The 138,402-nt window shown below is 52.4% G+C and overlaps 7 protein-coding genes, 1 long non-coding RNA gene and 1 pseudogene across 31 annotated transcripts in view; 3 read left to right on the top strand and 6 right to left on the bottom strand.

The window, feature by feature from the left end:
• Positions 1-2,813, bottom strand: part of LOC107033939 (uncharacterized) — a 4,744-nt gene extending 1,931 nt beyond the window's left edge. Inside the window, exons 1-2 of the long non-coding RNA XR_012075451.1 lie at positions 2,465-2,813; positions 735-952 (exon numbers count right to left, since the gene is read on the bottom strand). This is a non-coding gene — a long non-coding RNA (uncharacterized lncRNA). The remainder of the gene's footprint in view (positions 1-734; positions 953-2,464) is intronic.
• Positions 2,814-3,106: 293 nt separating this feature from the next.
• Positions 3,107-12,625, top strand: CALM3 (calmodulin 3). Of its 2 annotated transcripts, none has more exons than XM_072966814.1 (6): positions 3,107-3,330; positions 7,744-7,774; positions 9,965-10,108; positions 10,274-10,380; positions 10,665-10,800; positions 11,965-12,625. In XM_072966814.1, exons 1-6 carry the CDS (start codon positions 3,328-3,330, stop codon positions 12,198-12,200), a joined length of 657 nt encoding a protein of 218 aa, XP_072822915.1. In that variant the 5' UTR covers positions 3,107-3,327; the 3' UTR covers positions 12,201-12,625. The 2 variants fall into 2 exon arrangements, with proteins under 2 accessions (XP_072822915.1, XP_072822916.1); XM_072966815.1 differs by lacking the exon at positions 11,965-12,625 and adding an exon at positions 10,936-11,113 and having other exon boundaries at positions 3,119-3,330.
• Positions 12,626-17,182: 4,557 nt separating this feature from the next.
• PTGIR (prostaglandin I2 receptor) lies at positions 17,183-21,688 on the bottom strand. The gene is made up of 3 exons (XM_006208531.4): positions 21,631-21,688; positions 20,456-21,335; positions 17,183-19,403 (listed from the first exon to the last, which is right to left on the bottom strand). The coding sequence occupies exons 2-3, from the start codon at positions 21,221-21,223 to the stop codon at positions 19,017-19,019; spliced, it is 1,155 nt and encodes a 384-aa protein (XP_006208593.1). The 5' UTR covers positions 21,224-21,335; positions 21,631-21,688; the 3' UTR covers positions 17,183-19,016.
• A 6,239-nt stretch (positions 21,689-27,927) lies between these two features.
• On the bottom strand, positions 27,928-46,782 carry LOC107033938 (guanine nucleotide-binding protein G(I)/G(S)/G(O) subunit gamma-8). Of its 19 annotated transcripts, none has more exons than XM_072966800.1 (5): positions 46,412-46,723; positions 41,317-41,413; positions 40,998-41,150; positions 28,441-28,529; positions 27,928-28,117 (listed from the first exon to the last, which is right to left on the bottom strand). In XM_072966800.1, the coding sequence occupies exons 1-5, from the start codon at positions 46,658-46,660 to the stop codon at positions 27,989-27,991; spliced, it is 717 nt and encodes a 238-aa protein (XP_072822901.1). In that variant the 5' UTR covers positions 46,661-46,723; the 3' UTR covers positions 27,928-27,988. The 19 variants fall into 19 exon arrangements, with proteins under 19 accessions (XP_072822901.1, XP_072822902.1, XP_072822910.1 ...); XM_072966801.1 differs by having other exon boundaries at positions 28,441-28,526; XM_072966809.1 differs by lacking the exons at positions 40,998-41,150; positions 41,317-41,413; positions 46,412-46,723 and adding exons at positions 28,973-29,058; positions 31,813-31,847.
• LOC102533345 (large ribosomal subunit protein eL30 pseudogene) lies at positions 34,324-34,768 on the top strand (annotated as a pseudogene).
• Positions 46,783-52,713: 5,931 nt separating the features above from the next.
• Positions 52,714-82,632, bottom strand: PRKD2 (protein kinase D2). Its single transcript, XM_015242945.3, has 18 exons — positions 81,476-82,632; positions 79,046-79,184; positions 75,889-76,020; positions 72,871-73,025; positions 72,534-72,756; positions 70,731-70,808; positions 70,502-70,655; positions 67,299-67,416; positions 66,932-67,009; positions 65,312-65,570; positions 63,737-63,789; positions 63,518-63,590; positions 62,759-62,865; positions 61,770-61,931; positions 58,125-58,223; positions 54,762-55,029; positions 53,468-53,553; positions 52,714-53,162 (listed from the first exon to the last, which is right to left on the bottom strand). The coding sequence occupies exons 1-18, from the start codon at positions 81,713-81,715 to the stop codon at positions 52,950-52,952; spliced, it is 2,637 nt and encodes an 878-aa protein (XP_015098431.1). The 5' UTR covers positions 81,716-82,632; the 3' UTR covers positions 52,714-52,949.
• Positions 82,633-84,923: 2,291 nt separating this feature from the next.
• On the bottom strand, positions 84,924-109,660 carry STRN4 (striatin 4). 3 transcript variants are annotated; one of them, XM_072966793.1, is made up of 18 exons: positions 109,329-109,660; positions 102,501-102,604; positions 101,925-101,998; positions 100,892-100,970; positions 98,840-99,037; positions 97,379-97,520; positions 93,922-94,081; positions 93,242-93,355; positions 92,791-92,906; positions 90,778-90,953; positions 90,626-90,673; positions 90,166-90,287; positions 88,824-88,994; positions 88,531-88,671; positions 87,984-88,082; positions 87,709-87,795; positions 86,121-86,356; positions 84,924-85,850 (listed from the first exon to the last, which is right to left on the bottom strand). In XM_072966793.1, exons 1-17 carry the CDS (start codon positions 109,608-109,610, stop codon positions 86,187-86,189), a joined length of 2,283 nt encoding a protein of 760 aa, XP_072822894.1. In that variant the 5' UTR covers positions 109,611-109,660; the 3' UTR covers positions 84,924-85,850; positions 86,121-86,186. The 3 variants fall into 3 exon arrangements, with proteins under 3 accessions (XP_072822894.1, XP_072822895.1, XP_072822896.1); XM_072966794.1 differs by having other exon boundaries at positions 92,791-92,885; XM_072966795.1 differs by lacking the exon at positions 109,329-109,660 and adding an exon at positions 108,884-109,011.
• On the top strand, positions 109,234-118,818 carry FKRP (fukutin related protein). Of its 3 annotated transcripts, none has more exons than XM_072966796.1 (3): positions 109,234-109,275; positions 110,775-110,905; positions 115,147-118,818. In XM_072966796.1, the coding sequence occupies exon 3, from the start codon at positions 115,186-115,188 to the stop codon at positions 116,671-116,673; it is 1,488 nt and encodes a 495-aa protein (XP_072822897.1). In that variant the 5' UTR covers positions 109,234-109,275; positions 110,775-110,905; positions 115,147-115,185; the 3' UTR covers positions 116,674-118,818. The 3 variants fall into 3 exon arrangements, with proteins under 3 accessions (XP_072822897.1, XP_072822898.1, XP_072822899.1); XM_072966797.1 differs by having other exon boundaries at positions 109,239-109,275; positions 110,844-110,905; XM_072966798.1 differs by lacking the exon at positions 109,234-109,275 and adding an exon at positions 109,785-110,039 and having other exon boundaries at positions 110,844-110,905.
• Positions 118,819-123,384: 4,566 nt separating this feature from the next.
• On the bottom strand, positions 123,385-134,138 carry SLC1A5 (solute carrier family 1 member 5). The gene is made up of 8 exons (XM_006208527.4): positions 132,922-134,138; positions 130,613-130,655; positions 130,143-130,190; positions 129,056-129,222; positions 127,026-127,259; positions 126,044-126,238; positions 125,758-125,892; positions 123,385-124,188 (listed from the first exon to the last, which is right to left on the bottom strand). The coding sequence occupies exons 1-8, from the start codon at positions 133,488-133,490 to the stop codon at positions 123,963-123,965; spliced, it is 1,617 nt and encodes a 538-aa protein (XP_006208589.1). The 5' UTR covers positions 133,491-134,138; the 3' UTR covers positions 123,385-123,962.
• Positions 134,139-138,402: the final 4,264 nt, after the last annotated feature.

Genomic DNA, 138,402 nt, shown 5'->3' with positions numbered 1-138,402 from the left:
GCTAAGTACTTAAGATACATAATGTCACTAAACCTCCTGGCAGATTTGGGAAGAAAAATTATTATTGTTCCTATTTTGTAGAAGAGGAGACTGAGGTTCAGAGAGGCCCATTAAATTGCCCAAGGTTACACAACCAGGAAGTATGGGAACCAGGATTATGAACTCATGTCTGCCTGACCCCAAGGCTTCAATTCTTCTGCACTACACTATTTAGGAAGAGAAACAGGATTTGGATATGAGGGTAGGCCTGACTCAGTGCGAAAAGCTCTTTCTGGGACTAGACAACAGCTGTGCCACTTTCTGATTACCGTCAGCCATCCGTATCCATGGGTTCCGTAGCCATGGGATCAACCAACCTTGGATCAAAAGTGTTTGAAAAAAAATTCCAGAAAGTTCCACAAAGCAAAACTTGATTTTGCCATGCTCCAACAACTATTTACATAGCACACACACTGTGTTAGATGTTAAAAGTAATCTACAGATGATTTAAAGTATACGGGAGGGTGTGCATAGATTATATGCATACAACACCATTTCATGTAAGCGACTTGAGCATCCGAGGCTTTCAGTATCCATGGGATGTCCTGAACTGTATTCCCTGTGGATACCAAGAGACAACTCGCAGCTGCTTGGGTTTTTTTTGTTGTTGTTGTTCCAGTTATCTACTGCTGCATAACAAATCATCCCCCAAAACCTGGTAGCTTAAAACAACAATTATTATTTTGCTCACAAACCTGCAATTTGGAGAAGGCCGTGACAGTACTCTGCTTCACGCTGTATCACCTGAAGAACATCAGAGTCTGCTTTCAAGATGGTGCATTGGTGCAGGCTGTCTTCCAGGAGCTCTGCTGGAACTGAGGGCTTGAGACCTTGTTTCCTCCTGACGTGGCCCCTTCCTCCGCCTGCTTGAGATTCCTAACAACATGGCAGCTGGATTCTAAGAGCAAGTGTCCTAAGAGAACAATGAAGTATGCTGCATTTTTACAAGCTAGCTTTGAGATTACACAACATCACTTCCATTTTATTGGTTGATGCAGTCACCAAGGCCCTCTCAGTTTCCCAGGAAGGAGACACAGAGTCCACTATTGATGCAGGAATGGCAAGGTTCTAGAAGAGCATGCAGGCTGTGAGACATTGTTGCAGCCATCTCCGGAAAATAAAACCTGCCATACTCCTGAAGGCAGTACAGATTAGGGTGAAATCCCCCATTTGATCTCTCCTTGCTTACTCTCTGGTAGGAGGGAGTGTTTTCCTGGGGGAGGATGGGAAGCTGAAGGCCCTGCATAGCCTTAGCCTTGGCAGCCTAAAAATCTAAGAAACTAAGAAGTGTTTTGAGGACAAAAAGTGTCATTTGGGGAGACGGTATCGCTTGGGGGTGGGGAGGATATTTAAGGATCCATGGGCTACAACTGCCTCTTATTGAATGACTTACCAAAGACCTCCAGATAACTCAGAGGGTAATTCCAGAGGCAGAATAGCACCAAGGTCAAGATCTTAGCCAGGCAGGCCAGTGTCCAAATCCCAGCTTTGCTACTATCTGTCCATTGCAACTTCAGTGTCCAAATTTGTAAAACGGAAATCAAAAGAATATCCAATGGGGCTCAGATGAAGACTGAGGTGACAGGAGTATAGACCAGAGCAGGATCTGCAGCAAGAACCAGTATTGGTGTTGCTGGCAGGTGCCTCAGGCCCACTGTAGTTAACATCTAGTTCCATCAGTGCCAGAGCTGTTCCCTGCCACTGTGGGAGCAAAAGCCGCTACAAATGGGTCTTCCAGGTTCACAGTCCCTGTCCCCAACAGAACTGCCCAAGCTAGGATGGGCACCACATGAACGAAAAAACTACATCAGGTTAACCCACAAGGACAGATGCCCCAAGGTAAAACATGCACTGAGCTCACAGAGCATAAAGCCATCTCCTCCAGAGATTTGGCCTCTGTGACGCTTTCGCCAGGAAGGAAAAGAAAGTGGTAGAAATCTGTGCAAATGGTCCCATGCACTACAGTCTAATGGTTACAGACATGAATAGGGACCCCTGGAATCATCTTTGCTGCATACAGTCCCAGCCATTTCTGTACTGGGAGAGGGGCAGTGAAGGGATTGAGATTAGGCTGTCCTACATTGCCAGGGTGCAAAAGATGTGACGAAGGTTTACAAGTTACACACAATTTATATAAAAACAGAAAAGCATTAATTCTTTTTGAAGAGTTCTATATATCTGGGACCCCATCATTTAAACTGGATGGTTCTTGAGTACCAATACGTGAAAAAATGAAGTAATCTCCATTTGATTAAATGCCTGGAAAGTTTGGTCTCCCCAGCCCAAACAAGCACAAGTCCCTGCATTACAGCAGGCACCCAAGTCAGGCTTACTTAATGAATGCCCTGGTCCTGGAGGCAGTCTGGGGCCGCCCCAATTTCACAGACCCAATCACGAGTGAAGCGGGTATAGGGGTTCTGCAAACCTGCGGAGTGTGTCTCAGAGCGAAGACACCTTCCCCGACGGGCGGAACCTTTAGACGACGACCCGAACCTTGAAGACCCCGCCACCACGTAAGGCCCAGTTGGGGGCGGGGCTTCCAGACCAGCATTTTGGATTGCACCATCTTCCATCTGTTAGAGGGGAGAGCCGAGAAAGTGCTTCTGCATCTTTCATCAGCCCTTTTATCACTCCTTGGCTACGAAGACGATGTATTTGCTTCTCTAACAGTCATACAGTCTTCTCTTTCTCCTCGTTACGCCTCACAGCTCCACACGGCCACACATTTCAGACTCCTCACCACCACCACGCAGTGGCTCGCCCCAGTTTGACGCATTGCAGGGAAGGCCGGGCCAATCAGCACCGCGCTCTCATTTCCGCCATGGCCCGGGCCCAATAGAGGCACGGCTCACACAGGGACGCTTCACGCTCCGCCGAGCGGTGCCCCTCCGCCGAGGAGGAAAGTAGAGTGGACACAGGGGGCGGGGCGCGCGGCGACAGAAAGTAGTCCCGCGGCGGGTACACGCGCGCGCGGCCGGCCGTAAACCCAGCCCTGAGCAGGGTGAAAGCGAGAGATCCGCGGGCCCGGCGGTGGGGAGAGACGCGCGGAGGGATCCGCGGGAGCCGCAGTGCGGCGGCGCGCGGACCGGGCGGGGCGGGGCCGGGCGAGGCGGGGCGCGCGCGGCGGCCGTTGAGGGACCGTTGGGGCGGGCGGCGGCGGCGGCGGCGGCGCGCGCTGCGGGCAGTGAGTGTGGAGGCGCGGACGCGCGGCGGAGCTCGAGCTGCTGCAGCTGCTGCCGCCGCCGGAGGAACCTTGATCCCCGCGCTCCGGACACCCCGGGCCTCGCCATGGTGAGTGAGGCTGAGGGCTGCCGAAGCTGGGGGCGCTGAGGCGGGTGCGGCGGGGCAGGACCCCCGAGAACGCAAGTAGACCGAGAATGGGGGGGCATTTGGGCCCCGGCGAGCTCCCCTGAATCCCTCTCTGCCCCCTTCTCGGGAGCATTCGAATACAGAGCGGAACGTTTGGCTCCCAAACGGGGGGTGAGGGGCTTCTAAAAGCGACTTTAGCACCAGATGAGGTGTCTAGACCCCAGAATGGGCACCTGAGCCCTCAAAGGGGGCATTTGAACACAGGATGGGGCATCTGGACCCTCAAAGGGGAAGGGCTTATGGACCCCAGGATGGGGCGTTTGGTCTCTAAGGTAGGGTGTTTGGGTTCCAGGAGAGCGAGGTAAGAAACACTGGCTAGGGAAGAGGGTAATTTGTGCTCTGATAAAGGCTTTGGGTCGTGAGAGGATGCAGGGAAGGGGGATCAGAGGGAAGCCTGGCTGCTGGGGAGCTTCCTGGGAGGGGGCCGTGGGTAGCTGGGCCTGGGTGGGGAGGGGTGCCCCTGGAGGGGAAGGGGGAATCACTTCTGCAGATCAGACCCTTGAGGGGAGAAAGGGGCTTCTCCAAAGACCGACATTACAGAGGAAGGAGGAGGAGGGTGAGGTGCGAGGAAGAGCCTGGGGTGGGTGGCAGCAGAGGTTAGAAGATGCTCTTGAAGCCTACGGGGACTGAAGACGATTGGGGTCGGGGAAATGGTTAAAAGGGGATGGCGTGCTTGCCAGTGGTGGGAGAACAGGGGACCTCGTGGTTGATTGGGGGGTGGGGACAGCCAGAGAATGTTGAGGTTACTAGTGGGATAAGGCTATTGAACTAGGAAGGGAGGTTAGGGTTTTAGGGGGAAGGGGGAGGAGTGTTGTGTTTGGGTCCATGAGGAGGTGGGTTTCCAAGGTGAGGGATGGGAGAGGACTGGCTTGGGTGGTGAGAGGGGAGGTAAAAGGAGATCTGGGGATGTGTTGGAGAAAAATGAATGGGAGCCAGAGTGGGCCTAGGTTTGGAGGTGGATGTGGGTAGCTCCCTGGAAGTTTCCAGGGCAAAGATGGGACGATGACTGTTCAGTCTGGATGGGGAGTGGGCTGCAGAGGCCAGAGGGAGGGGCTCTAGAGTCCCCTTCCCAGGAAGAACAGGGCTGGGCAGAAGGCACCAGGCAGTGGGGGCAGGTGGGCGGAGTTGCTCCGGCCCCTATTGCGCACTGAAGCTGCATGAAATGGGGGTGGGGGAATCAAAGTTTGGGATGCATCAAATGAGCCAGCTTTTTAAGCCTTGAACCTCACCTCGCTGCCCCCTTTGAGACCGAGAGCTGCTTTTTCCAAACAGGAGTGCTGGTTTTCTCATGGTCTCCAGCTCCATACACTGTTCTGCATCTCCTCGCTTGTGCCAAATGACAGTGCAGTACAGTGTGGCGTCGGTGACAATCAGGCGCTTATTCCTATGGCCTCAGGGTAGGGGCTGCAGAGCTGGACCAGAGAGGACCTCCAGAGGGACCCCTTCATCGACCTGAGGGCGACTTGTTCTGTTCAGGTCTGTCCATGAGTGCTTCTGTTAATCCACAAAGCTCGAGCTTTGAGAAAAGACCAGCAGACTAGTTCTTTCCTAGTCCCTGCCACCCACAACACCCACAGCCCTCCCCCCCCAGGCTCAGCCTCAGAACCGTGCGCAGCCATCCTCCCTGGCAAGGCTGGGGAGAACAGGCAGCCGCTGCTGTGTATCAGATCTCATACTTGCTGACACAGACCTGATGGCTCCTCTCGCCGCTACCCCGTTTCCCCCCAGCAGAACCTTGCTAAAGGGGCCCAGAATCACTGGCAGGTGCCAAGAAGTCCCCTGCCTCCCAGATAGGACCCGAGCTTTGGCTCCAACTAGTTTCTCTTTCCATCTGTAATCAGCAAGGTATGGGTGGGACAAGTCACTGTTAACTGGCCTTGGACTTTGGCCTGAGCACTGTGGCTCCTCCTTGGCCCGGGTGAGGGGCCCTGGCCTTGGTTTCTGATCTCATCTAACAGTGCTGTCTGGCCTTGGCTGGGGGCTGGGGCAAGGCAGAGAAATAATACTCTCTTCCCTCCCCCATCCCAAGATTTTTTTCTTTCTCTTGTCCAGTCCTTGCTAGAGCCTAAGACGAGGGATAAGGAAGCAGGAGACCAGCTGGGTTATTTTGGGGGCAGTTGTTGGTGAAAGCTGAAAATCTTCAGCTCTGAGAAGGGAAGAAGCCCTGAGAAGGGGTCCCCAGCAGTGATCGCTTTGCAGGTGATCAGTTTTCTGGGCAGCAGCTGGGCTTTGAGATCTCTAGCTGGGAGCTGGGACCTTCCCTTCCCCAAGCTGGGGAAAGGGTCTCCTACCCCCAAGGGAGAGGTGTGTGACAGGCCTTCCAGGCAGAGCCACGCCTATTTGCAGCAACCCGGTAACAGAGTGGCAGTGCCTCCTCTGCGCCCTGCAGCTCATCAGTGGGAAGTCGGTGGGGAGCGGCAGACATCAGCCTTCAGAGCCACTCTCGGGCATTCTGCAACCTGTCCTAACCGCCTTAGCCCCAGCCCCTGACAGTGCTGCCTGAAGGCAGGGAGAAGTGGGCTTCTTGCAGCGTGGTGTGGAAAGGGTGCGAAGTTCCCTGCTTGGACTAGCTTGTTCCATCTAGGCCAGGGGAGGAGAATGAAAGCCGAGGGGATGGCAGCCCTCCTCTCCAGGCTGCTGCTCTCCCCTCTTTATGCCTCTTCCCCTCCCCTGGCATTGCCTGGCCTTGGTAACCGGAAGCCCATCCTCTCTTCTCACTTTCCCCTGAGCAGCTTCCTCGGGTGTCAGCACCTAGGGGATCAGCTCAGGCTTCTTTGCCCATGGAAGCCAAGGAAAGTGGGTGGAGCGTGGGGCTTGTGGGCCAGGGGCTGCCAGGTGGGCATTCAGGAGCCTGTCAGCTTGGGTCTTTTGGGGAAGCAATGCCAAAGCGTCTCCTAACCTTCTCTTTAGACTTTGGACTTTTCCAGAATGTGCACGTGCGGTATTTTTCCTTCCCTACCTTCCTGGTTCCCCCTCCCTTTGCCATCTCCCCTCTGTCATCATCACTTTGATTTCCCCTCCCCTCCCATTCTGCCTATTAGGGGCTTGGCCTCAAGTTTCTCTTTCCTTAGATGTTTTTTAAAAAGAAGAAGAAAGACATTTTAGACCAGTTCTTATGTGACCAGTTCTTAATATTTGGGATGGGGTTGGGGAGGTGGTTGTTGCTAGTTTTCCACAGAATCTCTGAAACATCTGTGTAGATTAATGCAAACACACACAGTGGTATGCATCGGCTTGGGGGCTCTCAGACTCAAAGCTCAAACCCTGCTGTAGACAGCGAGCCCCTTCCCCCTAATAGTGAAAGGAAATAAAGGAAGGGGGCAGTGGTCTGGGGAGAGTGGTGCCTTCTTGGCATCATTTACAAAAACCAAGGAAAATTTCTCATTTACTGCCTCAAGCTAAACCCTGGGATTCAGCTACCCCCCCCCCCCGGCTCCTCCTCCAGAGGATCCCTGGACCTGGCTGATTCCCAGGACACCAGTGCGGACATGCTAGCTTGCCTTTGCTCCTCCTCTGCCCCACCCCGAAGCGAACCCCACAGGCAGCCAGGGCCGCCTACCACTGACTGGCCAGCCCCCAGAGCAGCCAGGGCTGCAAGGGTTAAAAACTGCAGCGCAGCAGGGAAGGCTGACTTCAGTCCACAGCCTCTGCCTCGGCTGCCTGCCGCAGTCCCTCCCCGACACTTGGCCTGCTGGCCCAAAAGAAACAGCAGAATGGTGCCCCAAGCCTACCCAGTGCTGCAGGGAGTGGGGGGCTGGCCCCGGCCCGACTGGGCTTCTTTCAGGCACTTGGAGCGCCTCAGAGCCACCAGCTGGGAGAATTTTTGGTGCCTCCAAATTAGTGACATAGAAACTAGTGAAGAGCCCCAGACATCTTCTTTCTGCCCTACCCGACACTGGCCTGTTTCAGTTTAGAGCCTTCTAGAGCTGCTTGATTAGGCCTCTAGGGCAACTGCTCCCTTCACTCAGCCCCTGGGACTCCCAGCAGCCTGACGGGGAGATGCTGTGCTGCTGCAGCTGGTTTGGGGCTGGGGCGGCACTTCTTCCCACCCACTGTGGCTCCAGAGCCCTGGGCAGGATTGGAAACATAGGGGTCTGGGCGGCTTCATCGGCCCCGTGTCAGGCAGGCCTGGGTTTCCAGCCCACCTTAGTCCCCAGCTGCTCGAATCGCCAGACTTTATTCCGAGCCCTGACCCTAGCATGATCTGCCTTGCCCAGGTACACGAATGCCATGTGGAACCGGCCTCACCAGAGGGGCCGGGCTGAGTGAGGAAGATGCATTTGTGATGGCCGGGCTGGCCAGCCGTTACTAACCTTCTCCTTCCTGCTTTTCCAGGCTGACCAGCTGACTGAGGAGCAGATCGCAGGTGAGCTCGCCTCCCTCCCTCCCCGGACCCTGCCATGGGAAGGCCTCTGTGTCCCCAGCCAAACCTTACTCTGGCCAGGAAGAGCATCCGAAAGATGAACTTGTGTGTGTAAGAGCACAGCAGTGCCCTCATAACACTGAGCCCCACGGTCCTGAGCCAGCGGTGGCGGCTGTGTTCCTCTCCTGGCCGTGGGTCTTTTTAGTCAGTGGCAGGGTGAGCCTGGCTGTCTGTCCTAGCTCCTGCCGGTTAGGCTTAGAAGGTGAGCTCCCTGCCTCCCTGTGGGGCTGCAGAGCTCCTGGCCCACTTTAGGAGCCGCCCAGGAGATGGCTTGTCACTCCCACCTCTGCACGTGCTGGCTTTTTCCTGCGCCAGAAACGCCTTCCCCCAGCTCTGCACGGGCAGCTCCTTCTCATCCTTTGGGTCTCGGCTCCAATGTCACCTTGGAGAGGCCTTCCTGACTCCCCATCACATAGACAGCCTGCCTTGACTCTCCATCACATCCCTCTATTTCCTTGGTAGCCTTTCTCACTGTCTGGAATTATTTTATGGTAACTCTGCCTGCTGTGTCTGCTGTCACTAGATGAGTCCTTATTTGAGGTCTTTGTTTTGGTGGGTCCCTGCTGTATCTTCAGTGCCTAAAACATAGTAGGTCCTCTAAATTTTTGTTGGCTAAATAACTAAAGTGAACAGACAAACCATTACATATCTCCCGGGAGGCTGAAAGAAATCCTTGGATCCATCTAATTCATTTTTTGTAGCCCCCTGCCTTCCAAAGCCCAGAAAGTCACAGCTGCAGGATCTGCTGTGTGTGGAAGAGTTGCCCTTGTCCCCGTCTCCCCAGGCTGTGAGCTGTGAGGACAGAGACCAGCCCTCAGTTCACATCCAGAGCCATGGGCCAGCACAGAGTAGCCCCTGGACCCCAGCAGCCACCCAGACCCCAGCTTTGCCGTCAAGTTCAGCGGGCTACACGTGACAAGTACCTAATGCCCAGCTTCTGAAGTGGGAAGATGCAGGAATGGGCCTGCCTTCTCTTCTTTCATCCCCTCCCCTGCAACACAGAGACACTTCCAGCTTCTAAAAACTTTGGCCCCAGGTGGCTATGGAGACCTACCAAGGAAGGCCAGAGAACCGCCTTGTTATTTAGTGATGGTGAGCCCAGGGCACCCACATGACCCACTCCCTCCCCTGGAACCAAAGAGCAACAAAGCGTCAGCTCAGGGAGGCGCCAGCATCCCCAAGGAGACTTTTACAGTTCTCCAGGGCCCAGCGGCTGCTGAACTGTATGTGTGGTTCCCACCGTACCTGCCGCCCACAACCCCAACTGCCCTCGGGTAACACGAACACATGCTCCACATCCCCCCGCTCCATTAGCACACTGTCCACCGCCTCACCCCAGCCCACGCCCTCTGGGAACAGGCTTCCAGGCATCTGTTCTCTGAGGGTTTGGGGGTAGGGAGCACCAGGTGCCAGAATGGGCCCAGTGGGAGGGCAGGAGCTGCATGCTTCTCTCCCCGCTCTTGATGCGTCCCCAGCTGTGGCCTTCCCACTCAGCGCCACTAGCTCCTCATCCTCCCGACTTGGCAGCCATCCCCCCACCTTCCATTCCCCTACCTACCCCACGCATCGTCCATCAGCCGTGCTCTGCTGCCGACTACCCCCACACTCCACCACGGACAGCTCTGGTTCCTCTGGAAAGCAAGGAACTGGGCTGGCAGTACGAGTCAGGAGGGATATGGCGCCGATCAGAGGCTCCCCTTCCCTGCACTTCCTTTCCTAGCCAGTTGACCTTGGCTGGTATACTTTAGACATAGACTTCCCTTGACTCTCATCTGCACCATGACATTGGTCCATTTCATCATTTGAGGGAGAGGCTGAAGCCAGGGACCAAAAAGCAGTGTAGAACGATCCAAGGCCACTGTCAGCCCATTTTCCTTTCTGTCTGCACTGAGCTAAGCTCGCAGAACAGGTGCCTTTACCTGGCACAGAGTTGGTGCCCAGAACTGTTGACAGAAAGAAGGGAGGGGTCTGCCCTGGGTCGGGAGGTGAGAGGCTTGGGCTGGAATTGAAGTCTCGCTCTGGTTCCTTGAGGCAGCCTGGCTCTCTCAGCCTTCCTCCAGAGACGGGTCCTGTCTCCTGAGGTTGGGACTTCCCCGTGTCCTCAGCCTCTGACTCATGCTCTTTTTTCCCCAGAATTCAAGGAGGCCTTCTCCCTCTTCGACAAGGATGGAGATGGCACTATCACCACCAAGGAGTTGGGGACAGTGATGAGATCCCTGGGACAGAACCCCACTGAAGCCGAGCTGCAGGACATGATCAATGAGGTGGACGCGGATGGTGAGCCCCATGAAGCTGGTGGGCAGCCCCACTCCTGGTCACCCTTGTGACCATGGGCAGCCTTCCTCCAGTGATGGGTGCTCCAGCATCTCCTCTGCCAGGGCTCTAGGGTCATCTCCCAGGGCCCAGGCCCAGAGCATTCCCAACTCCCTTCCCACTTTGCAGGGAACGGGACCATTGACTTCCCGGAGTTCCTGACCATGATGGCCAGAAAGATGAAGGATACAGACAGTGAGGAGGAGATCCGGGAGGCATTCCGTGTCTTTGACAAGGTAAATAGTCTTTCCCCAGAGTGGCTCTGGGCCTCCAGCAGAGAGACAGAGCAGGCGGGGCTCAGGACACCCAGCCCAACTAGAGTTACTGAGTCACCACTTCTGGGAGGCCTGGGTCCCAGCACCAGCCTGACGGTCGACTTGCTCTACCACCTCCAACTTGCTCTGCCACCTCCAGAGTGGGGGTGACTGACAGCCCCTGTCCTGCCACCTCTCTCCCGCGGCCTCCAGGGAGAGCCAGGCCACCTCGAGCTCAAAGTCCTCATCTCTCCCCCAACACTCAGGATGGCAACGGCTACATCAGCGCCGCGGAGCTGCGCCACGTCATGACGAACCTAGGGGAGAAGCTGACCGATGAGGAAGTGGATGAGATGATCAGAGAGGCCGACATCGATGGAGACGGCCAGGTCAATTATGAAGGTGAGCCGACGCCCGCCCAGTCTCTGGAGAGTCATGGCTTCGGGAACACACCCCCAGCTCCCCTGGGTCAGGAAGGGCAGCTTGGGGCTTAGCCCTGCTTTCTTGCTTACTTCCGCTCTCTGTTTCGCTCCGCAGAGTTTGTACAGATGATGACTGCGAAGTGAAGGCCCCCGGGCAGCTGGTGATGCCCGTCCTCTCAATCTCTCTCTTCTCGCGCGCGCTCTCTCTTCAACACTCCCCTGCGTATCCCGGTTCTAGCAAACACCAATTGATTGACTGAGAATCTGATAAAGCAACAAAAGATTTGTCCCAAGCTGCATGATTGCTCTTTCTCTTCCTCCTGAGTCTCCTTCCATGCCCCTCCCTTTCTTCCTTTTGCCCTCCCCCTGTTCCATCCACATCTTCCAAGGCCTGATGCATTCATAAGATGAGCCCCCTCCCCCTTAGGGGGGCCTCTCCTCTCCTCTTCCAGCCCGGGTGGCTCTCGTCTGTTTTGGTTTGTTTTCTTTCCTTTGTCATCTTATTTTGGGTGCCAGGGTGGCCGCCAGCCCTGTCCCAGGACCTGCTAGGGACGGGCTGAGGCTCTTGGCTGGGCAGAAGAGCACGCCTTTTGCTGTTGCATGCAACCGGCCCTGCAATTCCATGTGCAGATCCCAGCAGCCTGGGGCAGGGATGCTGACAGAGGCATTCCAGAAGGACTGAGGGTGGGGGGAGGTACCAGAGTTGTGGCGTTGACTGGATGTGGCCCAGAAGGAGGTCAAGGGGCAAGGGAGTCTTGAAAGCTGGTGTTCTTTTACCACTTGAGGAGGCTGACTCATAGAAAGGGCTGGGCAGAGTAGACAACACTCAGATCCCATTGGCTGCTCTTCTGAAACCATCTGACTGGCTTCCTGAGATTGGGCGCCAGGTGGGGGCTGCTCACTTGGCCCCTCTGCACATGGGACATCCCGTGTTCTTGAAGCGATCTCCAGCTGCCCTGTAAATACCTGGTGCTAACATCCCATGCCGCTTCCTTGTGATGCCCCGCCCACCTGCATTGAGGTCCCCTCCTCAGAATGGACGTGGGGATGGCTGCTTTGTAATGTGCTGGTTATCCTTTCCTTTTTTTTTTTTTCCTTTATGCCCCTTAAAACTTTAATTTTGTCCGAAACCATGCCGGGCTAGCTGAGGTGCGGGGAGAGGGAAGATGCGCCCCACCACGCTCTCCAGAGAACACACCTGCAATAAAACAGTCCTGTCAGCCAGCGGCCCCTGAGGACCGGCAGCTCTGCTCCCTGGCCGGCCGGCCCCTCCCGCTTCCCATGGTGACTTGGCTGGCTCCCTCACATCTGTGCTGTCTCTGTGCCTGCCTCCCCCCTCGCCCACCTGCCTGCCCCCACGCCCCCCAGCGGAGAGCATGATCCGTGACCTTGCTTCTGACTTTCGCCTCTGGGACAAGTAAGTCAATGTGGGCAGTTTGGTCGTCTGGATTTTTCTTTGTTTCGCCTTTTTCTGTTCATCTGTCCCACCCACCCCCCCACCCCCACCCCCCTGGTTGATCAAGTGGCTTTTCCTGGGACCTGCTCAGCTTTGGGAATTTCTTCTCATCCACCCTCTGGTGCCCAGCCTCCGGGGGAGGGAAGGGGAGGGATGGGACATAGTGGGAGACCCAGCCAAGAGCTGAGGGTAAGGGCAGGTAGGCGGGAGGCTGTGGATGTTTTCGGAGTGTTTTGGTTTTGGTTTGGTTTTTTGTTTTTTGTTTTTAAACCGGGCAATATTGTGTTCAGTTCAAGCTGTGAAGAAAAATATATATCAATGTTTTCCAATAAAATACAGTGACTACCTGGCTCGGCTCCTCTTTTGTCTTGGTTTCTGGGCCTGCTCCATGCGCAGGCCCAAAGCCCTGCCTTGGAAGAGCCCATCCTCCATGCTCACTCAAAAGACTTGTTCTCATCACTGCGGCCAAGCGGGGACCTCCGAGCCGGACAGAGTTCGCATCCTGGCCAGCTTGCACGCTGAGGGCAGGATTCTGTCCTGGCAGTGGGGCCTGTCAGCAATGAGAGTTCGCCATGGGCCAGCTAGAGACCAGCCCTGCCTGGGCGAGTGGGTGGGGGGCGCCAGTCACAGGAATGACTGAAGATGAGAACTGAGAAGGCCTGAGGCAGGTCGATCTTGTCAACGAGGGATTCTAGTTCTGGGGGCATGCCAGTTCTGGGGCAGGCAGCAGCAAGCAGGGCCTGAGAGGTGAGCAGCCCCCTAGGTGTGCGGGGGGGTTGGGGGGGGAGGAAGGGCGTTGTCCAAGGGACCATCGAGAAGGTAGGGCAGACCTGGGCCTAGGCCAGGCGGGGAGTCTCCGTAGGCCGCTCTGGCAAAGGAGTGATCGGTGTCAATCAGGCAGCCTACTTGCTGAGTTTGAACACATTGGGGAGAAAAGAGGCGTGTTCCTGGGCTCACAGCTGTAATCAGTTCCCAGAGAGGGCAAAGGACTAAGGTTTGAAAGAAAAAGCCCCAAACAACCACAAACCATAGAAAGCTCAACCTCCCCGAGGTAAGTTGCGGTGTGAAGAAGAAAGGAGGGGACAGCTTTTCACAAAATACACATGCCCTGCCCCCAACTGCACAACCTATGTCCTTCCCTGTCAAGGGCATGGGGAGTGAATGGTTAATAGACATGATCTAGCATCTGAACTGCTCACACTGTCCTCAGGGGCTGGGTGGGAGGCAAGCAGAGACAGTCCAGTGGAATAAAAATGCTATATTCAGTATCCTGTAATAACCTTTAATGAAAAAGGAATATGAAGACGAATATATTTATGTATATGCATGACTGGAACATTATGCTGTACACCAGAAACTGACATTGTAACTGACTGTACTTCAATTAAAAAAAAAAAGGCTGCTTACCTTCACCTGGCCTTGGAAAGATGGAGAACCTGGCAGGACCCAACCCCAGGGGCCTTACCCTGGCAGAGAGGAGATGGGCCTCGGCTGGATCTTCCTGGTGTGGGCCGGTCACCAGACCCCAGCACTGGGGGAGGGGAAGTTGAGACCAGCAAGCCATTTTCCAAAGCCCCAGCTTTGGTGCCCTCTTCTGCCATCTGGTTGTAGCTTAGCATTGGTACAGTAGAGATGGAAGGGTGTCACAGGTAAGAGCTTGGGGTCTGCGGCCGACCATTGCCTCCAGCACTTAACTGTATGCATGGCCTTAGGTACATGGCTCTCTGCCCTTGTCTATAAAATGGAGCTGTGACAACACTGACTTCCAGGGTGAGCCCAGTGCCCAGTGGGTGCCCAGTGGGTGCCCAGTGAGCAGGAGCCGTTCTTTGTTGGGTGATTCCTACTCCACAGGCTGTTCTCTAAGCTCTGAACCCATGATCTCATTGACTCATTCAAGCAACCGTTTGGGCTGGATGTTATCAGTCCCCATTTTGCAGACTAGGTAACTGAGGCCTAGAGAAGGGAAGACACTTCCAAGGTGATGAAGCAGAAAGTGGCACAGCTTGAATTTTAACCAGATCTGGCCCAAGGAGTCCATGCTCTCAGCTGCCTGCCTTTAGAGGAAATGGTCTTTTTTTTTTTTTAATTTTCCCCTTCAAAAAAGATGACTTCAGGTAGGCCAGAGAGAGCAGTGGGAAGGCCTGGCTGAGGCTGGGGTCACAGTGGTGAGGTCCGAGATGGAAGTGGCCCTCTTAGCAGCCAGGAAGCAGCCAGGATACCTGTGGAAAGTTCTGGTCTTCTAGTTGAGAAGAAGACAGATTTTGGTGACTCAGAATCGGGCTCCAAACCCAGTGTGACCACTCTCTGCCCTGTCTGTACATTCACTGAGCCTCGGGTCCCACCTCTGTCACTTCCCACCTGGTAATATTGAAGCAGTGACTGCACTTCTTTGCGCCTCAGTTTACCAGTCTACAAAATGGAGAATAATCATCTCTAAAAGGAGAATCGTAAAAATATCCCCCTCAGAGGGTTGCACCAGGCACTTTCTAGACATCATCCAATTTAATTCTCACCCAGGGCAGTGTGAAGTCCTAATAAAATTCAACCCCCATTTTTGACGTGTGTGCGCCCTGGTGGGCAGGTGAGCACAAGATAAATCGTCAAGAGCTGACAAGAAAGGAATGGAGGCCTGGGCAGGTAAAGCTTCTCACACTACACTTCTTGGAAGTGGCTGGGCTGGGACTGGGAACCCCAGATTATTTGCATCCCAAATGCCCACTCTTTTAACCACCGCATTGAATTTCCTGCACTTGGCTACTGCTCCTCATTTATTTCCCTCCTTGGGCCCCATCTTTTGAAAGACGACTACTCCCAGACAGGCTGCATTATTTAAAAAATCATGACTTCTCTTTCACATTCTTTAAAATCAAAGACACAATAGAAGGCACTCTGAGCTTCTAAGGGACACGGGGCAGGCACTGGGAGGGGGCTGACAGAGAGGAAGTCATTTCCAATTCAGGCTCACAGATCTGCGGGGTCAGCTCCGAGCCTGTTCTAAGAAAGTGACTAGACCAGGGAACACGTCAGGAATTGCCCAACCAGGGCCCACGGGAGGGAAATCCAGGTACCTCTCACTTCCTCCAAGGGAGTGGGATGCTGTCGAAGGCAGTGGCTCTGGGACCACATCTAACTGTTATTCCCAGTGTGGCCAGCAGGTGGGGCAGTAACTACAGACGGCCCAAGAAGATCTGAGACTCCTGGAGACCCGCCAGGGTGTGTACAGGTGTGTGCGCTTCATCTATGGGCCAAGCCTGGTGCTCCAAAGTCAGAAATGAGTGAAGAAATGAAGTCGAAAGTGCATAAAGTCTCGAGGGAGACAGGCCTGTTTCCAATGTGTCGCTTCTTGACCCCAACCCCAGACTAGGGCAGGCGCCTCCCTTACACTGTGTTCTTGGTATATTTCACAGCTTGTAAATTTGTATTTTTGCTCCTTATTATAATATATCTTCTGTGATTATTAAATTGTCACCCCACTGGATTGTGAGCGAGGTAGGGCGAAGGCGCTGTCTGTTACTGCTATCTTCCCAGCAAGCACTGAGCAGCCTTGGGCCCAGAGCAGGCTCAAGGGAATGCCTGTTGAATTAAGGAATGAACAAGAGGCAAAGGAAAAAAAGTCATCAGAGGCCAGAGTCGAAGCTGTAAGCACAACAGAAACCCTCTTCTTTACTTGGCTCACTTTCTTCCAATCCTTAGGTCCTGGCTCAGGCATCTCCTCCTCCAAGAAGCCCTCCCTGATGTCCCCCTAGACTCCACCAACCCCCAGCCCTGCATACTCTGAACTGTAAGCCCCAGGAAAGTAAGGCCACTGCCCTGTCCCCACCATCAGGGGGACAAAACCTGACATACAATAAGCCCTCAATAAGAATGAACAAAAAAATCTGAGCTACAGCAGACTGCAGGGATGGCCATCATGGAGCCCCACTGAGGGCACCAAAGAAAGGAGTGATTAAGTCTTCAAGGAGGAGGAAGAGCCTAAGCAGGCCCTTGAAGGGCAAGGGTGTTTTGACAGATGGAGAAGAGGAAATACTCTTACAGGAAGGGTGAGCTCGGTGAGCAAAGAAGTGGAGGCCCGAAAGGTCATCAACTGTTTGGGGAAACCTCAGCTGAGCAGGGAGCATGGGAATTGGCCCTTGGCCTCCAGGCAGTAGGAGCCCTTGGAGCTCGGCGACAGGACCTCCAGACAGAACCATGGCAGACAGAGGAGAGGCTACGTGGGCAGTCAGGGATCCAGAACCAGCTGGGAGAGAGAGGAGCTCTCCAATCAGCCTGCAGGGGGTGTGGGCAGAGGGGGCGAGAGTTGTGTGAAAACCCCCGCCGTAGCAGGCGGTGTAGACATCCAGCCCAGAGCTGGCGGGAATCTGAGAAAAACAGTGGGATGCAGAGGAGGGGGCAGGCCCCTGAGATGTGAGGCCCAGTGGGGAAAAGCCAGCAGAAAACCAGCTTAATCCTTGATAGGACTGATAATGACCTCCACCTCAAATGAGGATGCTGTGGGTTCCAAAGCCCAGCCAGCGAGCGCTAACAGGCTAGAACCTATCCACCTTCTGGGGCAGCGCCCCCGGGTCCTGCCTGGACAGGCAGTCCCGCCCCCAGCTCTCTGGACTCCTGCCCAAAATGCAGCCCCTCCACCTGCTCTGTGCACCATCCTCCAGGAGTACCTCAGGCCGGTTCCCACTGAGGCTGGGCTGGGTTTGGTAACAAAGGCCGGACCCCACGTGATATTTCTTGATCTCTCTCTTTTTTTTTTTCAGTCTTGTTTTAATATACAAGTCAACATTCTCCTTCTTAAATTCAAACAATATAGTATTATTCTGACAAGTCTGCTATAAAAATTTCCCAACTTCCTCAATTGTTTTCCAGAATGACGTGAGTTTTTTTTTCCTTTTTATTGTGGTAAAATACCCATAACATAAAATTTACCATTTCAACCATTTTAAAGGGTACAAGTCAGTGACACTTAGTCCATGCACAATGCTGTGAACCACCACTATCTAGTTCCAGAACATTTTCATCACCCCAAAAGGAAACCCCATGCCCATGAAGCAGTCATCTTGACCTATTTTCAGTTCTTGCAGACACCCCTTCAAATGAAACATAGTGACTGGAAGGGAAACAAAATGTCGAAACAATGGAGAAAGGTGTTGTTTTGTTTTCAAATCACTTTTGCCCAGATGCCAAAGACACAGTCACAACAACAAGGGCAATAACAGTAACACGTTTCGTGGGCTTTACCCTGGGCCCTGCGCCACACTGCTTTCCAGGGGAATCGTTTCATCCTTGGCGCAACCTCGTAAACTAAGCATGAAATTCTGATCACCATTCTAAGCAACAGGAGACCAAGTCACAGGAAGGAAAATTCACCTGCCCCACAGTGATCTGGGTCAAGGAAACACAAAGATAGACCAGCTCCACCCGGCAGGCTGCGCTTTCTCCTCGCTGTGTGACCTGGCGATGTGTGACCAAGGCCCTCTCTGGACTTTGATTCCAGCCTTGCAGTGGAGAAGGACTCACTTTAGCCTCTGCTATTGTCTTTACAGGGAGCTAGAGCCTCACCTACTTCTCTGCCTGTCCCCAGGGGCAGATTTCTTGTTTTAACCCTGAAGCAAGTGAGAAAGGGGAATTGGGGCTGGGAGGAGTCTGGGGGCTTTCCCTTTCTCTACCACTCACCAACCACCTGAAGAAGCAAGTCTTCCTTTACCTCGCTCACTCCCGAAAACCCTTGACTCTGTGCCTGAGGGCAGGGGATGGCAAGGAGAAGTGGGAGGTGTGGGTGGCTGGAAATCACCCCAGCAGTCAGAAGGGGAGACTGAAGGCTAGAAATCCCCCGAGGAATCCAGGGTAGGGCTGAGACTGGTCTGAGTCCCCTACGCCTGGTAGAGTCAGCACCCACTATTTGTTGAATGAATGAATGAGATTTTTGTGAGGGCTCCAAGAACACAGGAGGTGAGGTCAGGCTCTATGAGGAGGCAGCTATTTATTCAGGGACAGACACAGGACTTAGGTCTGAGTTCTTGGGCCATCCCTGGGTTCCATACCTCCCACTCAATCATCCTCCAGCTTCTCCAGCTCCCCGGCCACCCATGGCCCCACCAGCCACATCTTGCAACCCACCAAGCCATGTAGTTTCCTTTCCCAGGCAGCTGTCCAGTGTTGTCACCCACAATGCAACAGTTTCCCTTTCCTCCCAGCTCCCCTTGGGGGAACAGGGCTCCCCAGTCCGATGGGGAATCAGAAGAAAGAGGAGGAGGGAGCTTGTCAGGGAATCCCTGGTACCCAGGAGGCGGAGAAAGGGTGGCTCTGGGAGTGGGCTGGGGGAGGGCAGCCACTCCCCCAGGGGAGTGGGAGTGGGTGACCAGGGCACCTTGAATGAATGAGGATCAGAGCCAGAACTCTAACCAGAGCAGACCTGAGCACACAGAAGCTGCTGGGAACTGTTCTGCCTTCTAAATATTTAGACAGTGAGATGGATGGGCTAACGAGGGCCAGTCCAGGCTGGCCAGGCCACTGGATATTTTGAGAGAACTGTTCTTTTTATTGTTCCCTATCCCTCTCCCACATCATGACCACCCTGAAGGAGGAGAAATAGCAGCTGATCACCCCCTGAATCCAGGGGGTCAGGGTTCTGGCAGGCAGGACTCCAGGATCCATCTCTTGGCTTATTCACTTGCAGCCATCAGTCATGTCCCTGAATTTCTGGCTCCTGCTCCCGGAAGACAGGGCAGAAGATCATGGGGCAGATGTCAGCAGAGGGAGCAGGCAGCCTCGGACCCCACTTTGGACGGCATTCCCACGGTGCTGCTGAATGGCTGTGCAGCTGGCAAGGGTGGCCCCTGCCCCTCACCCCAAGCTGACAAAGGCACCCAGCTCCCCTCCTTCCCACCGAGAGTCGTGGGGGCCCTTGAGTCCTTCCTTCCCAAGGCAGGCTGGGAGACGGCTGCCTGTGAGGGATCTTGAGCAGGCCTCAGGGCCAGACAACAGAACCAGAACTTGAGCCGCTGGAAGACAGCCTTGCGGAAAATGATGAAGACCCAGGGGTCGAGGATGGGGTTGAAGGCATTGAAGCGGAAGGCGCGGAGGTCCCACGTCTCACTGCTGTCTGGGGCAATGGCCTGGGTGAAGCCACGGATCTGAGGACAAGAGGATGGCATCAAGAAGCACCCAGGAGTCTGCCCCCACCCACACGCCTCTCCCCACTCTTGCTCCCCTCCCCTCACTTGCACACTGGCAGAAATGGGGTGGGGGTGGCCTGTCGGAAAGGGAAGGAAATAAGATGAAAACCAAGTACCAAGTGCATCCTGGGAGCAGAGGGAGAGAAAGCCCCAGGAAACATACAGCAGAGCCCTAGAAGGAAAGAGATGGGGCGTTGGGGCCGAGTCCCAGGGCTGTGCCTGCGTGCGTCCAGTCTCTGAGTCATCCATAACCCCCAAAAGGTTTGCTGACCCTCAAACCTAGCCCAGGGCTTGCATTTTCCAGGAAGAGAAAACGAGGCCCAGAGCAAAGACAGGATAACTGGATACCAGGGTACCAGGGCTGGCCCTGCCACAATTTGGGAGAGGCAGGTCAAGAGTTCCTACAGGAAAGGGGCGGGGCCAGGAGATTCCAAGGGAAGATACATGGATGGGGCTGGATGGGGAAGTGCGGACTGTGGTCAGTCGTGGGGAGATCAGACTCGAATCAGAGGAGCGCAGGGTTCAGACCTGCTTCTGTGAAATCATGGGCAAGAGACATCTTCACCCTTCACCTGTAAAATGACAGGAAATTTGTCCCCATTTCTTGCTAAATGCTGGTGGAATGGATGTATAAGGTCATTCTGGAAATTATGGGAGAAAGAATATCTAAATCATTTCTAAACCATTGAGGGTGGACAGAGAGCAAGTGCTCAGTGAATGGTGACCTTATTATCGCTGCAGGGGTAGGGGAGGTTGGTGGGGGATTGAATTGGAGGGGATGGACTAAAGATGAGAAAGCGGGGAGACAAGGGTCAGGAAGAATCAAACGGGGGCAGAAGCAAGTGGGGAGAGACTTCTCAGGAAAGTCTGGAGTTGTCTGACCCTGGACAAAGCCTCTGACCTCTTTAAGCCTCAGTTTCCCCATCTGTGAAACGGGCACAACTGATGGAGGACAGAGCCAGAACCTACCCTGCTCCCCACTGCCCACCCGAGCTGCAGAGGGGACTCACCGTGAGAGGCAGGGAGCACACAGTCATGATGCCGGTCATGAGGGCCAGCAGAATCAGGTGATCAACTTCATCCTCGCCAGTCCGGGGACCTGGGACCAGCGAACCCTGGTGGCGCCTCTGCTGGCGGTACATGCGGCAGAGGCTGAGGGTGACGGAGCCGTTGCAGAGGATGATGGCGGCCACTAGCAGGGCCACGAGGCTGGCATAGGCCAGAGAGAAGGCACAGCCACCCAGCTCGGCCGAGCGCATGCGGATGAAGCACCAGCTTCCCGGGCAGTACTGCTGGTGTTGGCCCAGGCCCAGCAGGGGCAGCGAGCAGAAGACGGTGCAGAAGGCGTAGATGGCCGGCAGCGCCAGGCGGGCGCGGCGCGGCCCGTCCAGCTGGGCGTAGAGGTAGGGGTGGCTGAGGGCCAGGCAGCGCTCCACGGCCATGGCGAAGAGGATGAGCGTGGAGGCCAGGCCGAAGAAGGTCATGGCGAAGGCGAAGGCGTCGCACAGCGTCGGGCGGCCCAGGGCCAGGCCCAGCAGTGAGCTGTTGCGGGCGTAGGCCACGAACACCGCCGGGCTCAGGAAGCACGTGCCCAGCAGGTCAGTGACCGCCAGCCCAGTGACCAGCACCGCGAAAGCCGAGGGGCGTGATCGCCGTCGCGCCCCCAAAATGCCCAGCGCCAGCCCGTTGCCCACCACGCCCGCCACAAACATCAGGGTGCTGGTGGCCGGGCCCGCCGAGTCCTGCACGTACGTGAGGTTCCGGCACGAATCCGCCATCCCCAGCCTCTGCGGCCGGGACTGGAAGGGTCCCCGGGGTTGGAGTAGGGGGAGGAGGAGCCCGGTCTGCCCCTGTGACTCCCACCACCGCCCTCTTGGGTCCTCGTTGCAGCTGGGGTAGGGGTAGGCGGTGTCTCAGTCAAACTGCAGTTCTGGTATGTGCGTCTATTTCTGTCTATTTCTCTCCCCTCTGCCTTCTCCAGTCTTGATCTCCCCTACTTCTTTCCTTGGTCACATCTGTCTCTCTGTTCCGTCCCTCTCTGCGTCCCTAGTTCTTTTCTTCTCTGTCTCTGTTCGCTCCCTTGTCCAGCCCCTCTGCCTCTCCCTCCCTCTCTCTCTCTCTCCCCACTCACAGCCCACTACCCTCTTCTCTGCATTTCGGCTTTCCCAACCCCTCCTCACCGCACCTCTGCAGTCTCTCTTTCTCCCTCCTCTGTCCCCTTGCTCCTTCTCTGGAGTCTTGCTCTCTGGGTCCGTCTCAGTGTGTCAGCTTCTCCCTACTTCCCTCCCTCTCCCTCCCTCCCCACCCATCTAGCCCCGGGTTTTTCATTTCCTCTCTGCCCCGCCTTCCCTCCCCCCTGCTTTCTCCAGAGGCCCCTTGGCGCCCTCCCGCCTTCCCTGGCGCTCTCCCTCCATCCCCCTTGCCCAGTTCATCCATCTCTCGCCTCTGCCTCCCCTCCCTGTGTCCTGAACCACCTGCCACCTCCCCACACTCAGATCTCTGCCGCCCTCCTCCCTTCCCAGAATCACCCAGTGGCCCAGGGTGGAGATCACCTGAGTCATCATACTCCCTCACCAGTGGGGACCAAGACAGGACCTGAGGGACACAGCCGACCAGTCCGTAAAGCTGTCTGGGGTGGCCTCTGGCATCTATTCTAGGCACAGACCCCAGGGTTAGGACATTGCCCAGGGATTGAGAAATGACCAGGAAATTCCTCCCTGATGTAGTGTTTTCCAGGCACAACTGAGATTTCTGTTCCCTGGACACAATTCACTTGTTCCACAAGCCTGGGGGAAGAGGTGGCTTTGCCCAAGAAAAAATGCCAGTCCTTGGGCTCCCAGCTCTCACGCTTACCCACCTGGCAGAGCCCTGGGAAGGGAGTGAGGTGAGGAAAGAGGGATTTGGCATCCCCTGGTAGGGAACAGCATCCCCAGGACTTGCTTTTTGAAGGGGAGCCCCATCCGGCCCTCTTGCCTCTCACCCCAGCACTCCCAGGCTCCAGGCCAAGCTCTTGTGACCTCGACTTCAAAGAATAATATTTTGGCCACAGACAGCCGTCCAGGGCTCCAACATCACTGTTCTTTAATTTTTCCCACCCCTCCACAAACATACCCCTAGCCACATGGCCACTACCCTCCGGCCAGTGTGGCTGACCTGTATTTCCCAGCTGCCAGCACAGAGGTTACCGACCCTTGTTCCTTCTGAGTCTATGGCTTCCCATGTGGCCTCCCCGCCCCTAAGTCTCAGATGAGAACTTGGAGACCCTCTCAGACACCCATTAGGTTTCAGGAAGGCAGTTTAAGTGCAGAGATTACGAAGTCAGGGTCTCACTCCATTTGACTGGAGTTTCTGTCCCAATTTGACCACCTCCTTGGTGTATGATGGTCCCAGGCCAGGGTGGGAAGCCAGTGGACCTCAGTTTCCTCATCTGTCTATTGGGGTGATATCGGCTTCCTGGGCCTGATGGCTGACCATGGCCAGTGACCCATCCCAGAGCCCTCTTTATACCAAGGAGAGAGCCTGTGCTGATGTTGGATCACATCCAAGGCCAGGAAGAATGCTCCCAACCCCAAGGGATGGACATTGGGCAGCTTTAGGCTTTCCCTCTCCATACCCATGCTCCTCTCTCATGACCACAATTCCCTCATCCTCTCACCTTTCCCGTCTCCCTATCAGTCATGCCCAGCTGGCATTGCCAGCTTCCACCAGGATGGATGCCCCAGCTCCAGCCACACCAAGTATTCCGAGAACGACCACTCAGCCATGCTCTGGGGGCTGCCTGTGTGAGGATCTCAGGCCTCCTGACCACGTGGTCTCCCCCTCATGCTCTGCAGTCCCCAGGCAGACCAGAGGGAACTCAGGAAGTTCTATCATATTAATGAATGATGACGCCTGGCAGGCTTGCGTCCTGTCTCAGCATCAGGGGAGTTGCTAGGGTGTGTAGGGGGCGGGGAGCTCTGGTTCCCAGAGCCTCCCTCCCACTGGCTTCCTGTCCCCACCAGGCACTGTAAAGCACTGAGGAAGTCCGTGCTGGGTGTGCTGCTCACGAGCCTAGCGGGGCTTCAGACATGCACCTTTCCCCCCACACACACAAGGCCTCAGTTGCCCCACCTTTGCCCCCGGGGGCTGGGAGCCCTTGCAACCCTGACATTGATTCTGTGTTCCAGAACAGGTCAGAGAGGTGGTGACTCTTACTCATTCTTTATGAGAAAACTAAGGGTCCCGGGGTCCATGCCAGTGCTGGACACTCTCACCTTCTGGGGATTCCACCCCCTCAGCCTCCTTCCCATGGGCCGAGCCCACTGCAGGGGTCACCAAGGGTTCTGCTTCCACCCAGGTGCCCTGGGGTGAAAGGTCACCCTGACTTGGCTGGGCTAGGGGGTGGGGTGGCTTCCAGGGCTGGGAAGAGCTGGGGGAAGGAACAGCTCTGGGAGGGTGAGTCAGCACCTTCCCCCTGCCGCACACCGCTAGGAACAGGACGCGGGCCTCTTCCCCAGAGGGACCCTGGGGCGGTGAACAGAAGAGGCAGGACAGCCCAGAGGTGACTGGAAATGGACATACAGCACCAGAGGGCGGGGAAATGGGCACCCAGGATGGGGTAGGCTAGGGCCTGCGGATGTGTGAACTTCAGATGTGGGTTTGCGTGACCTAAGTGAGCATCGTGTTAGCATGATGAGCATGTGTGTGTGTGTGGGTGTGTGTGTATGCCAGTGGGTGGTCATTCTTTCCTCTTAAGTCTCTTTGTGCATCTGTATCTATTGGTGTGTTCGTGCGTCTGTTGGGGGCCCACGTGTTTCTTTGGGGCTGTGACTGCCCACATGTGTCTGTATGTGGAGGGGTGGCCCGGTGCAGTGGAAAGAGAGTGGGTCTGGAAGCTCACATCCACCACTCACCAGCCACTGGCCGTGTGACGCTGGGAAAATGACTTCCCCTGTCAAAGCCCTGATAGTCTTCATCACGTGACTGCCTTGCCCTTGTTGGGATGTTATGTGAAGGTTAGAGATAAAATTGACCCTGCCTGCCTCCAGGAAGCCCTCAAATTGCTGTTGGGGTTGTTGAATAACCCCAACAAGGAGCCCTCATCCATTCAAGGTGTTTGGAGGGCTGGGGGTGCAGAGGGGCTGGGAGGGCACCATCCAGTGGGGCATGGTCCCAAGTGGCCTGCGACCTGTGATGGGAGTGGAAGGTTCTAACTGGAGTCTGGGCAGGCCCTCTGCTGAGTCATTCCATCTGCGTGGGTGTCCTCAAGAGGGCAAGTACCAAGCAGGCCCGGAAATGGGACCTGGATGGCCTGCCAGCCAGTGCCTCCAACCACCAGCCCAGGCCTGCATCTGGATGTGCTGCTGACATAAGATGCCAGCCTGCCCTGGGCCTGACCCTCTGCTGACTCCCTGGTTTCCGTCCTGATCCTGCCTTGGGAGGAAGATGGCCCCACCTCATATCCCACACATGCGCCACCAGCTGCTCATGCCTGCCAGGCCTTCCTGTCATCTGTGCCCACTCCCTGCTGTGAAAAGCCGCTGTTTATCCATCCTGACCCATTCCTCCTTAACAGGTCCCAGCCCCCTGCAGCTGGAGGCCAGTTTTCTCTGCCCACCTCCCTTTTCTCCACACCAAAATGGCCCTTGCCTCGCTCTGGCCATTGGGTGGTGCCCTCTGAGCCCCTCTGCACCCCCAGCCCTCTGCACACCTTGAGTGGATGAGGGCTCCTTGAACGAATAACAACCCCAACAGCGATTTGAGGGCTTCCTGGAGGCAAGGTGAATTCCGTCTCTAGCCTTCATGCAGCATCCCAACAAGGGCAAGGCAGCTATGTGATGAAGACCATCAGGGCTTCGATAGGGGAAGTCATTTTCCTAGAGTCACACAGCCAGTGGTGGAAGTGAGCTTCCCTCGCCTGCTCCTGGTGTCCCTTCTCTGTCAACTCTGCCCTGCCTTTGCCTGGGCTATGCCCTTCACCTAGGATACCCTCATTTCTGTCCTTCAACACCTCCAGCCCCTCCTGAATAGTCATCCTTTGGCTCCTCCCACTCTGACCTCAAGCCCCAACTGGCCAGGTGACATCACCTCTTTGTGCCAGTTTTCTGTGTCTGGAAAATGGGGGTAAGTGGAGCCCTTTCAAGGGCTACCATGAGAATTAAGAGAGATGGGACTTGTGAAACCCAACTCCTGAGCACTGGGGTGTGGAGGGAAGACAGCTGGGGGGGCAGCCCCCAGCCCTAGGGTTTGGGGTGAAGGGGGAGGGAACTGCTGGGAGCAAGCATTTCCCCAGGGGTCCACCTCTCTGCTGACTCCAGCCTGGGTCTGACCCCAGCTGGGGGTGGCAGGAAAGAGCAGCGGGTAACCAGAAGCTGGTGCTGCAGAGTCATATCCGCTAATGAGATTAAGCCAGTTTGGAGGCTGGTCACCAGGGACCTGCTCTGTCCCTTCTGGCTTCTGCTCCCTCCCAGCCTCAGTCTGAGTGCACGCTCACCCAGCCCCCTTCCTCCTCCAGGCAGACATTTCCTCCCACCCCTTGTCACCCACCAGGCCGGCCAGTCCCATTTGCTTCTCTCCAGCTTCCGTTCCTCAAGACCAGCTCTAAGATCCCAGGGCTGAAAGAGTCTAAATCCCAACAGTCCAGGCTCAAGAAAACCTTATACTCCTGAAGTTCTGGACTCCAGAATCCTAGCTGGACAATGGGGCAGGACCCCAGCATCCTGGCCCCATGGGGTTCCAGACTGCAGAGTCCCAGCCCTCTGAGGTCCAGGGATTCTAGATTCCTTGGTATTTCAGGGTTCTAAGATGCAAGGATGCTGGATCTCTGAAATTCTGGAATCTTTCTGACAACTTCCCTTGCAGCATCCCTCCTCCTGCCCCCCACAGCTCATCCTTGGCTCTCTCTGTCCCCCAACTCCCCAGGGGCTCCCACAGACATGATGCAACCAGGCCGGAGCCAACTGAGAGGTGGGAGGCAGGAGGGAGATGTAATTACAGCTTCTCCTGCCTCAATTCAACAGGAAGCTCAGAGTTGGAGCCCAGGGGACCCTAATCCAGTGCAAATAATGGGGCACTTGCCAGAACAAAGGCACAGCCCCGCTCTGGGGAGGGGAGGCCCAGTGAGCCATTTCCACACAGATCCAGGGGTGCAGGCCCAAGACAAGAGGGAGCAAGGAGAGAGAAGGGGTCGTAAGCTCAGTGGACCCTCAGACCAACCAGGAAAAGTAATTAACCAAATCTGCATTCACTCAGTCTGCATTCTTTATTTTCAGCAGAGACACAGGTTCAAGATATTTCACCTTTCTCTTCATTCCACTGTAAGAAGCCCCTGGCACAGCTGTGATAAATAGCAACTAATCCTCAGCCTCCTTAACCAGGTGACAATAGGGTTTGGTGGGGACTTTGGCAAGCTGGAAAGCCCGGGGCCCATCTCACAGCTCTGGTCACCCTGCGGGGTTGGACAGGTCTGAGGTCACCCAGACCTTCCAATCTGGAAGAAGCCAGAAACATGAATTTTTATGTCAAGTAGTCAAGTACTCCTATTTAACTGCAGGCTATATGTCATGCAGACCACCTGTGTATGATGTGGGAAAACAGGACAGGAAGCAGGGCTGCCACAGTCACCCATGTCCCCAGAACAAAGAAAATAATTGTTGAAGGAAGGAATGTACACACTAATTTGTCTCCTCTCCCTCCCTGTAGCCACACTTCTTTCTTCTCTGGGTCCCCAAGTTTTATTACCACCATGTCACATCCCATCTCAGATGTCCTCCCCCTCCAGGAAGCCCTTCCTGACCCTCAAGCTGAGTCAAGCACTCTCTCTGAACTCTCCCATCCCAGCCCTGCCCACTCTGAATTATCACTATCTGGGGACAGGTCTGTTTCCCTCACTGGATTCCGAGCCCCAGGAGCCTAGGGCCAGGGCTGTCTCAGTCGTGGCTGTGTCCCCACTTTCATCCAGCACAGAGCCAGGAGTGTTTGGAAAAATGAATAAGAACAGAGAAAAAGTTCAATGCTTCAGGACAGAGGTGGGCCTGTGGCAGGGAGGATCAGATGTGAAAAAAGGGAGGTGAATCATTCAGGGAATGAGAAAGGTGGACACTGGGGATTCAAAGAACCTCCAAACCAGGCAGGAGGAGAGAAGGGATGCCAACTTAGAGGTTCAGGGGGTGCCGGAGTCCAGACTTCACCCCGTTATCTCCTAGCTTGTGACTTTGAGTAAGGGACCTCCTTTGGCTCAGTTTCCTCATCTGTAAAATGCATGTCATACAAGTAGCCAGCTGGGGCTGTTGGGACGATTAAATAAATTCAGGATCGTGGAACATTCTTTTGAGGCCAGAGCTCAGAGTGCTCATATCCAGGGTACCCCATCCCCATTCACACACCCAATACCCCACCCCGACACTCCACACACACTTAGAAGACATGAGAAGGGACACAGGCTCCCAGACGGTGGCCCCAAGCTCCACGCGTATCTCAGTTTCCCCGAAAGCACAGGCACCACCACAGTCATCACGTTTATTGGGTTCATACTTTGGCAGGGGAGGGTATACTGTCGGGAGGGCTCAGAGAAGGACGCAGAAGAGGCGCTTGTCACGGAAAGGGTTTTCTGCGGCGGGTACGGGCGTCACCAGCGGGTCGTCTTTGGCGTGAGTCTCGCAGAAGGCCAGGAGCTCGGCCGCAGCCTGCGACACCTGCGGGCATCGGGTGACGTCCACGCCCCGCCCCTTGCCTGCCCCTCCATTACCCGGACCCGCCCCGGGTCGGGCCCCCGCCCATTACCAGACCCTGCCTCTTCGTCCAGGCCCCTTCCGTTACCCAGCCTGGCCACGCCCCACCCCTTATTCGGTTCCGCCCCCTTGTCTAGGCACCCCAGCTCTCCGAGTCCAGTCTGTTTCCTAAGAGGATCTAAGGGGATCTCCTCATCACCTCTCGGCTCCCGGCCGCACTCCCAACACTGCCCAGTCCAGATCCCAATCCCGGGGCCCCTGCCTTCCTCCCTACGCCGACCCAGCACCTTCATGCGGTCGATGTTCACCTCCAGCTTCAGCTGTTCCACCGTCTTCCGGGCCTCCGCGATCTTGGCCATGTTGTTGGACATGGCTGCTGCGGGGAAAGGGTTAAAAGCTGGCGGGAGTCAGGGCTGAGCGGTAGGCTAGGGCAAAGCTGATTCCCTAGATAGAGGTGGCGTTGGTGGTGGGACCCAGTAACAGGGGCGTGCGTAGAAGGGCCCACGAATGGAGTGCCCAGAAACAGGTGGAGGGAGGGACAGGAAAACAGAAGAAAAGGGGAGAGATGAAGACTCGCACAGACGGGGAACCAAAATGCCGGCTGAAAGAGAGGCAGATGAACAGAGAGGAGAGGGGCAAGAGGAGGGATGGAGGGGTGCACAGATGGGGTACCTCGAGGCAGGTAGGAGGAGGAACAGAGAGAGGAGAGGGAAGGCAGGAGGAAAGCACAGATGGGAAGCTGAGAGACAGGTGAAGGGAGGGACAGAAGGACAGGGCCACAGGTGTTGGATCAGGATCCAGGGATCCAGGTGTCCTCACCTCCCAGAGATAGAGCATGAGGCAGGAGGGGGCCCCTCCCAAGGCCAATTAGCGGTGGCTCCAGGGAGAACAAGGAATTAAGATCGCTGCGGGAGGGGCGCAGAGGGGGCCTCATTAGGGCCTTGGCAGCAGCTGCCCCCTCTGCCCCCCTCGGGGAGCCCCCCACCCCAGCTCTGGCCACCTCAAAGGCTCCTCCGCTCATTAACAGCCGGAGAGAGCACTGGAGAGGGGGCCACCCAGCCATGACTGGGAGTAGGGCAGAGGATGGAGAGAGGGACAAACAGAGAGGCAGAGGAAAAGACGAAGGGACAGAGAGACAGGCACAGAGGGAAATAAAGAGACTGAGGAAGGATAGAAAGATGGAGAGATGGGGAAGGGATGACATGATGGAGGGGGTAGAGAGAGGGAAACAGAGGGGTAAAGAAATGGACAGAGTGATTCAGGGGGAGAGAAGCACAGAGGAGACAAAGGGACAGAGGGAGGATAGAGAAGGGAAGATGGAAGAGTTGGGGAGGGATGGAGTGATGGAGGTGGGAGAGGATAGACAGAAGGAAAAAGGGAGCGGCAGAGGGAGGGGCAGTGACAGAGGAGGAGAGGGAGGCACAAAGGGGATAAAGGGACAGAGGACAGAAGGAACAGAGAGAAGGAAGTGGAGGGGCAGGAGAGATGGAGTGATGAAGGGAGACAGAGAGGGGTAAATGGAAGGACAGAGGGAGAGACAGGCTGATGGAGATGCAGAAGTAGAAAGTCATTCATTCACTCACTCACTCACTCACTCACTCATTCATTCATTCATTCCCAGGCAGACGGACTGTGACAGGATGGGGCAGAGGGATGATCTGTCGACCTGTTGGGGCCAGGACCAGAGCCTCCTACCTGTTGCTGCTCAGGGCTGGGATGGCGGGCCAGTGGCAGAGGCTGGGAGGCAGCGTCTGGGTCCCCCGCAGCCCCGCCCCGCTCCCTCTCCCGGGGCACAGCCCCTGAGGACCCGCCTCCTCCTGCCACTGCCACCACCATCTCCATCACCCTGACCGCCTCAGGTCTGTCTAGGTCCTCTCGTCATGTCTGTCTGTCCCCCTTTGTCTTTCGGTTTCTGTGTCTCTCGTGTCTATGTCACTCCTGTTCTCTGTGTCTCTCTCCTTTCCTCTAGCTCTCTCGGTCTCCCCTCTCAATCTCTGTCTCTGTCTATATCTCTGTCTCTCTCTCTCTCACACACACATATACTCACATACACTCAAAGTCTCTAAAGATGTGCCCCATGCTCTGCTGTATTTATTCCACAGTGACATAAATCTCTGTGTGTCCCACACAGTCTCTCACTCCATGACATGCCCTACCACCCTGTCACACCCACCGCCTCACTGTCACCCCATCACAAATGACCCTCTCAGCACACAGACTCACCCTCACAGTCCCTTGCACAGAGAAGCACCAAATCTCGCTGTGTCACCCTATGCTGCCACACTGTTTTCTGAACCACCTGTGTTTAACACACAACCTCCCACAGCACCAGAGTCACACGGTCTCTCAAAATGCCACACAGTCCCTCACAGTCTCTCCGAGTGTGGCCCATCATCACCCACGACATCTCACACAACCAGACAGTCTCTGAGTGTCAAGCGTACAAACACAGTTCTGCACAGTGTCGAACACAGATCTCATGGTGTCTTGCCGAGCTCACATCATCTGTATCACCCACCACTGTCACCGTCACACCACAACATTCCAGTGTTACACACTACTTACTTACTCCGGGAGCTCTGGACAGTTGCACACTCTCACGCACTGTCATGACCTTGGGTCAGTCTCTCAATGTCCCATGTGATCTGTATTACACACACTCAGCTTCTTACCCATCATCAGTGTGACGGACATATCCTGTCTCACACTCACACGGTCACTCTGTCACTCCCAGTCCTCCCCCCGCCCCGGGCCTCTCACACCTCCTTCTCATGCCATTTCTTGGTGGATCACACCCATTCATTCTCACCCTCGCTCACACATCATCTGCCCATGTGACACGCATAACTCTCCTGGTCTCGCCGTGTCACACACTGTCAAACACAACCTCTCACCCACACATAGTCTCTCGATGTCACAAACAGTCCCCCAAATAGTGTCTCAGGCACACCCAACCTCACGGTGTCACATGCAGTCGCCTACAGGTCATCTGTCATTTCACATACACAGTCATACACAACCTCTTGGTGTTACATTTCACACAGTTGCACCCAGTTTCTGGTTGTCACATAAAATCTCACAAGGTCACACAGTCACACGCAACCTTTGGCGTCACACGCGATATCGCAGTAGTACACACTCACATAGTGAGTCTCGGCGTCACACCATCTCCTAGTGTCACCCATGGACACCCACAGTGTCTGCAATAGCTACGCACACACTCAGCCCACTGTCCTCTCCTGACAGTCCTCTGCCGGCCACACGGGGGTGCCCGTGGTCCGCCAAGCCGCCCACCCAGTCGGCTCCAAAGTCGTAGGAGGAGGTGGAAAACAGGAGGGCAAGGCTCCCCCGTGGTGGGGATGCAGACTAGGGAAAGACACGGAAGATGAAATGGGACACAAAAATCAGAGACACGAGGAGGGAGACTCAGGGAGAGACTGAGCGAGGCAGAGAGAGAGATAGGGACACAGGCGGCAATTTGGAGAGATAGCGACCTAGGGACTAAAAGAGGCCGAAACAGGCAGACGGTTGCAGAGAGAGACAGGGACATAATGACATGTAGGTACAGGAGAGACACACAGACAGAAAAGTACAGAGTCAGAGAGAGGGAACGAGAAACACAAACACTCAGAGACACAGAGCCGGGTGGAGAGACAGACACCGCAGACCGCGCCCTCTGCCGGGGACCCGACGGCGGAGGCGGGTCCCGCAGAGGCGGGTCCCAGGGGCGTGAGCTCGGGGCGGCCAAAGGGGCGTGGTGGCTCGGGGCGGAGCTTAGGGGGGCGTGTCGGGCGGGTTGCTAGGGGCGTGGCATGGGCAGGGCTTGCCGTGAGGGGCGGGTCTTGGGACTCTCAGAACCTCGCCACATGAGAGGGCTGCGGGAGGGGCGGAGCCCGAGCCCCGGGAAGAAGACGAGGTGGAGAGAGGAGCATCTCTACCGCAGTCAGCCCATCCCAATTCGGTTTTTACCGCCTGGACAGGGAAACAAGACACCGGCCTGGGTCCCTGGTCGCGATTTGATGGGGCATATCGGACCCTGGCTCCCCTTCCCCCTATCCGGCGGGAACCACTGGGCCAGGTGGGGGAGGGAAACCAGGCTCACATCTGGAAAGCATCAGGAGCGCCGGACGTGCCAGGGCCCGGGGCCCGGCTGCGGAAGAGCAGAGGGGAGCTAGGGCGCCCCCGTCCCCCTCCCTTAGCGGGGTCGGCCGGCGCCGGGGAGGGGCCTGGGCGTACGCCGAACCTCGGCGCCTCCCGCAGCTGGTTTCCATCAGCAGTTTTGGCGCAGGCAGCCCCCAAGGAGGAAACACAGCTTAGAGCGGGGGAAGACAGGGTGACGACCCAATCGCCCCTCCCTCTCTGACGGCTGCCAGAGTCTGGGGGCGGGGGAGATGGACAGGCGGACACTGCTTGCACCCAGAGTAACCTCCATTTCTCTTCTGAGTTGCGGATCTCAGCCGTCTTTCTACCCTAGCATAACCTTAGTCTCCGGATGTTCAATCCTGCCCTGTGCTGCGCAGGAATCCACTAGCCTCATGGTGATGGTCCCCATTGATTCAGTTCTGACTTTAATTATTCAAGAAACGTCCAATGAGCGCCAACAATAATTCTAGAACGGAATACCCAATCTCTACTGGACATTTCCACATCAATGTCTGGCGTATCTCAAAGTCAGTGGTCCAAAACTGAGCCCCTGATTGCACCCACCAAACCCACTCCTACCGGAGTCTCCTTACCACTCCATCTCAGTTGATAGTAAATCTTTGGGGTCAATCTTGCCTCCTTCTACCTTTCTCATACCCCACAATTGATCTAGCAACAAATCCCATTTACTCCATCTTCAGAGTCTGTCCACAATCCAGCCACTTCTCACTTCCCCTGCAGCCCCCACTCTGGTCCAGGCATCATGCTCTCCAGCTCGGACTATTACAGTCGTTTCTCACTGGGTTTCCAGCTTCTACCTCTGTCTCCCTCAGCCTATTCCCCACAGAACAGCCAGAGGGAGATTGTTTAAAACAAAGTCCCAGGGTAATAATAGTAAGTGTTAGCGAGAAGGTGGAGAAACCGGAACCCTCATACACTGCTGATGGAAGTGTTAAATGGTGCTGCCACTTTAGAAAACAGTCTGGTAGCTCCTCAAAAGATTAAACTGAGTTACCAGATGACCCAGCAATTCCACTCTTAAGTATCTACCTAAGAGGAAAACAACAACAACAACAACAACAACAACAAATGTTCACACAAAACCTTGTAAGTGAATTTTCACAGCAGCAGCATTATTCGCAATAGCACCAAAGTGGAAACAACCCAATTGTCCATCAGCTGATGAATGGATAAACTTAATGTGGTCTATCCAAACAGTGGAATAGCATTTGGCAGTAAAAAGAAATCAAGTGCTGACCCAAGCTACAACATGGATGAACTTTGAAAACATGTTAAGTGAAAGAAGCAGTTACAAAAGACCACATACTGCATGATTTCACTTATATGTCCAGAACAGGCAACTTATAGAGACAAAAGTAGATTAGTGGTTGCCAGGAGTTGAGGAGGCTGGAAGATGACAGGTAAGGGGTGCAGAGTTTCTACTTGGAGTGATAGAAACGTTCTGAAATTTACTGTAGTGATAGTATAGTCACATTGATAATACACTGATGGGTGGGAGGGTATAGCTCAGTGGTAGAGTGCATGCCTAGCAAGTACGAGGTCCTTGGTTCGATCCTCAGCACCTCCTTTAAATAAATAAGTACAACCTAATTACCCCCCCAAAAAAAGACATTGAAGAAGACATAAATAAATGGAAAAACATCCTATGTTCATAAATTAGTAGAATTAATAATTGTTTAAATGTCCATACTATCCAAAGAAATCTACAGATTCAGTGCAATTCCTATTAAAATTGCAAAGGCATTTTTCACAGAAGGAGAACAAACAGTCCTAAAATTTGTATGGAACCACAAAAGACCCTGAATATTACATACATTACAAAGCTACAGTAATTAAAACAGTATGGTACAGGTGCAAAAACAGGCACAGATCAATGGAACAGAATAGAGAACCCAACGTAAACCTACACATGTGTGGTCAATTAATTCACAACAAAGGAGCTATGAATATACAATAGAGGAAAGATAGTCTCTTCAATAAATGGTGTTTGGGCTTTCTTGTTCCCCGGCCATCTTGGCGGCTGCTCTTGGTTGGGACTCGTCCCACACCTAAGGCAGGAAGATGGTGGCCGCAAAAAAGACGAAAAAGTCGCTGGAGTCCATCAACTCTAGACTCCAACTTGTTGTGAAAAGTGGAAAGTACGTGCTGGGGTACAAGCAGACTCTGAAAATGATCAGACAAGGCAAAGCGAAACTGGTCATCCTCGCCAACAACTGCCCGGCTTTAAGGAAATCTGAAATGGAGTATTACGCCATGTTGGCCAAAACTGGTGTCCATCACTACAGTGGAAATAATATTGAACTGGGCACAGCCTGTGGAAAATACTACAGAGTATGCACACTGGCTATCATTGATCCAGGTGATTCTGATATTATTAGGAGCATGCCAGAACAGACTGGTGAAAAGTAAATTGTGCACAGTTTTTCTTTAATAAAATACATCAGAGCTTGATTTAAAAAAAATAAAAAAAATAAAATGGTGTTTGGAAAACTGGACAGCGACACACAAAAGAATGAAACTGGATCTCTATCTCACACCATTCACAAAAATTAACTCAAAATGGTTTAAATACTTGAACCTAAGACCTGAAACCATGAAAATCCCAGAAGAAAACATAGGTGGTAATCTCCTTGACATGGGTCTTGGAGATGATTTTTTGGATTTGACACTAAAAGCAAAGGCAACAAAAGTGGTAATAAACAAGTGGGACTACACCAAATTAAAAGCTTCTGCACAACAAAGTAAACCATCAACAAAATTAAAGGGCAACATACAGAATGGGAGAAAATATTTGCCAGCCATATACAGGATAAGAAATTAATATCCCAAATATATAAAGAGCACCATAGCAAAAAAAAAACTGATAAAAAAATGGGCAGAGGATCTAAATAGACATTTTTTCAAAGAAGACATACAGATGGCCAATAGGTACGTGAAAAGGTGCTCAACATCACTAATCACCAGGAAAATGAAAACCAAAACAACAGTGAATTATCACCTCACCCCTGTTAGAATGGCTATTATCAAAAAGACAGGACATAACAAGTGTTTGCAAGGATGTGGAGAAAAAGGAACCCTCATGCACTATTGGTAGGAATGTAAATTGGTGCAGCCATTATGGAAAACAGTAAGGAGTTTCCTCAAAAAATTAAAAATAGAACTACCCTAAGATCCAGCAATTCCACTACTGAGCATTTATCTGAAGAGAATGAAAACACTAATTTGAAAGGATATATATAACCTGATGTTCATTGAAGCATTATATACAATAGCCAAGATACAGAAGCAACTTAAGTACCCATCGATGGTGAATAAAGAAAATTTAAATATAATGGAATATTATTCAGCTGTAAAGAAGAAGGAAATCTTGCCTTGCAACAACATGGATGGACAAGTGAACTAAGTCAGACACAGAAAGACAAATATTGTACGGTCTCACTTATATGTAGAATCTAAAAACAAAACCAAAATTGAAGTCATAGATGCAGAGAACAGATTGATGGTTGCCAGGGGGTTTGGGGGGATGGGCAAAATGGGTGACGGGGTCAAAAGCAAATTTCCAGTTATAAAATAAGGCATAGGGTGTAATGTACAACATGGTGACTATAGTTGTCACTACTGCATTGCACATTTGAAAGCTGCTAAGAGAGTAAATCTTAAAAGTTCTCATCACAAGGAAAAATATTTTTTTGAAACAAAAGTCATTGAACTGTATGTTTTGTTTGGGTGAATTTTATGGTAGGGAATTATATTTCAATAGAGCTGTTAACCCCCTCATCCTCCCAAAACACCTAAGTCCTTTTTCTGCTCAGAATTCTCCCTAGAAATAAAAACACCTCTCTAGGAGTAAAAATGAAATTCCTCATCATGGCTCACGAGGCCCCATGTAATGTAGGGGTCCCAACGGCCCTCTGCCCCCATCTCCCCCTCTCTCCCCCTCACTCACTGCTCCAGATATGCTGGCTTCTAGCTATTTTGCCAACACATCAGGCACCATTTAGGCCTCAGGGCATTTGCACTAGCTGACCTCTCTACCTGGGGTGTTCTCCCCCATGATATCCACAAGCTTCACTCTCCCACCTCCTCCAAGTCTCTGTTCAGATGTCACCCAAGCAGTCTTTTTTAACATAACTTCTGTTTATTGTTACTCTAAAGGAAAATGTATGTTTATTCACACACACCACCACCCACATCTACCAGAATGGGAGCTCCACAGAGCAGGGGCTTTTTTTTCTGTTTTGTTCCTTACTGTAACCCCAGTGCCTTAGTGGGCACTAGAGACACAGATGAGTACAGCAGAACTGGTCCCTGCTCCCTCAGAGCTCAAAGGGACAGAGAGGTGGACCCACTCATGTAGACACACAGGTCAAAGCAGCAGTAACAAATACCCATTCTTCAGATTTTAGAGTTAGGTGGGGGTTGGGTCCTAGTATGGGCTTCCTCTTGCTGTGTGACCAGGGCAAACAGTAGTCCTTCTCTGAGTCTCTATTTACCCAACTATGAAGTTAGTATAATGATTGGGCTTCCCCAACAGAAAAATGGGCAAAAGGTGTGAACAGGCAATTACAAGTGGGCCAATAAGCATCCAAAATGTTGTGTCACCACAAGAAAATAGGGAGAGAGACATGCTAATTAAAACAGAACATTGTTTTCCCCCCTAGATTGGCAAAATGAAAATGATTCATAGCATCTGTTGTTTGGTGAAGGGGTGGAAAAATGGGCATCTCAGAAATTGCTGTTGGAAATGTCAGCTGAGGGTAGTCTTAGTGGAAGGAAGTGTGACTGTATCAATTAAAAAATTTTTTTAATGATCGTATTATAATGACCAAGCCATTCTATTTCTAGGAGAGGATCCTATAGAAATATATACGTGCACAAAGAGGCATATACAAGGACATAACTGCAGTAAGGTCTGAAATAGCAAAGGAATTGAAGAGCTGACAGTAGGGTTAGATCATGGGTCTCCCCCATCCCATGGAATCTTACACAGCTACTACAGTGATAGGAAAATATATCATCTAAATTTAGATGAAATGAACAAAGTCCTCAAAGAATTCGACTTAGTAAAATGGACATAAGAAGAAATAGAAAAGCTAAATAGTAGTAAACCCTCAAAAAAAGTCAATTCTTAATGAAAATTCTTTCCATAAAGAAATCTCCAGGCACAGATACCAACAACAGAAACTAAAAAACAACATGTACATATAGTTCAAATTATGTAAATATATAGTTTCACATATACAGAGTGTAACTATATGCATATGCATATATATAGTTCTATATATTTATATAGTTACTAAGATTAATATATGTATGCAAACACATGGTAAGAAATGCTACTGAGACCCACCCTGGGATCCGCCATCTGGTTCTGGACACTACCATATCCAAAGCAAACAGTAGTTGCTCAATAAATATTAGTCCCAAGGAAAAGCCCATTTGAGTACAGAAGGAGAGTCCACCACATATGTAACACTGTGCATTTATTTACAAAGAGGCTAGAGAAACACACAGATTCTGGCCCCCCTGTGCACTGGGGAGTCACCATCGTCATAATAAATACAGTAATTTTAAAAAAAGAAAAAATACTTAACTGGAACAGCTGAGGGTCATCCTGGGCTCCCCCTACTCCCTCTCACAGTGGGTGCCACGAGATAGAAGCCATCTTACTGCCCCTCTTCTACCTCCCAATCATCCATAATTGTCCAGGGACGGAGGTGAAAGAGTCTTTCTAGGTGTTACCAACTCCTACTTGACCCTCAGAACCCCAAAGTCAGTGCTCCTTCCCTTCCCAGGGCACTCCGCAGGCACCATCTGGGTCAGACAGATGGTGCCAAGGGGATTTCTACTGCGGTGCCAAGGGGATTTCCTAAGGGTCCAGGGACATGGAAGGGGGCACTTTGTGAATGAGGAGGGGGGCCATATCTGCGCAAGGAAAGGAGGAATAAGAGGGCTCAGTGAGAGAAATGAAGGGGAAAAAACAGACTAAGTGTCTAAAAAAACAAAAATGGGGAAATTCAAACTGAATTATCCCTTCTGCATACCATAGTACACCCACAGTACAGATGAAGAAAGTGAGGCCCACAGAGAGGGAGCTTTCTTGCCCAAGAGCTGCACACCCAGCAGCTGAACTGGGTCAAACAGGGCTCCTCCCCCATTCCTCCCTGTGGTGGAGGGGGAGCCTTTTTAACTAAGACTGCAGTAGATTGGGCAGTGAGAAAGGGTCTTTGGAAGTAGAGAAAATGGTGGTCTTTGGAAAAGGGAGGTGTAGAAGGGACAGTGATTGAGGGTGTGGTGGTGCAGAGGCCATGAAGGAGGAGCCCAAGCAAATCTCTAAACTCACACTGTAGTCATGACCTTGAGAGAACCCGAACGGAAACGCAGTATCTTTTTCTTGAGCGCATGGGAAGCCTTGATCTTCACAAAGACTTTGGCAGGACCCGCGGGCGCCCCTCCACCTGCACCAGCCGCTGGCCCAGAGGCCGCGGTGGCTGCCACTAGCTGCTGCGGCCACACGAGGCCACCGCTGCCATCAGAGTCGCTGGATGCGGAGCTGAAAGCAGGAGACTCCGCCTCACTGGCGCTCGATTCACTCTCCCCGTAGCCGCCTCCGACGCCGCCTGTCGGCCCCCGGCGTCCGAGGGGCCCCAGACGCCCAGCCGAGCACTCCGAGTCGCTGCCTGCGCAGCCGTAGAGCAGACGGCGCTGAGGAGCTGACGGGGATGGGCCAGGGGCCGGGGCTCGGGCGGCGGGGCCGCGGGGACGGCCTCGGCGCCCATCGGCGGCGTCGATCTCGGCCGTGGAGCGCCAGCGGCGGCAGGACCCTGCAGCCTGAGCCGCGAGCGTGGGTGCCGGACCACGGCGAGGCCGCGGCGGCCGAGGCTCTTCTCGTTCAGCTGTGGGGTATTTGGGGGGACCTGGAGGAACCGCGGCGGCGCGGCCTAAAAGGCTGGTCTCAGACTGGGAGCGCGCGGCCTTGCGAGCCCTGGGCGAGCCTCGGCGGCCTATGGCCTCGGTCATGCGTCCGCGGCGGCCCGCGGCTCGGGGACGCTCCCGGGGTGGGGACTGCTCCACACTGCGGCCCCGGGTCAGCGGGGGCGCTTTGCGGCGCGCCGCGCGGCCCGGGAGGCCGCGTGTGGCGGCCTGAGCTCCCGGGATGTACTGCGCCTTCACCAGGCGGCCCTCGACCGGGCTGTCGGGGGGTGAGGGGATAGCGGGCGGCGCGGCGGGCTCGGGGGCCACCTCCGACTCCCACGGCGAGGCCCAAGAGCGGCCCAAAGGGGCCGGGCTGGCGGAACGGACCCCCGCGCGCTCCACCGGGGGCTCGGGCGCGGGCCGCGCGCCTCCGGGGGGCGGGGACGCGTCGGGTGGCCGCTGGCGCACGCTGTTCTGGCGCCGCGGGCCCCCGTCCGCGCCCCCGGGACTGGTCCGGGGCTGGCCCGCCCCCCGGCGGCGGCGCCTGCGCAGGAGCGCCGAGATGTAGCCGTCCAGGGGCCGCCCCGCGCCCGCTGCGTCCGGCGAGTCCGCGGGAGGACGGCCGCACGGCCGCGGGCTGCGCAGCGCCACGGCGTGCAAGGGGCTGGGCGTCAGGAAGGGCCCCGCACGGGCCCGTCGCTCCGCCGAGGAGCAGGCCTCCGGGCCCGCAGACCCCGCTGCCGTTGGGTAGGGCGCAGAGAAGGACCGCGGCACAGCTGCCCGAGCGCCCACCGCTTCGTGTGCGCTGGGACTGGCGTCTCCTAGGGGAGGAAGGCAAAAAAAGGAAGAGAGTGGAGAGGCTCTCAAAGCCCTTTCTCAATGAGCCTAGGAAGGGCAGACTGCCTACCGCCTCCTCTACTCTTCCACTCCCATCAAAACCCTGCTCTCACCCCTTCCCTCATACCAGGTTCATGACAGAACATCACAGTGGCCCACAAGACCCTGCATGGTCCTTCCTGCCTCTGTGTCTCTGACCTCCAACTCTAACCCTTCTCCTCTATGTTCATAGGTCTCTAGCTACACCCACCTCCCGATGCACAAGGCAGTCACACTCCAGCCTCAGGGCCTTTGAACTTGCGGTTCTCATTGCTTGGACCGCTCTTCCCTCAGGATACCTGCTTGGCCCACTCCCTTACCTGCTTCAGAGCACCACTCAAATGTTACAGTCTCAGTGACGCCCTCCCTGGCCGGATTTTATAAAAGTGCAATTCTCTCTCCAACTCAAAGGGACACACCCTTATCCCTTTTTCTAATTTTCTTTTCATGGTACATGTCGGTATCTAATATCCTATATATTTTACTTACTTATCTTGTATATTATCTATTTCTCCCGCTAGAATGTCAGCTTCCTGAAGTCAGGGATTTCTTTACTGCTGTATCCCTCTCTCTAGGATATGTGCTAGGATAGCACATGGAAGGGACTAAGAAACAGCAACTTCTGTTTACTGAATGGCTACCATATGCCAAGTTCAGTGCCTTAGGGCAGAGTCAAAACTTACCTATGAAGTAAGTGCTGTTATTAATTCCATTTTAATAGACACAGAAACAAAAGCCCAAAAAGAAGCAACATGCTCAAAATCACAGAAAAAGGGACTGTCACAGCCAGAATTCGAATCCAGGTCGGTCTGACTCAGCTGCTTGTGCTCAAAAGCATCCTCTTACTGTCCATCCCCTGGCTCTCGGGGTCCAACCCCACCCACCTTACCTAGGGACTTGGGCCTCTCGCTGGCATAGATGCCCCGGGGTTCAGAGGGACCCAAGCGTCCATAGGAGCCAGATCCGGAGAAGCCACTGTCCCCACAGAAGGTCGAGGGTGGTGAGTCTGGACCTCCTGTAGAGCTGGGGTCTTCATAGAAGCCTAGATTCCAAAGAAAGGGGGAGAGACAATCAGAGGGGCCTGGAAGGGGAAACCAAGTGTGGGGAAAGGAGATCAAGAGGCAGAGAGAGGAGAGCCTGAGACACAGGAGACAGTGGGAAAAATTGGGATGTCCCAGGCAGACCCCACTACCTGTAACCACGCTCACCTGAGCTGCGCCCGCTCTCCTGTTCCAGGCCTCCAGACTCCAGGCTCAGGTCTCCCAGCTGCTGGCCCAGGTCCCAGATGAGCCCCGGCAAGGCCTCCTGAGGAGATGGGGAGAGCAAGATGGTCAGAAGACACCTCCCCACCCCTGCCCAGTCATCTGCCAACTGGTCCCTTATTCTAGGAGTTCATGGGCAGAGCTTTGCTTTGACAGTGAGGTTCTGATTTTGAAAAGGTAAAAGCAGTACCCTAGTACTGCTTCCAGGATGTGACTCAAGTCCTCTGTTCCTTCACCCTTTAGAAAGTCCTTCTGGCTGTCTAACTCCAGTCCCTCGTGCTGCAGCCACCTCATTCCCTCTTAGGTGTGAGCGATAAGGCTTCGGAAGGCCCTATCCCTTGTTCTCTCCCCATCAGCTGTTCCCTCCATCTGGTGCTCATGGCCTCATAACCCCTATGAGAATGTCCTGCTTTAAGTGTCACTTCAGGTCTTCTTGCTGTAAGGGCAGTTCACTGCTAAAAATTGGTGTTCAGGACTAGCAGATCTCTTAGCCATCCATTGGTCTGCCTTCTCCTGGTCCTTGGTTCTCCCTTCGCAGATGTTCCCATCTCTCCCCTCTGCCCCTTATCATCAAGGGAAGGTCCTTTTGCAAATATCCCACAAGTCTTTCCTGCTACAGACTGACTCTTTCCCTCATTTGGATAAAATAGGCTGACCATAACTCATATAAGTCTTTGTTCCTCCTCTCAAAGAAAGAATCCCCTGGTGCCTACTGGAAAGTCCTTCTTTGAGTCTAGCCTTAGTGGTACTGCAGCAGCGAGCCCCAGGAGGTTCCTTTGCCCCAAGCAGGGATCACATCCTCCTCCTGCCCTTGCTCCATTCCCACCCAGAAGTCCCCAGCGTCTGCCACAGCCCCTCTTTCCCATAAGAAATTTCTCTTGAGTCTACACTGGATCCTTCTTGCTGCAGGAAAAGACCATTTCCTATCAGGTGTGAATAAATGAGGGTGAAAACCCTTTAAGGGGAGTGGCTGGTGGTGGGAGTAGGGGCTGAAACAAGATGGGGTCTCCAAGACACTAGGACTTGGATCCTAGTCTCACATGGATCTGGGTGAGGCCAGAGGTGGCGGCAGCCTCAGGCTGACGGTTGACCCTCAGACAAAAGCGGCTTGTCTGGACGGCAGGCGGCGAGAGGGAGGGAAGGGAGGAAGGGGGAGGGGCTGAGAGGGCAGACGCCCAGCCTTGCCTATTTAGGGCAGAAAGACTGGCCGGCTCCCCCGCAGACACTCCCCCTACCCTCAGCTTCCTACTCCCGTGGCTGCTCTCCTGAGCTCCAGTCCTCACCCCTCCCCCCAGAACAGAAGCCCCCATCTGGGCTTGTTTATGGGAGGAAAGTCAACAAATTCTCCACCCTGAGCGCCTGCCCTGGGTCTACAGAGATGCTCAGGGTGGTTTCATCTTTGAGCAGAGCCCAGGAATGCAGCCAAACTGCAGCATCAGAGGTGGCTAAAAAACATCAAGGGTCACCCATATACCCCACGTCCTGTCCCCCACTAATCCGTGCCCTTGCTCTGCTTTAGCCACATTAGTCTCCTGGCTGTTTGCTGTTTCCTGAACCTTCCGCGCATGCTCCTTCCTCTGTAGGATGTTTCCCGGCATATCCTCTTGGCTCACTCCCTTGCTTCATTCAGATCTTTACATGCTCCCTTCCCTGACCACTCTTTCCAAAATAGCTCTCGATCATTCTGCACTTGGGTTGCCCCGCTTTCTTCCTTACATAGCAGTAATGACCTCCTGACTTAAAAGGACCTATCAGGCTGTCATTTATTTATTATCTTTCTCACTAGAATGTCAGCTCCAGCCCCAGGAGGGCAGAGATTTTTGTCTGTTTTGTACATGGCTGTGCCATCCCTTACCCCCAACCCCACCCCACCCCACCCCAGTGCCTAGAAAAGCACCTCGCACAAAGTAGGTGTTCAGGAAGTGTCTGAGGAAGGAAGGAAGGAATACAGTAGAATACAATACAGCGGTTAAAATGGAGTGAGGCAATTTCTATATAGAACCATCGCCAAGATATATCGCCAAGTGGAAAAAGAAAAATGCCAAATGTGTAAGGGTGAGTCAGCACTACCTGGGGGCCGCGTTAAAACCTAAATTACTGGGTCCGGCCTCCAGAGCTTCTGATTCCAGGTAGGAGCCTGAGAATTTGCATTTCTAACAAGTTCCCATGAGATGCTGCTAATCCAGTGGGTCACAATTTGAGAACCACTGCCACAGTCTTTGGAACCTCTTCCAAAAAACTGGAATATGTCAAAAGTAAAACTCTACATTTCTTGGTGTGTAAACTGTTTCTGCAGATAGATGCAGAACTCACACCAGGGTGACAACGGTGTTGATCACAGGGGAGAGTGTGCATTTAGGGGGTCAAGGAGGAATGAGGGGACTAGATGGTAGGATGAAGTGTTTAGGGAGGCCTGGCTTGGAGTCAAATTGTTAAGGGTCACACAGCCACTTCCCAGTTGTGTGACCTTAAGCAGGTGACTTCAACTCTCTGGGCCTCGATTTCCTCATCTGTAACATGGGCATCATTCAACTCCCTCTGCTAAGGGGTTGCTGTGAGGATTAAATGAGTTTAAACAGGAGTTCCTTTTAAGCACTTAATAAATGCTGGCTTTTATCATTACATGAAAGCCACGAATTGCTAACAAGGAAAATAGAAAATCATGTTTTACTTGTGTAATTAAAAATAAATGTAAAAACATGGGTTTTCCGGTAAGTTCTCCTGGTCTAATCTCAGTTCCTCCACTGCTGGGAAGAGCAGGAGTTGGGAAGAGAGACAACAGAGGCCTCCTCCTCCCCTGTGCCTGGAACCCCCAACACCCCTCCAGTCTACACCCCCCCATTTGTAAGTCTGACCTCATTCCTTCCAGCTGTAAGGGGATGAATCTTTAAAAGACCAGAAGATACTTGGCCTAAATGTGGCTCCCTGCCTACCCACAATGCCCCTCATCCGTTTTTTTTTGCAAGCCCTTCTGCAAGTGGGTCTGAGGCCATCCAGCTCAGGCAGGTTTAACATGAATGTGGTTCAGGCTCCTGGAGACCTCTGTGCACAGACTTTCCCAGACCTTTGCTCCCCCCATTCACATACTCCTTGTCTGTATCCATTTCCCTTTATCGCTGTAGGAAGTTCCTCCACATGTCTAACTTAAGTCCTTCTTGCTGATAAGGGACCATTTTCCTTGGTGGAAGAGAACACGATTCCTACCTCATTCAGGATTCTTGCTGCTTTTCTCCGAGATACCCCAATCTTTACCTGCATCCCCATCTTTCCTATTAGAAACTAATCAACTCTGGCTTCAGTCTTTCTTGTTTCAAAGGGAGTGTATTCCTGGGTGGGGCGGGTGGACGAGTGAGAGGGGTAAGCATCACACGACAGAGGCTCAGGGATCAGAGAAGTCCCCCACCCCCTATTCGGAAGGACCCAGGAACCCTCAACACCAGAGGAGTTTATATTTAGCGCTTCTCTGCTCCTCCCTCAGTGGCGCTGTCTCCCTCCCGTTGCCTGCCACCGCCTCCTCCCTGAAGCTGGGACGGAGCTTTGCCTGGAGATTGTGGGGGAAAGAGGCCTCTCCACTACCACCTCATGGCGGGGATATTGAGGACTGGGGGGTAGACAGAGGGGCAGAGAAGGGGAAGACTGAGGCAGAGAGAGGAAGAGGCTGGGGGACAGGGAAGCAGGACACAGCTGGCCCATTCCAGTGCCTTCTCCCTTTCCTCGGAGGGGTGGGAGGTGCCTTCCTAAGCCTGGCCAGCTTGGGGTGGGGTGAGCTGGTGAAGTCCCCCACAATGCGTCTCTAACTTTGGGAGGGGGTGGGGCCTCCCACAGCTGTTTCTGTTTCCAGAGAAGAATGTGCAGGGTCCCTCTCCCGGCCGGGGGGAGGGGCTGGGCATGCAGCCCCAGAGTCTGGCTTCAGCCTTTCTCCCCATTCCCCATCTGGGGAGGGGGCAGTTGAGGTCAGCGGCAGGGAGAGCCCCCTTCCCCCAACCTCGGCTCAGGTTTCCCCAAACGGGAAGCTCTGGCCACACACAGGCTTGGGGATGGGATCAGCCAGTGGAGCCAGGGTCTGGGGCCTGGCAGGCTAGGGGGATGGGAAGAGAGAGGGACAGAGACTTGGGGCAGAATGAGAGAGATGCAGAAATGCAAAGGAAGACCAGGGAGACAGAGGACTGAGAAAGCCAGAGACACACACAGAAAGTCACAGAGCTGTGGCAGTAGGGGGAAAGAATGTAGGAGAAAAGACCCAAGAAGAGGTTGGGAGAATTAAGAAATGACATAGAGAGGGGTGATGCTCCTTAAGTTATTCTGGAGACCTCTGCCTCATCTTCCACCACCAGATCTCCCAGGGAGTCTAGAAGTCAGACTCCCATGCTGCCTCAGTCTGCCACCTCTTGGGTGAGGCCAGGGCTGGGGCCAGGTAGGAAAGGAGGGAAAGTGTCACCAGACGGTCAAGATCACTGTGGGGTCCTAAGGGACCGTGAGTCTCCTCTCAGCAGTAATCCCTCCCTCAGGAGGCCCCAGGATCCCCTCCCCCCACCCCGCCCCCTCCTGAGATCTCCAAGCACACCAGGACTTAGGGAAGACAGGAGCCTTGGTATGGAGGCCCGAAGGGGGAGATGTGTGGATTCCGCTGTGTGACCTTGGGTGAGTCGCTTGCCCTCCCTGAGCCTCAGGTTTTTTCTCTGTGAAATGGGAACTATCACCCTCTAGCCCCCAAGCTGCAATAAGACAACGCCTGCCAAATACTCAGCGCGGGCTTGACACATACTTGGCGCCCAGATGGATTTTCTTTGGGGAAGGGGTGTATGGAATGGGCCTGTACATCACACCAGCGTCTGGCGGAGGCGACGCAGTCCCCTTCCCCAGTTTGGGGGCGGGGAGGCCTGATCCCTCCCGCCGCCCAGACTCTCCAGCCCCACCCCCTCTCCTTTCCCCCGCCTCCCTCCCCCACCCGGACGGGTGTCTGAGCATCCAACCGAGACAGACAGACAGACAGACAGACACAGAGGCGGGCAGAGGGACGGACGGACAGGCGGCCCCTCACCAGCTGCTCTTCCAGAGCCGCAGCGGCCCGGCGCGCCGCCGCCGCATCTTCGTCCTCGTCGGCGTCCTCCTCGTCCTCGGCCTCGGCGCCCCCCATTCCGGGCTGGGCCAGCCGCAGCGCCTGCTGCACGCGGTACTCCTGCCTCTCTCGGAGCCAGTGTAACTCGCAGAGCCCGGCCAGGCTGCCCTCTAGCCAGCCCCGCAGCCTACCCCGCTCGGGGCTCACCGGGAACGAGAAGGCCCGGATCATGGCTGCGGCCCCCCGCCCCAGCCCGGCCGGGCCCCGCGGCCACCCCTCTCCCGGTCCCACCTCCCCGCCCCAACAACCCGCCTGCCCGCCCGCCCGCTGGCCCGGCTGTCACCGTCTCATCTGCATAGGAGCCCGCCCATTGGGCCGCCCACCCGAGCCTTATCTGCATGGCCACGCCCCCGGCGACAGAGCAACCGTCGCCTATTGGCTGGTACGCTCCCTTACGAAGATACTTGCTGTGCACCCGCTCCCCCAACGCTACGCATGCTCGCAACTGCCTACTCGCCCGGCTGACTGGCCGCCTCGCCACGCCCCCTCTCACACCGTCCTTTGGGGCCTGGCCACGCCCCCACGCGTCACAATGAAACAAGTCCGCCCTTTCCCCAATGTCATTGGTCCATGTCTCCTAGCTCCAGCAGATGGTTCTGCCCCCTTGCGGGAGAGTTCTGACTACTATTGGACTGTCCCGTGAGAGGGGCAGGGGTAATCTATAAATAGAGACTGGGTCCACGTGACATTTTGGCAGCTGCTCCTTCCCTTCACCCTTCGTAACTCTCAGCTTCGGAGGCTGCGCCGGGGGCAGAAGGGATAAGAGAGAGTTCTGATTTTGCCTCCTCTTCCACGAAGCCTTCCTAGATATTCAACTGTAAAACTGTAGGGCCAGGCCAGCTAAGACCGACATCCTCCCATAAAATTATTTTTCTAAGTGGGGCCGGCTTCGCTGGCATACGACCGGCTAGAAGGGTCACCGAGCTTGGTTTAACACTCTGATGTTATTGTCTTGAAATTCTTATTTTGTGAACAAGGTGCCCTGAGTTTTCATGTTGCACAGGGCCTTTCAAATTAGATAGCCAATCTTACTTCTAAGAGTCTAAGATCGATCATGTCCCAAATTCTGGAATTATAAGACCCTGGGTGTAAGATTTTATGATTCCACCGGAACAGAATCTAAGCTTCTTTTGTCTCTCAGATGCTGCGAGGCTTTGCGCTCACCGTTCTACGATTCCAGAGGCCTTTGTTCTACGTTCTAAGAGGCTTTGTTCTCTGGCTTCTAAGATGCTCTGTTCTCAACGTTCTGTGGTTCATAAGAGTCTGAGCCTAACATTCGTTTCCAAGGTTCCGTCCTCCCTCTCCGGGCTCCGCGAGCGGGGCTGGCGCCCCCTCAGGCGGCCAGCCTGTGTCACTACGCCGAGCGTACGTCCCTACAATTTTCAAGATCTAGCGCCAATATTCATATCCATGTCTCATATAGACCTTGACTCCCTGAAAACCAGAGCCCAGAAGACGTAGGACCCTCCGTTTTTTATGATCCTCCGTGCACCAAGTGACCTTCTGGCCCTGAGTTGGAAAAACAGCTTTAGTGACTGAGAGCAGATTCCAGAACCAGACTGCCTGGGGTGATCCCCAGGTTTGCCACTTTCTAGTTGTGTGACCTTGGGAAACGTGCTTAACCTCTCTATGCCTTAATTTCCTTAGCTGTATAAAGGGGGTCGCATTATTGCCTGTCTCAGAGTTGTTATGAGGATTAAGTGAGATGTTTGTCAAGTGCTTGAAGCAGTGCCTTCCATGTATAAAGAGCCAGAGAAGGGTCTAATACATAAGTAAAAAATCATTTAAAGAGTCCCAAAGAGACTAATGAGCTGGATTTTAATAGAGACAAACTTTACTCAATCTTCCTCTTGTTTAAGATGGACTGGGACTGTCCTTAAACTGCCTTAATTTACCAACAATAATGAAAGGGGATATGGAGAGCTCTCTCTCAAACAAGATTTTCTTAGTAGTTAGTGTCTGGGGTGATGTCAGGATTGGTTTTGATCCCTGCTGTTTGTGCAAGACCCACAGAACCATTTGTTATGTAAAATGCTGGATCTGGAGCTGATTTAGGGTTCTGGTCACCAGCCATTTGAAGATGAATATTCCTAGGAAGATAAACAAAGAGAATTATTAATAGTTGAATAAGGGAATAAAATCAAGATTTGAGACCAGAGGGCAGCTAGTTGAGAGGGTTCCAAGTAGGAGGTGAGGAGAGATCCTTGGCTGGTGAAGTCAGAACAGCGGTAGCAATTTTGTGGATTTTCTTGTTGGCCTGTTGATGCAGATGACGATGGTGTCTGGAGAGTTCCACAACCCACAAGTCTCTCCCCTGGAAGCCCCTAACCTGGGTCCAAGAGTTGCCCACACATGGTCAGAGTCCATATTAAATACTTGGAGTTTACACACCAGCATTTGGTTTCCTGTTCCAAGGTTTCTTTGGGTTCTAATGAAAAAAGGAGATCATGGGCATCCTGAATCTTGTGTTCGCATGATTGTCAGCCTCTGCAGGATTTGACAGGTCTCTTATGTTTATAAGGAGTCAGGGCTGGACAGGAGAAAGCATGAAGTTTAGGTATTGACAAAAGGGAAATTGAAATGCTGATCAGGACTGCAAAGTCTCCACATGTAAATTATCCATCATCAGGGGACAATTCAAGACTCATGGATGTAATTGCCTTGTTTATTTGAGTGATCAGAAAACAAAGGTTGATTAAAGCTGGAAAATCAAGGAGAAGGTGCAGGATCATGGGATGAGTCACAAGAGGCACGATGCCACTGATACAAAGAGAAATTCTTGGCGGCATCAGTTGACTTGGGATTAGTAATATTTTGATCTCTGGAAAACCCTGGTTGAGTTCAATGAGGAGGTGGTTCCTGCCATTAGAGTTGTTACGGTGTCATTTATTGCATAGATGTTCAGTGATTACAGAGACTGAGTCCCATGAAGGGGCCATTATGGAAGCTGAGGAAGAAGCATGTGAATCCTGATTCATAGATGGTGAGATAGGGAGAGCTTCCTGTAACAATCGAGCACTGAGTTGGGAGGGGTCTTGGAGAGGGGTATGTGGAACAACGCTGAATCCATCTGCAACAATCCTATTTCCAAAATCCGGTCACATTCCCAGATACTAGTGGATAAGACATATATGTATATATTGGAGGGGAACACAATTCAACCCACAACAGACCCAGAAACAATTGGAATTGCATATTAGTCTTGGGTGAAGATGAAATTAATGATGGGGTAAATGCATTCTGCCAATAAGGTTTTACCTTCAGGTGCAACGTCATGCCCTAAATAGTGTACTTGTCAAAGTTTTAATTTGTCCCCAGATACCTTGCATCCCTCTGAGCCAGGGCCTGGAGTAGATATTGCGTGTCAGCGAGTGAGCTGTTGGATGAAGAGGGCAGACGGCAAGGTGATTAGAGAGGAAGAGCGAGGGAAAACCAAAGCCCTCCAGTTTACACTGAGAGTCTGAGAAAAGTACACAGGAGCTTCAGGGAATCCTTGAGACATACCTGTCCCTGAGTAGTGTTGACTTTCCCAGGTGAAAACCAAAAGGGATTGTGAATCACAGTAAAGGCATGTGAAAGAAGGTGGAGATGTGGATTCACACAGTACAGTAGATGGTGTTGGAAGGTACGGAGAGAGGCCAGGACGGTGTTTGGAGTGGAACTCTCAGGAACCAAGGTTTGACTGTTTTATTTATGGCCTAGAGGTCTTGGACTAGCCAGTACCCCAGCAGTAAGTTTGGGGTTCTTGACAGACAATATGGAAGTGTTGCAGGGGCTGGAGGGGGGAGTCCGGAGGCCTTGAATAGTGAATGGGTTGAGGCCTTAGTGGGCCCCTGGTGTCAGACTTGTTGAGGTGGCTTCAGGAGGGGCGCGTGGGAAAAATCGCTTTCCACTTTCAGAGGCTCAGCCTCCAAGATGCACCCTATGTATGTTGGGTTGGAGGCCCAAAGAGAATCGGGAACTTGGGTCAGCATATCTTGAATCAATGGCCCTAGGGGAGAGGTTGATGGTTATTTTAGAGGGCTGGGGGTGAGGAAGATGAATGATCTAAGATGGACAGTTGTTGCAGTCAGGGACTGTGAGAGACAGGCTCACCTGTGAATCTGAAATCTTAATGTTCCCAACTGACAGAATATCCCTTGCTGAAAGATTTATTGGAGTAGTTTGAGGAAGAAACTGCTTAGTAAGGGGCCTAACGAGATGGAGAGTGGCTTAGACAAGGGTAAACGGTGTGGCATTTCATGGAAATCATTGCTGGGTACTGAGGGAGGAGAGGGGTGGGAGGACTGATTAATACTTAAGGGGGTGGGAGTGGCCCCTGTATCTACAAAACTGGTGGTAGATTTCCCATCAGTGGGGATGGGCATTTCCCCCGGTGAGCTGAGGCGTATTTCTGGACACAAAGGAGAAAGTCTGCTGGGAGTCACTGGGGAGACCAAATCTTAGGCTCGAATTCCTTTTTGTATTTTAAAGCTGGGCAGTCTCAAGTCCAATGTCCCTTTTCTTTACAGTATCTATAGGTGTCTCTATCAAGATTAGGTTTTGTGGTTTTTTGACAGCGATAGGATGGATTTTTAAAAATTCCTTTTGGCAGGGGGGTAATAAAGTTATGTATCTGTGTATCTATTTATTTATTTAGATGGAGGTACTGAGAATAGACCCCAGGACCTTGTGAATGCTTAGCACACATTCTACCACCAAGCTATCCCCGCTCCCTCTAGGATTTTCTTTTTCTTTTTCATTTCCTTTTTTTGGTCTCTAATTGTTTAAGTAGTAGGACCTTAAGTTGGGTTGTGTGGATTTGGTTTTATCTGCATCCTCATGATGTTGGGCTCTTTTGGAATTTGTAATCAAAGCATTTTGCCAGTTAACATTATGTTTTTGATCATGTCTCTAATTTCTGGTCTCAGGATATTAACCAAACTAGTGGCCAAGATAGAAGCAATGTGATTGTCAAGGATCGGGCCTGAGTAGTCTACACTCCTGGACTTCAGACCAATCTTTGTTGTTGTCGTTGTTGTTGTTAATGGAGGTACTGGGGATTAAGCCCAGGACCTCATGCATGCTAAGCCTGCGCTTTACCCCTGAGCTATACGTTCCCCCTCCCAAGACCAGCTTTAGAAGGAGAGGCATTCAGGATGGAGTCTAAGACATTCCCCAATAGCGTTGTCTCAGATGATGCCTCAGAGGTGTTCTGGCTCATTTGGAGATCCTCATTGACTGAGGTTCATTTAGCTTTTTCCAATTAAAAGCTGCAACTCTGGAACCGACCAGCAGATGGACTAATTGATAATAAATTGAGAGGACAGGGAGAGTAAGCTCCCAGTACCTAGCCTAAATTGGTTGCTAAATACCGCCATATTTTTCTGGGGCTCAGGAAAATCTTTAACTATAATGTATAAGTCCAAGCATAACGAGGATGTAAACAGAACTTGTTCAAGCGCATGCTTTCATTACTTGCCTTCAGCTGCAGGGCCAAAAGTCCAGGAACAACGGGGAGCTAGGGAACTGGAGGGCAGGGGTCAAAGGAAAGAGGTTCCCTCTGCCTATAACCTCAGGGACAAGGTGAAGCTTAAGAAGCCAGTACAGAAGAGCTGCCCCCACTGACCCCCAGGCTTGCTCTACGCTGCCCCACCCTCTTGGGCTCTCCCATTCCAGCCGGCTCCACTCTGGATCATGTCTGTCTCCCAACTGGACAGTGAACCCCCTGAAGATGGGACCTAGGCTGTCTCCATCACCACCGTGTCCCCAGCAACACCTGTGCCGTGTGACAAATGGATGAACCAGCCAATGAGCGCATTCACTGTGTAGAGAAGATACCACATCAATTTAAGACAATACTATTGAGTATCAGCTTTCTACTGTGGACCAGACTTGTGCTAACTGCCTTGTTATTATTATTAATAGTGGTGGTTAGTAGCAACACCACCAAATAAAAAATAAGCCATTAAGCTATGAGATCGTTTGCTTTTCTCTAAATTCCTCACCCTGCAATCATACTCTTTCCATCTCTCCTCCATTACTCTTCCCTCTCTTCGTTATACTCTTCCATTTTCTAGTCTTCACTCCTGGCAGTCCGCCCTCTCTCTATATGTTTAACCCGGGTAGTCCTCCTTCCAATACTCCTCTTCCTTCAATGCCCCCATCCCTCCTCCATCCCATCTTCTTTCCAGGTGAACTCCATCTTGTTGAACAACAAACTAAGGAGAGTACAGTGTGGCCAAAGAACAAGGCCATGGGGCCAGAGATGAGTCCATTTTAATTGCTGGGGAATTAATTTTGTAAATTAACCCCGGCCCCGACCCCACCCCGCCATGCCCCTCCCTCGGGGCGTGTCCCATCCAGTTTGGGCAGGAAGCTGCTTCCCCTAGAACAGTTCATCGCTGGGATGGTGTGAAGGGCCGCTCTTCGAGGGCAGGAGGACAGCATCACAAGGCAGCCGGGGCGGGATCACCAGGCCTCAGAGGAGGCTGATGCGCTCCGCTAGCCCCTGCATCTCGTGGTCCTGGGGTGGGAAGATCCCACCAAGCTCCCCGTCGGCTGGTAGCCCCGGCCCGGGCAGTGGGTGCTCTGCCACGAACTGCTCCCAGCGCGCGTCGTCACTCTCATGCGTGATGTACCGCTCGCCCATCTTCCCCTCCAGCTCTCGGAGGTCCAGCCACGTCTGGTACTCCTGGGCCCGGGAGAACAGGGGTTAGTTCTGTGCCTCACCAAGGTAGCCAATAGTGCGCCGCCAGAGAGAAGCCGGGTACCAAGGAAGGTGAAGCCACACCCTTCACAACACATCCCTCCAATTAGCTCCACCCCCTTCTACAGCCAGCCAATGGGAGGCTCAGCCACGATCCCTATCTTCGGAAAATGTATCTACATCCATCACTACCTGCGCAACCAATAAGAGATCTGGTTCCACCTCTTCCTCTAACCCAGCCAATGCGCCAGCCCCTCCCGCTTCGCTCCCAGCCCCGCCCCCTGCATCACCTGTAACCAAGGATGGCTGAGAGACTTGTCCACGCTGTAGCGCTTGCGCATCTTCACCTGCAGCAGGTTGTTGATGAGGTCGATGGCTGCACAGAAAGGAGACAGCTCAAGACCTGCAGGGTGAGGGACCACCCCTCCTCCAACAGACCACCCCAGCCTACCTGCCTGTTTTCCAGGCGTCCTTCTGCACTGACCTAGGTGGATTGGAAGCCTCACCTGCACTAATTACTCACCCATCCATTTCCTCATTAAATTACATTTATCTACCCGCTCCCTCACGCGGCACACACATGAGATCCTACATCTCTTCACCAAGTCTCTACCTCAGTTTCCCCATTCCTATGTCACCTTCCTAAGTTTTGTCACACACAGGTACATACAGGTACACCTGTGCTATTCTTCACTTAGTATTTTTCTTTAAGCCAACTCATTTACCCAAGCTTACTGGGATATGGACAAAGGAAGTTGGAAAACATTGTGTATAATATGCTGCCATCTATGTAAAAGGGGAAATAAGAAAATATATGCCCACATATCAGCTCACATATATATAAAAAGAGACTCGTAATAGTCATTGCCTTTGGGAAGAATGGCAGAAAAAAGAGTAAGAGAGAATTTTCACTTTAGACACTTTTGTATATACAAAAATTTGAACCATGTACATAAACCCCGTAAAAATCGGTACATTTTTGTTTTAAATCAATTCACTTTTTTCCAATTTACTTTTTTTTAAATGGAGGTACTGGGGATTGAACCCAGGACTTCATGCAGGCTAAGCATGCACTCTGCCACTAAGCTATTATCGCCCCCTCCAATATAATTTTAAGGTGAAAATGAATTACATAAAATGGAAACTTTACATCACCCTAGTCAAGGGAAATTCAAATATCATTTGCCATATCCACAAAAATAAAATGGGTCAAAACAATAAGATGCCAGTCACTGGTTCCCTGAAGGCCCAAAGATGGAGGCCTGTTCTTTACAAAAAGGAGGCTCACCGAGTGTCAGGCATTCAAGACAAACCAGCATTCATCCAAGGCTCCCTCCTTGATCATAAGCCTCGAAAGAAGGCCTCACTGTGTAAACCCCTCTGAGGACAGGCCTTCTCCACACAGGCTCCCTCACACACATCCATCCACGTTCAAAGTCACTCATGTCCCGGCCCCATTACTAGACTCCACCCATGCTCCAGGCTCTTTAAGAGCCCATCCTCCTGCGGCCCCGCCCACTTCCCACCCCCACCCCCACCACAGGCCCAGCCTCTGTGCACAGGAGTAAACGGAGTCCCACACACCTCCGGCGGAGATGAGGCTCCAAGGGCAGGCAGGGTACATGAAGGCAGCATTCTGGATCTGGTCCTTGATGTCCTCGTCCTCATTGAAGGGGAACGTGCCGCTTAAGCTGACGTACATGATCACACCCACTGACCACATGTCCAGCGAGCGGTTGTAGCCCTGGTTGAGCAGCACCTCGGGGGCCAGGTAGGCCGGCGTGCCCACCACCGAGCGCCGGAACGACTTCTCACCGATGATGCGTGCGAAGCCAAAGTCACACAGCTTCACCTGCAGAGGCGAGGGGTGGAGGGTCTGAGTGGGTGTAGGGGCCGCCCCTTCCACCCCTCTCCGAGTGTGTCCCCACCACGATATTCCAGACAAAATCACACGCGGGTTCGAATCCAGGCTCCTCTTCTCACTAGCTGGGTGGCTCTGGGCAAGTGACTTCCTCTCTCTGTGTCTCTGTTTCCTCATCTTTGAGGAGGAGAAGCATACTAGTGCCTATCTCAAAGGGCTGTAGTGAGGACTGCATGAGTCCATCTGTCTAAAGCTCACAGGACAATAAATGCCTGGCATGTAGTGAGGGCTCCCTGCCACTATACCTCTGTTACGTGGAACAAGTCTCAACCTCCTCTTGCCTCTGTTTCCTTTTTTGCATAATGGAGACATGATAAAGTCCTTACCTTAAAGGGAAGCCATATGGATTGAAAGAGCAAATACATGGAAAGTGTCAGGACCAGCGGTGGGCACACAGCGAGCCTTGGTGATCTCAGTGGAGGGACCTAACTTCTCCCAGCCCCAGTTTTGTTATCTGGATTGGGGATGTTAACAATAGCTGCCTCTCAGGTTTCCCTGGGGGTTAAATGGGACCCAGCTTGTAAACCACTGACCATGGTATCCAGACAGTAACGGGTGTGAAAGTACCTTGCCTTTGTTGGAGGCAGTCTAGGGTCATGAAGAGGTTTTAGAGCTGGCAAGACCTGGGTTCAAGGTCCTGTCTGTGGCCTAGCAGCCCACAGGCAGCTGCCACCACTATTCACATACTATCCCTCCCCTACTCAAAACACTTCTACCGATCTGACAATGAATATTATTCAACCATAAGAAGACATGAAATACTGACACATGCTACAACATAAATGAACCTTGAAAACATTAACTCAAAGAAGCCAGTTACAAAGGACCACACATCATATTATTGCATATGCCATTTATATGTATTGTTTATTCCATTTATATGAAATGCCCAGAATAGGCAAATCCACAGAAAGTAGATTCGTGGTTGGGGGTGGTGGGATGGTGAGATTGGAGGATGATGGCTAAGAGGGATGAGGTTTCCTTTGCAGTGATGAAAATGTTCTAAAATTGAGTGCTGTTACACAACTCTGAATACACTAAAAGCTACTGAACTGTATACTTTAAATTGGTGAATCGTATAATAGTATGTGAATTATATCTCAAAAAAGCTGTTAAAAAACCAAAAGTACAGTTCTTTCCACCACAGGGCCTTTGCAAAGGCTGTTCTGACTGCCTAGAACACTATCCCTCCCCAGAACTACTCTTTCTTCAGATAGTTTTTTTTCTCCAACTGGGTTATACAGTTACATGAGCTCGTGGAACTGTGTCACAGAACTCATCACAGATATAATTACATTTCTGTGACAAATTTGATCAACATTTGCTCTTCCCTCTATGATCTGTGCTGTCTAATATGGTGGTCACTGGCCACATGTGGTTGCTGAGCTCTTGAATGTGGCAAGTTCAACTGAGCAACTATTATTTATTTATTTTATTTTACTTCTTTTTTAGAAATTATTTTATTTTTTGTTTTTTGGGGGGGTTATTAGGTTTGTTTATTTCTTTATTTTAATGGAGGTAGGTACTGAGGATTAAACCCATGACCTTTTGCATGCCAAGCACACACTCTACCATTGAGCTACACCCTCCCCACTATTTTTTTATTTAATTTTAATTGATTTACATTTTAAAAGGGATCCTGGATTTAGTTATTGGAAGACTTGTGAATATGCTTGGAATAACTCGAGTGTGTCAGTTTTCTTTTCTGACTGTTAATTTTATAAACTCTAAGTACAAAATTAAGTATTTCTGATGGAAATTTTATATCTGAATTAAAGAATATTTCATTAATGTTTATGTTGATTACATGTTAGAAAGGTATTATTTAGATATACTAGGATAAAGTATATTATTAAAGTTAATTTCACCAGTTTCTTTTTACTTTTTAAAATGTGGCTATCAGAAAATGTAAAATTGTAGATACGGTTCATATTATATTTCTAGTTGGGTATTATTGCTCTAAATTAGGGTTTCTCATGCCCAGCACTACTGACATTGGGGAAAGATAATCCTTTGTTATGGGGCTGCCCTGTGCACTATAGGATGTTCAGCATTCCTAAATGCCAGTAGCAACCCCCCACCACCAAAGAGTTGTGACAACCAAAAATATCTCCAACATTGTCAAATGACCCCTGGGGGGGCCAAATCACCCTCAGCTGTAAACTGTGGGCAGAGAAATGGGGATGTCTTTACTTACCACAGTTCCAAATGCCCTAGCATGGATCTTGGCACATAGTAGTCACATAATAATTTTTAGTTGATGACTAAAATGAACTTTTAAAATGGAATGAACGAAATGATTGAAAAACATAGATAATAAAGCAAAAATTTCACAGGGATGTGGATAGTCTAAATGAGAAGCTGTAACTAAAGGCCCTTAAACACAGTAGGCAAGTAATAAATTGTAGCTGTGATAATCATCTGCCTTGCTCATCTGGCTCTGCCCCAAAGGAGTTCTCATCAAAACTGTTTTCCTAACCAACCCACAGAAGAAACCACCAGTTGCCCCCCAATATCTGTTCTCTGCTTCTCCCCTTAATAAAAATCCTGACTTTAACAGGCCACATGACCACCCAGAATGAAACTACATTTCCCAGATTCCCTTGCTGCCAGCCATGACCACATGATCAAGCCCCAGCCAATGAGATGTGAGAAGTGCCCTGTGCAACTTGAAAGTATTGCCTCAGGGAAGGGAAGAGGTGTGTCAATTTCCTCTCCCTCGGTTCCTTCCTCCCTCCCTTCTATCCTTTCTCCCCTATTATCTTTTCACGATGGAAGGACATCCTGGACCATGAAGACCAGGCAACACCATGGAGAGGCCAGAACAAGACAGCAGGAGCTGTGGTCCCCAGCACCCTGGAACTGCTTTTTCAGCCTCAAAATGCTTATACTGGACCCTACACGAGTGAAAAACAAGGCACTGTTATCTTGAGTCTCTGTGTTTGATTAAGTATCTTGATTAATATAATCCCTACCCCCACCAGTGTTGGATGGATTTCCCCACATCAGGCGGGGACATATCTGACCTGAGGAAATGGGTCGGCAGATGCCAGCAACACGTTTTCTGGTTTCAAGTCACAGTGGACAATGTTCTTGAAGTGAAGGTGTCTCAAAGCCACCAGGATCTGAGGGGAGGAAATGGTTCTGGTAAGAAAGTTTGAAAGGTCCCCACCCCAGATTCCACCTGCAGCAGCCAGCCCTCCGAACCCCATCCATGCCCCTCTCGGTATCCTAAAGATGTCCCCCAGTGCTAGGAAAGGCACTGGAGCACCAAAGAAGAATCTCAGAACCCCAGGACCATTTCCACCAGAGATAGCAGTTGGATATATGATTTTAGGAAGGCTGAACTGGAAGATCCTGAGGGTTTGGGAAGATCCTGAGACCCTCTGGCATGTGGATCCTAATGAAAAAGAGCTATGATCATGGAGGTACTATTGTGCAATTCGATTTTTTTAAAATGTATTTTTCATCCATTAAAACACTGAAACATGAAACAATACAAACAATACCCATACGACATGTTATAAATCAAATGTAACACCCTTAAGAGCTGGGGGATTCTACAGCCAGCCTACCAGGGTAGCAACTCTGGCTCCCCACTTCCCAGCCTGCTGCCTTGGGCAAGTCACTTTACCACTCTGGGTCTGTTTACTCACCTGTAAAATGGGGGTAATAACTCCTCATGGGTGGCAGTGAGCTTTGAATGAATTGAGGCATATAAAGTGCTTCAGGCAGTGTCTGGCACAGAGCAAGCACTCCATGTGAGCTATTATTATTGCTGCTGTTTTTGGTTAGTAATTTTGTGATAGCCTGTTGGTGAATATATTTCTGTGTGTGTTTCAAATAAAGCTTTTCCTGCTGTATCTGTTAGTTCAAGAGTATTTTATGACAGCAAGGTGAGCTGATTTAAAAAAAAAACTATTGGGGAGAGGTTATAGCTCAAGTGGTAGAGTGCATGCTTAACATGTATGAGGTCCTGGGTTCAATCCCCAGTACCTCCTCTATAAATAAATAAATAGACCTAACTACCTCTCCTGCCACAAAATTAATTAGTTAATTAGTTAATTTTTAAAAAACTATTATCATTTGTAGCCACTTATCTATGGGAACCATGATTTTCCTCAATTCTGTGTCACCTAAACAAAATATCAAATGTACTGGACATACAGACAGATGGAAGCATGAAGCTGTAATCTGTATCTTAGAACTGCAATATATGTATTTCTCATTGTTTTCTCTGGGTGACTTTCAAGTATGGAAATGCTATTAGAAAGCTTCTGCTGAGGTCCAAGTTCCTCATTCTACGGACAGGGAGACTGAGATCCAAAGGTGTGTATGGACATCCTCTACACATCTTCCGTTTTTTGTTTGTTTTGTTGTTGTTATTGTTGTGGATGGGGGAGGCAATTAGGTTGGTTAATTAATTAATTAATTAATTAATTAATTAAATGGAGGTACTGGGGATTGAACCCAGGACCTTGTGCATGTTAAGCATGTGCTCTACCACCGAGCTATGCCCCACCCCTAGATCTTCATTTTGTTGATTTTTCCAATGCTAAGTAAATAGGGTGAAGAAAGAGGCCAGATTAGAAGCCAGACAGATCCAGATGCAAACCTCAGTTAAATCGCTGCCATGCTGTGTGATGGGTGAGACCCGGGAACCTCCCTCCACCTCAGTTTTCCTCCTCTGTAAGATGGGGGTTAGAGTAATACCTACCTCACAGGTGCTTGTGGAGCCTACACAGGTTTATGAGGTAAAGGGCTTAGCACAGGACATGGGGTGAGGCAGGCAAGAGGCAGAAAGCAGACATCTGCAGAGAGAAAGACAGAAGAACACAGGCAAAAAAGAGAGGAAGAGATGAAAGATAAGGGAAAAAAAGGAACCACCTCGGTTGCTGAAGGCAGGCAGTTTTTCCCTCTCCACCTGAAGTCTGGATGAGCCTGCCTCAGTGGATTTCTGTCCCCACACTGCAAGCCAGCCTGACAAAGGCACACAGCTTGGGAGAGCAAGGGTACTGGGCCTGAGAAAGGAAGCCAACACAGGGGACTTTGCAACCAACAGAGAACACATCCCAGAATCAGGTGTGGTACCAGCCAAGTAGGAAGGTCTTTCTAGGAAGGCTGTGAAACCCAGAAAGTGCAATGCCATGAAGAAAATGAAGAGGAACACAAATACTGGGATAAAAGACCTGAACGACACAAGTGACAAAGATCCAGTGTCCTTCATATACAAATGGCACTCACAATTAAATAAGAATAATCCAATTGAAAAATGGGCAAAAATTACATAAAGCAGAGGCCAATAAACATGTGAAAAGAGGCTCAACATCATCCATGGTTTTTCAACCACCAAATGAAGCCACATGAAATAATCTTTTTCCACCTATAAGACTGATGGGTGTATTATCCATGGTTAGTAAGGAGTGAGAAAATCGACACCCTCAAACTCAGTTGGTGAGAACAAAGACTGAAAGAGGTTTTAGAGAATAACTGAGCAACATCTTTTTTTAAAAAATGTAAAGTACATTTCCTTTAACTCGGGAGTCTACTATTTGAAACATGTTCTACTGAAATTCTCCCACCAGGGACTGTCAAATATTCACAGGATGTGGTTTGTAGTAGTGGAATAGTAAAAACGACTTATATGCTCAGCAACTGGGTAATTTGGTAATATCTGTCATGCGATGCAATGAAGAAAAAGAGGAAGTTCTGCTAACTATATACTGAAATAGAAAAGTCTTCCAGAAGCACTATTAAAGTGAAGGAAGTAAGAAGTGGAAGAACATACAGTGTTCTGTGTGATGCGAAACCAAGTAAAATGCACTCACGTGCGCACATACACAGGTAACACAAGTTAGTTTGACTTTACTAGTTAAAAGCACAGTTCTGAGGCTTAAATCCCACCTGCTGTGGGACTCTGGGCGAGTTACTTAGTCTCTGAGCCTCAGTACAATGGGAGTAATAATGGCCACCACCACATAGGTTGCTATGAAGACTAAATGAACTACAGCAGTGAGGCACACAGTAAGCGCTCACTAAAGGTTAGTGATCACATTATTTATCATTATTATCAGCAGCCCCCATCCCAGCCCTGCCCACTCTGAGTGATCACTGTCCAGGACTGGGCCTATCTCAGTCACTGCTGTGTCCTTGGCACTGTCCAGTAAGGGGCCAGGCACGGGCAGGGGTTCAGGCAGTGTTTGCTGAACAATCTAATAAGTGAATAAATGAATGCACTCCCCAGAGAAAGGCCTCTCTCCCCTCCCCTTTTTCTACACGAATAAAGCAGGCCCCAGGAGGCTGACTCACTATACAAAGTAATAAAAAATATAAAATAATAATCATTTATTATTTTTCTATAATAATAAGTTATTACTGTTGCTTTTCTACTTATTATCCTATTCTGTTTCTATTGTTATTACTCTACTATTATTACTCTTAACTGTTCTATTATTGCTCTGTTATTATTTTAAAGTTATTACTCTAATTCTTTTCTGATTGTTATTATTACTCTATTATTACGTTGTCTATTATCTGCTATTATGAGTACCAGCCAGAGTCTGCCTGACTTTCAGGGCACACACGGCCTCTTGCAGGGCAGCTGGGCAGCGAGGAGTGGAGGCTGGTGGTGGGCGGGAAGGTGGGCGGGAAGGTGGGCGGGGCGGGCTCACCTGAGTGATGAGGAACTTGGTGAGGCGCTCAGGCAGCCGGCCCTTCTCACTGGAGAGGATCATCTCCAGCATGTCCCCATGCAGCTTCTCCATCACCACGAACACTTTCTCCGGTGTCTCAAACATGCACTCCAGGTTGACGATCCCCGGGTGCCGCAGACTCTGAGGTGGGTGGGGTGGGGTCAGGACCCAGGTCACCCACGAACTTGAGACCCCAGAGGCAAGCCACGGGAGCAGATGGATGACAAACAGGAAGAAGGATTTCCCCGGAGGGTAGCCTGCTCCTTGCCTGGGGGTGGCATTGGGGGAGGGGAAGAGGCTTCCACAAGCCCAGACAGAAGCACCCCTCCTGCACCGCCCAGTGAACAGAAAGATCTTTATATCATGAAATTCTGGTAAAACCCCAGGGTCACGGGAGCGAGAGGGCGAGCGTGGAGAAATGGGAAGGAGCTTTGAACAACTCTAGCTTTTAAATCTGGGACTCCTTCCTCTTCTCCCAGCCCTTTCCTGGCTGAACCAAATCTCTCCCACCCAAGTCCCCATTCAGCCTCCTCCCTACCCTCCAAAGGCAGCCAGAGGGATGGTTCTAAAGTGCAAACATGACTCTGTTTCTTCCTTGCTCACAATCCTTCATGGCTCCCCAGTACCCTCAGGAGAAAGCCCACAGGGTGTGGCCCCACTCTGTTCCCTAGCCTAGCTGCCATCACCTACCTCCACATAAACCATCTAATAACCTTGAACTCCTTCAAGTTCCTAGAAGACTTCACATTCCCTCTCACCTCCAGACCTTTGCATGGGCTGCTGGTTCTGCTCAGAACACCTTCCCCACCCCTTCATTCTCAACATGCACACTGCCTCCTCTAGGAAGCCTTCCCTGACCACCCCTAGACTGGATCAGTTGGCCCCTCAAAGGAGGAAGTGGGAAAGGAAGGCCTCTCCTGGGACTGGGGTGGAGGGGGACAGAGCTGGGCCACAGACCCCGGGGTCACCTGCAGAATGGCCACTTCATTCCGGAGTTGGCTCTCCTGCTTGGTGGGGAAACGCAGTTTGTCGATGACCTTTACTGCTACATCCCGGCCTGTCTTCCGGTGCTTTCCTGGGGATACAGGGGATACAGGAGGTATGGGGTAAGGGGAGCAGAACCTTCTAGTCCTGGCAAGAGGAACCCCCCACCACCACAGAGACACAGCCAGAGCTGGGTAGAGGCGGGTGAAAAGCCATCTAATGGGCCCCAGGAGAGATGTGAGGGGTGGGGGGCCCTGGGAATAAAGGGGGAATGAAGGAAGGGAAAGACAGAGCTCCTAGGAGAGGAATCTTAAACATGGGAAACTAGATTTGTAACAAATCAGAATCTAGCACCCCGCTCTGTGGCCAAACGGTGCAGAATCCACCCTCCCTATCAAAACCAGGAGAAAGTCACTGGCCTTTCCCAGGGAGAAAAGCTGAGCCTGCAACCACCTGCCCCCAGGATCTCGCTTTCTAATCACTAGAAAAGGAGGTAAGCATGTGGCCAAGCAGAAGGGAAGGTCCAGAGCCCAGAAATCCACAAGACCCCTTTTTGAGTTAGCTCTTTTTTTGTTTGTTTTGTTTTGTTTCGGGGGGGGTGGGTAGGTAATTAGGTTCATTTTTTTTTTTTTTTAATGGAGGTACTGGGGATTGAACCCAGGATCTTGTGCGTGCTAGGCATGTGCTCTACCACTGAGTTCTACCCTCCTCCACCTTTGAGTTAGCTCTTGATATGTTCTTACCGCCATAGACCACTCCAAACTGGCCTGAGCCCAGCACCTCGTCCGGGAAGATCTGGTAGACTGTGGCGATGTCCTGAAGGGTGGGGATAGGAAGGGTCAGGGGTGCAGATGGAGATGGGAATGGTCAAGGAGACTGGGGAGGGCAGGAGAGCTGGGAGGCTGTTTGGGAGGGGGAGGGGGAGTACATCCTTGGGGGCGTGGGTGTGGGTGGGGTCTCACCACATTCTCTTGGATCTGGCTGTTAGACACAGAGATGCTCAGAGAAGCTTGTCCTGGGGAGAGGTAGAGGTGGAGGTAAGCGGATCCCAGGCTCAGGATCACTTTCACCCGTAACTCCAGAGGCAGCCTCTGGAGCCAGACCAATGTGCAACTTCAGGCTACTGAGTGACTTGTCCACTATGAACCCGTTTTCTCATCGGGAAAAATGAGAACAATAAAAGCACCTCCCTCCTCAGGCCAGTGAGGAGAGGAAACGAGATGTGCTGAGGGGGCTCAAAAAGCGATGTCCTAAAGGAGTTCACAGGGCATTTCACTCTGTGATCTTAGCACCAAGGGAGGTGTGATGATCCCATTTTCCAGAGGAGGAAATTGAGGCTCAGTGGGAAACTCCAAACTGACTCCAGCATCTTCTCTGAATGTGCCCCAACCAGAGCCAGGCATTCCCAAAATCTTGATCCTTCTGTCATTTGAACATCACTCCTCCCTGAGGACCTTCCGGGTGGTTCTTGCCCCTCAGCCTCCTCCATGGTCACCCTGCTGCGTTCCATTCTCTTCTATTCACCCTCCACAGGGAAGCCAGAGGGACCCTGCACAACCCAGACCCCCATCCTTCCCTTGCTCAAAATCCTGCCACGGTTCCCCAGCGCCCTCTGGAGGAAGCTCAAACCCCTTACATGGCTTAACAGGCAGGGTCTGGCCCCTGACCTATCTCTTTGACTTTATCCCTGTCATGTTCTTGGGTATTCCCACCACACTGGCCTCCCTGCGGGGCCTCGGATACTCCTATCTCTGGGTCTCTGCTCTGCCCCTCCCCTTATTCTGGACTTAGTTATATCCTCCTCATCATTCAGTCTCAGCTCAAATGTCACTCCTGGGGCCATGTCAGTTTCCTCCACCACATGTTCTATGTCCCACTTGTCATTCACCCGGGATGATCTGATGAATGTCTGTCACTCACCCAAGATTATGAGCTCCACAAGGCAGGAACCTGAGGCTCTGATCATTCTTTGCCTCTGCCTGAAAGGATTTCCCATTTCCTTTCCCTTCATTTCACCTCTCCTCAGCTTCCAGGTCTCAGCTCCAATGTTGCCTCCTCCAGGAAGCCCTCCTGGACACCCAGGCTGGGACCCACTCTGAGTTCCCAGAGTCCTCGGCTCTCCTGTTCCAGCCCTGCCTACTCTGTATCATCACTGTCTGGGGACAGGTCTGCCTCCCTTACTAGACTGTGAGCCCCATAAGGGCAGGTCCTGGGCTGTCTTGGTCATAGCCGTGCCCCCAGCACTATCTAGCACAGGCCAGGCACAGGGGAGTATGAGTTAAAAAGTCTGAACTCACAATTCAGAGGCATCATTACCACTCAGGACAAGCAAGATTCAGAAAAGAGAAGTGACATGCTCAAGGCCACGTCAGGTCTGGAGGCTTCATGATTTTGACCCTGGCCTGCTGAGTCCAGAAGCCACATTCTCATTCTCCACTCTGCCATTCCCTGCCTTCTCCCTGGCTCTTCCCTTCCCCAGGACCCCACCCAAGCCCTCCGAGACCCATCCTCCCAGGGCCTGGGGCTGGGGTACTTACTGTGGGGTGCATGGCCTGGGGCGCTGGGTGCATCCTGGAGGATGACGGGCATCAGGGCCTGACGGATGGCTGTTTCCCAGCCCCGGGCGGCCTCAGCCCCCTGCCCGCTGGGCCCCCCTGGGGCCCCTCCAGGAGTTTCGCCCACAAAGTAGGTGGCATTGGCAGTGACAATCTCGAAGCAGTGTGGGTTGGTGCCTGGTGGCACAAGGCTGAAGTTCTGGGCAGGCTCCACAGTGAGGATTTCGGACAGTGGAATTTCCTGGCAGGAGACAGAGCCAGTACAGGTGAGGGCTCAGGCAGATCCCAGGGCTCCCCACGTACTCAGAAGAGCACACATAATCCAGTGTCAGTGGGAAGGGCCTGCTTTGAATGGAGTGATCAGGAAAAGGCTCCTGGCAGAAGTTACATTGAAGCAGAAATCAGAAAGGTAAGAAGCCAGCTGGTGGAGGAATAGGGGGGTTGGGAGGAGCATGTGCAAAGGCCCTGAGGTAGAAAAGGCTTGTGTTTAAGGGACACGCCATATTTCCATTACATGGATAGTGCCTAGCACACAGTAGGTGTGTCACATTTGATGAATAAATAAAGGCATCAGGCTACAGCCAGGCCATGCAGGGCCTCATGGACCACAGGGAGGAGCCTGGGCTTTGTCTCCAGGGCCCTGGGGAACCATGGAAGGATATGGAGCAAGGAAGGGAGCAGGTCTTTCTGGCTGTGCATGGAGGGCAGATGGGAGAGGATGGGACTGACACAGGAGACCAGGAAGGAGGCAGAGGGGGCCTGGGTAGGAGAGAAGGTACATGGGGAGGAAAAAGAGTGAGCCTGGAAAAGTGTTGAAAGGAAAAGGGAGGAAGAAAAATGAAAGAATGAGAAAGAGAAACTCTTAGGTAGCAAATAAAACCTGGAGGCAGAGATGACTTGATGGGATGGTATTTTAGACAGCATGGTGTGAGGAAGATGGGAAGGATGAGAAGGAAGCAGCCATAGGAAGTGTAAGGAAGATGCTCAAGAGCAGGTGAACAAGTGAGGCAGGCACCTGGGTTTTATTCTAAGGGCAGTGGGAGCCATTGGAATGTTGCAACGGTTTTAATCGACTCTTTTGGCTGTTACATTAGAAAAGATTCTGAGGGCAAGGGCAGAAGCAAAGGCCCGAGGAGACTGGCTGGAACACAGCGCTGGTGTGGGAGGTGGTGACGAATACAAAGAAATAATTTAGTAAATGAATTATAAAGTAATAGTGCTAACACGCTTATAATTATTGGGAGTTGAATGGAGCTTAACATATGCCTGGCCCTAAACTAATCCCTTTGTAGATTATCTCTTTGAATTCTGGCAGCAGCCCTGAGGCGAGGATTATTCTTTGAAGCTTTTTACAAGATGCGGGGTGCAGAGAAGTGAGGAAGCTTGCCTGGGTCCCCCAGCTAGAAAGTGATGGAGCCAAGATCAAACACAGGGTAGGGCGTCTGGGTGGGCAGCAATTGCTGATGGGATGGAAGCGGGGAAGCAGGGGGTGGGCAGAGGGTGTGATTCGCAGGTATTTGGCCGAAGCAACTGGGAGAGGAGGGGAGAAGATAGTGGACCAAGACAGGAGGTCTGGGGGAATCTGGGAGCCAGAAGACCTACCTTGTAGTATCTGTTGGTCGTGTTGTTCTGGAAGAGCGTGATGCACTTGCAGTCTAGACGCCAATAGTGCCGTTTCCTCTGTTGGGACAGGTACTTGAGAGAGTGAGTCCGCCCTCCAACACCGTTGCCCCCCAACACCGTTAGGGCTCCAGTTCTAATCCCACCCAAGCCCCGCCCCTAACCCTAATCCTGCCCCTCCCTTTAAATCCTGCCCTGCCTCCTTCATTGCCATATTCAACCCCTCTAATTCTAGCTCTGCCTCCAGCATGACCCCACCCATCCCTGACTCCAACCAGCCCCGTCTCAAGCCCCGCCTCAATTTTAGCTCCCCCCCCCCCCCCCGCGTGGCCCTGCCCCACCTACTCACCAGTGTGTCCTTGTTGCTGTAATGAACCACCCAACCCTCGCGCAGCGTTGTGCTGGATTTCCGTGTTGTGTGTCGCACCGACTGCACCACTCTCATTAGGGGGATGTACCCCAGGGAGCTAAGGGTTGGGGAGAGGGAGGTGTAAGAGATTACAAGCAGAGAATAACCATAGCGCCTGGGGCCACGGGGTTGGGGTGGGGCACAGGGAGCATCTCTGAGCAGCCAAGGGGTTTTTGGCCACACTCTTTCCCCCTGTGGTTTCCAGATTTCTCATAATGAGGAAGGGGACTCTTGGGAGGGCCACATTAAGAGGCTAGGTTCCGAAGTCAGGCTCCCTGGCAAATTACCCAATCTCTTCATGCCTTAGTTTCTCCAGCACTAAGGGGGTTGCTGTCAGAGGGGAAACATTTCTTAGCTTAGCACAGTGCTTGGCACACAGTGGGCCTCCAATAAGTGCTAATTAGTATTGAGCCCATCAATTGTGGAGTCAGCTGTGACACTGGGCAAGTGGCTCAACCTCTCTGTGCCTCATTTGTCTCACCAGTGCACATGCTATTACTACAGTGAGGAAATGAAGGCCAAGAGAAATTAGACCAACTCCAGAACCAGCAACCTCTTGATCCTATGCTAGATCTGGACTTGGGTGGCCCTGGCCACTTCTCTTTGCCTGAGACTCAGTTTCCTCATCTGTGAAACAGTCCACCTCTCCCAATAGCCTTCCCCTCCAAGTCCCTGTCCCTCAAGGTCCAACTCTGAAAACCTACAATTCTGTTACTAAACACTCTCAGGAAAGACCTGGGAGAACCTCTGAGGTTCTAGGAGGCTAGGGTCACGTGGCACTAGTAAGAAAGTTTCGGTGACTATTGTGACCTGCACACCTATACTCCCTCTGACCTCAACTCCCATCCTTTTCCCCTCACAGTCACTGCTTCAGCCACACCAGGCTCCTTGTTATTCCTGGAACATGCTTGATCCTACCTTAGGGTCTTTGCACTTGCTATTCCCTCTACTTGGTAGGTTCTGTCCCCAGATATTTTCCACATGGCTCCTTCCCTCCCCTCCCTCAGATCTCTTCAAATATACCTCCTTACAGAAGGTGCTTTAATGACCCTAAGATAACATGTCCCCCTTCTCTATCCCCTCTCAACTTTTAAAATTTTATTTTTGATAGCAGTTATCAAAATCTCCCATCCAAGTCCTAACCAGTCCCGACCCTGCTTTGCTTTCAAGATCAGATGAGATGGGGCGGTATGGACGCAGACAGTGGTTATCAATAGCTGATGCTATGGATGCACTTTTTGTTTGTTTTGTTTTTTTCCCCTTATCTGAGACACTGGGGATTGAATCTAGGACCTCATGCATGCCAAGCATGCACTCCACCGCTGAGCCAAACCCCCATCCCTCTATGAATGCATTTGTTAGCTGTCTCCCCAACTAAAGTGTCTGCTCTATGAGGCCAGAGTTTTACCTGTTTTGTTCACAGCTGTGTGCTTGGAGTCTAGTACCATTGTGCTCATTAAATATTTATCGATGTCCCCCAGAAGTGGCAGAACCTCTGCCCCATGTTTACACTGCCCTGGCCCCCTGGGGCGAAGTATCAGCTCCTCTCCTTTATTTATTATTGGCCAAAGCCCATGAGCCTCAGTCTTCTAACCTAGAAATGGGTATAATGATCCTTATGGTCCTTATGAAAAGAATTTACTTCCAAAACAAATTTAGTTTAAATTGATGGTTGTTGAATTCCACAGGTTACAGTCCACACATATATGTCTATTTCTACATGTATTACTGTATTAATACAATGTATTAATACAATGTATTAATAATACTGTATTAACATTTTTCTAGGGGGAGAGATAAATTAGGAATTAAGATTAATAAATACACACTACTATATATAAAGTAGATAAACAACAAGGACCTACTGTATAGCATCCTGTGCTTTTACCCCTGCTGCCTTCCTGCCTCCTCGGTACAGTGATCTCACACTCACAGAGGAAGCGGGGCTTCGTCCTAGGCACTTGGAAGACAGATGAATTTCCTTGTCCTCAAGCACCTGAACTCACATTCTCATGGAGTTGGATATGAATTCCAGTTCTAATTTAAAATGTGTAATCAGGGGGAAGGTATAGCTCAGTGGTAGAGTGCATGCTTAGAGTGTACAAGGTCCTGGATTCAATCGCCAATACTTCCATTAAAAAAAAAATGTGTGGGAACTATATTCAATTTCTTGTAATAAACTATAAGGGAAAAGAATCTGAAAATATATGTATATTTTCTATATACATATACATATATAACTGACTATATATATTCAGATATATAAATGAATCACTTTGCTGTACATCTGAAACTAACACTGTACATCAACTATACTTCGATGAAAAACAAAATTTAAAAAAAAGTATAATTAAGTAAAAATGATTATTTTTCTGAGCTTCCATGCCAGAAGAAAGCCACTGCCTGTCAGGTCTTTGGGGATATTTTCCTTTTCCCATTTTACAGATGGGTAGACTGGCACCCAAAGGAGAAGGGCCTTACTTAAGGCTACACAAGTCAATCCGAGGCTAAAGTGATTGAAAGAAAATGAATATTTTGCCTTCCTTTTTAAGATTTTAGCGCTCTGAAATGAGAGTTAAAAACTGTATCACTCACTGCATACCAGCCACTGTTTTAGGTACTTGATTTGTATTCATTCATTCCATCCTCACAACAACCCTATAAGGTAGATGCTACTTTATCCGCGTTTTACTGATGAGGAAACTGAGGCCAGTGCGGTTAATCTCTTGCCTAAGGCCATACAGTCATCTGGGTCCAGAGTCCACATTTCTGCTCACTCTTTGTACTGTCACTTTGCCATACAGACTGGTTTTGGAAGGACCCACCAGGACCCAATCTCAGTGGTATCCTCTGGGGACAGGGGGCTGGGTAGCTGGGAGGCAGGGAAGTGGAAGAGGTTAACAACATACCTTCTGAATGACTGTATTACAAGTTCCAAAAAAAGAAGTACAATATAAATTAAAATACGGTTCTATTAAAACTTTTTGAAAAGGTCAATCAGGAAGACCAGTTCAATTAAACAAGTAAAGTTTGGGTACTTGAAAAGGTTCGCCTCAGGAATCCAGGGAAATTTCTCAGTACTGGGTGACATCAAGCCATCGTGGGGATGGGGGAGGGCCTTCGCCAGAGGGGGCCCTGGGTACCTCTGTGCCTTGCCTCCCTCGCCTTCTTCCTCCTCACTGGCATGGAGGGCATTTTCTGAGTGGGAGCCAGGGACGAAACCGGAGTCATCTGACTCATCGGTCAGGGAGCTCTTGTCCGCCTCGCTGAAATCGCTGGCCTCCTCCATCGGCACATCTGAGGGGACCGGGGCATCAGAGGGGCCTCCGCCCAGCCCTGCCCGCCTTTCCCGCTCAGCCCCCAGCCTCTTACCTCCGTTGATGAGCGCTTCCCCCAGACAGTCATTAGGGACGCGGGTGGCGCAGCGTTTGTGACAGTTGAACTTGCAGTCTGGCAGGAGGACAGGGAACAGGGAGACAGGTGGGAGAGGGAAGAAAGAGGTCACCTCTAAGGGTTGACTCGACCCCTAACCCCCCTAGTCTCAAAAGAGTTTGCTCTGGCTGTTTGGGGCAGGAAAGCTAAGTGACCCTTCCCTGGTTGTTCCTCTCTTGAAATCATAGTTCCCAGCTATGGGGAGGCTCGATTAAACAGAAGCCAAATGCAGTGTCTGTGATTTACACCCCTATGATCCTAAGGGTCTAGAGTTCTGACAGTGTAAATGTCCATCACCTTAGACTTCTACAATTCTAGGATGTAATAGCATCTAACATGCTATGATTCTAGACTTCAGACTCCTGAGGGCAGGTTTCCCAACCTTCGGCACTATGACAATTTTTTTATTGTGGGAAGCTGTTCTCTACATCACAGGACTTTGAGCTGTGTCTTTGACCTCTAAGCATCAGATGTCCATAGCACCAGCCCCATCTGACAAACAAAAGTGTTTCCAAGCGTTGCCAAACATTCCTTCTTTGGGCAAAATTGTCCCTGGTTGAGAACCATTGCTTTAGATTTTGATGATTCCAAAGTTCTGGGATGCTATACATCAAAGATCTGAGACTAATTATGTGAAAACTTATTTTTCTAAGGTCCTATGATTCTAGATTTCCAAGACTACAGAGTTTGATGTTCAAGTTTCTAGCACTCTACACATCTGTGATTCTACAGTTCTATGATTCTAGATTGCTAAGATTCTTTGATATCTGAGATTTTAAGATATATCTAAACTAGTATTTGGTGACTCTACAGTTCTTTGATTGTAGACTTTGAATCAGCCTCTAGAATCTGATAGTTCCAAAGTTTTAGGATTCTGTATATCCAAGATTCTAGAAGTTTATGTTTCTATGACTCTTTAGCTCTAAACATCTACAATTCTAGAATTTGATTTTTCTGATGAATTCTTGAACTTGATGACTCTAACTTTTTACGGATCTAGACTTCTGGTATTCCAGAATTCGATCATTCAAAGTTCTGGGATCATAGATTTCTAGGACTCTAGGATTCTATGGTTCCAAGGCTATACGATTCTAGACTTCTAAGACTCAATTTTGTTGCTTTTAGGTTTCTATTACTCTCAAATCCTATGATTTTAAAGTTCTAATATTCTGAGAATCTATAGTTTGACAGTTCTAAGATTTATGAAACTAAAGTTCTGATTCTTTTCGCTGAATCCTGTGATCCAGAATTCTTGAAACTTACGTTTCCAAGGTTCTCTGACTCAAGAATTCTCAAGTTCTACAGTTTAAGCATTCCATCCTAAGTGACATATGAATCTAGATTGCTCGCTTGCTTGCTTGTTTTCTTCTTTCCTTCCTTCCTTCCTTCCTTATCTAGGTACTGGAGATTGAACCCATACTAAGCATGCATTCCACCACTGAGCTATATCCATTCCCAGAATCTAGATTTCTAAGGTTCCAGGATTCCAAGGTGCTAGGATTCCAGAATTCCAAAGGTTCTAGAATGCCAGGATTCTGGACACACCCCCTTCTGAGGCCCTGTGCTTCTAAGGATCAGAACATAAATTCTGTTTTCTGCCACAAGCCCAGCTGAGACCCTAAGCCTCTGAGTGTGTGTGTGTGTGTGTGTGTGTGTGTGTGTGTGTGTGGCTGGGGGTGGGGTTCTGGTGTTCTGACTCTGTCCCTTCCCACCCCAGCCCCAACGTGGGGGCTCCCCGCCTACCTTTGCACTGCAGGCCCTGGCGAAAGAGGCCTTTGAGGAGTTTCTTGCAAGCCTGGCAGACAGTGGGCCGCGTGTAGCTGTGGATGAGGAAGGTGTGTGGCACCTTGACCTTGGAGAGCAGCATCTTGTCCAGCTCGATGGGGCGACCCGTGTAGGATGAGGCAGAAGAGGAAGAGGACGATGAGGGTGGGCGGCGAGGGATGAGTTCGGTGGTGCTACGGCTCTATCAGACAGCGAGGGAGAAAGGAACACCTCAGAGCATTGCTTGGGTCCCTGGGCCAGGCCACTCCCCAGCCTCCAACCCTCCCCAACCCTCCCCACTCCCCCAGCTCCTCACCAGCTCATCAGCCATGCAGGGCAGGGACTCAGAGGTGCTGAGGCGCACCGAATGGCCACTGGCCAATGACGTGGACGACAGGCGTCGCTTGCGGGCCCCACTACAGTTGTTGGGGATGCTGAAGGCGCAGCGCTTGTGGTAGTTCAGTCCGCAGCCTGTAGGGGGCGCCAGACGGTCAGAGACATAGCCTCCAATTGGGCGCCAAAGCTCTACCCACCTCTCCTTTTCTGAGGAACTGGAACAGATCCCTCAGGATGCCTCTTCATAGTGTGATTAATGTTAACAAAAACCTGCAAAACCCAATTCAGGCGATCTGCTAAATGGCCAAGAGCCTTCGGGAATGAAGGTTTGGGCCACCCCACCAGGCAAAGCACCACAAGAGGGTGAGATGCTGGCTGAGGGCAAAGGGAATATGGATCCGGTGGTGGCAGGAAGGAAGCCACAACCATGTGCCAGCTGCAGACATGAGGACTGTCCTGGTTATAAGTATTTCTTCCTTACGCTGTTATGAACATGTGTCTACCAAATATTTTTATTTTCTTCCTTTTTTCACCCTCTTATCACCTAACATACGATATTAACAACAACTTATATCATGATTTTTAAGTTACAGGAGATCAAAGGAGAAGAATGAACATCGCCCAAGGACATCATCTTCTGGGGAAAGGGTTAGCACATTTTTGGTGGTACTCAGGGCTGCAGTATCATATTAGGTAAAATTGTGACATTGTTATTTCTTTTCTTTTCTATTTTTAATCCTTGAATGACAGAGCCAGGATAAGCTTGTCATTTCCTGCTGGACTTCCTGAACGCTTCTCCAATACATCTCCGGTGATTTCAAATGATTCCAAGATGGCTCTCTGTTCTGGAGTACAGAATGTTGCTCTAGCCTTTGGAAGCTTCTCTTGGACACCTCATGAAGCCTCTCTTCTGGCAGATCGCCTGTTAGAGACTTTCTATCACAGTAGTTCATCTTAGGCACCATCTCAATTGCATGATGGGCCATTGCAGAGACAAGCTTGGGGAACGCTGTTGGTGAGATGAGAAGAGCTTCAGAACTGCAAAGAGCCTTTGCGTCCAGGAAAACCATTTCCCAGTTTTGAGTCACTCATATGCTTCACAGAACTTCAGAATCTCAACTCTGACTCCTGGTGTGAGTATCAGGGTAGAATCAAACTCCTGTAGGAAGGCATCAGTGGCATTAAGGACAGGTATTTGGGCATCTTTTGGAACCATACGAACTTGGACCATCCTCTGTGAGGCTGAGCCGATGAAGTCCATTCAGAGAATGGCCATTAGAACTTGAGGACACCGGGGTTGCACCATGACAAAGGTTACATATACCAAGACATCAAGAGTTGGTTATGGCATGTGGACCATGGCCATAGTAATAGCAGCTTTGAATGTACTAAGTTGGGTTTCTTTTGCAGGCCTGATATAGCTATTATCCCTAGAGTCCTTAAATAATGCCACAAGTATATTTAAATAATGCCTTAAATAATGACACAAGGGCCACATGATAACAATCCTAGATGATGCTGTAGGTCATCTGGAACAAAGGGTATCAGAGACTCCGAATTTCTATATGAGCCTGACAGCCACAAAACTGGAGATCCTGAGACAATGGAACATCTGAGAATATCCCTCTAAGAGAGGGGTGCACTGAACAAACAATGAGGGTGCCAATCGTCATTGTAGAACAGATGGTTCTCATTTGCTGTAGGTAGAGCTGAGCTGAGGTGGGTGTGCGGCTTTCATCCACAGGGGAGGTGTGATCTCAGTGTTCACGCTCAGAAGCATCAAAGACGGAAACAGTTAACCTGCAGATGCTGCCACTTGGGCTTAACCCTGAGACATCTTGCCTCAAAGGAACACACTGTGTTCCTTTATTTTCCAAAGAATTTAGGGAGATGTGCATGGATGCTTGTTATGGACTGAATATCTGTGTTCTTCCCAAACCCATACGCTGAAGCCCTAATCCTCAATGTGACTGTATTTGGAGATGGGGCCCTTAAGGAGGTCATTAAGGTTAAATGAGACCGTAAGGATGGGGCCCTGATCAACGGGGTTCGGGTCCTTATAAAAGAGACATGCAAGAATCATGCTCATTCCATGCACCACATGAGCACACAATCAGATGGCAGCCATCTGTAAGCTATGGAGAGGGCCCTCACCAGGAACCACACCCTATGAGAACCCAGATCTTGGACTTTCCAGCCTCCAGAACCATAAGAAATAAATTTCCATTGTTTACACCATCCAGCCTGTGGGTACTTTGTTCTGACAGCCCTAGCCAACAGAAGTGCCGAGCTGACAAGAGGTGGACTCTGATGGTCAGCTTCACATGTCGCTTGGCTAGGCTAGCAACCCCAGGTATTCAAATATTTATCTACGTGTTACTGCAAAAGTATCTGGAGATGCGATTCAAACCCACAATTAGTGACTCTAAGTGAGGGGCGATTATCCTAGTTAATCAGAGTGGGTTTGTTTCAATCAATTCAAAGGTTTAAAGAGCAGAGTTGAGATTTCCCAGATGGAGAAATCCACCTGTGGGTGGCAGCTTCCAGCTTCCGCTCCTGCCTGAGAGTTCCAGCCTGCCCTTCCTGACTGGCTGCCCTGAGGATTTCAGAGTTGCCAGTGCCCACAATCCTGTAAGCCAACTCCTTCCAAAAATCCCTTAATATATGCCTCCCTGCTGGCTTTGTTTCTCCGGTTGATTCCTGACTGATACAGGCTCCGCCCTCTTCCCCATCACCCCTTTTCTCCAAGCTCTGCCCCTTACCTCACGGTCGGAGGTCCACCCCAAAGCCTCCACCCCAAACTGAGCCCCACCCAGACCCCGCCCTCCACCCTAGCCCTGCCACTTGTTTCCACCTCCAGTTCCTCCCCCAAGCCCTGCCTCTGGGCGGTCACCTCTCTCCCAGAGCCCCACCTCCTGGCCCCGGCCCCGCCCTCATGCCCGCGCCCTACGTCTTGGCTCCGCCCCCAGCCCCCAGCTCCAGCCTCCCCGCTTCTCACCATCACACTTGAGGCCCTGGCGCACCAGGCCGAAGAGCATCTCCCCGCAGTGGTCGCAGAAGGCAGGCGCTCGGTAGGAGTGTACCGTGAGGGCGTGCGGGCGGATCTGGAAGTCCTCGAACGTGGCCGAGGCTGCAGGCAGCAGGGAGGGGCGGATGGTGGAGCCCGGGCCCGCGGAGGCTATTTGAGCCTCCGCCTTCCCAGGTTCCTCACAGTCCTCCCAGCTACAAGGTTTCATCTTTCCTTCAATCCTTTACTCACATACTACGTTCTACCTGGGTTCAAATCCCTGCTCTACCACTGCGCAAAACATTTAGGTGCTTATGCCAGGTACTGGGGGGAGGAGGAATGGGGAGTTGTTTAATGGGTACAGAGTTCCAGTTTTGCAAGATGAAAACAGTTCTGGAGGTTGGTTGCACAACAATGTGAACGTAATTAACCCTCCTGAACAGTAGACTTAAAAATGGTTAAGATGGTAATTTTATGTTACAAATATTTCATCACAATTAAAAAAAAAAAGCCCACAGATGCTTGCGTCCCACCCTCAGTTTCTGATCTACCTGGACCTGGGGAAGAGCCGAGTCATCACGAGAAAAAACCAAACACCTGTGTATCTCGCTTTTCTCACCCTAAAAAGTGAATCCAACAAATATTTACTGGGCATTGTTCTAAGGGGTAAGGACACCGTATAGAACAAAACAGACAAAATCTCTGCCTGGCCTCTAGTGAGGGAGATAGAAAAAAAAAAGAAGATTCCTACTAACAATCACCCAGTGTAGCAGTTACTCTGTGCCAGGCACTGCTCTGAGTACTTTTTGATACTAACAAATTTAGCCCGCTCAAGAGTGAAGTACATCCTATTATTATCCCCATTTTCAAGAGAAGACTGTAGCACAGAGAGATTAGGCATCTTGCCCAAGGTGACACAGCTAGCAACTCGTAATTGAACCCAGGCCAGTGTGGCTAGAGAGTGCGTGTTTTTAGCATGGTACTTACTGCCTCTCTGAAATTGTTGAGTAAGAAAATATACAGTAGGTGAGAAATCAATAAGTGCTTAGGAGAACAAATACGCACGGAAGGGAGATAGGGAAGATGCAAGAGGTACAATTTTAAATAGGTGGTTAGGGAAGGCCTCGTTGAGAAGGTGACATTAAGACAAAGGCCTTAAAAAGGTAAGGGTATGAGCCAGGCAGGAATCTAAGAAATGCCCAGTATGATAATATCCCTTTATAGTTCTTTCTTATGGGTTAAATGAATAAATGGAAAGTTCTTAAAACAGTACCTGGTACATAGAAAATGCTCAATAAATGTTAGCTATTATTTTAAAAGTTTCATCTTTGGACTAACTCTCGTTCCTCTCCTCACCCCCAACTCCCCGCCCAAATTTCAGTCTAATATTAACCATTTTCCTTGGTATTACACAACGTTCAGGGGGTTTTCTTCTATGTACCAAGCACTGTTTACACACTCAGGATAAAGCTCTGCACAAGATAGATTTATAGCCCACTCTCAGAGAGCTGACATTCTACTGGGGAGAGAAACAAGAAACATAAAAACATAAAGAAACAAGGAAATTTCAAGCTATGGAGGAAATGGCATTCAAGCTGAGATCCAAATAACAAGAAGGTCCTAGCTATGAAAATCTGGGATTGGGTCAGGGGTGGAGAGAACAGCAAGTGCAAAGGCCCTGTGGTGGGAGGGAGCTCAGAGACAGACAAGATGGCTGGGACAAAGAAAGTAAGAAGGGCAGAGGTGAATTCGGGGAATTTGGCAGGAGCCAGGTTCAGAACAGCCTTGAGACCATGTTGAGGAGTTTGCATTTTGTTCCAAGGGTAATGGGGAGCCACGGGAGGATTCTGAGCAGTGGCGTGGCATGATCTGACTTACGTGCTACTGCAATAGTCTAGGCAGGATGTGATGGTGGCTTGGACCAGTGGAGGTCGTAAGAAATGGATAAAGGTAAACCCAGTAGGTTTGATGAAGGAGCAAGTGAAGGGGTGAAAGAAACAGAGCCGTCAAGAATGGCCCAAGGTTTGGGGCATGAACACCTGGGTGAATGGTGATATCCTTCACCAAGCTTGGGAAGACTGTAGGAAGAGCAGACTGAGAAAGGGAAAAATCAAGATTTCTGTCTTGGACAGGCCATCCCTGAGATGCCTAGAGGTGCCCAGTGAAAGTGTCAGGGAGATAGCTACATGAACCAGACTTGGGTCTAGGGGAGAGATCAGGATGAAGATAAAAATCCAAGGATCACAAGCCTCTAAGACAGTATTTAAAACCTGAAAATAAGTTCACCAGGGACGTAAATCCAAACTTCTAATTGTCATCCATCCATTCAACAAATTTTACATTGCAGTAGTCAGGGTAGGGGCAGGAGGCAGGGGGAAGGGGAGGGGGGCAAGGGGAAGGGGAGGACATACAGCCATGAGTAAGGCAGGTACCTCCCACCCCCCACCCTCCCGAAGGAACCAAGGGCTATAGATTCCTCTAAGTGCTGAGAGCCTGCCCATCAATAAAATGGGAAAGGCCAGTTGAGGGGACTAGATTCTGGCTGAAAATACAGGTGCCCAGGTTTCATCACAGGCGGCAGAGTCTGATTTAATTTAGCATTTCATCGAGAGGAGACACAGGCAGCAGAATACTTTTAACTGTATATCAAAGTGTAACATAGGTCTAGAAAAGAACACATCAGAAGCGCACAGCTCAACGAATGGTCAAACTGTATATACCGTGTCACTAGCTCTGATGGGTAAAGGGAAGTTTAGATCACTGTGCCCACCCTCCATCCGTCCAACCAGCTTCTTCAAAGGCACCCATTCTAGTGGCTTCTAACAAAATAGTGTAATTGTATCCATCTTCATTCTTCATATATGGATACAGTATGCAGTCTGATGTCTAGCTTCTGTCTCTCAGCATTAGGTGTGTGAGAGTCATCCATGTTGTCGTGGACTGTTTATGTTCAGGGCTGTGTAAATCCCACGATGCGCATGATCACAATACATCTGCCCATTCCAGAGCAAAAAGCTCCCGAGGTGATTCTAATTAGCAGCCAGGGCTTACAGCCGCTGGCCTCTACCTTTAAGAACCAAGTTTCTGGGCTCCCCTCCCCTCCCCTCGGCCCCCTTCCCTTCACCCCTAGGTGGCCTGGGCCTCTCACCGGACAGCACCACCTCCACCAGATCGCCCTCCTGGATGTCGCTGGCGGATCGCACCAACTGCAGAAGGTTGGCCGACGTGGGATCATGTTTGAAGAGCAGGATCTTGTCATAAAGGCCATAGAAGCCACACTCGGGGAACTGAGGGGCGGGAGAGGGAGGTGGTGACAGAAAAGTTCAAAGCTGCCTTAGGCAGCGGTCTGGAACCCTTCGGGGGCAGAGCCGCTGTTTCCCCCGGAAACTCAGAGACCCCGCAGCCCCTCGCTTCCTGCCTGCTTCCTCCCAAGCCCAGCTAGAGTGGGCCAGGATGCCAGGGCCCCAGGTGTGCTGGGACAGAACACTGGCTGGAGTTTGGCGGCTTTGGTAGCAGGACTAGAGAACTGGGTGGGTGGAGGGAGAGTGGCTCCAGGAGCGTGGGCACCTAGAATCTTCTGGGGGTGAGGGGAGCTGAGTGAGCACCCCTTCCCTCATCTGCCCCCACCTCTCACTCCCCCCAGCTTCCTTCCTAGATCTATTGTTGTCCCTGTTACCTGGCTCCAGGCCCAGCAGTGGGGCTGGGCCAGCTGGAAGGAGAGGATTTAGGACTCCTGTTTGGGGGGTGGGGGGGTGCTTACGGAAAGGCTAGAACTCAAGGGAGCTGAAGCTAGGCAGGGTGCCCCCCACCCGAGGTCCCGAGGACCCAGGTGTCCCGGTCCCCAACTTGGGGACGAAAGGCAGGAAATGAAACCTGGTAGAACAGAAAGTGAAACCGCCCAGGTGGAGCATCTGGAAGGAAGGAAAGGGGCCCGACCACACCTGGACAAGGAGGGCAGAAAATAAAACTGGGGTGAGGCCTGAGGGGGAAGGCTGAGGATTTGAGCATCGAACAAAGAATTTCACCCAGGGGACAATCTTCCCTCCTCCTCAGCCTGTTTTCCCAAGGAGCAGGTTGAGTTGGGTGTGGGAGCTGGGCCTGCTGGTTTTGAGGTTTGGGGGGATGGCACAGAAAGCTCTGTCTGCTTTTGTTGCGGGGAGAGGGTCCACAGGTGCCCAGGACTGCCTAGGAGGTTTTTCTCTAAGCAGTTTCCTTGTCTGTAAAATGGGGGAGTCGGCTCAGTTCCTAATGTTTCCTCTGAAGCCCAAAGAACTCATTTCCAGGAGTCTGAGAAGATTCTAGAATTTGGCTATTTGGGGATTCCAACACGTTCACATTATAGAATTATGTCGTCTAGATTCCAACAAATTGTCATCATCCATTTATTTTAGGATTTTAACAACCTAGATTAGCAGTAATTTAATATTTTTAATGTTCTAGGAATCTGACAAACTAGGATTCTGATATCTGAACATCTTACCATTAAGAGGTTTCAACAACCCAGCATTCCAAAATTCTAACATGTTAGGGGAGGAGGGTATAGCTCAATGGTAGAGCATGTGTTTAGCATGCACAAGGTCCTGGGTTCAATCCCCAGTACCTCCATCAAAAAAAACCCCCACAAAACCCAATTACCCCCCAAAACAAACAAAAAAACTAACATTTTAATGCTCTAGAATTCCAACAACGAGGGAATCTAATACTGCAACATGTTTCTGTTTAAGAATTTCAACAGCCTAGGTTCTAACATTTGAACATTTTAATATCAGAGGAGTTCAATTACCTAACAGTTGCATAGTCCAACAATTTTTACAGTTCAAAATTCCTACAATAGAAAAGCCCACTATTGTAATTTTTAACATTCTAGGATTCAAGCACTGAGTCCCACCTGATTCCCCCTTGCCATGACCCCCAGGCCCCTGATGACCCTGGCACCCAAAGCTAAGAGTGGGCCGGGGTTGGGGAAGGCCCGTTTTCACAGGACAGCATCAGAACTGAAGGGTGGGGACACTCTGATCAGAAGAGGGGGACATAGACCTCAGAACCTCTGGGGATTGCAAAGAGGCACCCGCCCCTCCACACACACCTCAGGCCTGGAGGAGGACAGAGACTGGACTCTGAGACCTCACTTGCCCCCGGCAGCTAACGCAGGCACCCACAGCCACACATGTCACCCGATCGCCATGGCCAACCCGGCTTCAATTTCTACTGTTTCCACCAAATGGGAGGCGGCGGATGGGCCTGGGTGGGGAGGTCCCCCCACTTCTGCCTCCCACACCTGCCCCCTCCTCTCGGCTTCTACACCTGCCCAGCCCCTCCCTTCCTCCCTGCAGTCTGCAGAAAACAAAACATGCAGGGACATGCAATTTGGGGAGGCCTCTGGGGCACCCCACCCTGACCAGGCCTCCCTGAAATGGGTAGTGAGGTGAGGAGGCAATTGGGGGCCAGTGCCCCATCTCCACCCACCAGTTGCCCAAGGCTTAGGCTCTCTCTCCCCCCACGAGCATGCCGCGCTGGAGGTCACCTCTGCCAGCGCCTCCCACCTCCAGACCTCTCCCCAAGCTGGATGTGCCCTCACCTTCTGGTCCACGATGGAGCAAGCCAGCTGCTTCACATGGGCCAGCTCGGAGGCGGTGGGCAACAGCACAAACTCGCGAGTTAGCCCTATCTGGATGTGGAAGGAGACGCCCGAGCCCGGAGCCGGGACATGGGGCAGCAGCGGTGGCGGCGACTGAAGTTCCAAGCCGCCAGAGGGTGGAGGAGACCCCGGCCCGGGAGAGCCCGCGAGCCCGGCGCCATGGGAGGGGGCCGCGGCCATAGGGCGAGGCCCAGGACCGGCCGCCCGGCGCCCACCCGGGATCCGGCTGGAGGAGCCTGGGCAGGGAGGCTCGGATCACTGGTGGTGAATTGTAAGTTGGTGGTGGGATCGCGGGGATCCCAGGGATCCGAGAAGAGAAACCTGGCAGGCTGAGAGGACTCAAGGATGGTGGGACCCTGGGAAATTAGAGAAAAGGGATCTAGTAGATCAGACGCCCACCCAGGAATCAGAGATCACAGAGGATCAGAAAGGAGAAATCTAATAGTTTAGGGGACCCAGCGAATGGGAGATTCCAAGATATCAAAGAAGAAAACCTAATAGATGGGGGACACAGGGCTCATAAGAGCCCAGGATCCACAGGACTCCTGGAGAAAGACGGGACAGGAAAGGGAGCAGGGGGAGCCAAGAATCTAGTGGCTCTAAGAAGAGGATCCATTTAAGAAAGGGGCCCGAGGTATTCACCAGACCTTGGGGGTGTAGAGCAGCAGTCTTTGAGTCGGGGATCGAGTGGGTGGATCCTGGGGATCGAGTAGATGGATCCCAGGGATCAGACGGCGGGCCCGGGGATGGGCAAAGGGATTCCGAGGCCGGGGTGCTAAGGAGGGAATCTCACGGGTCTCGGAAGTTGGAGAAAAATTCGGTCGGGGGCCGCGGAGAAGGGGATGTTACCGGCGGTAGTGGGGTGGCGGGGGGTCAAGGGAGGGTGGCCGGGCGCCTGGCACCCGCGGCTATTTTTTCCCCCTCCAAAGTTTAACTCGGCGGCAGCGGCCCAGGAGGAAGTGTCCGGAGCGACGGCGCAGTCGGCCAATCGGCGCCGGTCTCGGTGACGTCAGAGAGGGCGGAGCCTGCTGAGGGGCCGGGGGCGGAAGACCCGGGCCTGCCCAGTGCCTTCGAGTAGAGGGCGGCACCTCCCTGGCCCGGGTTTGGGGACCTGGGGTAGGAGATGTGGGGCAGGGAGGCTAGACAGGTTTCTCTCCCCAGTACACCCAAGTCGGGAAAGTTGACGTTTCCCTGAGCTGGAGAGGGACGGGCGAGCCACCCTCTCCCCTACTACAGGTCGCGATGCCGGGGCTGAGGAGGTGCCTGGCCCTTTAAGGAGGGGGGCCGTCTCCCCGGGCCTGCATCCGGCGCCCACCGCAGGGGAAAGGGTGGGAGATGGTGTCAGGTCCGGCCTGGTCTCTGGGCTGGGCCTCCCCCTCTTTCCAGAGCGTAGTCCTGGCTTCGCACCCGCCTTCCCCAAGCCCCAGCCCATTCCACAGGTGGGAAGACCGAGGGCTCCAGATGGGTAGAGGTCCTAGCCTCAGGTCTGTCTTAAGCAACCTTGGCCAAAGTGCCAGGAGCAAACTGGAGGGGCCAGGGCTGGGTTACCTGTACTGGGAGAGCCAGGCACAGGGCAGTTGGAGAATGGCTGTAGTGTCCATCAGCTCCCCACTCCACCCCAGTCCTTAGGATGGTGAAGCGCCAAAGAAATAAAGGCCTGGGGGTGAAGGGAAGGGCCATAGCAATCAGGCAGGATCACATACCCACACCACTTCATAGACGGAGAGCACGTTTTTCTCCTGGGGAAGTGGGCACGTGTTTCTGTGTGTGACTTTAGGTTGGTGGCTTCCCTCTCTGAGCATGTTTCTCTAGCTATCAGATGGGACGATAATAGGACTGACCCCAGAAGGACTTTGTGGGGATTAATGAGATTGTGGAAGGGTGCCTGGGACACAGCAGAAGTTCAGTAATGGCTGTTCAGTTGTAACTATAATGTGCTGAGATAAAGGGGTGGGCACCTCAGGCACTCAGGTGTTTATGGGTAGGTATGGTCATTCAGTCATTCAGCAGGTATTGACTGAGGGCCTATTATGTGCCAGACCTATCATAAAATATCTCTTCCAGCCCATTCAGGAGCAATTCAAACTTGATTTCTCCTCCCCAGCTGATAAGAGAGTGGCTACCATTTAGTTTACATACAGGAAGCTGAACCCTCAGAGAGGCAAAGTGACTTGTCCAAGATCACCAAGGGAGTTGCTGCCACCCACCCTGCTTTGAGAGGCCAAAGCCTGGTTGAGCCCCAAAGGCAACCCAATAGCGATATGCCATGGCCACCTGGGCTCCAGACAAGCAGGACTTGTTGGAGATGAGGACCTCAAGATGAACCCCCCCTTCCTGGTGAAGTGCTGTTGAGGGCAGCTGAGGTCGGTACAGTAGCGATTCCGTCACCACATCCGGGGGCTGACGGGCTGGGGAAGGAAGTCTGAGGCTGGAGCGAAAACCTAAACCACCACCTGGGGAAGCTGCGCAGAGCCCAGAGGGATGAGGGGGGAGCGAGGCAGGGTGGTGCCTGTAGCTGGGCTCCTGTTGGCCTCCCCTGATGGCCATCAGCCCACCCACACCCTTTGTCCAGACGAGTGGACAACCGTCCAGCCCTCGACAACCCAGGAGGTGGGCAATGCTGTCACAGCTGTTTCACAGAGGATGCTGAGGCCCAGGGAGGGACACCTGAAGCAAATTCACAAGGGGCTGGGAACAAAGTCTGATGACCTGCTGGGCTTTGAGCAAGCTCCTTGAGCCCCCGCCTCCCATCCTCCATAACACATGCGTAATGCTCCACTCCCCACTTCTGAGGTGGTGAGGACCTAGTGAGGCGGCATGTGAAGAACTCAGCACAGGGGTCTGGCTCTTGCTAAGCGCACAGCTGACCACTGCGATTCAGTCACCTTGGAGCAGGAAGGGGATGGAGTCCTCAGGGTGCCTGCAGTGAGGGGTCGGGTATTTGCATCCCCTCTTCCGGCAGCTCCCAGGATCTCCCTGCCAGCTCCATGCGGGCACAGATGTGGGGAGGGGAGGAGGGGGGTGGCAAGGACTCTAGGTTGGAACTCTGGCCTCACCACCAATCATCACAAGTGGCAGAGCGGGGGATCAACGAGTCTTGAGCTGAACTGTCACATCACATCATCTGCTAGTCAGGGCTCTGCTGCTGTAGCCCCTGGGGAGGGAGCGCTTAGGGACAGAAAGGAGGGGCACAGGGAGATTCGGTCCTGTGCCCTCACTTCCGTCCCTCCACCCACACTCCACCGGAGCTCTGGGCCCCTCTGGTCCCTGCACCCTACCACAAACCCCAACCCATCACATCCCCTCTCTCCAAGCTCCACCCACCCTGGCAGAGCCAGCTACTCCTCCCTGAAAGTCCCCAGTCCCCTCGACAGCACCGCCACCCATCTTACTCCAAAGGGTTTATTAAGACAAGTTTCACATACAAGTCCAGGGCAGAGGGGATGGGGCTTATAAACAGGAACCTGGAAGGGGGCCAGAGGGCACAGGGTGGAACCAAAAAAGAGTGAAATAAATAGAGGAAGAGAGTGGAGGGCCTGGAGGGGAGACTGACAGACTATCACACAGTGATAACAACATGGGTAGGGGTGGGGCTCCGTTAAAATCCCATTTATTTATACAGATATACAGGGAGTTATGGGGGACTGGGGGGACCCCACTCCACCCTCCATGCCCCAGGGAGGGCAAGAGAAGTCCATCTCTCCCCATGGGTGACCCCATGGGGGTCTGGGGGGCTGCCCTTGGAGGAGTGTTGGGGGAGGTAGGGGTGGGCTTCTCCCCCAAGGGCATCAGCTGCTCCTCAGGCAGTTACTGGCCCTGGAGATGTTGGGTAGTGTCTGGAAAGCTGCATTGAGGGAACTGGAGGGGAGGGTGGTTCACTGTGCACACTTCTGGGGTTGGCGAGGCCCAGCACTCCCACTGAGGATGACCCGGCTCCCACTGGCTCCAGGGCCCCTCCCAGCACGGCTCCCACCCAGGTCCCTGGAGGTGGAGAGGAGGGGTCAGGGGTTCAAAGAGAGAACCTGGCACCTTCTGGCGTCTTGGAAAAGCTGATCCCCAAGGACACTCAGCCCTGGTTGTGCGGCCCCCGAGAAGGTAGCTCAGAGACCTGGAGTGAGTGTCAGGGTGAAGAGAAAATTCCCAGAGGCCATCCTGGAGGACGATTCCTGAAGGAGGCCGCTCCCCGGCTGGGTGCTCGGGGAAGGGCAGGCCATGGGGAGGGCCTCCTGCGGAAAGGGCCATTAGCACCACCAGGCTCCAAGGCAGGCAGGAAGAGGCCGGGCCTCCAGGCCTCCAGACTGAGGCTGGGAGTCACCTATGGGAGACAGAAGGGAGGGGAGACTGGATCACGACCTCCAGGGTACAAAAGGTCAGGCAGCTCTGGGCCCCTCCAGGCCTCAGCCCCTCCTCTGAATGCCCAGGGGCTACCCTGGCAATTCTCAAAGGGCATCCCCACTAGGATTTCAGGACATGGAGTCCTCTGGAAATGCAGGCGAAGGGGTGTATTTGAGGGCCCCATCAGGGGTGAGAATGCAGGGGGTTTCCTCCTTCCGAGGCCAAGCCTCCCTCCTGTCTGGCCACTCACCTCAGTCCCACCTGCCTGGCCCCACTTCCCAGCCAGCGTGGCGGCCTGGGCGGGGCCAGGTGGGCATCATACGAAGACCTTGGCCAGGGCATCGGCACCCGCGCTGGCAATGAGGGCCTTGCTGGGGTGGCAGGCAACAGCGTGGATGGCCTCCTCGTGCTTCTTGCGGTGGGCCGTGATCTCCTGAACGCATGTTTTGTTGTCCAGGCTCCAGAGACGCAGGGAGCAGTCATGGCCTGTGCAGGTGTGGGAGCAGAAGGGGCTGTCACCCAGCAGCACCGGGTCCCCCGGCTCCTTACTCAGACCTGTGCCCCTAACCCAGCCTCATCCAAAGGACTCAGAGGCAGATGGGGCTCGATCTTCTGCCAGGTCACCTCCAGACGCCCCACAGGAAGGACAGCCCTTCTGTCCAGGCTATCATGCAGCCACCTAGTATTTACTAAGCTCCTGCTGTGTGCTGGGCGCGGAGGCAGTGAACAAAACAGGCGAATCTCCCTGCCCCTGTGGTGCTGACACTCCAGTGTGGGAGACAGAGTAAACAAGACAGACTCAACAAGTGCTGTGAGCACAAGTCGGTCAGTGAGAGGACAGTGTGGCCATGGGGGTATGGCAGGGGAAGAGCCTTCCAGGCAGCGGGGACAGCCAGGGGAAAGTCCTGAGGATGGGCAGCCTGATGGGGGTGGGAGGAAGGAGGTGAGAGTGGGGAGCAGACTGGGTGGGGCCCAGGGCCACGAGCCACTGTGGGGAGATGGCCTGACACGCATTACCAGGATCCAGCGGGCTGCGAGGGAGGCTGGTTCTATTTGTCCCTTTCTGGGGGGACCTGGGCCCTGTCCTGAGTCTTCTCTGCTTGGGCTTGACCTCACCACCATCTGCTCACTGGGCTGTCCTCCTCGGAGGCAGCCGCTACTGTCCTGGGGGCCCACACCCTCTACCACCACTGCCGCGCCTCTGTGTGCTAGTGAGCTGGCTGGCTGACACCCCAAGCAGGGTATGACGCTGGGCAGAAGTGAGAGAAAGCTCTACCCAATGGCAGGCTCAGCTGGTCAGGCCTCTGTGACTGTCAGTGCATGCTCTTCACCCCCAGGGGAGCTGCAGCCCCTTCTCCACCTGCCCAAGTCCCACCGCATCCCTCTGAGGAGTAGTCACTGGGGCTCAGTGCCTCTATCCACAGAGAGCAGGTGGTGCCAAAAGCTAAAATCCCTTGTGGTGATTGAGTTAGATATTCAATATCACTTTGCTGACCAAGTGAAATGACTTCTCTAGCCTCAGTTTCCACATCTGTACAATGAGGATGACAGCACCAACCTCATAGGATTATTCAAATTAAATGAGATACTGTAGGCGAGGGCCTCGGGGCACTCCGAGTGGCCAGTGCTTTGCTGTCCCCACTATGATGACCAGTTATTCCAGCCATGGAGAGGCTCCCAGCCCTGCTGTGACAACACCCCCACCAGCTCCCCAACTCAGGAGGCCCCCAGGACACTCCCTCAGGACCAGGGCCCAAGTCTCTTCTTCCTCTCCCCAGCAGGAGAGGAAGGCACATGCCCTTGCTTGCTCCTTAGGAGCCAGGAAGCTCCCGACTTACTTCCTGACATCAGGAACACGCCATTGGGGTCCACAGCTAGGCAGGTGACTGCATCCAGGTGGGCAACCATGGAGTGCACAGATTTCCCTGCAGGGAGAGAGGGTGGGCAGCAGGTTACTTCCCAACTCTGCACCTTGCCTGGGAAGGTGAAGGGAGGACTCGGGGGGACACCGAGAGCCTCCAATGTGGACACCAGGAGTTGTGCTTCTGAGCCTGGTCTACCCCTGCCCCTCACAAACACAAGTGAGTGGGGGGCCAGGAACGCTGGGCCTCACCTGTCCGGTTGTCCAGGAAGCGGATGCCTCTGTCATCATGGGCGGTGATGGTGAGGGGCTGGTTCGGGTGACTCACCACCTGGTTGATCTGGGTTGGGCCTGGGAGGAAAAAGAGGGAGGGGAAGAGGTCAAGGGTGAGGAGGTCAGGGAGACCAGGACAAAGACAAGAGGAGAACCACGGTCCCACATCTGTCCTCTGCCTAGATGTCACACAGGGCTGGGCACCCCAGCCGCTGCCTTCCCTAGGCCCCACACTTCATCTGTGCAGTAGACACCGGGTGCTGCCTTGGGTGGAACAGAGGGATAGCAAACATGAAGACGGCCTATCCGCTCCCCCAAGCAGTCCCTCAGAGTGTCTCCCTGCAGCCCTTGCGAGTGCCTCATGCTATTCGTAAGGGCAGTGACCGAGACCCTAACTCCTTTCTGCTCAGAGTCCCCAAAGGGGAGCCACCTTCCGCTGACGGGGCATCAGGTCACCAAAGCCACAGGAGGAACTGGGACACTGGAGACATTCAGACCTGAGCCCCTGGCCCCAAGGACCCCTTACCACTGTTCCCCCGGGAGTCCAGCGTGAGGAGGGCACTGCCAGCTTCCACGTCATACAGGACAGTGTCGCCAGAGCGGAAGGATGCCACGATGTGGGCAGGCTCGGTGCTGGTAAAGGCCACTGAGGTTGGGATCCCGTGATCTGAAGGCAGAGAGGAGGGAAGGCTACCTGACAGCCCCGGTCCTACCCTGGGGGTGGGGGACAGCAGCTGTCCCTCCCCTGGGGCCTCCAGCTCTGGATGGCCCCTGTGCGAGGTGTCAGGGTCCCCACTACCTCCTCGTCCCTCTACTCACCACTGGCTGTGGAGAAGGTACAGAGGCAGGTTGGGCTGCCGCTGCTGGGGTCCCAGATGCGGACTGTGCCATCGGCAGAGCAGGAGGCCAGGCGCTGGGAGGTGGGACTGAAGGCCAGGCCCCACACAGCATCCCCGTGGCCCTCCAGGACGTGGCTCAACACGCTCGGGTCTGGATCCGCCGGAGGGAGGAAAGGGCTGCGTCAGAGCTGCTGGCCCCAGCCTGGACAGCCCGGGGCCAGCAGCTCTGCACTCAAGTCACCTCTTCACCCAGCTTCGCACCAAATCCTCACGCCCCAGAGGCGCTCCCGCTCCGACCACAGGCTGGGCCGCAAGGGTGTCAGGGCTCTGAAGGCGCCCAGAGTGGAAGCTACAGAAGGCAGGGCCCTGTTCCCTGCCATCCCCCCGGCCTGAGACAGTGCCTGGCACAAAGCTGCTGTTCCATAGAACTTTTAGGACTTACTTAAGGGCACAAGAAACAAAGGTAGCTCTGTGGCCCTGAGACCCTTTGCAGCCTGGCCCTTGCAGGTGGCCCCACCCTTGGTCCCCACTTTTCTGCTCAAGTGCACAGCCTTGCCCAGTCTCTCCAAAGCCCTTGGTCATTCCCCTCCCGGTCACTCAAGTCCACACAGAGTACTCTGGTCTGGCCCTGCTGACACCCGAGGTGTGACAGCTTGCTCGGCCCAGAGCAGATACTGCCTGGCACTGACCCATGACTTCTGACAGGGTGTGACTATTCCTCAGAAAACAGTATACAGTCCCTGAAGGGAGATGCAGACCTCTAAACTCTGCCATGACAGGCCGCAGCACAGAGCCACGTGTGTGACCAAAGGGGTCATCAAAAGAAGTGTCAGAGGTCGGGGTTGGGGCAGACACTGAACAGAAGCAGCAAGTCTGGTCACTTCTCCACCTAACCTTCAAGTATGAAGCACAAACTCCCTACAATGTGGCCCAGATAACTGCTCCCGTCCCCTCTGTTCCACCTCCCCCTAACCCACCTCTCTGCTCAGCCATGTAGAGACACAGGCGGAGCAGAGCGCCAAGCACCACCGGGCTCACCACGCCTCTGCCTGGGCTGGTCCATGGCCCCAAAGCCCAACCCCAATCAGCCCCTCTGGGAAACCCTCCCCCTCCGCCACCTCCTGCCTCATTTTGTCCAACCTCAGTCATGCGCTGAATCACGCTGTCCCACACATCACCAGGCTGGGGGCCCTCGGCATCCCCGCCCCAGCACCCGCAGTGTCAGGCCTGGGCAAATGCCCGAGGTGTTGGCGGAACCACTGGTGGGATGGTGGGATGGATGGTGGGGGAAAAGGAAGGCCAGGGGAGGGAGCTGTCCTCACCATAACCATCGTAGGGGTCCATGTTGAGGTCTGGAATCTTCCAGCTGTGGATGCGGGCATCTGCCCCACCACTGTAACAGTACTCACTGTTGCTGCCCACGGCTACTGCCAACACGGGGCCCCTGGAGGACATCGAGGTGGGTGAAGAGGGCAGATAAACGGCTCCGGGCTCGCCCCTCCCCCAGCCCCTCCAAGGGACCTTGAAGTGCTCCACTGGCATTTTTCAAGGATGGCCAAAAGGAATTCAGCCTGAGGACCTCTGGTTGTGCCCCTGGGGCAAATGGCCTGTTCCTGTCCTCCTCCGAGGGCTGTGCTGAGAACCAGCTCCAGGAGCACGGCAGGGGAGTGTACAGAGGGGCACGGGGATTCGGAGCCCTCCTGCTGCCTGGCCTCCTGCCTCGGCCCCCTGGGATGGCCGTGAGAGGGCCAGGGGTCAGTCCACCTTGGGGCACTTGCCTACCTGTGAGCCCGGAAGGCATGGATAGGTTCCACGTCCAACGCGGCATTCCTGTGGGGAGGCAGAGGAGCCGATGTCACCGGGAGCCCCTTGTCACCCTGACCCCCTGCACCCAGAAGCCCCCAGCCCCCCTACACTGGGGCTGTGGCTCTCACTTCTTGGCCGTGACCGCCTTCTGCAGGTTCCAGAGCTTGAGCGTGCCGTCCTCAGAAGCGGTGAGCAACGCCGACTGGCTGTGGTGGAAAGCCAGGGAGCGGATGCCGTCGTAGTGTGAGCGGAGGGTGAATTTGGGGTTCCAGGTCTTCTTAAAGGCATCTTTGCTGTCAGACAGCTGGGGTAGGGGAGCTGCCTCAGTGTCCGCTCTCCACAGACAACAATACCCAGGGCCGTGAGCTCTCGCCCCACACCCAGCTCCACACGGAGCCCCTTACAGACTGGCCCCCAGCCCAGGCCCTCTCCCACTTCCTCCTCGCCTGAAGCATCCTCGCCCCACCTCAGCAAGTTCCTGCAGTGTATAGGGACTGTGCTAGCTTCTGGGGATCTCACAACTCAGAGGAAGCCTGGGGGAGATGATCAGATCATCCTGATAGTGCAGAGGATTATAAACTATAAACTAGGAGCAGCGCCATGAACTACAAATGTGCTGAGAGGAGGCACCAGGTGCCCACCCACCTCTGCAGGGGTTAGAAACACTTTCCTGAGTAAGTGACAAGCCAGTAGGACTTAACCAGATAAGGGGAGGGGATTGAGGACAAATACTGCATGTGCAAAGTCCCTGAGGCCAAGGCAGCAAGAGTGGATCCCCAGCCTGAGGAGGCCTGGGATTCAGGAAGCAAGGGAGAGAATGGCAGGAGGTGAGGCCTGGAAAGTCAGCGAGAGCCACATGGTGGCCCACACTAAGAATGTGCATCCTTCCTCAACAACAGGGGAGACAGGGAAGGGTTTAGAGCAGGGAAATGACACTGCTTGTTCTGGCCACCCCATGAGGGGGCCGGACCAGGAGAGACAGAAGTGGCTGCAGACAGAGAGGTGGGAAGAGGTCCCGAGGGAAGTCTCTTGGGGACAGGTCAGACACTGAGACCAGACGCTGGGGAGTGGAGAGGGGTCAAGCGCACACAGTAGGGAGAAGCTGGCGAGTAGAATCAACCCCAGAGATGCCACACAGATTATGGTGGGTGTTGTTCCCCAGGTGGGGGACTCGGGGAGGGCCACTCAGGAGAGGAGAGGAGCAGATGGCCAGGCAAGCCTCAGGGCCCTGCCCCAAGACAGGGAGCACTCCTGAGGAACCCCTTCATCTGGGCTGTCCACCAAGGTCCTCACTTCTGCCACAGCAGTTTAGGGCCAGAGGATCTACCCTCACACCCACACACTGCTCCCCAGGTGTCATGTCTCTGGGAGAGCAGAGGGGACTGCAGCATACTTCCTGCTCAAACCCTCCACCCAGCCTCACTTCCCAGCACCCCGCAGCAGCGCCCCAACCCTGCTAGGAACACCAACCATCTGCAATCCCGCTAGAAGCTGTGGTAAGTGCTCCACCAGAGGAAAACGCTCATATATGCCTCTTTCAGATTCCCAGATAGCCAGAGGCCTGGCCACGGGTTCTAGGCTCAGGACACTGGCCTGAAGGTCTCCCTCCATTCCAGCCCAACTGCCCCACCAGCCTCCATCCATATCAGATTGGCCCAACTTTTTGCTTCATTTTGGGGCTTAAGGTCGCCTTCCCTTCAACAGTTAGCTCAATGCCCATCTCCTACACAGACTTTCTTACTGGCCCAGCTGCTGACCCAGCGCCCCCTCCTCTGATACTGTATTTTGACTCAGCGCCCCCTTCATCCCTGCCTCCTACCCATGTCGGGTCCTGAGCTCAAGGTGCAAGTAAGCCCCAGGTGGGAGGGAGCATCGCCTAGAGAAGGAGCCTGGCAGCGTGATTAAAACACAGGCTCCGGAGTCTTCTAGCCCAGGCACCTCAGTGACCCAGGCCAAGTCCCACCATCTGTCTGTGTCGCACCCCTCTGTGACACAGGTTGAGCTGTCAGATGTTTTCACGTCGTCCTCATGTGTGAGGGGCTGAGCACGGGCCAGGCACACAGCCAGAGCCGAGCCAGTCCTGGCACTGTGCAGGGTGCCCAGTGGGGGCCTATGGGGGATGGGGCACCCCAAGAACTTACATCACAGCTGAGGTCGTTGTCGTTGGTGACGGTGAGATCTGCCAAGTCCCCCAGGCTCACCTCCCCGCCCCCGATAGTGTCCATGATGAAAACGTCTGAGGAGAAGCCAAAGGAACCTGGTAGGGGGAGGGGAGGGGGGAGCAGAGAGGGGCAGGGAGAGAGAGAGAAAGACAGAGAGAGGCAGAGAGAGAGATAAGGAGTGAGAAAGAGACAGGCAGAGGACAAGATCAAGAATCACAGCTGGAAAGAAAGAGACAGAGAGAGACAGACAGACAGACAGGGCAGGACAGACAAAAAGAGAGGGAGACAGACAGACGAACTTTTGGGACAGGGAGGCTGCAGACTAGAGGCTGGGCCTCGACCTGAGGACACAGAAGCCCTGGGCTTAGCTCTGCAGCCTCCCTCTGCCATGGGCCCCTCAGGACTGGACCAGGATGGAGGGGCCTCTTACCTTCGTGTGGCCGGGGCTGTGGTGTGCCAGGAGGCGGGCCAGTCACTTTGGGTGGCAGCCCATCCACATCCCGAAGGTCGGCCAAAATTCCCTGGAGTTTGACCCGCCGGCTTTCTGCAGGGACAAAGAACAGGGCAACAGTCACCAGTTCAACTCAGCCACGTGCAGGATGCCTTCCCCACCACCGAAAGCCTCTCCTGCAACTGTGGGGAGGCTGGGAAGCCCTGGGCCAGGGGTTGGGGTGGGGGACAGGCAGAGGAGACAGACCGAAATGAGACCCTCCAAGGGCTGCCCCTGCTGGGGCCTCAGTCCCCAGCCATCCTACGTGACCTCTGAGGGCCTCAGACCTCAGAGTCACAGGACAGGAAGAAGCAGCAGTCCTTCCCCGTCGGCCTCCCCGCTCTGCATCCTGTTACCTCCCTGAGGTCCACCAAGAACTGGCCACTCGACTGGAGGGCTGGAGGCCCTGTCTCAGGAAGAGCTGGGCCTGCCTGCATCCCCACAGGGACTTTCCAGGGAAGGGGAGAGGGCCTGGCCACCATGGCACAGGCCTCCTACTCTCCCCGGCCACCCTCCTTTCAGGAAGCGTATCCGTCCAGTGGAGACCCTGGGGCAGGAAGCAGCTGCAGGCAGCTGTGTGCCCGCGATGAGGAAGGCTGGCCAGAAAGCCCTCAACTCACCCAGTTCATGGTGGGTCCCCTCCCCAGCGCACCGCCGAGGGTCTGGAGAGCCCTCCCCATCTTCTCCTGAGCCCAGAAAATCAAATTCGTTGATGGCATCCTCTGAGTCGTCCTCCTCGTCTTCGTCCTCCATTTCAGGCACCAGGGCCTTGGAGGGCAGCTGGGGCATGAAGAAAACCAGATAAAGGTCAGGGGCTCCTGCCAAGAGCCCATGCTCGCCAGGTGTCCACGAACAGAGGCGGGATTCCTGACCTCCGCCCCTCCACAGCGCCGGGCCCTAGGCCCGAACTTTGACGCCGAGCTCCCCCTGCTGGGCGCCTCTGGGGCTGCTCCTCACTAGGGAGGGGGCAGTGCCGGGCTCCAGTCCCATTCCACTTCCTCCGCCTCCAGCTGTGACCCCCACAGGCAAGGGCCCTCCTCCTGGCTTTTGCTTAGGCTGTTCTGGCTCCTGCCCCAACCCCCATCCCCTACACCCAGCACAGCACTTCTCATGAAACAACATCAGATAAGGCAACAGCCTGACTCAGGGGCAAGGGAAGATATATCTGCGTCTATGGGTGTACATGAGCGTAGGGAGTCACACAGTCAAAGTAAGAACAGACTCACAGGTATGACAGTAATAATAAATGCCCTGTGCCCACCTCTACGCGTTATTCAGTGCACTGAATTAGCGTCACACATGATTTCATGACCCCCTGAATAGTTCTCATTACAAATGAGGAAACTGAGGCTGAGCAGAGGGCAACCCCTTGCCCCTTATCCCAGGTTCAAGCCGTTCCATATACACTAAGACAGCTCTAGGCCATGAGGTTCTCTGGGGTTTTCTAAGTCTTCCTTGTAACTTCCTATATCAGCTGAATTTTTGTTTTCTTATATAACAAGCAGCAGCTACTTTTAGAATGAGAGACGACACCTCGGTTCCTCCATTCTGAGAAACAGAATGCTGGGCAAGTGAATGCTGTGTTTGCCGAGTTTCCCACGGTTGGTCTTCACCAGGGGTAAGAACCAAATAAGGCATCTTGTTTTCCTCAATTCACAAGCCGGGACCCCATCTCAGACATGTGAACTCAGGAGCAGCCTCGCATCTGCGTTTCCCCACTCGGACACCTTTGATACCCACCCTTATGAAGTGACACTGTTCACCCCTCGTGGTGTAAGCATCACTGCATTTTACAGTGTCATCGGGGTGCTGTGTCTTTGGAACCACAAAGACTGCACTTAAATGGCTTAAGGGAGTTCCAAAATTTTCAGACAGTTTTGATGTCTGACTTCTGCCTTAAGTGCTGGCTTAAGACTGGGACTCTCAACACTGGGATTCTGAGACCAGTGGACAAAAGTACCACCTCTTCCAGGAAGCCCTCTCCCTCCTAAGTGTTCCCTGCCTGTGCCCAGCCTCAGTCAGCCTCTGAATTCCTCAAGGGTGGGGCTGACCCCCTCCCACAGGCTCCCGAGCTGGGTCTGGAGGGTCCAAATTTGAAGGCAACTCCGCTCAGACATCCTTGAAGGGACAGCCTCTGGCCTGCATGGGAGGCCCAGAGGGATGGGACATGGGTGTCTTTCTCTTCCTTTCCTGAAGAAGACCTAGGTCAAGGTTTAGACAGCATGCCCAGAGAGGCAAAGGCAGGGGTCAGAGCTCTACAGGGGTGTGGAACTGTATCAGGTGCTCTGAAGGGTCCACGAGACAGGCCTTGTGCGGGGCTGTTCCACCATCACTGTCCGGGCTGTTAGTGCCAGGCCACCGCTGTGCACTGCTCACGCTGCCACTGCCGAGCACCCAGAGTGGCAGCCGTGGGCTCTCCATGCGCAAACTCATTTTAATTAATTAATTTCTCAACAACTCAGAGACAGGGACTATTAGCCCTGAGACTGAAAACAAGACAAAATCATGGGCCCAAAGTTACACAGCCAGGCCAGCAGCCACTCTGGGAGTCACAGTCTGGTCACTGAAGGCCAGATGTGTGGAGACAGAGGGCCTGGGGAGGTGTGAGACCCCCATATAATGAGCCACCTCACAGGGCACGTGGGACAGACGCAGTGACAGATGCAAAGGCCTAGAGGGTCGTGATAATTTCTAACAGGAGGAGCAGAGGAGTAGGAAGGTTTCCCATAGAAGGCTGAGGTGAGACCTGAAAAAGGAGTGACAATCCCAACAGGGAGCAGAGGAACCAGGTGTTCTGGACCAGGGACAGCATCAGAAACTCCAGACTCAGAGACACCCCGCATTTCCTGTAACTCCAATTCCAGTGTTCTGGCTCTGTGTTCCACTCCACTCGGTGTGTTCACTGAGAACCTAATCTTCCTGGGACCCTGTGCTGAGCCACGCTGGGGACACTGGAGACAGAATGGAGGCCGGGACTGACCTGATCCCTCACGGGCAGACCTTACACCAGACAGGAAGGACCCTGAGTGGTCTGGGTCAGGATGGGGGAGCCCACAGGGGGCTCCTGTCCCTGTTGAGGTGGGGGGAGCAAGGACGAGTCAGAGATGGCTTCCTGGAGGAGGGAGTGTGTGAAGTGAGTCTGAGGAGGGACAAAGCTTGGGGGGAAGGCCGGCTTAAGGAAAGCTCCTGAGGCCGCCTCCCACAGGCCCTCCTACATGGACACAAGTCCCTGACTCCTCTGTGGCACATCTCTCTGCCTGTGACTCCCTTTAAGTCCACCGCTGGCCACAAGCTCCTTCACGTCAGGACCGGACTCTGTTTCTATATTCTTGCGGCCAGCAGAGAGCTTGGCCCATAAAGGCCAAGACTGATGTTCACTGGCCAGAAGAGACCACGCCATGCCTAAGGACAGCACAGTGGCTCTGGCAGTTAAGAAGCGGGGTGAGATGTGGTGGGAGCCAGGTCTCAGGCCCAGTTGAGGAGATCTGGACTCCAGTCTGTGGGCAGTGTCCCTGGGCCTGGGTCCTGACACCAACAGCAGACCAGACACTTACATCCTATGAAGTCCCCCACCAAGCCCTACAACCTGCTCCAGGCTGAGCTGTAGCCCCTACTCAGGCTGAATTCAGGGTGCTGAGGAGAGAACAGTAAAAGACCCACATCGCCTCTGCCTCACAGAGCTCATAATCTACTTCGGGAGACAGAGAACCAGAGCTATGTCAAAAAATTTCCAAGTGTGACTGTGGTCAGGCTAGCCTGAAGGAGAAAGCACTGTGGGAGGGCTGGCCTAGCTTAGAACGGCCTCTCGGGAACATCTGAGTCGAAGACGGGAGGATGGAGAGAGTGACAGGGTGCAGGTGAAGAGGTGGCCCTGACAGGATAGGTCTAGGCACCTCTGAAGGTTACTAAGGCAACAGCGTGGCTGGATAGGAGCTGGGGACTCTGGGAAGAGATGTGATTAGGCCATGGACAGACCAGACCCTAGAGTAGCCCCGAGAGGGCCCACAGGGGCGCTCTGGTGCTGGTTCACTCCTCGGAGCGGGGCTAGGAGGGCGCCCCGCTGGCTCCCGAGCTCACCTTCACACGCTGCTTCTTGTGCTGCACGCCATCCAACTCGTCATCCTCGTCACTGTCCTCATCCTCGCAGTTCTGCAGGAAGGGGATCTGCTCCAGCACCGAGCCGCCCAAGCGCTCTTTGCCGTCTTTGCCTGCCGCATTCCTGCCCACGACAGGGGTGCAGAGGGAGCGTTAGTCCTGCCAGGTGACAAAGCTCAGATGGGAGGGTGCCAAGGCTTGGTGGCCAGAGCCTCGATGCAGCTCTGAGAGGAGGGGCAGAGCCACCTGGACCCCAGAGGAGCCTCGACTCTGATCATACCCAAGGCTCCAAGCCCAGCCTCTGGCTGACAGATGCTCCCTACAGCCTGAACCCTCACTGGGACCCCAGATTGCACCTAACTCCCCACTGAGCTCTGACCCACCCCCCGAGTTCCAGAGGACGAGCCCCCAGCCCTGACTACATGTCTCCCCCCTTGTGCTGAGTCAGAAGGGGAGCCAGGCAAGAAAGTGCCCCTGACTCAGCCGCCCCATTCCCACAGCCCGGTCAAACCACAGCACAGGCCAGGCGAGCGGCAGGGAAACACTCAGCAGGAAAGAGGAACCGGTCGCTCTATGAACCCTTGGGCCCCTGATCACCTGCCCGGCCATGGGTGAGCCCACACCCTCCCCGCTGACAGCCAGTGCTCCAGTGTCCACGTCCACACTACTGGCTCCTATGAGATGACAAGTTTTAGCCAAGGAGGTATTTGCCAAACCTGACACCAGGATAGAAAGGGGGACAGAATTCAAAGTTCAGATAAATGCAAACATCCTCCTTTTCTGCCACTGGCTGATGCTCTAGAGAGTTCTTGTCAACTGCCCAGATGTATGGTTGCAGCCCCGGGAGAGAGAGCTTTCCTCCGAGTTGCCAATCCAGTTCTCACCTCCCGGCCTCCTATTTGTGCAGTGTCCCAGCAGAACATCTCTGCACTCAGCGGTCGGAGGACACCATTCCCTGCATTTCCTCTCACGACACTAGCTGCCTCGGACAGGCCTCCAGTGCTGCTCCCCTCCCGGGCCCCTAGACGGGCTCAGCCCTCAGACCGCCTCTCTGCACCATCTACACTCCCTGCCCTAGTGACTGCCGAGTCCCAGGTGCTAGTGAACTAGAGGTATGCCCCCTCTACCGCGCACGTCCATCCTCTCTTCCCTGACATTTGCAAGAGTCTCCTAACCAGCCTCCCTGGCCCTCCATCAGCCCTCCTTCTCGAAGGAGACCAAGTATATCAGGTGATGTCGCACCCCTGCTCAAAACCACTGGCTTCCCACAATTCTTAGAGTAGAATTCCAGCTCCTTATCGTGGCCCATGAGGCCCTATTTAATGTGACTCCTGCGATTTCAGCCTCACCAGACCACGGCCCCACATGCTGACTTTCTGACACCAGCCTTTATCAGGAGGGAAGAGGCACAGAGGGGTGCAGCCACCAGGCCCCAGGGCTCACCTCTTGATCTGCTCCTCGATCTGTTTCACGAGCAGCGACTCGCCACCACTGAGTCCCCCGGGGCCCGGCGTGGCCCTGGGGCCCCCTTCACTGGGCTCCACAGCCCCGTTGAGTTCCAGTGATCGGCCCAGTAGGGACCGCACACGCTTGGACCGCATGTCCAGGATGGTGTCCGTGTAGCCTACCTCTTCCAGGTACCTGCAGGGAGGCAGAACCAGTGCGAGTTAGGTGCCTCCCGGCTTCCTGATACACCGTGGGGGCAGATGCAAACTGTGACAGTCCTTTTGGAGAAGCAACTTAAGACTATACACCAAAACTTTAAATAAGAATTTCCCGGACCCTGCTGTTTCACTTCTGAGACTACTTCCAGTGGGAGCCTTTATACACAGGCACCTTGCTGTCAAAGATGCTTGTAGACATACCGTACGGGAGAGCCAAAACCCAGGGACCAACCTACATGGCCACTGACAAGGACTGCGGAAGCAAATTACTGATGGGACACTAAGCACAAGATAAATGAGGCAGAGTGCCAAGGAGAGATGGCCACGATAAACATCTTACGGAAGACTGTTATGTGTTCCTTACAGTTCAGGTATTTAAAAAAAAAACCAACATGCATTAAGTATAGAATGCGCGCGCGCACACGCACACGCGCGCACACACACACACACACACACACACACATTTGTACTCTGCTCCCATCAGGCCTAGAAAGATACACACTACACGTTTAACAGCAGTGATCTCTGGAGAATGGGATTAGGGATATTAACAGGAACTTTTGCAATTTACTCTACTCTTACAAATGAGCATTTATTACTCCTGCAATTTAAAAACCCAAAGCCAGTTGGGACTAGTCTAAAAGCTAAAAAAAAAAGAAAAAAAAAATCAACAATCGGTATCTTTGGCTTCAAAGGACTAGGGGACAAGAGTCCCTTGCTGGTCCTTAGGAGGCACCGCTAGAGTCTTTTTGGTTGACCCTGTCCCCATCCCTCTGGGGGCCCAGGCAGCAGACAGCATCTGCCTTTGCCTGTCTGCCATGTCTGGTGCCTGTGTGTGTCCGAGGCCTCCCTGCCGCCTATTAGCTGTGACCTGACAGATCACACAGACACCCTCTCTGCACCTCGGTTTTTCATCTGTGAAAATGAGGGAAATGCTAGCAGCCATACCACATGGGGATCGATGTGAGGAACCCCCGTGTGCAAAATGTTTAGCACGCTGCCCGGCACATACCTGGAACCTGGCAAAGGCAGCCTATGGCGATCATTCTTGGCAGGGGGTGGGGTGAGTGGTCACTGTTTGCACACACCTGAATCTAGTGATTGCACTTCCAGATATTTAGCTTAAGGAAAGCAAGCATATGGACAGGTAACTTCCTGGTGTTTGTCACACTATTAAAAACACTTTCAGTGAAATACAAAAGAAGAGACTGACCGTAGGAAGTTATGATTATGATTACAGTGACAGACTTCATACAGGTCTTTCAATGATGCAACATAACTAATTTACGTGGAAAGATGTTCACAACACTTAGCAAAAGCAATGCATTACGGAACACCGTGAAGGGGAAGCCCCTGCTGTATAAAATACACACACACTCACACGCGCACACACACACACACACACTCACTCACGCATGCACACACAAATACATAACCACAAACGAGATAACCTATGTGCCAAAATGTTTACAGGGGCATGAAATTCCTGTGTGATGGAATTATGAGTGATTTTTATTTTTTATGTGTTTCCCAAGTTTTCTAAAACACCCAAGTCTCTTTAATAAAAAATAATTTCACATTACCCTTGGGGAAAAAAGGCATGGAGGCATTTGGAGTTGCTTTCCGAGAGTGGGGGCCCCACATCTGCCTCCCTCACTCCCCCAGGCAGGGCTCCCCCTACAGGGTGACAGGTCATCTCAGCTGTAGCCAGCAGGGATCCTAATAGGTCAGGGTTCCCAGTGGGGACAGGAAGCACTGGAGTCTTCTGGCTTATCTCCCAAGCCAAATGCGTCTCCCCTCCCCCTCCTGCCCCCCTCCCCTGTACACTCACTGCCGGAGAAGCTGCCGCCCCTCCTTCCACACCAGCGGGCTGTTCTCCAGGGTGACTGACTCTACAGGGCCATTGGAGACTGGAGGGTGGAGAGAAGGAAGGCAGGCTTAGAGCGCCACCATGCACCACCACCTCCCCCATCCTCCTCACCTTCAAACCCCTATCAGTCACTGTCACAGGTCCTACAGAGTCACTTCTTGAGAGTGTTTGAAGCCTACCCTCTCCCCTCTGTACACCTCCCCAAACCAGTCCCAAACTACCTTCAGACCCAGATCTAGTTCTGTTATTTCCCCACACAGGAAACAGGCTCAGTTCTGGGAGAATGGGCAGACTCACTAGGTTCAAGTCTGGCTCAGCGACTCCCAGCTGTGTGACCCTGAAGCAGGTTAGGTGACCTATCTGAGCTTTAGTTTCCTCTTCTGAGAAATGAAGTTAATCATCATAGCCCCTACTCTTGGGATTGTTGTGAGGATTAAATGAGATAATCTATTTATTTTATTCATTGAATATTTATCGGGCATCTATTACATGCCCAGTCAATAAAGACCCCTGCCCGTGTGGAACTCACAGTCTGGTAGGAGAAGTCCGACATGAAGAACAGCGATCACAGGTCACCCAGGCCCTCACCTGGCTCACACACCCCCGTCTCTAAGTCCCGGTGCTCTGGGACACTCCTCCCCGGACCTGGAAAGCCTTCCCTGCCTCCTGCGGTGAACTAATGCCTCCTTCAAGGAGCTTAGACTGTCAGGGACCTCATGTGTCTATGTCTATGTCACAGAGGGACAGCAGGCAGGACTTCCAGGATTCTTCGCCCACCCTCTCTGTCCCCTGAGCACCCAGCAGTATCTGGTAGAGCAGCCCACAGGAGGGGCCCTGAGAGTGAGACCCCGCCCTGCCCCAGCCCGGCCCACCCTGCTTTCTGGGGAGCAGAGAGAAAGAGGTGGCCCATCTCCGCTCTCCTGTAACACATCTGGTTCTGTTCAGGGCAGGGGAGGGGGGCGGTAGGCAAGCAGGGAGGATGAGGGGTGAGTACCTTGTTCTGACAGTTCTGGTTTCTTCTCCCCTGGGTTCAGATCTGTCCCGAATTTCAATTTATGATATTTGGCCCTAAAAGAACAAACAATTAACAAATGAGAGACACAGGAGAGTAGACAGGGCCAGCCCTTGTCTCAGGAATCCCAAATCCCAGGTTTGTCCTCTTATCCGCTCTCCTCCCTCTGATGCTGAGCTGCCCGATTAGGAAGCAGCCCCAGCGGAGGAGGCATCACAGATGGCATTGTGAAGAGCCCACTCCTTGGAGTCAGGCAAACTGGGTTGCCATCCCAGCTCCAGAGTCCTTGAAGAAATTCTCACCCTCACCCTACTGGAAGGGACAAGTGAGACAAGGAATGTCCGGTATTTGGTGTTATGAATACAGTTACTAGTTGTTTATCCTGAATCCCACCTACTACGTCTTGCTGTGTCCTCCTCTCCTAGAGCCATGCAGAACTGGGTGATAGGGAAGAGAATGCTTGATCCCAAGTCTCCCTCAACTAGAAGGTAGTACCGCCAGCTCCAAACCTCCCATTGGCCCTGCCTTGAAGGCAGGACCATGGACAGCAGGGCTCACCTCTCCTGCTTCAGTGCGTATTCTAACATCTTGATCCGGCGCACCAGGTCGGTCTTGAGATTCTCTTGACCCTTCCTTTCTCCCTGGAGGAAGGCCACCTGAGCCTGCGGGGGGGGGGGGGGGACAGCAGGAGACAAGAAGACAGCAGGGCTCAGGCTCACTGATGTGTGTCCCTCTCTCACTCAGGGACAATCAACTGCAGCCTCACCCCTGCAATGACATGCGGAGCCACTTCAGGCATGAAGACCCAGAGCTGGGGTTAATGGAGCGGTGAGAAGATGTGCTGGATCTGTTTCCATGCCGCCCACAATGGGAGAGCTGAAGAGAAGGCCTTAAGCCCTGAAATTAAATGAGGACAGCTTGGGCCTAACTTGGTCCCCGCCTTTTCGGGGGAAGTCGGATCAGGGATGAAGGCAGGGGAGGTAGGCATTAACAGCCCTGGGTTTCTCCTCCCCTAGCCCCAGGCAGGTGCTGTCCCTGAGGTTGCTGGTGGAGGTGGCATCGCACTATTCCTACCAGAGCATCTGTCTCTGGGAGGCGTAGGAAGCTACTTCTGGAGTTTAGGGACAAGAGTGGGTGGCTCGGCTCAGCTCCCGCTGCATGCAAAGGCTTTACTGCCCGACTCCCACGGTGGGACCAACCGTCCCACTGGAGTCTGTCCAGGGTGAGGGAGATGTGCCACAGACATGACCCAGGACCTCTGCCAACCACTTCACACTGTCTGCTGGCATGCACTGCCCCAGTCTGCTCTGGTTTCTCAACAGGTCTTTCGGAGACACCGGGCCAACTGCCTTCGAGGCAGGATCTTGGACTCTGACCATGTTCTGAAAGTCCTGTGCCAAAGCCCTGAGTGCAGGGCTCATCCTTGGCTTCTCCCCAAGTGCGCCTCTGTTCCAGGCTGGGACTGCCTAAGCTCCAGGCCTGGCCACTTATGCGCTGCACATTCTTAGGCAGGTCTCTGGCCTTCTCCTCACCTCTGTTTCCTCTTCTAGAAAATGGGGCTCATCAGAGCACCTGCCCCTCATGTGTTAAGTCCTTTTCAGTCCAAGGCCTAGCACAGAAGAAGAGCTAATAAAGACCAGCTCCTACTTCTTAGACTCATCGAGCAGAGATGCCTTCTGACCCACCAGCAGCTGCGTCTTCCTGGAGCCAACCCTACCATGTCATGTGCTTACTGAAGAACTTTAATAGCTCCACCAGAAACCCCCAGTCACCCTAGACACCTTGTCCAGGCTGTGCCCCTTCCCAAAGGCTTGCTCCAGAACTGTCCATCATTGGTGGCCTCTCAGATGCCCACAAACATGCCTCTCCCTGTCCCTGGGGCTCGAAGGGCCCTGACCTATCTGCCCCTGGCACTCAGAGCACACCATGGCCCGCTGCCCACAGGCCTACCATCAACTCTGTCCTGCTCCAGGGACCAGGTCTCTCCCTCAGGTCAGCAGAGAACCAAACGTGTGCTAAGTAATGCCGAGCACTGGCCAGGGCCGGGGACCAGGAAACAGGCGCACTCAGACATGGTCGGTGGAGCCATAAACTGACAAACCCTTCCAGTGGGCAATCTGGCCACATCCACAAAAATATTACCCACACATTCCTTTTGTCCCAGCAGCTCCACTTCTAGGAATTTAACCTATGGGAGTAATGGCAATGGTAGGCCTTCTTTTGAAAAAATAAAAAGGGATATACATACGTTAACGTATGACAAAAGGATCATTCATTCATTCATTTACTCCACAAATATTTACTGAGCCCCAACTATGTATCAGATGGACAGAGGATACACCACTGAATATGATGAGTTTATTATATTCTAGAGAGTGTGGGACAAACAACAAACAACATACATACCACAGCTATGCTTTGGGAAACAAACCCCACCTGTCCATTGAGAAAAAGGGACTCCCCCTGCCCAAGACGTTTTTCTCTCTCCACTTTAAATCAACCCATATGTACATAAATACCTAAGGCCAGACAGGTGGACTCACATGTGATCAACATCTCAGAAGTTTGAATTTCTGTCCTTCGTGTGCCTTCTCAGTCACCCCAATCTACTCTGCCTGTGAGTCATTTTAGGTCGGGGGAGCGGCAGGGAAGAAAGGGTGGATCACTAAACACAAGCCCCAAGTTACCACCTTTCTGTGATCCTGCCCTCTGGGCTTCTCTGTTAGTGAGCGTCTGCTTCTCAGCCCCTGTACAGCCTGCTGAGCGACATTCATTCAACATCCAACACTGGTGACTGCCTGTGATGGCCAGGAACTGCCTGAGGCACTGGGGAAGTAATAGAGAAGACGAGTGCCTCCTGTCCCCACAGAGCTCTCAGTCCAGTGCAGGCAAGAGCAGAGGACGCGAAAACTAACATATATGGTGACCAGGGCCCTGGGGAGGGAGCAGTGGATGTTATGGAAGGAGGGACCAGCCACAGGGATGGAGTGTAGCTGGCAGAAGACAGAGACAAGAGTTGCATGGTGGCGGGCTTAAAGAACTCCAAAAAGGCCAGCATGGCCACATTAGAATGTGTAAAAGGGTTAGTGAGGAAAGTCAAAGAAGCTTGTAGGCCTGATAAAGGATCGCAGACTCTGTGAGCAAGTTTGAAATTTATCCCAAGAGCAGAGGGGAAGCTATGGCAGGGTTCTTTCCAAGCTAAGGCGAGATGTAATCAGATTCACATGTTACAGAGGTAATTCCACAAACTACAACGTGGAGAACTGATAGCTGGAGTGGGGGAATGGGAGCTAAACCAGCAGAGAAACCAGTCACAAAGGAGGCAATTCCAGAAATCCCAGGGAGAAATGACAGTGGCCCAAACTAGGATTAGGCAGTGAGGGGGCTAAGTGGGTTAAGGTGATGAGGAGGTGGGACTGATAATACCCAGTGACCCTCATCTGTCGAATTCAGTATCACGCCCAGCCCTCGCACTGGCTCGGCCTCTCCGCTTCATCTCCCTACCTCCACATTAAGCCCTGATCTCCCCTCTCCTGATGACTATGTGAGGCTCACACTCGGCCCATTCTGCTCTGTGGTCCCCTTCCCAGTTCCTCTGGCAAAGAAGGGAGAAAAGAGAACCAGAAACATGGGGGTGGTTGAAGTGTCCTGAGCTGGTGGAATACCACAGAAAGGGGAAGTGTCAGTGACCAGTCCCTCCCACCCTGCAAACACCAGCAGACACCGCTGCCCAATCTGCCAGTACGTGGTGGGCCAGCAGGTAAGGCTGGGATCTGGAAGTTCTCTATCCACCATCTCCACCACTGCCATTCCCTCTGGCCAGACTGTTGGAATACACACGCCCCCAGAACCACTCCAAGACAGGGCTGCCGCCTCTCCTCCGGCTGTTCCTTTTCCACCTAGGCGACATTGGAAAACCCTTCCCGAGGGGCCTCAGCATCTCAGTCCTCCAAGACCACTGACTCTCTGCATCCCAACCTTCTGTCCCAGCCCCCTCCCCGGGTGGGCTTTGGTCCCATCTGGCCCTGCATCTCCTGTACTCCTTCTCAAGCTCTGGTGGCTTCAGGCAGGGCTGAGTCCCCATAGACCCCTCAAGGCCCCTTGTGAAGCTGCAAGTGGGAGGTGCCAGCTCTGTACCTTCTCCACTGGCAGCTCACTTGCTGCATCTCCAGATTCTGTCCCCCATCCCTCACCCCAGGTTCCTCTTGTCCTCAAAGAACTCGCTCCCCTTCCCAGAAGTGCCGCAAATCGTGGGCAGAGCCACACAATGGAAAACTCAACTGCATGTGAACGTGTAGCATTCTCTGTCGCCTCCTGTGCAGACCAGCCTCCTCTATTAGCCTGGAAGTTTCTGAAGGGCAGAAACTGCATCATCTCCTTCTCGCAATACCCCTACCTGGCAAAGTCCTGCTTACCATCAGGCTGCGTCTGTGCCACCTCCCCGCTCCAATCTTTGGGTATCTCCTGGCAGGACCTCACGGGAGGCTGTCTCTCCTGCCATTCCCACACACTTATTGAGCACTGACTGCAGAGCCACAGTGGGTCCTGTGCCAGGAGCAGCTGCAGGCGGCTATTTGGAGAAAAGGTATTCAGAGTTTATCAGGAAAATCTGACACAGTCCAGGCCTTAAAGGATGTTGCAGAAGTCACACCTCTCTAATCGATAAGTGTTTGAGTAAAGGTGCATAAAAAGAGGTGCTGCTGGGAGTGTAAATGTGGGGCAATTTGGCAGAACTAATCACCGTTTTATAAATACATCTATTCTACCATTCCACCCATCTAATCTGCTGTATACTCACATGGGAATATACAGATATTCACTGCAGCCATTTGACGGGCAAAAATTGGAAACAACCTAAAAATCCACCAAGAGGGCTCAAACTAAATGAGCTATGGTACAAACAACAGCAGAATGTAGTTTTCGAAAATAATGAGAAAGAGCTCTCAAGCTGATATGAAAGGAACATCAAGACACATGAGAATGTGAAAAGTCACAAAATGATGCATGAAATATGATTTTGTATATTATGCACATAGAGCTGAACTACTTCTAAAGCAATAACAATTAGGGAGGAGAGAAGGGGAGGAAAGGGACGAAGCAGGGTGGCGGGGCTTTCCTTTTTTACTTATACCCACAGACACCTCAGAGATCTTTGAATTTTTACTATGGTAAAAACAAAACAGAAGTACAAAGTAAGTGATGCTGGAGCCTGGACAAGGGAGAGCCTAACTAGGTGCTATCCACAACTTCCTCTCAGACTCCAAGAAGGGCCACTAAGTGTGGGAACAGACACATTTTTTCTCTTGCTTGTCTCAAAAATGAGGAGGTGGGGTGGTGGGTGCTGTAGGGTGCACTGGCATGAAGTCCCAGAGACCAAGATTCAGTCCCTGTTCTGCTCTGATTACTTGGATGATCCTGGGGAGGCCACTGAGTTTCCTTCCAACAGGCATCTTATTTGTCCTGGGCGTCGGAGAGGTATAGAGCATGGGCTTGAAAGCCCACAGACCACCCCTGCCGCCCACAGGCTGTGATCCTAGATAAATCACTGACCTTCTCAAAGTCTCCATTTCCTCTGCTGATTATTTAAAAAGGGGGGTGGGGTGGGAGAATAATATCACTCACCCTCCCGAATGCTGCAAGGATTAAATGATACCATGTGTGTGAAGTGCCTAATACAGTCCCTGGCACATAATATGTGCTCAATAAACAGCAGCTGCTATCACGATTGCAGAATGAGGGCAATGACGTTGGTCCTGCCTACACGATGGAGTACTGAGAAGATTTAATAAGATGTCCCCTGAGAAAGACCTCCAGAAGCAGAGATGGGACACAAAAGCGAGAGGTACTTACATAAGGATTTCTCCCACTCCAACACAAGCCTCAGCTATCATGTAGCTAAGATCCCTATTGGCGAGGGAGAATTGTAGGCTGCTTTCTTTATTCATCCTAAGGACAAAATTCTAATCAGATATTTTATTTGGGTCCCCACTTCAACTAGATAGGAAACAGCAGATCAGAAGGGGAAAGATGGGCTGCTAGAAGCAGGTACTGACTTCTGCTAATAATACCTCAGCCTGGGGAACCTTCAGACTCCTCGCAGCCCATGCCTGGACCCCTTTAAATTCTCACAACTCTGCTATCCAGGCTCCCCAGGACACTCTGCAAGCTGACCCACACTTCTCAAGGTCACAAAACCCAGCCCACCTCCTCAGCTTCTTTCAAACATCATCCCAGAGCACAAACCCTCTCCGAAGCAACCAAACCATACGGTCCCTTCCCAAAAACTTCCACAAACACATCCCACCCTCCCTCCACCCACCACCCCCGCCAGAATCCTTCCTCTGGGTGCCTTCCTGCTTTATAAAATGCTTCCCCTGCCATCCTCCAGGTACCCCCCATTCCTCCGCACTATCTTCATCCACCTCCCATCTCCACAGTTGGACATGTCTGACTGCCACTTCTGACTCCAGTTAGGGGTTCTCCACTTGATATCCCACACATTTCCCATCTCAGGGCAGTAGCCCCCACTCCTTCACACCCCTAAAGAGTTTCGGCTCTCAAGGGCTTCCAACACAGCCTCCGAGTGCCCGTACTGGCCCCGTCCATACTTCCACCCGAGACCCCTTCCCTGCACTCGGTAGCCAGGCATGCTAGGGCTCCCCAAAGTTTCCTCCTCAGAGGGCAGGGCACACACTTTCATCTGGCGCCCATCCCCACCCCCAGACCTTGCTCTCTTCCCCAGAGTCTTCACAGAGCCATCTTTCAGTCCCTCCGGTCCAAACGCTCCGAAACACACCCGTCCCGAGCTCCCCGACTTCCTCTTCCTACTCACGCGGGTTCCCCGCCCCGACCCGCTCGCTCCCAGCGGGTCCCAAGTACCCCCACCCCTCGAAGCCCCCTCTCCCACCCAGTGTCCATCCGGTTCTACCTCCAACTCGCACCTGGTCGGGGACGAAACGGGAGTCCCTGGGCACCCTCCGAGTTTTTTGCTCACTCCCATACAAGACTCCTCCAGCACCTCTCATCACCCTTTGCTGACTTCTCTTGGGGTCCCCTCGGGGCCTCGAGGCCACTCTCTCAGCAACCCTTCGGCCGGTCGGATCACTCCCACTCCCCACTTCCAGCCGGTTCTGGTCCCTGCGTTCCTTCTCTCGGCAGCCGCGATCGGGCCCTCCTGCCCCGGGGTCTCCTTCCAGCCACGAGCCGCCCGGGTGCCCTTAGGACCCCCCTCGGACGGCCCCTCACTCTCGCTCCGGGCCGGTCGCGGTCCCCTCCCGCCCCCCCGGCCGTCCCGGCGGCCATTGCTCCAAGATGGCGGCGGCGGCGGCGGCGGGTGAGGCCGGGCCGGGCCGGGCTGGGGGTCTGGGGTCCCGGGGCGGCGCTCACCTGCAACTCGGCGCGCTCGGCCTCCCAGCGGGCCTTCTCTGCTTCGAAGCGCGCCCACTCGTGCTGGATAAAGTGTAGGATCCCGGGCAGGCTCAGGGGCTCTGGTCCCGCCGTGGGACCGGGGCTGCCTCCGCCGCCGCCTCCTTTAGCAGCCGGGCCGGGCCCAGGGGTAGGAGCAGAGACCGGGGCCGCCCCCGTCGGGCCGGGACCCGCGCCGGAGCCGAGCGGGCGGCAGGAGGAGGCGGCGGCGGCGGCGGCGGCGGCCGCTCGCTCCTCCATCATGGAGGCCCCGGGGCCGGCCCGCGCGCCCGCTGTGCCTCGCGCGCCTGCGCGGCCGCGCCAACACTCGCGCGCGCGCTCGGCGGGGACCGGGGCGGCCGGTGACGGGAACGAAGTCGGGCGCGCGCCTCGCCCACCCGGGTCGGCCCCGAAAGCGCGCGCGGGATGGGCTGAAAGGGGCGGGGCGGGAGCGCGCGCCCCAGGGAGGGCAAACGCGACCCAGGTCCGGAGAGACGGTCGCCCCTGGAAAGCGCGGGACTTTGGGAGGGGAGGCCTTCGGTCCTCCTCCTCCGGCTTCGCCCCAAAGAAAGATTCTAGCCCTCTCCAGACCCAAATACCTCCTCTCGACAATCACTGTCATTCTTTGAGAGAAAGGGCGACCACCAGGGATGGTTTCAGCAATGGCCTCATCCTTTCTGATTCCTGGCCCAGGTCGGTTGTCATGGTAACCTTCCCCAGTCTGGAACACCCTTAGCCCCCCCTTCCCCCATCTTTGTGGTTATAGAGCTCCAAACCTCTCCTGGCCCAGCACCAGGAGGAGGTTGCCAAGGTAACCCAAGTCCCTGGGTGGTCCCTTCTGCCCCTCCTCTCATTGGTTACTATGGCAACTTCACCTAGCTCTCAGGTAGAAAGGAACCCAGCCCCAAGGACACTGATTGCTGAGGGAAACCTCTTTCCCAACCCCTCCCCCCCAGCCACCCAGTTGGCATTACCATGGTAACTATCTCCCCCTTTCCCATGGTGGGAGGTCCAGGGACCAAACCAACCAGGTGTTTTTATTTAGAGGAGGAGATGCTCTGCTGAGGAGTAGTTACTATGGTTACAAGGCCTGGACCATCCCCAGGTTGATGAGAAACAGGCAAGGCAAAGTCCTGGTTGCTATGGTGATGGGGGCAGTCCCCTTTCCAGTGACCCTAGGAACCAGGCTTATCAAGGTTGAAGACATTTTAGGATTGTTTCAGGATGGAGTGTGTCTAGGCAAGAGGTTGTCATGGTAACACCTTCTGTCACTTCTAGCCCTACCTTTCTGTACACATTTATGAAAGAAGGGATGGTTATATCCCTATGACATCCTTCCCTCCCATTCATAAGATGCTTCAAGTGGTGCCTGAGCATATGGGACTTAAAGAGAAATGATTCCCTGACCTTCTCATTCCCACTTTGTAGGTAAGATGAAATGGTGCTCTATTGTGTGAAATTGGCTGATTTGGAGTTTTCTGGTTCTCCTTTCCTCAGAAGTGCAGCTGAGCTGGGCTAGGACTGTCCCCCTGGAGCTCCTTCAGCCTGCAACCTAGGAGGTAAGAAGCCCCTCAGTGTCACCAGCACTCATGTGGAAACTGCCCTTGTCCCCAAAAGGTTTTTCCACATATCACTCACTTTCTCTACCCGTCACATTCCCATTCTACAGATGCAGCAACTGAGGCTCAGGCCAGGTGAACTCTGGCCTGAAATGAATCTGGGTGCACTTAACATGGTTTTGTGGGCAATAGAGAGACAGTCTCAGCTTAACTACCCTCTCCTCCCCTGACCACCTTTTTCCTCTCACGCCCCCTGCTGGTTTTCTGCCATATCTGTAAGTTGTTTAGGTGGTTTTTGTCTGTCTTCCCACCTCTGGAAGGCCTGCCGAATGACTGCCCGGGTCATCCTGGGTCCCCAGAACACAGAATCTGGCACGGAGGGCACACAATAAATATCTGTTTGTTGAGTTAATGAGTTGAATTAATTTATCAGTGTGCAGTATTCCAGTCTGAAAGCACCTGTCAGGTTAGGGCTGGGGAAAGGGCTTGTCTCACTGAAGATGGGCTGGGAGTTGGGCTGTCTTTGTGTACCCAAGAGAGACAGCAGAGTTTACTGGTTGAAAGCACAACTCTGGTGCCAGCTTGCAGGGTCAACTCCTGGGGCCACCAGTTCCCAGCTATGTGACCTTGAGCAAGTGACTTCACCTTTCTGTTCCTCAGTTTCCTCATCTTTAAAGGTGCTCACAATGTGAAGATTAAACAAGTTAATATTGGCAAAGTGCTTAGAACAGGGTCTGGCATGTCATGAGTGGCTAGAATTGTTGACATTATCCTATATCCTATTACATATCCTTCAAAATCATCATTTCATCCACTTTGTCCCAATGAAGGGGTTTTGCCCCTTACAGCTGGGAAAGCCAAGACTGACCTTGTCAGTGTAACAGATGATTCCTCACTCTTTCTTCTCTGGTCCCCCCACCTCCTCATCTGGCTCTGATACCTGCTGATCTTTGAGAAACTGGTTTCTACCCTCTGTCCTGTCGGTTACCTCCTGGCCCAGAATTGGCCAGACAGCATGTGGGGAGAGCCAGGGCCTGGGGGCGGAGACCTGGCTTCTGCTTCCTTTCTCTCTCTGAGCCCCAGGATCCCCCTCTGAATAATGGGAGTCAATCATTCATCCCACACAAATTTACTGAGCCCCTGCTGAGTGCCAGGTAGTGTGCTGTGTTCTGGATATATGGCAGGGAACAAAAGAGACCAAACAATAAATAGAACAAGTGAAATCTACATGATAACTACTAAGGGAGGAAAACAACACAGGGACGGGGCATAGGAAGTATGTGAGTGATGGGGAGATGCAGTTTTAAGGAGGGTGGCCAAAGGAAGGGCGCAGTGGACAGGTGACATTTGAGCAAAGACCTGAAGGCCAAGGAAGGATCCATACAGATAACCTGGGGGGAGAGTGTCCAGGCAGAGGGAACAGCAGTCTCCCAGGTGTTTGGCGGCCCATGTGGCTGCTGCTGAGTGAGTGAGCACAGGAACAAGGGGGATCATGTGGGGCCTTGTGGGTCACAGTGAAGACTCTGGCCTGTCCTTTGAGTGAGTCTTGAGCCGCAGAAGGTTTGAGCAGACGCAGGACGGGATCTAATTCAGGGTTTAACAGGATCCCGCTGGGCTCTGAGTGGGGAACAGACTGTAAGGAACAAAGGTGAAGCAGGAGGATGGTCCTTTTAGAATCTTTAGAAGATTCTAAAACCATCTAAGGGTCTCTTCTGTGTACCTAAGCACTAAGGTTCTAAGATTTTTAAGACCCAGAAGATTCCGTGGTTCTAAAGTTCCTCCCCCCACAGTAATGTGAGTTGCATGGGGTCAGGGGAATTGTTGATCTCTGTGTTACGTGTCTACTGCCGTATCCCCTGTGCCTAGGACAGTGCCTGGTATGTTGTAGGAGTTCCCCAAACAGGTGTTGAAGGACAGAAGGGAGGAGGGATCAATCTACAGTCCAGAAGGCAATCCCAAGGCACTAAAGAATAAGAAGTCGCCCTTAAAGTGCAACTCAGGTTCTTAGGCGACATCTGAGTTGGGTCAGAGAAGGGCAAGCAGGCCTGGGATGGGTGAAGAGGGGTGGCAGGGCATTCTTGGTGGGAGAGAGAGAGGAGACAGGCAGACAGGGGCAGGGCCCCAGGCTCACAGCCTCAGCAAAGAATTTGGCTCTGGGGACCTGAGTGGGCTTTACAGAAGCCTTGCCTCTGGTCACCATCTTTTCACCAAGTGCATTTTCAGTGCCCAGCCATGTACTGGAAACACAGCGATGATAAAGACAGCCTGGATCTCCCCTCTTGGGTCTCACAGTCTAGTGCAGCAGACAGCCCCAGCCCCAGACAGTGCCAAATAAGAACAGGCAGCGCAGGGACTCCAGGAGTCCAGAGGGGACTTCTGACCCAGCCTGCAGTTCAGGGAGGGCTTCCTGGAGGAGGGGCCGTCTGAGCTGAAGCCTGAGCATGAGTAGTTCTCCGGGAGAAAAGAGGCATAAAGAGAAGGGATGTTCGAGAGGAGACTCTTCCAGGCAGAAGGAACAGAATATGCAAAAGCTTAGAAATAAAACCTGTTTGAAGAAAAGTCCAAGATGGCTGAGGCATAGAGTTCAAGGAGGCATGGCAGGAGATGGGGCTAGAATGGTGGGCAGGCAAGGGCCAGGTCACACAAGGCCTTGTGGGATGTTGTAAGAATCTTACACTTTTCTCCCCGGGGCACTGGGGAGCCATGGCAGATTCTGAGCAGGGAGGGAGATACCAGATTTGTACTTTATGAAGACCCCTCTGGCTGCCATGAAGGAGACCAGGGGGAGGCTAAGTGGGGATCTGGGTGGATCCAGGTTGAAGGGGGAAGTTTGGATTTGGGGGTCAGAATATTTAGGAGGTAGGAGGATTAGCTGGGTCTCTGATGTCCCCCTCTCAGGGAGAGGTAGAACCTATGAAGATCCTTCATGGGGAAACTTTTTCTGAGTATCTGCTTAGAACCCAAGGTTAGTGAGTCCTTCTGTACTGGAGACCAGCCAAATCTTTAAATTCTGCTGGGGACAGGGAGATAGCGCCATCTGGGGGTTGTTTAGGAGTGTAGCCAATGAATAGAGGTGGGGGGGCACCCTACTGATAACAGCCTCTTTTGATGCTGCAGCCCACACTACTTTAATAAAAATGAGCTTTTAACTGTTATAAAATACACATAACAAAATTTTGTCATCTTAACAGTTTTTAGGGGTATAGTTCAGTAGTGTTAAGTATATTCGTGTTACTGTGCAATCTCCAGAACTTTTCATCTTGCAAAACCGAAACGCTATACTGATTCAACAACTCCCCATTTCTCCCTCCCCACAGCCCCTGTTTTTATGAATTTGACCCTTCCCATTAAAAAAAAAAGATTAACTAGCAGCCAACATTAAAAATTGGAATAATTCTAGGGGGGAGGGCATAGTACAGGGGTAGAGGACATGCTTAGCATGCACGAGGTCCTGGGTTCAATTCCCAGTACCTCCATTTAAAAATAAATAAATAAACCTAATTACCCCCCCCAAAACAAAACAAAACAAAATTGGAATAATTCCAGCTTAAAAAAAACATTTCTAGCTTTTCTTGCAAAACCAAAACCATCTGGCTGGCCACCAGGAAAGAGATGGCTAGGTGGTACAGGATTTGAGGAATTGAAAAGGAGGCAGCAAGGAGGGTCCTGGTGACCAAGGCTCTGACCCAGGGCCAGGGTATGGGAGGGAGAGATCAGGGATGGCTTCCTGGAGCAGGGAATGTCAAGAAGAAGGTGCAAGTTGGTCTTGGGAATGGGGTCCTTGCATTTATAACTGAATTTGAGTCTGAATGAGAAGTTGACAGTGAATAGAAGGGTGGTATTGAACAAGGAAGAAGGGAAGATGATTCGTTTGATAAAAACTTCCTGAGCATCTAATGTGTGCCTGGCTTTGTGCTGGGTGGCCTTGGGGAACCAACAGTGACTAAGATAGGCTCAGGACCTGCCCTCATGGGTCTCACAGTCCAGTGGGAGGACACAGACTGGTCCCTACTCAGTAATGAATTAGAATGGTAGGCTACACCTGCAGGACCCTGAGGGCTGAAGGAGCCCTGAGGGGGCTGCATGACCCAGCCTGAGATTAAGGAGGGCTTCCCAGAGAAGGAAGAGTCAGAACTGAAACCAAATAAGGAAAGGGCTAGGAGAGGGAGGCAAGGCTGAGGTTGGGTGGGGGAGTTTCTGACAACCAGTTCCAGCCTCCCCTTTCCTTCCCCCCTCCCCAGGATACCCGCGAAGCCCAGCTAGGGCCTGACTACAGCCCCATGCGGCTCACCCGCTGCCAGGCTGCTCTGGCAGCTGCCATCACCCTCAACCTCTTGGTCCTGTTCTATGTCTCGTGGCTGCAACACCAGCCCAGGAACTCCCGGACCCGGGGCTCCCGCCGTGTATCTGCCTCGGGCCCCCGCGTCACCGTCCTGGTGCGGGAATTCGAAGCCTTTGACAACGCGGTGCCAGAGCTGGTGGACTCCTTCCTGCAGCAGGACCCTGCCCAGCCGGTAGTGGTGGTAGCCGACACGCTCCCTTACCCGCCCCTGGCCCTGCCCCACGTCCCCAACGTTCGCCTGGCGCTGCTCCAGCCTGCCCTGGATCGGCCAGCCGCAGCCTCGCGCCCCGAGACCTACGTGGCCACAGAGTACGTGGCCCTGGTGCCCGACGGGGCGAGGGCCGAGGCGCCTGGCCAGCTAGAGCGCATGGTGGAGGTGCTTCGAGCCGGAGGCTCACGCCTGGTAGCCGCCCCCGTCGCCTCGGCCAACCCTGCCCGGTGCCTGGCCCTGAACGTCAGCCTGCGGGAGTGGACCGCCCGCTATGGCCCGGCGCCCTCTGCACCCCGCTGCGATGCCCTGGAAGGAGACGCCGTGCTTCTCCTGCGCGCCCGGGACCTCTTCAACCTCTCAGCACCTCTGGCCCGGCCGGTGGGTACCGGCCTCTTCCTGCAGACCGCGCTTCGCGGCTGGACCATGCAGCTGCTGGACCTGCCCTTCGCGGCGGCGCGCCAGCCCCCTCTGGCCACGGCCCACGCACGCTGGAAGGCGGAGCGCGAGGGGCGGGCGCGGCGGACCGCACTGCTGCGGGCGCTGGGCATCCGCCTGGTGAGCTGGGAGGGTGGGCGGCTCGAGTGGTTCGGCTGCAGCAAGGAGACCCCGCGCTGTTTCGGGACAGTGGTGGGCGACACGCCGGCCTACCTGTACGAGGAGCGTTGGACACCCCCGTGCTGCCTGCGCGCGCTGCGCGAGACCGCCCGCTACGTGGTGGGCGTGCTGGAGGCCGCCGGCGTGCGCTACTGGCTGGAGGGCGGCTCGCTGCTGGGGGCGGCTCGCCACGGGGACATCATCCCGTGGGACTACGACGTGGACCTGGGCATCTACCTGGAGGACGTGGGCAACTGCGAGCAGCTGCGGGGCGCCGAGGCGGGCTCCGTGGTGGACGAGCGTGGCTTCGTGTGGGAGAAGGCGGTAGAGGGCGACTTCTTCCGCGTGCAGTACAGCGAGAGCAACCACTTGCACGTGGACCTGTGGCCCTTCTACCCCCGAAACGGGGTCATGACCAAGGACACGTGGCTGGACCACCGGCAGGATGTCGAGTTCCCCGAACACTTCCTGCAGCCTCTCGTCCCCCTGCCCTTTGCCGGCTTCGTGGCGCAGGCGCCTAACAACTACCGCCGCTTCCTGGAGCTCAAGTTCGGCCCCGGGGTCATTGAGAACCCAGAGTACCCCAATCCGGCTCTCCTGAGTTTAACAGGAAGCAGCTGAAGCTCCAGTGCCTGCTCCTGGGATCAGGAGAACATTCGAGCACAGGGAACTGTCCTTTGTCTTGGTGCCGCTGGCATTTGGTGGACGGGCTGGGGATGCCAAGCCGCCTTGCAGGGCCCAGCACAGTCCTAGACATCAAAGACGTGCCGTGCTCAAGCGTTCCAGAACTGGGACTGCGGGGCTGGAACAGAGTTTTGGAAAAAGAGGGAGAACGAGGGTAGGTTATGGGGTCAGACTGTCGCGATTCAGGCCACGGCTCTTCCACTTACTAGGTAGGTGGGCCTGGGCAAGTGTCCCAATTTCTCTGTGCCTCGATTTCCTCCAGAATTCAGTGCGGGCCGTCAGTGTCTAGCACACAAAGAGCCCCAGGACACTTGGCTGTTGGTGTTGATTCTACCACTAGAGGGCGCCTTTGCCCTAGTTTGAGGCCCAGGTGACGGTTACCCGGGACCACTGCTCTACGGCTTTCGCAGTCTCTTGAGCCTCTGGTCTTCTCTCTAGTCTCCTGCGCCTGGCCAGACAGGATGACTATCTTCCCTTCGTTCAGAGAACCTCCTTCCCTCCTGGGAGAGCCCTGTGAGGTGCATGCTGCTCTTAACCCCACCTGCAGAAAAGGAAACAAGCTCAAATCTCTGAGATGCCAATGTGGTTAAGTATCAGATTCTGGATCCCAGCCCCACTCCATTTGACTGTTGTACCTCATTATTTGAGGTCTCTGCACCTGTTGGCCCACTCACAAGGTGGGCTAAACGCTAACCCTAGCTCACACTTACTGTGCACTTACTGTGTATCACGCATCGTCTCAGTGTTTCACATGGTGTAACTGACATCCCTCGCCTGGACCCTCCGAGGTGAGAGCTGCTGTTATTTTCATTTGACAGATAGGGAAACTGAGGCCAGGATGGTAAAGTCACCAGTCCAAGGTCAGACAGCTTGGAGAGTGTCAGAGCAGGGACTTGAACCCAGGCTGCCAGTCTAGAACCTGCACTGAAGTTGTCCACTATGCCCCTGCCTAGTCATGGTAGACGGCCTTTCGGAAACCAAACCACTTAGCAGGTAAAGCGATGGCCTTTCTCTTGTAATCTTGCACCTAAGAGAAAATATTGTTTGGGCATGTACCTCCAATATGTGTATTTATTTATAAACTATATCCAGGTACTACTCTTTCTGTATATTAGTAATAAGGGTTAAATTATTCCATTTTAAAATGAAAAGAAATAGAGAGGTTTTCATTTAGCTGCCTCATCTCAATGACTTCTGGCACACAGCCCTTGGGTCTATGCACCTGGCTTTGAGACCACAGGCTCTGAAGTGGGAGAGGCCTGGGTTCAAATCCCAGCGCTGCCACTTCCTCCCACTGAGGCTCAGACATTCAATCCTGACTTCCTATAACACAGACTCTGTTCTTAACCACTGAACCTGCCAATGGCTTGCAGTCTGTTAGGTTCCCAGGGAGCATTCTGGAAACATGGAGATGATTTGGGTTATCACTGTGATCAGACAGTGCTCTCAGAATGCATGGCCCAGGGATGGAGATGTCTTACAATACATACAGGGCACCTCCACAATGAAGCAGTGTCCCTTGTCACGTACAGTTTTAAAATGTCCCATTGAATATTCATGAAGGATGAGTGATGTTCAAAATACTTTCCCACTGATATGGTAATATAAATAAATTCCTATCAATGTATGCATCACTTTAAAAATATTTTTAAATTCTCAAAATAATCAAAATTATCTATCTATACATATTTAAGTTGTTGCCAAGAACATACTTTGAAGCTCAAATCATTCTTTTTTTTCCTTTAATGGAGGTACTGGGGATTGAACCCAGGGCCTCGTGCATGCTAAGCATGCGCTCTGCCACTGACCTATGCCCCTAACCCCCTCAAATCATTCTTCAATTATTGTAATGGTTTTGTTTCATTTAGAAATTGTTGGTGTGATTTCTTAATTGAAACAGCTGTATATGTATATACATAAATAACATTATCTATATATAGTATATATATTTATTTAAAATAACCTTGTCTTAGCTGTGATTTCATAAGGGAACCACATCAAATACTTCTGGCAACTTCCTATTAAATTGAAAATCATTAGGGACTTGAGACTAAATAGATAAAAAATTTCTCTTGGCATCAACCACAGTGTTTTGGTGTTTTCTTCTCTCTGCTGTTCCTGAACTAACAGCGATTATGTTAAAACTTTTCCAGCCCTTATAATATTGACTGACAGTTTTGTATATTCAATATTATCAACTAAGTAATGAGATGACAGGAAACCCAGCACAATTAACTTGAGCTAATTAGTTTGTTACAATAAGTATTATTGACTTTCACCATTTTAAAATGACTCTTGTTCAATTAACCAGCCAGAAGTATTTCAATATTTTAACCAGCACATCCGTAACTAGTGCAAACTAGCGAAATTTTAGCCTTAGTTGGAAAAACCTGGTTAAGAATGATCTGAGCCCAGAACTTAACTCTCTCCTCGTGTAAACACAAAGTCCTTTTTGTAAGGTTTTCATAGGTTCTCAATTTTCTAGGAAGTGCAACTACCATGTAAAACGAGGGATGCTTGTACTGTGTTTTGTTCAAACCTTGGCCCAGGATTGTCAACAGTTTTCAGAAAACTTCGATCCGCCTGGTTCTTGGTAATCCGACACCTCCTCCCACAGCGTGTTTACCGCTTTGCCCAGAGCTGCCAGCGCTAGAGGTGTAAATGTTTGGCTGCCTCCTTGGGTTCAGGGTAGGTGGCCTCACACATCTGCATTTTGAAATGCGTATTATAAATTCCTATCCTTTTATTTCTCCTTTTTCTTTCAGTTCGGACAATAAGGGACAATTTTTAATATCATGTGCAAGTGGGTTATATTACCCATGAACTTCATTTTGAGAGAGTCAAGAGGACTTTCCCAGAGCTGACATTCAAGCCAGCACATGCACTGGTGTGGCCACGCTTGTAGTCTAAACACCAAAATATTAAATTACAGTTATTAATCCGTTGGTAATGGTCACTACCAGGAGTCCCCTGTTAGTACCCTCCTGGCTCTCCTTGGGGACCTCCTGATCCTCCCCCTGACCCAGCAGCCAAGGGGTTAACACTAGGCACAGTGGGATGGAAAGGGGCTCCATGTCCCATAGGCTGTTGCATGGGCTGATGCGCTTACCAAGTAGTAAATATTTTGCAGACATTGTAAAATATTTGTTGTGAAAAGTGGATGGCGTGCAAAGACATGTTGACAGATGCACCTTTATGCACGATACCTCCAAACTGGAAACCACCCAAGGTCCATTAACACATGACATGAACTGTATGTCTTGCACATCCAGACCGGGGAATTCTCCCCAGAGATTAAGGGGGGAGGGGGAGGAATGAACTGCTGATACATGTAAAAACATGACTAAGTCTCAAAAGCATTATGCTGAGTAAAAGCTGACACAAAAAGCTATACACTGTGAGGGAGGGTATAGCTCAGTTGTAGAGTCCATGCTTAGCATACATGATGTCCTGGGTTCAATCCCCAGTACCTCCATTAAAAACACTTTAAAATAAATAAACAAACCTAATTACCTTTCCCTACCAAAAGAAAGGGGAAAAAAAAAAAACTACATTACTATATGATTCCACAAAAGTGAAATTCTAGAAGAGAGAGAATGACTTGTGTATTTTGATTGCGGTAGTGGTTTTTCACAAGTCTACGTATCTGTCAAAAGTCATCCTGTCTGCTTTTTTCCTTTTTGTTTTTGGGGTTTTTTGGGTTTTTTTTTTTTACTTAAAAATTTTTTAAAAATTTTTAACTTTTTCCCCATCATCTGCTTTGATGGATGCAGTCTATTGTATGTAAATGAACACCTCAATAAGGTTGACTCCCAAAAAGCAGATGGAAGAGAGGGTCCCACAGGCCTAGAAACACTAATCTGTCACTCGAAGACAAAGCTGAGTCCTTACCCTGCCTCCCCCTCATCCCATCACTCTGAGCTTGAACCCAGGCCCAAGCCCAATCCAAGGCCAGCCGCAGCCCTCCCTCCCCAGCCTGGCTCCTTCAAAAGAGCAAGCGGGGTGTCCCAGTAATAGGAGTGGATGGGGCAGGGAGAAAGGGAGAGATAGGTAGGGGCTGGGCTCCAGGCAGTGGCCGCCCAGGTGCTTTTTCTTCTGCTCTTATCAGTGGCCTTTGGGTGAGGTGTAACAGAGCCATTGTTGCCAGAGGGGACATCTGGCAGCACCCGCCCAAAGTCACACAGTTGGTAGGTAGCAGAAGTAGCAGAAGCAGGATCTGCACCAGGGTAACAGCCTTTTATAAGGAGACAGCTCTGTAGCTGGAGTCCAATTCATTCATTCTGTAAATGTTGAGTACCTACTATGTGCCAGGCCTGAGGCCATGCTCCGGGCGTATAGTGGTGAACAGGACAAAGCTGGCTCCCTCATGGAGGGCACAGCCTAGTAGGGACCAGGTCTGGGAGCCCCTTAAGGCCCTATGCACACCAAGGAGGTTTAAGATGGTTCCGGTCTTTCTATACGACCTAGGCCAGCATTATAGGCACTAGTGGCATGTGCTCAGCACATTTTAAAAGTAGAAAGAAATTGGGTAAGTACTGTTTGGTTGAATTTGGCCCAGTTACCTATTCTTTGTACGTACACGTCTCTACAGATTGTACGTGCAAAATAGTGTGGATGTAATACATACCTCTTTAAACAGATATCTCATAATCTAAATTTAATTCATTCCCCCAGAAAAGCATTAAATAGGAAATTGAGGATACACCATTTCAAGCGGGGAAAATAATGTACACCAACTCCATCCTAACACTCCAACCGATTTCCCCAAATATCATTCAACACTCTTATTAAACACTTACATAACAACCTACCAGGTTCTGGCATAATAGAAAGCATGGAAAACACCAATTACTTAATTATCCAACACTTAACGAACTCATTAGTGGCTGTGTGTGCAATGCCCAAGAACTTTGCCCAGAGTCAGATATGAATTCTATTTCTCTGCCACACAGCCATCGTGAGTGGTAACTAAATAACCCCCCCAAAAAGATGCTTGAGCTACAAGATAACATCTCTAATTGGCCCCAGATTGGTGGTGCCTCCAGGCACCTGGCGAAGTCAACAGAGACCTAGGGAGGGGGAGATAGTATCAGTAACATGTAACACACTTCAACCGCATGCAAGACATGAACCTGTTAGGACAGGTGAGCTGTAACGGGTGTCGGCCGCATCCAGGATGCACTCAAGGCTGAAAACAATTGCAGGGGATTTTTTTGGGAGGGGAGGCAATTAGGTTAATTTATTTGGGGGTAATAGTAATTAGGTTTATTTTTTTAATAGAGGTACTGGGGATTGACCCCAGCGCCTTGTGCATAGTAGGCATGCGCTCTACCACTGAGCTATACCCTCCCCCTTAGGCTTATTTATTTTTTGATGGGGGGGGTAATTAGGATCTGCACCAGGGTAACAGCCTTTATTTATTTATTTATCTATTTTTAATGGAGGTACTGGGGATTGAACCCATAACCTTGTGCATGCTAAGCACTCACTCTACCACTGAGCTCTACCCTCCCCTTCCAATTATTTTATGTATTTACTTATTGGGTGGGGGCAGGTAATTAGGCTCTTATTTATCTTGACAGAGATGCTGGGGATTGACCCAGGACCTTGTGCACGCTAAGCACACACTACCACTGAGCTATCTTCCCGCCCTCCACGGCAGGTTTTTGATTCAAACAGCAAACTTGGGAGTTAAAAAACAGAGCAAGTCATTACTGGGGCTACTAGGGTAGGGAGAGTTAAACTATCAAGGGATCCTTCCCGTGGAGGTGGTTACAGTGGGAAATCAATTTGTCACGGATTGTACAAAATTTTTTACTGGAAGATCACATGCATAGGGTATATTGTGCACACATCTTATGCACCCCAGTTAATTGAATGTTTACATCTGGGTCAGCAGCAGCTCTATCGAAACAGAACATTTGCTGCTGTGGAAGGTTCCCTTGTGCCCTCCCCCAGTCGATAAATCCTCACAGGTCACCACGGTTCTGATTTCCCTCACCACAGACCAGCTTCGCCTGTTCTAGACCTTCATATAAATAGAATTACCCTGCTTGTACTGTTTCCGGCTCCTTTCACTCAAAATACTATCTGTGAGCTACATCCAAGTTGAGTATATCCATACTTTTTCTTTCTTTTTTTGTCAAGCAGTCTTCCATCAAATGAATGAATTATACCAGCTAATCCAATTGATTCACTTCTAAATTTTAGCAATACAGACAGCAGCTATAAACACTTATGGACCACTTTTTGTGTGAACAGAATGTCTCATTTCTCTTGGATAAATACTCAGGAGCAGGACTCCTGAGCACCATGGTAAGTAGATATTTTAATGTACACTTTGATGTTAAAGTGCCCAGCTCTTATAAACTACCCAGTGATTTCCAAAGTGACTGGACCATTTTGCATTCCCCCTAGCAGTGCATGTGAGCTCTGCCCGATTCCACGATTCCACATCCTCATCCCTACATTGTATTGTTTTTGTTTGTTACCATTCCAATAAGTGAGTGCCATCTCATGGTGGTTCCCAATGGTGTTTTTTGACGAACAGATATTTTATTTCAGTGAAGTCCAATTGATCACGTTTTCTGGGTTGTTGTTGTTTTCTGCATGGCTAGCCCTTGTAGTTGAATTCTTAAACACATCTGATTAAATATACGTGACCATTTTATTGCTAAAAATGTCCTCTGGAGTAACCAGTATTTGTCCTCAGTTTCCTAGGAGTGTTTCTGTTACTGTGGAGGGAAAAGACGGCCTGGGGACAAGGTGGAATGTACCATGGAGAGCCACAGAACACACACAAACAGAGCTAGAGCTACAGCCACCAAAATAACCAGCAAAGGAACCAGCAACCTGTCAAAACATCCTTCTGCCCAAAGAGGGCAGAATTTCCCATGATGCCCTGAGCCCCGAGACAGGGAGGCCAGGCAGGTTCACAAGGTGGGATGGGGAGGACACTACTCCATCTTGCTGTTTCCTAGCCTCAGGTGGGGACAGGAGTTGAAGATTGGGGAGATTTGGGGACAGACTCACACATACATGCATATGCTTAGACCCCAGCAGCGGGGCCCCTCACATCGGATGTCGGGGAGAGAGGCTGAGGCTGGTGGCTCCCCAAGTGTGGGTGCAGGGCTCCCCCAAGAGGCCCTGTTTGTCTGTTCACCCACCCTGTATGATTCCAATGTCCAAAGTACCTCCTGTCAGAGCAGGGACGGTCCTACTGGGATTTACATGACTGATTCCTTCTCACAGGGGTCAGCATCCCCAGCAGGTCCTGGGTAGTGTTTGAGGAGAGGGTTGCCTTCCTCGGCGGGGACAGGCAGGGGCGTCTCACTCTTCACCTGGATCAGCTCGGGCACTGAGCTACGACACTCTGTACGATCCACATAATTTTGAAGGAGTCCTGCCCCAAAGGCATCACCTTCCACATTGAGGACAGTACAGGACCGGTCCCTGAAGGGGAAAGAGAAGGAAATAAATGGGAGAGGAGGGGTCAGGCCCCTGTGCTACTCCTCCTAGACCCAGAAACTCACCCCTCCCCTCCATTCTCCTAGGATCCCAAATATCCCTTCGTCTAGAACCTCAAAAGATCTTTTTCTCTAGAATCCCAGAAGCCCCCTAACCACTGTCTTTTCCCTGAAATCCCAAAGTGTCCCATTAGGTTTTCTCTGCCTTAGAACCCCAGAGATCTCCTCCTCGCCTGGATCCCTTAATGATCCTTCTTCCAACAAAACACAAGATTTGTTCCTTCTAGAACCTCAAAATTCATCCTTCCCTTTTCTTGGAGCCCCAGAAGACCCATTGGTGCCTCCTATTCTTTCTGAATACTAAATTCTCGTCTACAGCCATACTACCCAGAATGCGCCTGATCTTGTCTGAAATACTAAGTTCTCCCTCAGGCCTTTCTCCTCCCTAGAACCCTAAGGATTTTCCTTCCTCTTTATACTTTTTGTGGGGATGTGTTTGTGTGTCATTTAAAAAAAAAATCAAGCTGTAACTCACATACTGTAAAATTCACCTTTAAAAGCATACAACCTAGTGATTTTTCATTTATTCAGTTGTGCAGCCATCCCCACTATTTAATTCCAGAATAACTTCATCACTCCAGAAAGAAACCCTCGTACCCCTTAAGCAGTCATCCCCCATTTTCTCCCATCCTCCCAGCCCTAGGCAACCACTAATCTACTTTCTGTCTATAGATTTGCCTATTCTGAACAGTTATAAATGGAATCATATACAGTGTGTTCCTTTGTGTCTGGCTTCTTTCACTCAGCATGTTTTCAAGGATCATCCATGTTACAGGATGTATGTATCACTGCTTCATTCCATTTAATTGTAGAATAATATTCCTTTGGATGGAGAGATGATATTTTGTTTATGCATTCATCAGCTGATGTGGGCATTTGAGTTGATTCCACCTGTTTGCTTTATGAATAGTGCTGCTGTGAATCTTCAATACACAAGTCTTAGTGGACCGTTTTTTTATTCTCTTGGGTTTATACCTAGGCATCGTATTGCTGAGACACACGGTAACTTTCTACTTAACTTCTGAAACCAAACTTATCCAATTATTTATGTTCTTAATAGCTTCATCATAATAGCTAACAATTATGTAGCACTTAATACGTACTGTTCTGAGTAGTTGTTCTAAGAGAGCTGCATGGATTAAGTCATCTAATCCTAAAGGAGAAACTATTCTCTCCATTTTATAGATGGAGAAACTGAGACACAGGAGTACTTGCCCAAGGTCATAATAGCCAGCAACAGTAGCTCTGGGATTGGAGCCTGGCCTAAGAGTCTGCTGTTAACCACTGGGACATGCTACCTTTCTGGGGTTCCTCTTAGAACCCCAAAGATCCCTTCCTTCCCCCTGATTAGAACACTCAAGGTCCTATCTCCTTTATTCTAGAACTCCTTCCTTCCGCTCCTCTTCTGCCCAGAGATTCTCAGTGACTCTCTTGTTCATCCTCTTTCTCCCAGGAGTACCCCTGAGCCCCACTGAAGCCCCGAACCCCTACTCACACTAGCCAATCCACAGCCAAGATCAAGGAGATGTCATGAACCGGCAAGTTGACTGCCTCAAGGATGATGGCTAAAGTGAGGACACCTCCAGCTGGGATGCCCGCTGCACCCACACTGGACGCTGTGGCGGTGACCCTAGGGGAGGAGAAAGAAGGTCAGGTGAGGCCCTTCAGGAGTGGGAGAAGCTATCAGGAGGGAGAGGGACCTGCTCCTCCCAGCATGTGTCCATTCTCAAGGGAGGGGTCAGGTAGATCAAGCGTCCTAGCCTTAGCCACCCCACACTCACAGGATGGTGATAATCTTCACGAAGTCCAATGACTGCTGGTTGAGCTGTGCAATGAATACTGCAGCCACACACTGGAAGAGCGCGGCTCCGTCCATGTTGACAGTGGCACCGATGGGCAGAATGAAGCGGCTGATGTGCTTGGCCACGCCATTCTTCTCCTCTACGCACTTCATCATCAGCGGCAGAGTGGCTGAGCTGCAAGGGACCAGAGGTCCCAGTTAGCTCTAGCTTTCACTGGCTCCACTCACCACTCAAGCCACGGCCCCATCTATCCCCACCCCCACCCCCGTCATTCCCTGGTCCTGGCCCTGCCCACACAGCGCCACAACCCTCTGCAATCTCCGCCCATCAGTCTAGACCCCGCCCCCTCCCACATCCCTAGGCCTCCCCTCCCCCACCCCTTGGCCCTCAGCCCTCCCCAGGTCTCCGTGCCCTTCTCTTCCTGGAGCCAGAGTGATCCCACAAAATGGAGGCATTCCAAAATGTCTGGCGTTTTGAACCCCCGGGAGAGTACTGACTGCTACTCCTCAAAATGCACACAAAAATTCATACCTAAATTCCAGAACATCTGAGGTCTCACTGACGACCTCCCCATCTCTACTAATAATAGACCTCGACTAAGATGACTATATTCTTGGGGATGTTGCCATAGGGAGGGTGGGGTTCTGAGGGGACAGAGCCGGAACAAAATACCCAGGAGAGGTGGAAGGAGCTTTGAGACTGGATCCAGGGTAAAGCACTAGAGTCCCCCAAGGCCTAGCCTTGGGGCAGGGAGGGGTGTCTCAGGAAGGGAGAAATAAATCTCTAAGGCAGTGGTTTCCTAACAGCAAGAGGGGGTCCAGGGCCTTATGAGAAACTTACGAAAGTACATATGGCCCCAACCCAGATCCAATGTCCCCAAATACAACATTTCTGGAGTCTCTAGACATCTGATGCCTGCTCCAGGCCCCTTAAATTTAAAAACCCTGCCCCAAGGCCCCACCTGGAGGAGGTCCCGAAGGCAGTGGCCAGCGGCGTCATGATGCCCCAGAGGAAGCGGTAGGGGTTTTTGCGAGTGAAGAGGAAGTAGATGAAGGGCAGCACCAGGAGCCCGTGGATGGTGTGGCCGAGCAGGCAGCAGAGGATGTATTTGCCGAGACTGGTGAAGAGCATCCCCACGTCCTCCATCTCTACGATCTTGCCGGCCACCAGGAACATGATACCCACAGGAGCATACCTAATTCCCCAAGAGACAGTGCCACCTCTGATCACAGGGCCACCCAGGGCCAGGCACGGTGCTCAGCACATGACCTGACCACATTTCTCAGCCTCCCTTGAAGTCAGGAGGCGCCCACAGCACCGCCTTGAAGATAGTGCAGCTGGGAGATCAAAGAAGCCTGGGTGCTTCCGTAGCCACACAGAATAGTACTCACCCACCAGACTGGGACCTAACACATGATCAGGAAATAAACACCCACCAGGCATATCATGCACGTTTTCTGGGTTTGTTTGTTATAGCAGCCAGTGTGACTTAAATCCTTACAGTCTCTCACTGTATCATGAAAAATAAAGACCATGGCTCATGTCTTGAGGACAACTGCCAGGTATGAAGCTGAGCCTGACTGTGACTTCACCACAACCCTAAGAGGGAGCTCCTATTTTGAGCCTCTTGGCAGGCATTGCTGAATTAAACAAAATTGAATAGGCTTGTAAAACAGAGACCATAATGCTCCCAACCTCACAGGAATGCTGGGAGGATGAAATGAGATGCCAGTTGAAAGGAGTTGAAAGCCTTTTGTACACAATAAGCAATCTATAGACTTCAGCTGGAATTATTATCATCTTCTCCTGGAGTAAAGATCTCAGGGGTCCCAGCCAGGAGGGCTCCCAACACCACCTCCTTGACTGCCTGATCGCTACAGCGACTTGTCTTCAAATCCATTCTCCTCTTTAGTAACAGAAGGTAGGTACCATTTCCCAGCCACCTGTGCAGCTAGGTCTGGCCAAACGCCCAAGTTCTGGCCAGTGTGACGTGCCCAGAAATGATACAAGTACTTGATAAATATTAGCTAAGGCTGTTTACTGTAGGCATGCTATAGGTCAGGCATTATCCCAAGAACTTTACACATATTAACTCACCTGTACCTGGTACTATCAACGTCATTTTCCAGATGGGGACACCGAGGTCCAGCGGGAAAGTCACTTGTCGTAGGCACACAGCTAGGATGTGGCAGCGCCGGGATGGGAACCCAGGCTGCCCAGCTGCACAGCCTGGTCTTCCCCACACACCACCCCACCTCTGTGACAAAGTGCTCCTGTTCTACCCAGCAAGTTATCAGTTGTCAGCTACACCAGAATCCGGGATTATACCAGGTGAGGGGTGAGATTTGTTAAAAACACAGCAGCCCTAACCCATCTCCTGATTTCTGACCTGCGAGACCCAGGATGGGTCCTGAGAATCAGTGTGACACCATGTGGAGATGCAACAGGCAGAGTTGCCAAGGGTGAAGCCAGAGGCTTCTGTACCTGTTTTTTTTTTTTTCTTTCTCGTCTTATCTGAGGTTTTTTAAGAAAGCTCATACATGATGGTAATAATCATAGCTAACATTAAGTGAATGCCTAGTAGGTGCTAGACATTTAAAGCACTTTCTAAGTGCTTTACCTGTGCCTTAGTCACTCGTCTCATTTGCATGATAACCCTATAAAGCAGGCAATATTTTTAATCGTCAATCCAAAGGCAAACATTTGATGACACTGAAATCTCGAAAACAGATGCATTAGCCAGGCTGTGGCCACAACTCAGCTGTCCTACCTTCCCATAGGATCAAGAAGTTTCCAAGTTCAGTCTTAGCTCTCATGGAATACAGTTCTCATTTTATAGATGAGGAAATGGAGGCACAGAGAGAGTTAAGTCACTTGCCCAAAGTCACACAGCCAAGGAAGAGTCGACGCAGGGTTTAAATTTAGGCCATTTGGCTCCAAGGAGCAGACAGAGGGTCGCCCCACCCCACACCCCCAGACCCCACCACCTACCACATGATCCAGGAGACCAGCACCATAGTGGCGTCATTGAAGGAGTTGAAGAAACGGATGAGCAGCTCTCCTTCAGGCCCCAGCTTCCGCAGGGCCACGCCGAAGACGATGGCAAACACCACCAGTCCTAGGATGTTCATACCCTCCACTTCACCCCCCACAGGCACCTTTGGGCAAGAACAGATGGGGACGGGAGGGGCCAATCAGTCAACCAATACAGTCACCGAGGGCCTGTCCTGGGCACTGCTGGGACCCAGCAGAGATAAGACAGTTCTCAGGCTCCTTCCTCCCAGGTCCAGGTCCAGGAGAAATAGACCTGTCACCAAGGACCACCCAGAGTGGGAAGGGCTAGAATGGGAGAACCCAAGGGAATGTAGGAACTGAGGAGGGTGGTACTGCCAAGCTTGGAGGGCAATCAGGGAGGGCTTCCGGAGGCAGGGGCTGAGACCTGGAGAACAGTAAGAGTAAATCAGATAAAAAGAGGGGTCTAGAAGATTCTAGAGAGAGGTAACAATATGCGATAACCTAGAAATGACTCTAACTTAGGCGCTCAAAGAACAGAAATTCACAGTGGCTGGAGTGGAATGGGCCGAGCAAAGTCACAAGATGAGGCTGGGTGGGCAGCTGGGCAGGGCCGGACCTCCCAGGGCCCTGTGGACTGTGGCGAGGAGCCTGGGCTTTCTTCCGAGGGCACTAGGGAGCATGTCAGGGCTTTAGGCGTGAGAGGGGCCGGGTCAGGTCCGTGCTTTGAAAAGACCACTGGAGCTGCCAGGCTGAAGTAGGGGTTGGGGGGGGGGGCCTGGAGCAGATCAGGAAGGAGGCCAGGGAAAGTTAGGGTCGGGGGAAAAGGGGAAAAGAGTCCGGACCTAGGCGTGGCTGTGGGGAGGGAGAAGAGAGAGCAAAATGGAGATTCTAGAAAGGTAGAAAAGATAGGAATTGGGGAGGGGCTGCAGAGAGTTTAAAACAAATTGCACAGCAAATGTCAGAATACCCCAAGGGCAGATAAGACTGGGATAAGGACAAAATGAAAAAAATCAAAAGGATGGGCCACAGGGTGGGGTCCCCACCACCCATCCGCTGCTCTTACCTTCACCAGGGTTCCATCAAACGGTATCTCCTTATAGGAGGTAGCATACTGCAGAGGGGAGGAGGGGTTGGAAAGAGTCAGTATCAACTGTCTTCAAGGCTCCCCCACTCCATCCTGGCACTGATGATGCTCCAAGTCTGCCCTAAGCATCCCTTAAACGTGACCTCATTCTATCCCGCTGGCAACCCTGCTGTGGTAGGATAATTCATACCCCCATTTTCTAGAGGCGGAAACTGAGGCACACAGTGGTAAAGGCATTTGCTAAGGGTCACACAGCTAGAATTAGAACTCCAGAGGGGCGTGGATGGGTTTCGTTCAGAAGTCACCCAGGAACCCTGCAATATTGCCCATAAATATCTGGGCCTGTGTGTTTTTCCAGGTACTGCCCCACATCAGGCACCAAGGGGCTGCAACTGGCCGTCTCCCTCCCTGCCCACCCTCCACCCTGAGGGACACCCCCAAGGACTCACTGAGCGAAAGGCTGCAGACACCAGGTTGGAGGGGAAGATATTTCTGCAGAGATAGACATGGGGGGAGTATTAGATACCACAGGAGGAGGTCAGGGATGTCAGGGGGGCTGGGTTTGCCTCTGGTGGGGGGAAACTTGGAGGCCCCATTTGTACCCAAATGTGTCTCCCCCCAGTGCCTCAGCCAGGTTCAGCCCGGCAGAGATGGACCTGGGTCTGCACCTCTTTCCAGGGTGTGGGGAGTCTGAGCTGGACTCCTAGGACCCCAGGAGGCTCGTGTTCTAGCCTCAAGGGAAGGCTGATTGAGGGTGAGGAATGTTAGCTTCCCAAGGTAGGCCAGGGGGCAGGGCTACGGGGCCTCAGCTCCACCCCAGCAGCACACTTAACACCCTGGACATCTTGCATCAGCTACTTCCCCCTGGAGGCGTCAGAAAAGGGCTGGGTGGTGGCTGGCAGGGTGTGGGGAAGATCTGAGTGTGCCAGGAAGGGGTAGTAAGAAAGCCACAAGTATGGCTGTGTTGTCATCAATGTGCGTCTGTGTTTACGCGGCTCTCGTATGAGGGTGTCTGAGTGTGACTACGTGTGCAGTGGCATGCATTCATCCCCACTGAGCGACAAGGACCCCGTGTGTCTCGGGGTGAGACAAAAATAACAGCAAAGGTATCTCCCGGCGCTGTGCTAAGTGCTTTAAATAAATCAATTCATTGAATCCCCGCAACAGCCCTCAGGACCATGTACCATATCCCCATTTCACAGGAAAGGAAACTGAAGCACTGAAGGTGAAGAAAACTGTCTGGCTAGGAAGTGGCAGAGCTGGGACTTGAACCCAGCCAGCTGGCTCTATAATCCTAACCTCAACACCCTGCTCGACCAATGTGGCAGGTGTACAGCTGTCAGTGGTGGTTGGTTAACAGTTTGTCAAGGGTTGGTATCTGGTTGGGGGGAATGCAGTTTAGTGTCCAGATATGTGCAACCCTGTGGTGTGTGGCCTGGTAGGTGTGTATGTGAGTATGTATGTGCCCATCTATGAGTGGCTATTTGTGCTAAAGATGTGTTAGTCTCCTGTGTGTGTGTGTGTTAGTATAAGCTCGCGAGTCAGTGTGAGATGTCACAGCTGTTGCTGAGTGTGTGTGCCTGTGTCCAGCTGCGTGTCAGCTGCTTATAAAGCTGTGTGGCTCTGAGGGATGTTCCAGCTAAGTCATTAAGTGGCTGGCCAAGAGAATGACATCTCTTTTGGCACAAGGGGATAGCCTGTACACACAAACAGCCTTTGAGAGGGTGTGCCTGTCTGCCCTGTAACCCCCTAGGACAACCAGGGCTGGGTCAGGACCCAGCTAATCTCCCTCATCCAGGAGGTGCCCACCCACTGTAACTTCTGGACACCAAGCCTCCCTGGAGTCTCCCATCTCAGCCTGCACTGGTGCCCCAAGAGGCTGGGGGAACCCTGTTCCATGACATATCATTTCCTTCCCCTACTTTCAGGAAGTCCCCAACCCACCTGGAGACACTGAATCAGTAAGCCTCAAAGGAAAGGCCATCTGGACCCAGCAGAATGCCCTCCTTAGAAGCGGGGAGAGCCATTTTGGCGGAGGGGAGCAGAAGCCAGAAGGAAAAGTATCTACCCCCATTCTGGGCAGCCTAGTGTAGGGGAGGGTGGCCGGGGACCAGAGTCGGAAATGGGATGAAAAGTTTGCAGAGGTGGACAGACTACCAGGGACATATAAAGGGTCCAGCCCAGCTGAACTGGGTGAGGAAAGGAGGCTGAGAAAAGGACCTGGCTTTGTCAGGGTGACACGTGGTGTCGGGAACCCTGAGACTGGGAAGAGGGTCTGGGAGTAGCTCCTCATCTGGGGCTCCCCAAACTTTTATCTAGACACTGGACTTAAATCTTTATCCAGAAGCCCCAACCTGGGGCTCTTAGCCACCCCAGATCCCCTTCCAAGTTCCCCTCTGGATCCTCTCCCCTCACAGGAGTGACCCTCTTATGTCCCCCCAACCCCTCAAGACTTATTCCTTCTCCCTCTATAAGACTTCCTTGCCTATCGTCCTCCTGTGGGGTCCCAATTATGTAGCAAGATCCTGCCTTAAGAAGCCTCCTCTAGGAGTCTGTCCTCACCCTCTGTATCCTGACCCTCAAGGGGCCAGAGCTCCCCCAACTATCCCACCCCGTTTTCCTGAGGCCCTGAGGAATATCCCCAAACCACGCTCCAGTCCACTTGGAGACTCCCCGCCAACTCTAACGCACGCCCCCTCCCCACGTGGCTGAAGCACCCCCTTCCCCCTATTCCTCCGCGGAGCGGGCAGGGTCTGACCTCACAAGATCCAGGAACGAATCGAGCACCTCCTTGCTGGGGGCTTCTTGCACGGAGCCCAAGGCTCCGACCGAGGCGTTGATAGCTGCGAAGGCGGCTCCCGGCTGCAGCGCGAGCGCCAAACCCACGCCGAGCGCAGAAGCTAGTATTGTGGTGACCAAGAAAAACAGCAGCGCCCAGGCGCCCAGACGGCCGAGCGCGCTCGGGTCCAGGCTGGCGGCGCCACCGATCAGGCTGCACACCACCAACGGCAAGATGATCATCCTTAGCAGGCGCAGCAGCAACTCGCCAGGGAAGGCGAAGGCGACCAGGCGCGCGGGGCCCAGCGCTAGCGCGCCGCCGGCCCCCGACACCCCCAGCCCCAGCGCCACGCCCAAGACCACCGCCACCACCGTCAGCAGCACCAGCAGGTTGGCTCGAAGGCAGCGGCACACCAGGTTCCGGGAGCCGCAGCTGCCGCCTTTTGTCGCGCCTGGGTCCTCTAGAGGAACCAACGCCGAGGCACCGTTGGCGGTGGGCGCCGCCGCCGCCAGCGGTTTGGAGTCTCCTTTAGGTGAATCGGCCACCATGATGATCGCCCCGGGGCTCCTTAGCGCCTGGATGCTGGGAGCGCTTAGGAGCGCTTAGGGCTCCTTCCCGGGACGCTGACTTTCCCTAGAACTGAGTTAACGGAGCCTGGAGGCTGGAACTTTGGAAGGTTCCTTGGAGTTGTGAGTTCACAGAGCCTAGGTTCCTCGGCTCTCGGAAGCTGGAGTGTTTGAAATTCCCTAGGCTGAACGCTGGGGCTCCTCTACTCTTCCAGGCTGTGTTTGGCGCTCAAAAGCTGGGAGGTGGGAGTACCTGGGGTTCTTGGCACTCGGGGTTAAGTTTCTCAAGCTGGAACCTGGGGTCCTTGGCACCGGAAGGCTGAAGACGTCAAGGAGGCGGAGGTCTTCAAGAGGCTAGTTATGTCCCGGTGGCGCAGATCCGGGACTCCTTGATCCGGGCGTCGGGGACCCGGGGTGCCTGGGTCCTGGAAACCGAAGGCTGGGGAGCCTGTCTGGGGGCTGGAGGACAGAGCTCCAGGAAGAGCGGAGCCAGGCTTCTGGGCCGGGAAGGGAAGAACCAGTCCCCTGGGTGCCGAAGGCGGCGGCGGTCCGGGATCCCGAGAGGTAACAGCTGTTAGCCAAGAACGGACCTCATGGAGCGCCGCGTGGCTCTGAGGCTTTTTGGCGGAAGCTGCCAGGATAAAGAGCCCGGGGGGTGAGGCTTGAGAGATCAGGGACGTACTCGCCCACGGCGATTGGTTCAGAGCCCTCCAGTGGCAGGGCTGAGGCCGAGATAGGGCCAAGTCACCCCGATTGAAGGCAGAATAAGAATGGCTCTGTCCAGGGGCGGGGCCAGCGGGGCGGGTACGAAGGGAGCGGGGCGTTGATGTTGAGGGTTGGGGTGCGTAAACTACAAAAGTTCCGGCGCGAGAATCGCCAAGAAAGTGCGGGTGATCCGCGGATGGCTCATCTGCAAATCAGTTTAGCCTGGAACTCTTCTCCTGCCCTAAATTCTGGTCTTTTGTCCCTTCTCAGAACTTCAATTCTCGAATGTAAAATGCAGATCCCTCACGTGACTGGTGTAAGATTTAAATGAGATGGAGTGATTTATTTAATCATGCTAATCATTTTTAAAATAAATGTTCTCAGTTCAGAACCCCACATGCATCAATTACTGGCTATTATTATATTAGGATTGTAATCCGCTTCCCCTTAGATACGCAATTTGCAACTCATCCATTAAGAATTATAATTCCGTTTAATGACTGTGCTAATGCTTTTGCTTTCACCAAATATTTCCCTTTAACTATGAAAAATTTCAAACATAAAAAAAAGTTTACAGTGGACATCCATATGTCCACCACCTAGAACCTACAATGATTTCACCATATTTCTACATCATACTTCTATCCATTTATCTCTCTATCCAGCCACCCATTCACTGTCTTTTAATGTATGTCAAAGTCAGTTGCAGATCTCAGTGCACTTTGCCTCCAAACACTTCATTATGCATTTATGAATCGGAAGTTCAATATTTGTATGTGGGGTCCTCTTTTTCTCACAAAATGCACAAGCCTTGTGTGACATTTGCTGGGTTTTGACAGATACATATGCCTGATTTCACTGGAATCCTCATAACTGCTTGGTGAGGTTGGTCCCTGCTATTATACCCATTCTCCAGATGTACAAAACTGGAGCTTATGGTGGCCAGGGGAAGTCTCATGGCTTGAGGCCCCACCTGGGGAGGCCAGGTGTTGCAAGACTGCCTCTCAAGGGCCTAACCAGACTTCCTCTGCTGCTTCCTTAAAGGGAATCGGTTATGATTCCCTACTCCTGTTGGCTGTATTAAAATTCTAATTCTTTCTCCACCTGGCCTGTTCTCTGACAACATTATCAGGTGTTCACACTTGCTCAAAGACTACAGATAGTGATCATCGAAGAAGCTTCCTTCTGAAGCAGCTGTGGGGCCTGAGGCAAGTCACAGCCTCCATGAGCCTGTCTCCACATCTATAAAAATCTGTAAAATGGGAAGAATAATAAAAGCTCAAAGCTCAGACCTCCTCGGGTGCTAAGGATCAAATGAGATCTTATGTTCAGGGTTAACTGCTATCATTCATGTTGTTATTGTCATTTTCTTTTTTTTAAACACCTTTATTATGGTACGATTCCTGTACAGTAAATGACATATATTTCAGATGTACAATTTGGTGAATTTTGATAGATGTATACACCAATGAAACCACCACCATGATCAAGATAGCTAACATTTCCTTCACTCCCCAAGAGGTGCAAATTTCGAATTCCTGATTTATCCCTTCCCACCCCCTTTCTCCCCCTGTAGTCATAAGTTTGTTCTCTATGTCTATAAGTCTGTTTCTGTTTTGTAATTTGTTTCCTTTTTTTAGATTCCACATATAAGCAATATCATATAGTATTTTTCTTTCTCTTTCTAACTGACTTCACTTAGAATGAAATGTCATTTTCTTTTTTAAAGATTGAACTGGAGGTTGTAATGGAGATGGAACCCAGGACCTCCTGCATGCTAAGCATGCGCTCTACCACTGAGCTGTACCTCCCGCCCCTCTACTGTTGTTGAAGAGCATGATTTGGGCCCCAGACCAGCTCCAGATGCTGCTGGCCCCTGATGGTGAGCTATTCCCCATGGTCATTCCATCGCTGCGAGCTCTAGCCCTAGACCTGCTTGGAGAGTTACTTTGAGAGCTTGTGATGATATTTTGCAGGACCTGAGGCACTGGGACCAGGCCAAGCTGGACATTATTTACCTGGGATCTGAAGGACCCACTGTCCAGGCATGAGTGTCCTTGCGGACCTCCTTCCTGGGTCTCTTGGAAACTCTCCTTTCTCAAATCCTCCCAGCCTTCACACCACCAACTTCAGAAAGCGTTGCACCCTCCCACCCTCCTAGTCTGAAGTCATATTCATGCCACAAACTCATGTTAAACTCCCACATTTGGTCCTAGACACTGAGAGCATGGACACTCAAGCCACACAGACATTGGGTAAAATCCTGACTCCACCACTTACCAGCTGAGCATCCATTTCCTTATTTTCCCTAGAGTCCGTTGGAGCATAAATTTGATGGTGTACACAGTGACCCTCAATACAAAACACAAGGCAACAATTCCCAACCATGTCTTCATTCCACAAATATCCCTGAAGCCCTTACAAAGGGCCAAGTGCTGTTTAAGGTGCTGGAGATTCCACAGTGAAAAACAAAAATTAAAAACAAAAAACAAAAAACAGACAAAACTCCTTGCCAGGAGGGAGGAGGGACAAGAAAATGAACTTGGGGGCTGTCAGGTGGGAATAAGGGAGATAGCGAGACCAGCTCATGGCGGAGAGAGTTGGAGCGGTGGGGATGGACCACTCTGAGGAGGCGACATTTGTAATGAGAAGGAGTCCACTGGGACAATATGCAAAGAACATTCTAGTGAAAAAGAAGAGCAGTACAAAGCCCTGAAACAGCAGGAGAGGCTTTGGGCCTATTTGATGTTATCTAATCTCTAATAGCCTTTGAGACCTCTCCTGATTTACTGATTTGGAAGCAAACGGTATAATGAGGTTTGTTGTGGCCCAAACTCCCTGCCTGGGAGGTGGATTTGAACTCAGATGTCTCCAACCCCAGATGGCACCCTCAACCCTTATCTGACACCCCAGCTACCCCTGCAATTGGTTCCTCCCCAGGTAGAGAGACTTTCTTCAAAGGACCATCATTTATTCTGAGCACAAAGTTGGGCCCTGTGGTACTAAGGACCCAGCAATGACCAAGACAGTCCTGGCCCTAATCTGCAGGGAAGCACAATCCAGAAGGGAGACAGACCCATTCCCAGACAATGACAACATAGAGAGAGCAGAGCTGGGATGGGGGAGTCCAGAAGGAATGCTTGACCTGGACTAGGGGTCATGGAGGGCTTCCTGGAGGAGGAGGAATCCCAGCTAGGACAGGAAAGAATTAGATCAAGCCCAGGGAAAGAGTATTCAGGGTAAAGGGAATAGTATGTGCACAGCCTCAGAATTTAAAAGAGCCTGGAATTTTCAAAAGCAGGGATCTAATCTAGTCACCCCAGTGGCTTCCCTCGGGATAAAGTTCAAACTCTTTAGCCAGGCTTCTGTCTATTCAGTAATTCATTCCTTCAATCATTCAACAAACCACATTCACTGAATGGAACACTGAGCGGCATTGAATATAATGAGACAGGCAGGGAACTGGATGGAGGGCAGATTTTCGTAATAAATCAAGCGGTCAAGAAATATTGCTAAGGAGGTAAAGGCAAGGTGGGGGTATATAGGACAGGGCATCATATCATCTACGGGGGGAAAAAACAAGTATAAACAGCCTCTGTGTCAAATGCGTCGACTGTCTCTGCAAGAATTCACACAAACTGCTCAGAGCCGGGAGATTTCAGGAAGGAAAGCTGTGACACTGTAAAACTGTTCTCTCGTCTCACTGCTTAGCAGCTGAATGACTTCAGGCAAGTCACTCAATCCTCCAGCCTCAGTTTGCTCGATAGTAAAATAGGGTTAAGAGTAGCACCTGCCTCCGAGGTCATGGAGGGATGAGCCAAGTTCATGTGTAGAAAGTGTTTTGGATGGTATCTGGCAAACCACCATCTCAAAGTATTTTAAGCTGTGTTGATTCTATCTAAGGGTCAAAGTTAAAAAGGCCTCTTGTGTGAGCCTCAAACACAGACTCACAGGCTGGTGCTTCCTCTGCCAGGAATGTTTAGTTCCGGTTGGGGCCCAGCAGCTGGGTTTCAGGTGCTGCGGCAGCAGGTGGCCAGGCTAGCAGCCAGCAAGCTCCTGGCAGCCCTCCTGGTAACCAGGGCCCCCGGGTCTAGGCAGGGGGCCCCCAGGCAGTTAGGTAACAGGGGAGTGGCCGGGCTTAGCCTAGTCACTGCTCACCTACTCTAAGCATAAGGGTGCTAGATGGGGC

This window comes from Vicugna pacos, chromosome 9 (genome assembly GCF_048564905.1).
Source record: "Vicugna pacos chromosome 9, VicPac4, whole genome shotgun sequence".
NCBI lineage: Eukaryota > Metazoa > Chordata > Mammalia > Artiodactyla > Camelidae > Vicugna > Vicugna pacos.
This window is presented reverse-complemented; position numbering and strand designations above follow the sequence as displayed.

Coding starts and splice junctions, on each gene's coding strand:
- CALM3 (XM_072966814.1), top strand. Junction 7,775..9,964: donor GACTGAGGAGCAGATCGCAG/GTGAGCTCGCCT, acceptor TTTTTTCCCCAG/AATTCAAGGAGGCCTTCTCC. Junction 10,109..10,273: donor CAATGAGGTGGACGCGGATG/GTGAGCCCCATG, acceptor CCCACTTTGCAG/GGAACGGGACCATTGACTTC.
- PTGIR (XM_006208531.4), bottom strand. CDS start 21,223: ATGGCGGATTCGTGCCGGAACCTCACGTACGTGCAGGACTCGGCGGGC. Junction 19,404..20,455: donor TGTGCTCCCTGCCTCTCACG/GTGAGTCCCCTC, acceptor TCTTGTCCTCAG/ATCCGTGGCTTCACCCAGGC.
- LOC107033938 (XM_072966799.1), bottom strand. CDS start 46,660: ATGATCCGGGCCTTCTCGTTCCCGGTGAGCCCCGAGCGGGGTAGGCTG. Junction 41,414..46,411: donor CGGCTCTGGAAGAGCAGCTG/GTGAGGGGCCGC, acceptor CCATCTCCTCAG/GAGGCCTTGCCGGGGCTCAT. Junction 40,054..40,997: donor CGAGAGGCCCAAGTCCCTAG/GTAAGGTGGGTG, acceptor TTCCTCCCCTAG/GAGACGCCAGTCCCAGCGCA.
- PRKD2 (XM_015242945.3), bottom strand. CDS start 81,715: ATGGCCGCGGCCCCCTCCCATGGCGCCGGGCTCGCGGGCTCTCCCGGG. Junction 79,185..81,475: donor GCTCCATCGTGGACCAGAAG/GTGAGGGCACAT, acceptor CCCGCCCCTCAG/TTCCCCGAGTGTGGCTTCTA. Junction 72,757..72,870: donor CCTGCATGGCTGATGAGCTG/GTGAGGAGCTGG, acceptor GCTGTCTGATAG/AGCCGTAGCACCACCGAACT.
- STRN4 (XM_072966793.1), bottom strand. CDS start 109,610: ATGATGGAGGAGCGAGCGGCCGCCGCCGCCGCCGCCGCCGCCTCCTCC. Junction 93,356..93,921: donor GGGGACCCACCATGAACTGG/GTGAGTTGAGGG, acceptor TTGTCCCTGCAG/AAAGCCGGCGGGTCAAACTC. Junction 92,907..93,241: donor ACAGCCCCGGCCACACGAAG/GTAAGAGGCCCC, acceptor TCCCCCTACCAG/GTTCCTTTGGCTTCTCCTCA.
- FKRP (XM_072966796.1), top strand. CDS start 115,186: ATGCGGCTCACCCGCTGCCAGGCTGCTCTGGCAGCTGCCATCACCCTC.
- SLC1A5 (XM_006208527.4), bottom strand. CDS start 133,490: ATGGTGGCCGATTCACCTAAAGGAGACTCCAAACCGCTGGCGGCGGCG. Junction 127,260..129,055: donor CTGGTCTCCTGGATCATGTG/GTAGGTGGTGGG, acceptor TTGGGGAATTAG/GTATGCTCCTGTGGGTATCA. Junction 124,189..125,757: donor TTGGCTGTGGATTGGCTAGT/GTGAGTAGGGGT, acceptor TTTCCCCTTCAG/GGACCGGTCCTGTACTGTCC.